Source organism: Syngnathus floridae, chromosome 2 (genome assembly GCF_059516105.1).
Source record: "Syngnathus floridae isolate MCC-2025c chromosome 2, RoL_Sflo_1.0, whole genome shotgun sequence".
Taxonomy (NCBI): Eukaryota; Metazoa; Chordata; class Actinopteri; order Syngnathiformes; family Syngnathidae; genus Syngnathus; species Syngnathus floridae.
In genome coordinates, this window is record NC_142414.1 from 18,471,139 (window position 1) to 18,612,008 (window position 140,870).

The following is a 140,870-nucleotide window of genomic DNA, read 5'->3' on the forward strand; positions in this document are numbered from 1 at the left end:
GTTTTGAACAATTCCATGCTCTTACCAGTAAGAACAGTTTGAAGATGGATTGTTTCAACAGTTTACAAAGCAAAGTCCATAAAGTCATAGATCAGAGTGTTTGGTGTGGATGAACTTCACTAGCCATCACTGCGTCAACCTGATATAACACTTGGGATGAATTACAGCAGAGACTAAGAGTAGTGACCTCACAAACGTGCTCCGGGAAAAATAATAACAATAATAATAATTCCCATAAACACTCTTTTAAAAGTTGTGTACCTTCTTCCCAGAAGGGATGAGGTTGTTATTGCGGCAATTTAAACAATATGCATTAAGAATGGGATGTTACTTTAGTTCATATCAGAGTCAAGGCAGGTGCAAGAATACTTATGGCATTACAACAGTGTGTGACCTTGAACGCTTGAAACAGAGGAAGATCCAAGTGTAGCTCTTGTTTTTACTCCCCTCTCACGTCCTCTCTCCGCCCCTATTTCTTGCTCACTATGTTGAGCCGTGTCAATGTCACTATCATTATCTGGGGAGTCATCTTTTTCAATTCAAAGTCCTCAAAGGCGGTCATCATGCTTACTTTTTGAGCATAAATCAGGATTAGAATCAGATCAGGAGGTTTTACCAGCTATAGCGTCTGCAGTCGGTTGCCCTTATTGCCAATGTCTTTCCCATTTTGGTGTTCTGATGGGCAAAGGATAGAGGCAATAAAGAAGCGTGAAGCAGCAGAAGTAGGAGATTAAAATTACTCAGATATAATAATTTGGCCAAAATTGGTAGTTTTGCTCATGATTTGAAGAATAGAAGACAAGACTTAATTAAGGGTTAGGGTTAAGGTTAGGGTACCAAGCAATTAGCTTGATGATGTCATTCCTGCTGAGTCAAGAAGCCCCCCACCCCCATCTTCTTCTAGATGGCTAGAATTTTTTATTTATTTTTTTTAACAGGCTTGTGTTCGTGTTGAGAGAAACAAAATTTAAAATATTTCAGTGATGAACCAAAAGTTTAACAGTTAAAAGAAGGCATGTAAACAAAGTCACACCAAAAATTTAAATCTATTTTTATATGTTATTTTATGTCATTTTATGGACAGATTTGGTTGTGGGTTCAAAATAAATATTTAATAGTAACTCTAAGATTTGTCTCAGGGAAAGTATAATTTGCACAACAGGTATATTTCTGCATTTTGTGCATGGATTATTTGCAGGCGATTTGTAATATAAGTATTTATTTTTCCTATATGCCCCTGGCGTCTTAGCGCTCTCTGGTGGCACACTATAAATTACACTATAAATTAAATTGTTAGTGGCAAGTTCTACTGAGGGTTCTTTTGTTGCTATGACAACACTCGCTCTGGCTGTGAGCCTTAAAAAATACTAATTGGGGTTAAGCCCCGCAGTAAAAAAAAAAAAAAAAAAAGATAGAGAGAGCCATCATCGTAACTAACGATCCAGTGTGCAGTGACATCATTAGGGACTTAAATAAATTACTCTGAAATCAGATCTTTTTTTTTTTAACTTTGCATACTGTTACAGTGTTAAAGGTGGACATAAGACATGTTCAAGTTGAGGATAAAGGTGTAGCTCTCTTTTTTTTTTTTTTTTTTGCATTTTAATATTGTGGGATGCGTTCTCTTGAAATGGAAAAAAAGAAACCTGATTTTTTTTTTCTTATTTCTTGACTGTTTTCATCAATTTATTATATATGGCAATGCTGTATGTTTAAACTCTGCTTATTGCCTTAGATTGGCCAAATTAATGTTATAATTAAACCCATTAGCGAAAGAATTTTAAGTCTAAAGGAAGTAACTGCTCAAAACTAAAAGAGGATGTGATAAAATTCTTTAAGAAAATGACGAAGGCTGAAGTTTGGTAAATTCTTAATTATTGCAAACAAAGACGTTGCAAGTTGCTCTTTAATCCAATTTAGATGCGTCTCTCTTAAAAATATAGTGCTTGATTACAAAGAATGCTAACTTCTATGTTGCGTATCACTTCTAAATGTAAATAGAATAAAAGAAGTTTTAGACGATTTTATGTTCATAAAAAGATTAACAATGACTGCAAAGAGGTGAAAACGGTTGTGCACAATGGCCCAGTTGACTTTGGGAGGTATAGCGAGCAGGCCTCCTCCATCAGGCTCCTCCCTGAGAGAAAACATTCCAGCAGAGAGAGAGAGAGAGTGCAAAAGGAAGTGGAAAGTCTCCGTCTTAAACACCTAGCGCTTACTTGGTGTACCTTTGAGAAAGTTCTGAACCCCGAAAAGTGACGCTCATCTCACAACAGCGATCCCAATGAAGCTCGTGCTCATCCTGCTATTTTCCACAACCTGGATGGTCTGTGGAGCTCAGTTCTACTACCAGGCCCTGATGGACTATCTGGACAACAGATTGTTGGCTATTGAGGTAATCGGATACATTTCCAGTGGCATACCCTTAGATGCATGTGACATGTTTGCTCCCTTCCTCCGTTTATAAAGTTATTGCATCTTGTACACAATAAGGATAAACTAAAATGTCTCCATTACATTCACGAAAGGTTGTCCAAATAGTCACACAGCCAAGCAGAAATAAGTGAGAACAATAAACTTGCCAAGCTGGTAGCTGCCAATTTCAAAAAAGAAACAACACCATCATACAAGAGACATCAACAGTAACTTGCTCTCCTGGGTCTCATCCAAAAGTATCTTTTGAAGAGCCAAATATTGGCACTGAGGGAGCAGATGGGGTAATGACTAACAAGAGGACTGCTTTATTACGTTTGCTTTCCACATGGAATCGTCCTCTCAAGTGAAATCATTCACTTGAATTAATGTGTTGTTTTCCTTCGTGGTTATGCCTTTCCGAGAGACTGATTTTTGTCATAACCGGTCGTCACAGAGGCTGCAAAAGCGTAATTGACAATCTTGAAACTGCTATCAGCATGAAATTTGAAATAAATAAATAAATAATACAGCTATATGAATCCTTCTCGCTTGGGCGTTAATCTAATCTGTGCAGGTCAGGCGAATTGTGTGAATGTTCAACCTGAAGATAAGTTTTATAAATAACAATTTTCCCAACTCCTGACTCCAAAATAAACAGCGTGGTGTACTGTACGAACAGTACCTGGAGGAAAACTCGTACATCATAAATTCAAAATCCTTTGTATGACATCACAGTGGGGCATGTGTTTGTTTTTACGTTGTAGTTGTTGAGTCCTTCATTGAGACAGTTATTGAGTGTTCTGATCTCTACTTACTTGCGGCGCTCTGAAAGATCTGCAGCTGTTTGATGCTCTTCTGAGGGAGTCCAGTCAGAAATCCGTTTTGATGAACTAGTCTAATGGAAATAAAAGCAGAAATAAGAAAAAAGCATTAATGCTGTGAGAAGTAAAAAGTGTCTGCATGTTTTTAGGATCGCATGCACTTGTGGCAAGACCAATCGCGTCAATACCACATGCAACTTCAGGATTTACACAAACAGTCCCAGAAGACTATGGACGCTCTGAAGAAGGCCCACAGTTCGCTCTCCACAGATGTGGAGGAAGCGGCGCTCCGACTGAACGGGGCGGAACGAGACGTGGATGTTGTGGGGAGCCGGACGTCCCCACGGGCTTGTGCCAAACGTGCCGACCGGGTGGTGGAGCAGGGAGTGTGGAGCCAAGAGGAGAGCCGAGAAGAGGATAACGACGTCTGGGAAGAGCTGCCCTCCAGAGTGACCGGTGAGACACGAACCTCGTGGACTCAAAATTGTTTCCAAAAGCATTTAGATTTGTTGAGGAATAAAACTGGTCGATGATAATCAGACATGGCTTTATGGAGGTACTTTCTAGGGGAAAATATGATCCGAAAATTGCCCAATGGTGAACAACATTTACGTTTATGACTCCCAATTTTAAGACTCAGTAAAGTCGTTTACTGAGCAAACACACGGAGCGAAAATGTTTTGATTTACTCAATCACATCAATATTCACTTCACTGGAACGTGAAGTGAAATGATTTAATTGGCTGCGAATGATGATGTCTGATTGCAAATCTCCTTTGGCAGTATTTAGGCAAAATGAAAAATTTCCTTAATGTCTCGCACAAATTCAGCGCAAGCAAGATGCCATTCATGGAGTTTAGAATTAGACTTTGCGCTTTCTCTCAGAAGCCAACGGCACTGCAGAGCTCATTAGAGACGTTGTGCACATTGTGAGGTGACCCCGAGATGAACCAAATTCCCTTGGTTGGAGAGCCTGATGCTTCTTTGCCTCCAGGTCATGTCTGAGGAGCCTTTTATTCCATGCTGCTTTTAAGTTCCTCTCATCCGTTATGTGGCTCCCTCAAGGTTTTAAACGGGACTTTGCGCCATCTACTGTAGTTGTTGTCTCCATGAGGGGATTACAGCTCGGTTCACAAACTTTCAGAGATGGTTTTTTTTTTTTTTTTTTTTGCTTTGAAAACCATTTGTGGCCTAACTGGGTTATGTATTATGTCAGTCTAAGGTTAAAATAATAAATAAATGACATGAATGTACAAGCAGCCGCCAACTTTTTGCATTTTGTGTCTACATAGACTGCGTAGAAATCATCTCTACCATCCGCTCGGGTAAGATCCTGAAGCGGCTGGGCGGGTCTAAAGGTGTGTGGCTCAGAGACCCCCGGTCCTCCAAAGTCTACGTGTTCAACGGGACAGCGGGAGACACCATCTACCAGTTTGAGTCCGTCAGGGAGTTTCTTCAGGGCTCTTCCTCGGTCGCCCTCAGTCAGCCGCTCAGGCTGCCATCCAACTGGATGGGCGGCGGAGTCGCTGTTTACAACGGTTATTTGTATTACATCCAGGAGGGGCAAGACATAAATGTAGTCAGATATGACATCCTTGCTGGCGAGCTCACAGATGTGGCCATTTTCCCTGCGGATAGCCAAGCTGCTGTCTACAGCCTCAACCCTGAGACGCGAGCAGATCTCGCAGTGGACGAGCAAGGCCTCTGGCTTCTTTATGCCGACGGTGAAACCGAACTGAGCATCAGCCTCGCAAAAATGGATCCCGTCTCGCTGGACATCGAACAAATCTGGGACACCCGCTGCCCGAGAGAGAATTCAGAGGCGGCTTTCATTGTCTGTGGCGTCGTCTACGTTGTTTACAACACTCGGCAGGTCAGTCGCTCCCGGGTCCAGTGTGTCTTTGATGTCAATGACAAGGTGGTCAGTGAGGAGGCACCCCTCTTTTATTTCCCCCGACGATATGGAGCACATGCCAGTCTCAAGTACAACGCCGAGGAGAAACAGATCTACAGCTGGGACGACGGTTACCAAATTCTCTACAGACTGACAACCAAAAGGAAATTGCTGGTTTGACAGCATAGACAATTATAATTTATCTTTGATTTTTTTTGTTAGTTTACTATTTCAAACATATCTCCCATTTTCAACTGTATCACAAGTATTAATACTGTAATGTACCACAACTTGGCAGTAGTCTAATTAGATGTTGTAAAACGTCCCTGCTGTGCGAGTCAGTGTGGATCCGATGTCGATCGCTCTGGCTCGTTAGGCTGCCGACATTATACGGCAAACAACAGCCCACTTTGCATAAATTCTTTAATCAAAAGGCAGATTTTGTCACAGAACCAAAACACATCACACCCCATGGAAGGAAAACAATGAAGAGAGCTGACAGTGACAAGTGGGGATCAATATAATGCCAATGATTTCACCGGTAAATTTATAACAAACACCTATAATTACAGTAAGTGTTCATTTCATCAACAGAATATTTTCTCACTTGTCACTATTATACAAAATGCCCGTTAAAAAAAAAAACTATGTTATTAAAGGTGAGAAAACAAATTTTTGAGGAACGTGGTAACACTAACACTAAAGTGCAGAGGGTTACAAACCATCAGATAAGTACAGGAAACACTCGAAACGGCAACAGTTCAGAACAACTCAGATTGGAACTAAAATTTCAAGGAAATGAAGGTCCGAATGATGTACGGAATGCAGTACCTGAACAAAATTAGTGAGATAAAATCCTAAACTCCGTCGGTCTATTTCATCCATCGATTTCAAAGACATACTGGTTATTGGCAAATCATCAAGATTTGATACACGCTCTAAAAAAGTCGCATCAGTACATCCTTGTTATTCTTTACTTTCCTGTTGTATCATGTTTTATCATAAGAATTCATGCAAGGAGCAAGTCGGGTTTAAAAAAAAGAAAAAGAAAAAAATATTTGGAGAATACCTGATACATAGAGGCATGCAATTCTACTGGTCCATGGGGGAAAATTAAAACCTGACAAAAACTATGAAAGCTCCTGAAACTATATAAGAACTTCAAGATGTGGAGGAAGGACCAGGGCCAATTAAAGAGACTAAGGTCAAATGTAGAAGTGTCAATGATATCATGAGAGGTGATGTCAAGCACAAACAAGAGGGGCCAATGACACAAAAAACATACGTTACTGACACACGAAGAAAAAAAAAAAAAAAGAGTAAATGACAAACAGATCCTGGCAGAAACATGTGTACATATCCTGAAGCCCCTTTTGAAAAACTGTGATATATGACACACTGATGCACTGTCCTCCATTGTGGGAGGATTTTCACTTCACCATTGAAAGTATTGTCTTAAAGGTTTTGTTTTTTGGGTTACTTGGGGCAGAGGTTGAGCATAAATCAGTTGTGAAAGATCTGACTTGCTGACACTGAATGTCTTGCCAGGTCGGATGTTCAACCAAGAGGCTTCCAAGTTGCTTTCACAATTTTATAATTGGACAACAATCATGAACACATTTTTTTGTCAACCCTGATATAGCATCAAGTTCATGATTCATTTGTGAATAGTCCATTGTAGATAAAACTTTTGTCTCTCTTTTTTTTTAATCAATTTGGGTACAGTAAAAGCAAGATTTATATTTAACTTCCATTTGGTCACCACTGGAATTTTGAGTGCCAATTTTTTTTTTTTTAAGTAATTTCTATCAACACTTTCTCAACAACCTAATGTTACCACCATCATGGTTACAAAAAAAATAGTACAATATGGAATGATATTTAAAAATGTCTTTAAAACTAAAAATAACAAACTGAATTCATTAAAAAAAGAGATGATTCATTGATAAGCAAGTTTTGCTACTGCTGTGTTACTATTTTTATGCAAGTTAGCATTTCCATGTTCATTGCTAGTATTTGTTATTGTCCAAGGGTGAGCCAAAATTATTTATATAGTATGTTTTTGTTCAATATTATCCAAAATGCAAAGAGGGATTTTGTAGATAGAAAAAAAGAATTTAAACACGTTCTTTTTTTGACAGAGCTACAATAACACTGCCTCCTGTTTGTTTTGGAGTAAGCATTGTAAAATCCTTTCTGCTTTTAAATCACAACCTTGATAAAATAATTGCGTATGACACATTCAATTTTCAAACGGGAACACTTTTCCCACTCACAGCGTCTGAAATGGGAGTTTCCTCTTGGTACAAAATATTTACTTTATCTACAAAAATTAAATCATAACAAAAAATGTTTCATCATTAAAGTTCATGATAGTTTAAACAACAACAGATAAATAAAGTTCTATCAATCAATCAGATGTAACAAATTAAAAAAGGGGATTCAACTGAACAGCATCAGCATCTGAGTGACATGATCACATTTTCCACAGGAGAACCAACGCAATGTTTCATAACGCAGTTAACATTGAGGCAGTGATTTTTTTTTCTCTAATTGTCACCACTTGCTAGGCTACATCTAGCTTCACATCTTGTCTGGGTTGAAAGAAGGCAAACAATCACGACAAAAAAATGTCTGTACACAATTTTATGCTCAAAATTATACATACACTTCTCTACAACAAAAGGAGACTGAGGTGGCAACAAAAACATCAAGTTGTGCTACATTCACGGCATTTACACAAATAGTGGTCAGTGATGCTTATTTTTTTTAACTTGAGCTGGAAGGAGAATTTTACATTTGGAAAAAAATGCTGTCCCTTTATTTTTGTGGAAGCATTTTGGGTTGATATTTTACAATAGGGCGGTGGAATATTTATAAAGTGAAACTGGGCTTTAAAACTAAATAAATGGAAAGAACGAAATATTATGGAGAAGTGCAGCGAAACATCTAAACAGATTTGCCGGAAAAAATGTCATGTTGCTCCCAGATACAAGTCCGAATCCAACGCAAATCAGAGTTGCCTCTACATTGTGTAACACGTTGTAAATTGTGATGAATCGTCAAAACGTTTAAGTGCTTTTAAGGGCCCTATTTACTTGCCTAGTGCAAGCGGAGTGCAAAGTACCGTCTAACTATGCGCACATTTGTCAAAGTCAAATTCAACAAATTTGCTTAACATCACCTACGCCGCAACTTAGACCTTCTTTTAGCTAGTCAAAAGCTAGTCTTTTTTTTTTTTTTATTTGAGCCCTCAGTGCCTTTTTGTTTTCTAATGTGTCAAGGGAGGCCTCTCTTTGAGGGAGGGCATCAACCACTATTTGAGTAAACGGCGAATATGAATTGCTTTTGTTATTTCCTTGTTTTCTAGCTCTAAAGAACATCTTTTTACACTTGTACTTTACTTATACTATACTTTTATTTTTTTTCTCATCATTCTGTTTTGACAGCTTGATAGTGATTTAGCCCCGAGTGGAAACAAATGAGCATCACAGTGCATGACGATGCAACTGGAAACTCAATTTTGACACCTTAATGAAGCTCGATAATGTTTCGACGTAAATGAATGCAGCACCAGGACGTTTTGAAAAGTGGCGCACGTCTCCTCAGACATCTTGCTTCGCTTTGAGAAATATCCTTTGATCACCACCGCTTTCTCTTAATTTGAGTCTGCACATATCCAACCATGAAGGAAGGGCATTGAGCAGTCAGAACATCCAAAAATACGCCCTAACCCAACGTGATCCCAGATCACCTTTCTGGGAACCACGCTGGCGGAAGGTGGAGTTCGGTTGTCGACTGAAAGGAAGGGGGTGGGGGAAGTGGCTGAGGGGGGGGGAGCAGTTGGGAGCCACAGCAGGGTTTCTCCTGAATAATCAGACAGACAGGAAGTGGACCAGCAGAAGGAACCTCTCACCACCCTCCATCTGGATTGCAGGGGGTCGCAGGTGGTGTTGCTCAGGGTGTCGCTGGGGGGCGGGGGGAAGGGCAGGAGCCCTGGCTGTCAAAGCTGGCAGCCCTTGCTTTCCACTGTGACACACACACACACACACACAAAATCACACACACAAAATCACACACACAAAATCACACACACAAAATCACACACAAAGAGTGAGTCTTTTAGAAATACATTTTACAAATAACAACAAAAGAGTGATGCAAAACATCTCCAAAACATATCAAGTGATTCACCAAAATGCACCCTCGACTCACCTCTTTCTCGGATTTCTTAGACTCCAGTAGGGGGTGCCAGTGTGCGATGGGCTTGCGAGGATACGCCAACATTTCGTTCCAGTGGTCCCTTCCCAGTCCGTCTGCGTTGCACCCGACTCGCATCACGCCGATGACCTCGTTGTGACCGACCCTGTGGGGTACGAGCGGGTGCAAATAGACTTTACGCAAAATGTCAACTCTACCATTGTGTATGGCACTCCTTTCGTTAACATATTGTAGCTAAAGTGAGTTTAGTTTTCTTCATTTTGTTTATGAAATATCTCCCATGAAGTGTTCTGGCAGTTACACAACATTTTAACAGTTAGCTTAGCTTCTTCCTTTTTATCTACTAATGTTCTTTCATCTTTGTATTTTTTTTTTTTGTCAATCTGGATTCTAAGTGCAACCACAGTACGTCTCAGAGGTCAAACTTAGTAATACGACAGACATCATTAAGGATGTAATAGTAAGAACATGCGCAACGAAATCAGTGAATTCCAAATGGTTACACGCAGCCCACTTTTCATACGCACAAATCGTAATCCATGACAGAGATGTGCAGGCTGACGTGGTCCATGCTGTCGGGTGGGATGTCAAAGATGATGGCCTCATTGTAGGTGGGATTCAAGGTGTTCTTTTTGATGCTGGTCTTCTTCTTCTTCAGACGCCGCCCGTCACATATTAGTGACACTTTGACGTAAGGGTCTAGATAAGAGAACGACGACAAAGCGAAGTCATGTGGGGACACTAACATTTATGACAAGCTGAGAGCGGGCCTGCTGTTGCTCTATTTTGTCCCAGTTGCCATTGATTTTGAATTATGTCTGCGTTTAAAGGCAGCTGAGCGGTCCTAGATCACAATAAAATGTCAACATCTGCTAATCGGCGAATCGCATGGAAAGGATAAGCCTGTAGCACAGTCGTAAATGTGTGTTTTTTTTAAAGATGTTATACTAAAAATAGTGTGTGTAGGCCACACCCCTTTTGCGGGCTTCCTTAAAAATATTAAATATAAGATTTTGTCAATTGAGCATAAAAAAGCCTGATGTTCTGTCTTTGTGGAAATGAAAAAATGACTGTATATAAAACTTATAAGGCCATTAGTCAATTTAAGGTTCATGCCATAGCTATGTCTTAACAGCACTGGTAATGACCATAGTCATTTTGCCGTGTAAAATGTAATACATCAGCGTGGATGATGATGACATTTAAATGATATATAATGAATGTAATCCATAACTTTTCAAATGGACTGTTTCATAAAAAAATGTAAAAAAAATCAGAGGCTTACATTTAAAATTAAAATGTCAAATCAGACGTATGTACTTTGATTCTAACAGAACACAAATGACAATTTTCAAAGTAGATTTTGTGCTTGACAAATTATACAAATATAAAAAGCTCAATGCATTTTGAAATCCGCCCCTTCCAAATCAAAATGTAAATCTCAGAGCTCAATCAAATTGCACCGGTTTGTATTAAAACACTCTGTGACACTGCATTCTCATTTTCATGAGAGGCGGTCTAATAAATATGGCAAGCTTTGTACGCATAATGTTCATCAATAATACAATAAATACATGTGTGAACCTCCAGACCTACTCCCGAAAAAAAAAAAGCCTAACCGACATCTAGAAGTCTTTGCAAAAGACGCCAAATTAAACGCCAAATGACTATATGGGGAAATACAGTACATAACAATACAAATAAAAATAATGGTAAAAGCAAAACACACTTGGAATTAAAATCATGGCTGATTTTGAATGTCATTAAACATCACAAGAAAAAAATGCCACAATAAATCCCAATTATGGCGGAACAGTGGCATTTAAAGCACAATAAATGTCACATTTCACACGTGCTATCAGTTCTGCAGGGAAACACGGGATGGCAGCCACTTGAAAAAAAAAAAATGAAGCAACGACATCCTGACAGTGGCTTGATATTGCACGCCTTGCCAGTGAATAATTGCCGGAATAAACAGAGAGATGGCCTGCCCGCAACTTGTGTGTTTGTGATCTCAGGCGAACGTAAACACACATGCATACACACACGCACCCACCTGAGTATCCAGTGATGTCCATGGCCTTGAGATTCCTGCACTTGATGACAGTCAGTGTGAGTCTTCCAGCAGTGGGCAGGTAACAGAGTGAGAACATGATCTCCCCAAGGTCAACGCTCTCCTGAGGATGGACACATGGCACATGATAATCAACTTACGGTATTCAAATAATTGCAAAATCTGGTAGATCAAGTAGATTCGTTGATTGTCTTGAAGCAGTTGTGGGGAAAATCGAGTGTGCTAAAAAAACATCATCAATTTTGCTGTCTACAGCCGCACTTAGACAAGGTTCCCGTGGCCATGGTAGCCCCATTTGCCCAAAATGTAGTGTTAGTTTTCTCACACTCTATCATGACAGGCCATGAGCAGAAGAGGCTGCTGAGTCCCCGAGGTTCGTCTGCGTGCAGTTTACCGCGGAAGTCAGAATGATTCTCCTGCTCCCTTATGTTTATCATGGTCTGTCGAGACTTTCTACACATAAAACGGCAGGCAGCTTTAGAGCACATTTCTGTGTTTGTGTGTTTCTTTCACTCTCCATCACAACATTAAACACGCCCAAAACATTTGGTGTTTTGGGTTGTACTTGTGCATATCAACACTGAACATAACAACGAGAGTATTTAGTATTTAGTAAAGACAATTAACCGGCGAGATGCCCTTTTCTCTGCATAGGTGCAAACCAGCCAAAATTAGCCGCACGTCATCGCACACTCACAGCTGAACCGCCGACATCCATGTTTTCCAGTGCTGTGGTGCGGAATTCACTTTGAAAGGTGTGAAAGTCAAGCGGTGATGCCAGAGCGCAGCAGTCAAGTGTTGGAAAAGCATAAAGTGACACTGATGGGCTGTGGAGGGACTTGTGCTATTTAAAGTGCCAATTTGACAACCGCAAGATTTTCGGCAATTACCGAAACTGCAAAAGCTGTGGTTCATTCTTAAGGTTTGTATACCGATTGAGCGTTAATGCGATATGAAAGGGTGTGAGGTCAACAGTAAGACGGCACGGAAGGGTAGATGAATCGTAATTTAAAGGTTTGGGGTTCAAATTTTAGCTCAGCCCTGTGGATTTACTTGCCTGTTGGCGCAATTACTTATTAAATTGGATTAACATCTCCATGGATGGTAATGTGAGGGTGAATGAATTGAGACGTGCCCCTGATCGGCTTGGGATAGGCTCCGGATCACTCGGGGAGCTAATGAGGACAAGCGCCATAGAAATGGGATGGATTAATACGGAAAGCCGCGGCAAATTTTGAGTTCCTCACAGTACTTCAAAGGAGCTCACCGCAACAAGCAAGTCAGGCTTTTGGGAGTCTTCGTAGGTGTTGCTTTAAAATGCTGTCTATGTGAACGTAAACTAAATCACATGAAGTATTGAAAAAAGCCTTACACTGGTGGCATATTCGATGTCTCTCCATATATTGGTTTCCCGGGAGAGGTCGGACGTCTCAAACAGGTTGTCCATCACCACCTCCCCGATCATGTCGTGTCGTGAAAACCTGTCAAAGTCGAAAACGCTCATGTGGAGCTTCCTGTTCGGTAAGTCGTCGTAAGGCACAGGAAAGTGGAAGCTTTCAATAAAGGTGGGGTTGAGGGTTTTTCGATGGACCCGCGTCTGGAACTTCTTGCGGTCGGGCAGCAGGTAGATCTTGACGTAAGGGTCGGACGTGCCGCATAAATCCTTGGCGGGAAGGTCGACCGCCCTGATGATGTTGACGAGCAGGGCCTCATTGTCGTAATCATACTTGAGAGAGAAGTTAATCCTCCCGCAGTTTTTGCTGCTGCTGTTCTTGGAGGAATCCTCCGAGTCACATGTTTTCTGCTGGTAGAGCTCTGGCTGAATACGGCCAATGCTTGTGGATTTTTCCTCTTTGTCCAACATGTAGTCGTTCCCCAGGTCCAAGCTGCCGACCTGCATCTGCCGGGGAAGGTGTCTTTTGAAGGAATTGTGCCTGCGGAAAGACGAGAGACACAGGAAGTCATGGTGAAGGGACTTGACATTAATTTTGAAAGACAACATTTGATAACTTGCTAGCATTAGGCTAAGCAGACTCAAATTTTTCTCAAACAGATTTCAATGTTTTTCATATGTCATTAAGTGGGAAGTGAACAAATGCCAGCATGCTGAAATCAGACAAGTGAACCACGACACCAGTGACCTTTAAATCATTAGCAGCTTTTTTCTGTGGATCGCATGACAAGAACCCAGGAACATGCCGCCCACAGACCATGTGGTTTCGTAGATAAGGTGTAAATGGAGGATTCGAGTGCCTTTATAGTCATTTCACTCTATCTGCTGCAAAACAACTGATAAAGTTCAACTATGAGATGCCTCACCTCATTGTTAGTCGCAGTGTTTTTCCAAAAAGAACATTCAGGGACAAGTAAGAGTTTTCTTTTTCTCATGTACACCGTTAATTAAAGCGTAAATGAAGTAAATGCACATTGATAAAGTCAAAGTTAAACAGATGCTTCTCACAGCTAATGAGTGATGACACAGTGACACTGATAGCATGCCTCTTGCAGCGCTGCATGCACGAGGCATTGCGGAATGCCTGATGAGTTTTTGAGTTGAAGCCCCCCGGGAGCTGACTCCTGCCTTAATTCAAGGACAAAACGTTTGAAAGGATGCACGCTCAACATGCTGAAGACATGCAATCGTTCACAGCATTTTGTCCCCTCGGTGAAAGGCTCCCGATGAAGTCGTCGCATGCAATTAGCGTCACTGTAATGACCTGCAAGAACATGCAAAAGCTTTTGAGGTTGCTGACTTGTTACATAACGCTTTACAAATAAATCCACTTTGTCTTAAAATCATCTAGGCTTATGAATTTAACTGCAATACTATGCAACCTCAAATGTGAAATTATTATTCTTGCCGACAAAGCGATACATACTCTGACGTTCGTTATTTTAATTTTGTTTTGAAAAATAGAGAAAACTAATGTGAATTGCAGAACACGCTGACCATGGACGCACTTCCCGGGGCTATCCACGGACTTCTATACGAATGGCCTACCAATGCTGCTTAGTCGACGTAACGAGAAGTAAAGCCTCGGCCGCACGAACGCACACACGTGTCATGACTAACCGGGTGGAGGAAGCGGGCTCAGTTGTTTGCCTCTGCATGCGCTGTGTGCGGCGCAGGAAGTGCTCCCTCATGGAGAGCTGGACATCAGTGGGGATGTCAGGAGATGTATGGCTTATCTTCACCGCAGCCTCCAGGAAGCCCATCGGGCCCACGGGGTCCTTCATTTTCTCTGTTGCCATGGTAACCGCTGGCTGCTGCAGCTGCTGGTTACCTGGGGGCGACGGCAACGGCAGCGGGCGAGACAGCTGCAGCGGGCGGTGCTCCGGGCTGGGGGACGGAGTGAGGAAGCTGGCTTTGCTCCGCCGAGGCGGACCGCACCGCTTCCAGGAGCCGAAGGCTAGCAGGCCCAGCAGAACCAAGCCGCAGAGCACAAACACACCGAGAAGGAGGCCAAAAGTAGCGTCTGGTGGCGAGCCGTGGGGTCCGGGAACACAATATGGGCGAGCAGATGGCAATGATGAGGGTGAGAGCACAAAAAGAGACACTGTATTAAGTCAATATTTTTGCACATAACATACACTGCCATTCACTTCCAGAAACTTCAAATTGCTGATAAAGTTTTTGGGGCCCTCAATTGGGGAACAGTATTTCCTAACACACGTAGAAAGGGAAAATAAGTGTTTTGTTATTGTACATAGTGAATATTGCAATGACGCTTGATTTAAAGACAATGTATAGTTTTCAATAAACCCAACAGAGCAGGAGTACCCATAAGAAAATATGCATTCAAATAATAATACTCTTGTGGCGTTGTTATTGAATGCCACTGCCATTGAAAGAAAAACAATGGTGGAGGCAGTGCCAATTGGCAGAGAGGAAACATGCAAATGAAATATCGTCTATTTGAATGCTAATCCAAGAAGGCTCCCGGGATGAGGTGTCAAAATGGCCGACACGTGAAGGAACCTGGTCATTGTGCCTCGGTCTAAATCACACACAAAAGCCTTGGACACGGGCCGAGGACGCTGACAAGCGAGATGCGTGGAGCCTGAGGGAGAACAGGCAAACCATGCTGTTTCTTGATTCCATATAATCAAATTTCAGCATCTAATACCTGGAACATTCCCCATTCGCTCAAGCCTGAATTCAATTCCCCACATTTTGCAGCAGTGTTCTTTTCCACGCACTGCGTTGACTCTAATTTATCTACCATAGCTGTGTGCTGCTCTCAGAAGACTCCAGTCTCCATGTAATAGTGCACACATAGCAGGAAGCCGCTTTAGGGCACATTGAATTTGCTTTTTTCTGTCTTTTTTTTTTTCGAGAGTGTTTATTGAGCTAAATCTTCCCCCCGCTGAAGACAAATAGAAGCAGCTGGAACCTGGAGGCAAGGATGAGTTCATTCCTGATTGTTTTTCCGTTTTATTAATAGAGGAAAGGAGATTGCTTGCTTGTGGATTACAGCTACATAATGTACATTTAGTAGGTAGGCTGTTCAATCTATAAACCCACACGACTGACGAAATAAGTGGACAATCGGCATTGTGTATGCAAGACAAAAATAAAATACAGTCAGCATTTGAAAGTGATGCGAGCAATCATGTCAGGTACTTAAATATGGCTGCCAGTCTTTTTAAAAACAAGCAGCAGTTTTCTGAGACAATAGGTTGCCTACTTTTCCCCCCCAGCTGCTCATCTCAAAGACCACCTATTAACAATAGGAAGGGAGTCCATGTCAAGGTCCATCTCATGTACGTAAAGCAATCTTTAGACATTTGAGTTGTGCACAAATGGAATTTTGCAGGATTCAGTACCCAGTGGCATGCCTGTGATCCTGCTTATAGTGGAACAGATGTCAAGCAAGAAGAACTCCGCCCTGGGGCAATGCAAGGTACAGTGCAGAAAAGAGCCAACCTCTGAAACATGACTCAGATAGGATAGATTTGAAAGAATGTCATCTTTCTGGTGTGATATTAGTCAGTCTATACCAGGCTTTTGTGGTAGTTGAAAGGCTGTTCCGATATAAACCGGCCCACATCTGTTCAGCAATCATAACACAGACGTGCAACTCCTATTTCAGTCCAGACTTAAGATGACCTAATTTTAGACTTTCACCTGTCAACAAACATCCAGAAATAAATTGGACTTTGTTCGCTCTTACTCATGGAAGGCCAAGTCAGTTCAGGACCTAAGCTAGTGTATGGTTGTAGCTGAAGATAATGGAAGACGTTCTGTGGGGACAAGTCATACTTCATCTTCAAGTGTTCAAATATCATGAATACTCCCTTAGTGGCAGTTCTGATGACTGCTGGACTTCTTTCTGATGTCATGAATCCAAAATTCATGCAGAGAAGTTTGGCTTGAATTCTGATTTACGTGACATTTCTTCTTTCAATCCAAGTTGTTTGTGAACCTCAAGTAAAAAAAATATGAAAACATGAAAACAATACGATCATGAAGTTTTTGGCCTCATGAAGGATGTTAGTGCCATATTTCAAAGAATTGTTCAGCTAGTAAACTTTTCTCGTCAGTCTCTGCACTCGCTGCCTCTGTTTGGTTCAGCGCGAAAAGGTTAATGAGGGAACGATTGTGCCACCACACCTCCACACACTCGTCAATCAGATGTGGAAGCCAAAGCAGCGTTTGCTATAATGGCTACAGAAATAGAAACACACAGGCTGAAAAGCAGCTAATAACTTTAGTGCTGCAAAGAAAGAACAGAGTGCTAATAATCCTGCAGTAGTTAGACATGGACAGTAAGCCAAATGGGAAGTGAGAAAAAAAAACGCCGTTGGTCTTCCTCTTCAGACACATGACTAATGAAGCGAAGCATATTATTCCCGCCGGACACAATCTCCCCTGACAGCGTGAGAATGAAGCAACCTGGAGCTTTTTTAGCTGCACTATTAATGATTACACCCACGCCTCTGCAGGAGTGGACCACCACCGGGCCGCACTTTATCATAGGGCTCTTTACGGCGGTTCCTTCATGCTGAGAAACACTTCTCGCAATCAATACTAGCGAAGCAAAATCAATCAGGCCGCAACGTTCCTTCAGGTGGCTGCTACCTCTGCACCAAACGGTAGTCAGGTGAGCTGCGATGTTATCAAAGACGTTTCGCATAAAGGTTGTCGACCGCCGCCGCTGTCGCCGCCACATTGTTGAACATTTAAGTTGACATTTCTTTTTTTTTCTTCATATTTGGTCAGAAATTGAGCGAGACGGCAAATTGATACACATAAAGGCTTTTCTCCTCTAATCAAACTGTGTTTCTATGGCAACCAGGTCAAAACCTGCTTATCAACTTCTGTAAAATATGAAAAAAAAATAATTACAACAACATTCTACTGGTAAGGCAACACAGGATCAACATGTATGATAACTAATTAAAACAGGTTTGTTTGCACTTTGTTTTAATTGCGAGATGTTATTGTCATGTTGAGGAAAAACTCAATAGGCTGACGGGATTGTCATATCATCACACTGGAAATGTCCAGCACAGCAAAATTCATTCCAAAATGGGATTTGTAGATTGCGACGTTAATTTGTAAAAGCTGTTTCATCAACATGCATGGGAAGCTTGTCGTTCCCCGAGGGCGGAAATGATTCCCACTAATCTCGATGTGGGCACCTCAGCCGTTTTTGGAGTGCTTATTCCGTGGTGTCTTTTTCACAAAATCCCATAATCCCACCCCCCCACAACCCTAAATCCTAAAGCTCCGGTGCGTGAGAGGAGGTGTTAAGCACCGGCGGATAAGTCGGCTGTGTCAAACAGCAGTGGGGAAGGGCGAAAAATGATTTTGACACTCAGGCGACGAGGTAAACGATGCTCATGTAGGAAGTTGTAGAATTTAGTGTATTGCGCTACTTCAAATATTTCAATTCAATTAGTGTTTCTTCCCAAAACGCTCGCAAACGTATGATTGAAAATGACTTTTGAGAAGTTTCATGAATCTGAAATATATAGAAATGTAACTTTTATAAATGCAATCATCTTAGCACTAAGCACACACACACAGACGCACACACACACTCTTATCCCCATCAAGGATAAATTTAATCACACTTATCACTTGAAAAGTAAAAAAAAAAAGTCTAATCCTTTCGGTCAAAGATCTGTGTTTTTCTTGGGGGGGTGGGATCATGTTCTCTTAACTTCAAAATCTGCTTCCTTGTGGATTTCCATAGCCCAATTGAACCACATGGGAAATGGAACAATTAACCTGCTTGTTGACCGCAAGCTGCAATCGCTATCGCACAGCTTGCAGCCTGCCTCTGCTTGCACGGAGTAAATATTGAAATTATATTACAATATTTAAATGGGACGTGTCGAGCTTGTTCAGCGCTTCCACTGTTGAATGTGCAAACAGTGGGACGATTCAGCAAATCAACTGTAATTAACAGTGTTTGACATTGTGTTGTAATGACTGTCTGCATGCAGAACATTTCAGTTTACTTACAGTTGTACATCGTCTACATTGATGTAAATGTCATTCCTATTAACTGGCCTTTTGTTCATTCTTTGACTTACTTTTGTTGCTGCACTGGTTTTTTTAGCTATTAAACCTGCTTAACTTCTTTTTCAGCTTGTATGGCAATGGACCGTGTTAAAATACTTTTCAAGAAATTAAATGGAGAGGAAAAAAGGATTGGCCGTGCAGCAACATTACTTTCCCTTTAAGGGACAATTCTGGTTGCGATTCCATTCATTCACATTCTAGTATATATTCCTTATTCAGCTCTGGGTCATTGGGAGTTGTAGCCGATCCCAGCTGACTCCAGGCAAATGGCAGCGTACACCCAAGACTAATCACTCGTCAATCACAGCACGTATGAAAAGTATAGAGAGGCAACTTTGCAAGCCTAACGTGCATCTGAATGACTTTAAAATTGTATTCATATAAGAATGCACAATTCAAATGTTCATTGAATCACTTCCCAGTCTCTCTCCCCCATCAGTCTCAACAGACCTTGAGATGCAATAACAAAACACAATCACCCACATAAGGCTGCAAAGTATTCGATGGACCTTTTGTAGTGTAAAGTGCAATTGCAATTTGGACTCTACCGAATTTATTGGCAACTCAGATGAACTATGACCCTTATATGAGGAGGAATTCTATTCTATTCTATTCTATTCTTGTGAAAAGAAGTACAGTATTGTTCTAGAGTGTAAGGACACATCATTATGTAATAATAATAATCATCATCTCAAACCATAAAAACTAGCAAAGGGCCACAGCAGGACAGGAATAAAAATGAGCTCGCCATTTGCTGAGGACATGCGGGCAGTTTTTTAGAGTGACTCATTGCAGTTTGTTTAGGCTTTATGATATTAATGACCAACAACATTACGATCACCTCGGACCAATGGTGACAGAGCAGCACAGCACGATGCCATCCAATAATAATAAAGACGGACTTTATTGATGTGTTGTGTGCTTGCGCCGTGCAGGATGCTTTTGCATTTGCAGGATAAAAACCAACAGGCAGCCATCAGGCTGTTTGAGTCTTCCTAATTTTCATCAGCGGGGAATTTAAATGGATTTGCTTCATCCATTACAAACACAAGCTTGCTGATGCTCCGCAGGCTTGAAGTGTCGCAGTATTGTGACGGATTAATACAAGTGCAAGTAAGCCTGTCAAGTGGATTGCGGGCATAGGAGAGATGCTGATTGAAGGAGGAGGCACTTTATCTACTTAACGTCTTGCATTAGCTGGTTTGGGGGGGATATATTTCTTTTCTTTTTATGACAGGTGTCGTGGTTGCCTCACAATTTGTGGTCTGGGGTTGGAATCTCAGTTGTGGCCTTCCTGAGTGGCGTTTGTAGGCGCTTGCCTGGATTCTTCACATTTTCCAAAACCATGTATGCTAGCTTTGTTGAAGTGAATAGGATTAATGTCATCTGAATGAGTCGTTTCTGTATTTTTGTTCTTTTCCTTGCTTATTTTGTGATAAAATAATAGGGGGGGTACTTTTGAATCATTTTTAATGAATGAACTTGTCATCGGCAGCTCACACTAGTCTAATGTACCTTGTTGGTGTAAAAAAGAAACAATGCAATGTTGGGCATTTATGATCAATTTCCATCAATGAAACATTTGTCTTCTCCATTGATTCCACTTCAAGAAGTCAACAAAGTATTGCTCCCAACAGAAAAAAAAGCCACCGCATCAAATTTCTGCGAGCTCTAACCCGACCTTCGGCCCCGAGGCTCTCTGCGATAGCGGGAAACAACAAGTCAGCATGAAGAAATGATGCATCCATCATTGTGACCCTGTTAGATTAAGCGTGGGCTGACATTTGGGCCGTGTGTACTCAGATGCTCGCAGCCATAACAGTTGTAAAGGAAAGATGACCAGCAGAGTTTCAGCCATTATTGCTGGCATTATTAACCTGCCACTAGCTAGCCTCGATTGCACTCCTTCCTCATCTTGATCCAACAGATAGACCAATAATTGATCCTGCAGTCAAGGAAATAAGTGTAATAGAATTCCACAAGTTGTGAGGATAAGCCGCTCAGATGATGGATGGAAGTTGAAAATTGGAAGAGATTGCAAGGGAATGGCAGGCAATGCGGTCACTGAGTTGAAATGCCAGAGAAAGTTTAATGCACCGTAGCATATCAAACCGTGCACTGGATAGCGCACAAATAGTAGCAGATTTGCAGTTAGGGATGGATAATTACAGTATTATGTATTCATTTTGGTTGTGCTTTGCGACCCGGAACTGATTTTATGTGGCGCTCAATAATCTGCCGAAATGTTTTAGTATGTAGTAAATTCACGCAAGTATTGAGGCTTCATTGGTTTGGCCTACTTTTAGGCTGTTATAAGTAAAGGTAGCCGATGAAAAGTGCTGAGGTATGAGAAAATTAACATAGCTTGCTGCTACACTATCCATTACAATCAACTATTTAACATTCATAAAGATGATGCCGCTTATGATCTGGTACATTTGGCAGGTCGGGCTTCAGGAGCTTTGCGGAAACCATGGCGTAATATTCACCTCCAGAAAGTACAAAATTGGCAAGATTTACAAACAGAACGAGAGCAAAGGGCACTAAAAAAGCTTCATAATGGCAACATTTATAACTAGCAAAAGATTTATTTTTTTAAACTAAATAACTAACCACAGAGGGTTACACAGTTACCGGATTTTACCGAGCTTTCACTCAAGCCCTGTCACCAACTTCCTAAAAGCACTTTTTCTTTCTCTCACATGAAAACTCCAACGCAGCAAAGTATCGACGTTGTGGCTTGACTGTTTGAGGAATACTAAATTTATGGTTTTCTGTACACAGGACGAAAACACAGAGATGGAAAAAGCCTCTGGCTGTTTTGATCTCTTTATAGATGCAATGTGCAGGTTGCAGTCAGAAGCAGCGGCCTGAGCCTTGGTTGAATAAAGGCTTTGAAGTGTCGGATTAAGCAACAAGTTCTAATGTTCTCGGCCACAGCGGAGCCCACAATTCATATCGGCCTTATTTCCATCTATTAAACATGAGCTTCCTGTAACAAGTGAGATCATTGTCAGTATAGCACCACCCCTCGTTTACAAGGCCAATATTATTTCCTCTTATGCTGTATTGATCGGGGACCAAAGGGCTTTAAGAATTCACTCCAATTTTCTATCGGACTGAAACAAACTGTGCCTGGAGGAAATCGGGGGTGGGGGGGCAGTGGGGGCGGGCTTATCGCACCAATCCCAGCCTCCCGTTTTCCCATGTTTATCGCAGCCTCGGTGAGTGACATTTAAACAAAAAGTCATAAAAGGTGTCACACGGGAGGCGCCGCACACAAAGAAAGCCCACGACCCCCGCGGCCATACTCCTAGCACGTCATCATCAACACACGTGCACGGTCACATGCTCTTTACAAACGTGGAACTGTACACAGTTGCGCACGCAAAACACAAACGCAGCAAGCCAGCAAGGGTCAACGGGGCCAAATATGAAAGGATGGATTTGTTCAAAGTCAAGTTTCCATTAAGCGAGCAATCCAGAGTTCTCAATGTAGATAGGGAAGCTAAATAAGAGCTAAAGGCAACAGCGAAGAATTCTGTTGTGTCACACGACTTCCATATGCAACAATCTAAACCAGGGAGGTGAGCTTTCGGTGTGCACAGGCCTAGCATGCATATTGCAGTGTTTGTATAGGTCAGATTTTTATAATGCATTTTTATTGTATGTCACCGATTCGTGCACGTTAAAATATTTAAAGGTCGCTTTGGGATACTAGCTGTAAGTTGCCAAAAAGTAGCGAGATTGTATTAAACGTCCAAAAGCGTTTACAAGCCTACCAAAAAAGATGCAAATTGTAATTCTTGGTGGCTGCTGTTGCTTGTTGCTTGGGTGAGGAAAAGGGCGTGAATAAGCAGCAGGGATGTTAACAGGTTGCACGGTTTCCTTTCTCTTTTTTTTTTTGCCTTCTGTCTTCACAGTTTGGCTCATTATCGAACAACAAGCGTCTCAAAGGTGCCAACTGCTCACAATTACACTTTTCCCTCCAGCTCGTACTGATCTCCTCCCCATTAGCCCCACGGCTGTGGTCCTTCATCAAAGTGTCAGGACAAGGAGCAAGAGCGGGGGAGCAAGAGACGGGCTGAAAAAGTGGCAGAAAAGACACTCACACGAAATTCAAAAGCCTGACTTGACCGTGTTTTGCGCTATGCAGCAGAGCAGGTGGCCTCACCTCGGGCTTTACTGTGTTTCATGACTGTTAAAAGCTGGAGGACAACAAAGGGATGGTTTTAGAAAGAAAGAAAAAAAGCAGAGGCGACCGAGATGGGAAGCCTCATCAAATATTAACACAGAGGTCCATCAACGATTTTGTAACGTGCAAAACAAGGAAGCTAGTTGCTTTGAATCCAAAAGTAAAATGCTAAGCAAACTACAACTCTTGCGCATCTCAGCAGCAAACTCACCATCACTCATCAACAAAGAAGACAAAAGAAAGACACTCAGTGACGCTCCGTGCCGTACTCACCCGTGAAAGTGACTTTTGCGTTCTGGATAACCTCACCCGCTCACTTCTCCGTCTGCTTCTCCTCACTTCCAGCCAACCAGTAACAGCACCTCTCTGCTAGCTCTATCTTTGGTCAATGCGCTCCCTCTCCTGAGCGCACACACTGAGAGCCTTGCATGCACCACCCAGGATGCTCCTTTTGGTTTCTATGGCAGCGGGATGCTGCGGTGTAAAAAGGGGCTGGGGTGTCTGTGTGTGTGTAGGGGGGGTCGGTCAGATCAGACTATTGAGACTGAGCATGCAGCATTGGGGCGAGAAGAGGAAAAAAAAAAAAAAAAGCAAGTGACAATGCAGCAAAGCTGCATAGTAAGTTTGAACCGCATGAATATCAATGGTGGGGGTAGGAGCTTCCTCATAAATATCAAAGCAGGTGGTTAAACGGTCCGACACATGCAAAGACTTGTTTGAATAGAACCTGACTGGGAGGTGATCAAAAGGGGCCTTTTATTAATATCATTAAATTGTAAGAAAAAATAAATAAAATAAATAAAATAAAAATATTGCTTTGCTGTATGATATAAACGATGATGCCTTATTATTATGATTATCTAGAAGACTCATCTGCAGTCCTGGCGGCGGTCATGCGACATATTGCAGCACAATCATCGAGAAAGAGAGAGAGAAAGAGAGAGAGAGGAGGATGGGAGGGGTGATTCCCCCCACCCTCCCCCACTCCTCCCAGTCTTCCCTCTGTCTAGATTAGCATCACTTCCTCAGCAGCCTGTGGTGGATGAGACCACATGTGACCGCCGCCTCCCACTGCAGGAGCGACGACAAAATAAACACAACTTAATTGCTTTTGAGCAGGAACATTTTGGGGGGAGCGTTCAACAAGGTGAGCCCCCAGACGCTGCGTATCAAAGATCAGAAGCAGCTTAGCTGTAAACCTCACATCAGCTGCATTCCATTTAGTTTACTCCTTACTCGTGGTTCAAAACAGATTCACTATAAGTATAAAGCAAAACATAATCAGTTGACACGGCTCTATAAAATTGTGTGAACATTGAAGGGACAATGCCTCGTCGACTGGCAACCCACTTGGTGTATAAAGTTGTAATATAATGGATTGTTTTGGGCCTTAGCTTTTGCACTGTACCCAAACTTTATTAGGCCTTGATTTATTAGAAGTCACCATGGGACTGGGTCTCATGCATCATTTCAGGTGCATTTTACAGTGTTTACATTGAAAGTGTGCACTGCTTCAGCATCACACCATGGCTTATCAACATGAGGTGTTTTTGTTAAGGGATAAAAACAATGCGGCAAATTCAAATATTGTGAATAGTTTTAGGAGTGTTGACTTATATATTCATGTTTTAAAACAACACTAAAATATATCAATATTTTAAAACAATACTAAATATATATATATATATATATATATATATATATATATATATATATATTTATATATATATATATATATATATAGGATAGGAAATTATCTGCATTATTACATTTTATGAATGTTCAGAATGAAATAAGTTAATTAAAAAGATACAGCCGGTGTAATGGGCCATCCAAACACAGTACAATAATGAAGACAAAAAATAAATAAGGCATGTTTTGAAATTGTCAACCAATGTCCCTGGAGTACGACGTTAACCTTGCCTGCAAACTGCTGATGTTTTAATCACATACATTTTAATTAAATATAATTAAAAAGAATATAAATCAGATATGAATGGGATAGCAGACAAAGGACCATTACAGTAGATCCAAACAAGAAATATTTTGAGAAAACACTATTCAATAATGCAGAAGTAATCCGTCCAGACCAAACGTAATAATATTTAGTGCTCGATATAATATCTTATTTTTGTTTTTGTCAAAGCATAGTTGTTAACCTCTGTCATGGGCATAGGCACGCAGGTATTGCTTCTGTGTTAAAACCAAACTAGCCGGCCATTTAATCTGATCCGGGTGATACAACGTGGTTGTAATCCATCCTCAATCTAATCTTATCGCATAATGATGCGGTCGGTGTAAACATGCCCAACAATAACCTTTAAAGCAATCAGTCGGCTGACAGCAGCTGGATGGGCATTGACGGACGGAGGAGCAGCTCAAGTGCTGACGAGTTCTCAATGAACACATCGAGTACGAGCTGCGACTGTCAAGATCCTCTGGTGAGTATCAGGTGGTATTATTAACATTTCAAAGTCAGACACGTTGCGTGAAAGAAGAACCAAAGGCCACATTTGGATCCGACATGGTCTCTTCGGATTCAATTTACAAATGTTAATACTGCTACCTAAAGGTCGCCTCATAAGAGGTGTTATTTTTGTCACATTAACAAAAGACCACCGACATCACACTAGGACGTCAACTATCTGCAAAAAAATAACTTTCCTCCTGATAAATCTTTGACGAAAAAAAATTGGGCTATACTTTTAGGACCCCACGCAAGCTAAATCCACGCAGAAGCGGGCTCGACTAAGTTTGGGTATTTTCACAGCTCTGTCCAAGAATGCAAAGCGTGGAATTTGTTGTGGGAGTAGACAAAGGCGACTTAATTATATAAAGTTTAAGAATGAGATCACAGATCCTACTTAGCTCCTAAAATCCAGTTGTATGCGTCAGGTCCAAAACGATATACAAATATTTTGCATAAAGTGTAACTGTCAGCATGTTTTTTTTTAAACATAGCCCAAATACCTTTAGTCTGTTTGCATCGGTCTTGTTGCAAGGTCTGTGAGTTCTTCTCCAAGCTAGTGGAGTTAGTCTCCGGAGCCCCGTTTATCCTGCCGGATTCCGAGTTAGCTTGTATATCATGCTTTCTACGCAGTGCCGACTGAATCATTTATCAAGTAGCCGCCAAGACTTCAAGCTTTCGCTGGCAAAAAGATCCACGCAAGAGAGTGTGAGCTGCTGGGGGGTCTCATATTTTGATTTACTACAAAAACTGAGTAATAACAATCAAAACAAATGTGAAGAATGCTCAAATTCCCTCCATTGTGCTATCCCAGTACAACGCAGTAATGCAAACACAAAAATGAATAGTAGACCTACTACTGCTCTAAATGACTTGGTAAGATGCTGTAATGTGAGTCCATTTTCCTAGAAGATAAAAAAAATATATGCCTGTGAACGTTATTATATTATCTGTGTTGCACCACCTTTTGTGTTCAAATACCCATTACTTCAAGGGTTTTAGAAAATGAGAACTATCAATGCTAATCGTTAGTTACATTTACTTTGATATTAAGCTTCCAATGGGAGTGGCATTAAACAGCTTGAAGCCTTTGTTTTGATTAATTGCTTCCTATTTGTCAATAAACCTTTAATTAGAAAAAAATTAAGAAACAGATTGCCTTTTTGTGTAACGTTTGGTAAAAATACACCTCCACAACACAGTCACACCATGAGCAGGAAGTGGGCACAACAGCAGGGCATCACTTTCAGCAAAATAACTGTTATTTATCTGCCATGTTTACATTTTTCCCACTTGACTTTCTTTCAATAGAAAAAAAAAATGAAGCCCATGAAATCCCTGGTGATCCTCCTCATCCAGACCGGATGCTTTTGTTCGGTGTGTGTCCGAGGGAATGTGTACATCTGGTCGCTTTCGTCCGGAATCCATTCCAGTACTTTAGCTCTCACTTTATAAAAGGCATAGGAATCATCACCCCATTTCAGCTTGAGGCCTTTTTTGGAAACAGAGACAGATTGAAGTCTTTGCCACAGCAGGACGCAAGAGATAGACGTTCGTGAGATGAGGAGTAGAAGGAGTTCCCCGAGTAACCAGAAATAATGAAGGTCAATGTGCGCTTCTGACGCCTGAAGGAATACCATCCCCTTCACAGCTTTCAGACCATTATTTACCCTTGCAGGTTTTAAATTGAAATTCCTCATTCGTGTTATGGATTAAACTTGTTTTAGGTGTGGCTTTGAAATGTTTCAGTCGGTTTAAATAGAAAATGGGCATAACTAGCAAACACGAATTCAGTGGTCCACAATGTTTTCACTGATGTGGGCTGATGAGCAACTTCAATGATTTTCCCCAAATAATTTGGACAGCATGCAGAATAGGAAATGTCTGGAATATCCTGACCCGTCTCCTAATGGTTAGCTGACATGATAAAAGCTGCACCGCTTCCAGCTTTGTCATCTCCCGTTAAGAGACCAAGCTACATCGTCTGCCTGATACTTTTGCTATTGTGAAGTTCAGTTGAAGCGTGAAAGCATGTTTGTACGCCTTCTTCCCTTATTCCTCTCACATAAGCGATGGTGAAGGCAAGCAGAAGACAGTGACTTGTCATGATGTCGAAAATGGCCTCGGGGACTGTCTCGTAAGCACTATCACGGCGATTAGAAATATAAGCAGAGCAGAGTCCCACCACAGTAAACCATCTTAGATAGAGCGTAAATGCAATCAAAGTCTTTTTTCCTCCCTGGATGATTTGAGAAACACTCTCCAAGCTTTGTAGTGTTTCTGTTTGATGACAGGCCCATTATATACGCTTTATTACCATTTCGAGTTGTTAACATAATTCAGCTCAGTGTTCCGTCAACACAGTATAGCTTAACGACCAATGAAAACATGCTTTATTTATCTCGCCATGTTTTTAACAATTTTTGCCATTGCTAGAAATGTCCATCAGAGATTGACCTTCTCCAGGCAAAGACCCACAATACGGTCACCGTTACTATGATTAATTAAGCCAAGAGTTATAAAAGTTGTACTCTAAAGGGGTGTTTGCGCTATTGTGGGAATGAGCACAGCCAACTTGCTCCTCAGCCAATAGAAACGACTCCTATCATTCCTTTTAAATTGGTCTACATGTTGGAAGTACAAAAAAGATTTCTACTCCTTGGACACTACGAAGTGGGCACTTGGAGATCACATTTTACCCCGGATTGTGTCGCGGAAGTCTGTCAGTGTCACATTTTTTCAGGCTGACCCAGTCTGTTACACCGTCATTGTTATTTTTAACATGCCTCGCTAAATTACATTTCGTTATTGCTATTTTTAAACTGTCAGTAAAACACTTTTTTCCAATTGTATTCGTTTAGAAACAGTTTGGACCATTTTATGTAAAATTATATAAATTCTTATAATATTACTGCTCTACCTTTTCTTCTCCAAACTGGGCAGGACAATCAAGTAATTGACTTGCCCTTTCAAGACACCTGGCTAGTATTTTAGAGGATCTATTCTAGCAGTAAGAACAGTTGGGAAGTAAAACGAAATTGTAAAATATTCCAGGGCAGCGGGACAGGGGTGGATACTCGACCATAACTTCTTTTCATTGAGTTGAAAGCAATTGCCCTTGCATTTTACACATGCACATATCTGATTGCAAGATAGCGTGCCACAAAGTGCAATCTTACGCTTCACTGGATTCTGTTTAAAAAGCAGAAAACGGCAGTTTATTGCTTTTTCTTCAGGATCTCAGTGTAAAAGAGGCTAATGATGACATCCCCAGCAAATTGCATGCACACAGTTGTTTTTAGGATAATTATTAAATGCATCATCAACGATTATTATTAAAATTTATACAGTGATTCTATTGACACAATTGGCAGGTGTGTAGCCAAGTGAGGTACGGAGCCTTCAAAGCAGAGATTTTTCATGTGCGGACACAAAGAAGGTTCCAAGCAGGCGGGAGCCGGCCACCATAATTAACCTCTTTGGATGGATAAATAACCCAAGATAATCCTTCAGCAAGAGTAACCTGAGCAACCATGGCTTTCTGTCTTGAAAGGATTAGCAGTGATTAGGCAGCAGGCAGGCTAGATCATTCTCCCCAGGGCTCTCAACAAGAGAAATAAAAAGTCTTCAATGAACCAAGAAGGCAAGATGCTGCTGGGATAGGTCATGAAACCTGGCAGCCACAATAGAGTGGCTGCACTGGTCATTGCAGGTGTTCAGCTATTCATGTTCAAGTTAATTGCCCGAGACGGCAACTAACGTTCCATTCCAGGAACCGGGAACCCTGGACACTTAAACTTGTTCAACTGGCCAGTGGTGGCTTCTCGAGGGGCTGGTCCACTGCATCAAACTGAGACACAATTTTGGTAAGAAATATGCTGTAAAACTGTAATTATGGATCCATGTTTTTCTATTTTTATTTGATCATAAAAGCATACGACTGACATGTAATTGTGAGAAAGGGCTATAAAATAAAAAAAATGCATGATACGTCTCCTTTATGATGCATAAATAAAACATCACAAAAGTGAATGACAAATGTGTAATGTGAAGCATAGAAAATGTTCATTCTCATTCTTATACAGCAGGGATACTCAAATAAATATCCTAAAGGGCTTCAAATATTTTTTTAAATGGGTCAAAAGGTCTGTGAATTAAGCTCAGTTCAAACAACAAAATGTTTTTTAATTGGAAACAATAAAAATGAACAAATCTGAAATCCATTTTGACATGAATTCAAATTAATAGTTATCTAAAAAAAACATGTTATGAATTCAAAGCAAACATCAAGAGAGGCTTTTGAAAAAACATCTGTATATTGCAGTTTCACATGTCACACTTCGTGCCAGTGTGTGTGCGTGTTTATGAGATAGGCGGTAATTAACGTCACGTAAAACACAACTAACGGCAATTGCACACAAGGCACTTCCAGTATACTTGCGCGTGCCTACTCGCTTTGTCAGCCAAACAAAATTTACAGTCCAGTACACACACTAGCAAGTGAGTCACAAAGCTATGCTTCCAGCTAGTCATTATGATGTCACTGGCCATGCTCAAGCAGCGTGAACTCGTCCACTTGAATTATCCTTCCATCCATTTTCAACACAGCTTACAAATAGGCGGCTAGCGTGCCGGATGCTGCCCGGGGTCACCTACCGAGTACTCTTGTCATACAATATTTTGTATATTTACAGTAGTTGGCATGATGTCATTGTCGAATCAAAACAATATTACATTCTCAGATGAGGTCTTGAAGACCATTGCTGTCTTTTTGGAGATGTGTGGTGGAAATCAATAGCCTTGAGTGTACCCAGAATGAAATAGTTCTCTCTGGGGAGTCAAACAGTAACATTCATCTTTCTAATGAATGGCACATCAAGACCTTCCTGCACTCTCAGGCCCCATCGAAGCAGCTTGCCTGAGGCGGAAATATATGTAAGTTTTGTTCAGAGAGAAAGCGGGCTCATGCCGGGGAACAGCACTCTTTTTTTTACACAAGAATACAAATCAGAATCTACTCAGGTATTCACAGGAGGAGATTTAATATAGACCTCCTAAAACCCTCTCATGGATCATGACGCTAACCTGGAAAAGATGGGGAAGCGGTGACCCGAATCAGGTGAGCAGAGATATAATGTGCAGGAGAGCTTCTTTTTTTTCTGGGAATGCTTTAATGTTATTTGCTGCTGTGTTCGGAGAAGATCCAATTTGTCATTTCACACAGAACTATATCACAGGTAATCAAGTGACTTGGACCCCGGAGGTGCGTTGAAGATTCTTTAGGAGAAGACTGAGAAGTGAAGCATTCGGTTTGATAGAATGCTTGATCAATCAAAATTTCCAAGCACCTTTTGCAGCTGTCATCATTTTTTATGGTCTTGAAAAAGAAAAGAAAAAGTTTCCTGGGTAAACACGTCAACTCACTGCAATAAAAGGATGTGAAGGTTTAGTGTCTTTGGTTTAATCTATGGTCAGTGGTGGCATGATAGGAGTGGATTTTGCAAAAACCCAGGGGCAGGTTCTCATTGGGTCACTTAAAGTGACCCACTCAGTTCTCTGAACTGGCCCACCCAACTTAAGAGTGGGGCCACGTTTCAACAGTGACAATATTCTTCCAGTCTTGGCCCAATTCCAAGACAGCTTTGTCTATCGATTTGGATGTCTTGCCGTTCCCTCAGCAAGCATGTCAAGATTGAGGTAGGAAAAGTAAAATCTAAGGTCCTTTGAATGATTTTGTGTAGCAATAAATCTCAGAATGCACTTGAATTTTTCTATAAGCACTGCTTATAAGAGTCACAAAAAGTTAGACATTTGACTTCTGGCTAAAATTTCAGGATTGACCTAAAATACACTATAACCTTTATTGATGAATAAAATCTGACCTTCTCTAAATTTTTATAGCAAAATCCCCAAGAGGTGTTAGAATTGCTAGTTGAATTAAAACTGCTATTTGAAAAATCTGCTTCATCATTCATCAAACAGAGGCTCTTCCTGAAAACTGATTCAAAAAGCTTTCTAAATTCAAAGTAGTTGTTTCATTCTTAATTTGCGTGCTTAAAAGCACATCAAAATGCTTAACATATCATTTTGAGTGCAAATTGAATTCCAGAAAGATGACAGCAAAAACAAATTGCTCGGAGCGTTCTAAGGAAAATGAAGCAACGTTATCCCGGTGGAGCCTTGAGAGACATCTTGTTGCCTGTTGATGCGAGTTGAGGAGCTTCATGGAGTGTTTACTTACCATCTCATGGCTTCTAAAGGCAATTATAAACCCTTTGAGTGGGAGTGTTGATTACTTCGCTGCAGGGCAACACTGTACTTACTTGTTTAATTTTACACTTGATTGGCATCAGATTCCCAGAGACCCAACCAGCAATTAAAAACTAAATTTGTCATCATATTTCCTCTATAAAGTCAACGACTTTGGATAATGAATTATCTATTAATCTACGAAATGTGTGGATTCAATGTCAAATAAATATGATGCCGTTGACTTTGTGCACGTATGTAGAGACAAGTCAAGACGAATGGCAAAAATGAAATTAAACCACTGTGGAAAGGGTCATTAAAACGACAAAACAAATTGTTAGACTGAATATAGTCCACAAACGAGCGGTGGGAGCAAAAATTGTGAGAGAGTAAAGTAATGATGCTTTGAACAGTTCGATTAATCACTTAGCAACGCTTCTCTTATTTGTCTTCATTACAAAGTGGCAGGTCGAAAGTATTAGCGCCCATGTTCGGCCACCGACATCGGTGGCAGGTGATTCGTTATCACTCCGCCGGCACACGCCTCCGCCTGAACTGCCGCCGTGGCCGCCGCTGTTCGTAATTACACGCTTGACTGGGAATTTGCTTGTCAAAGACCCGAGCAATGATGTCGCAGGGGATGAGTTACCGGCTGTGAAACTTATTTACATATTGAGATTTCCATACGTGACCCCCACAGGTCACCAGCGATAACGTGTAAATTAGCGCGACACTCTACTGACGATCGTGGCAGATTTTATCCGTGCTAACATTCTTGGCTACTATCACGGAGGAAGAGCAATTAGAAACATGAGTATAGAAGAAACCAGTGCCGAGAGAGCACATACCTCCACCAAGGCTTTTGTCACCTTCGAAATTGATTCAACCATGAGGTGTCAAACTAAATGCTTTTTTTTTTTTTTGCGACCCACTAAAGCAAATTAAGTTTGTCAACTTTGTTTTTTGCCAAATGAATTTCTTCTTTTTTTTTTCCTATTCCTTTTGGCGGTAAATCTATACCCCTTCCAAAAAAATGAATCACTTAACAGATATTGCAAGCATTTTTTTTCTACAAATCTAAAAAAAACACCATTTTTCGTTGGTTGTCCTAATTTTTCATGACTCCTGATTGCATATTTTAAAAAAAAAATACTGAGGTGTGATGCATTTTACTCCATTAGTTTGCAATTTTTGACAAGAAGGGGCACTGGATGAAGAGTTATTTGGCTGTTAAAACATTGCCTGAATAGTGAATGGATGTCTTGTTATGGCAATAAATTAGATATTGAGACAAATATTTCACATATGATTGATTCATTATTCTTATATTACAATTGGTTGGACTTTTTACTTCCAAACAGTTGGTACGTGGTGCACTGAATAGAGACTCTTAGCTGCTGTCATTGTTATTTACGAAGCAAAATTTGTCAGGGAACTAATTAAGATGAAGTCATTTTTATTTGCTTAGACAATCTATAACAAAATATTCATCTTGCATGGAAAGATAAATGAGATATGCAGATTAAATTGTGTGCGACGTCCGCTGAATAATGTATCAAGGCTCCCTGCATGGCTGAGTGTGCAAAATCTGCTAATTGTGATAATTCATACTTGTTGTCAAAAACAAATTAACTCGTATTGTAGCCTCAGTTATGATGTAATCTTAAACGATTTAAGGTTAGAGTTGAAGTCAATCAATGTATGGCTGGACTAAGATTAGGTAGGCTGACATTATTTTGGGCCTTTCAAAAGGGTATCTCTCGTTCAAATAATGAAGAAATCTTTCATGTAGATCAGCAAATTGACCCATTTGTCCAAAAAATAATCCACCTATACATATCTTGGATACCAGAAATAACCATTTACACTCGCATTCACATCTGTGAGCAATTTAGACTTTAATAAACGTAACATGCATGTTTTAATGATTTGGAGGGGAAAGATGAGAAAAGTGTAGTTGAGTAGAAGTATATTTTGGGAAAAAAAAAAACTTTGGTATAAGTAACTTAATATAATTACTCAAGTTAAAGTAGAAGAAATAAATAATATTTAAAAGCTTTGAAAAGTACTTGGAGTGAAAGTATTTTTTTATGGCACGTGAACAGATGTTTCCTCATCACATAATTAATTTTCTTCCCTCAAGTCATATAACTTAAAGACTTGAAATATTGCCACTAACTAAACTCACCCTTAAAAAAGGATTTCCAATATGCAAGTAGATTCACCTCATGTTGGCAGGTGTTTTGTTTATTACAGATTTTTAGATAGTTAAACTGAACTAGAAAAAAAACACACTCCATGTGTAGTTAACTACAACCTCCTAAAAGGAGATCCAGTAAATACATTTAAAAAATAAAATAAGACCAAAAAAAACACTCCATGTGTAGTTAACTACAACCTTCTAAAAGGAGACCTAGTACATAAAATAAATAAATAAATAAATAAATAAATAAATAAATAAATAAATACATAAATAAAATATAAAATTGCGGTGCATTCAGAAAACATCAACAAGTGCATTTTAAATGCAACAAGCATTGTACTATTATATTCATGCTAAGTGCAAAGTGTATTCTGACATTTTGTGAGTAGGTAAATGTCTATAATTTCCCATTTTCAAAAAAGGAAATTAAAGTAATATTGAATGAACATGTTCAGGGGAAAACAGTATATCTGGTTATCCAAATTTATTTCTAGACAAGATAAGCGCTAATATTGGGTGGATGCAGAGTACAACTTAGGGGTTAACTTGGCGGTCGATTAGGCAAAAACAGCAGTGCGGTACTATGGCGGCGACATTAACGTTACACTACTAAATGATTAAATAACAGTACAGACATTTTTAAAATACAATTACATTATACATGACATGCAATTTCTAACTGTCACAGGTGAAAAGAAATTCCACTACTGTACAAAACAAATAACCAACAAAGGTGAATTTGTGCTAAAGAGCCAGAAATGAAAATGCTTGAATGTTTTGCTTTCCTGTAATTCATTGAGTAATTTAGTTGTATAATAAATAACTCTTAAAGCAAGAATGTATAAAATAAAAAAAACTTTTAAGATTTTAAATACACACTGCCATGATTTTGACTAACAATTTTTTTGTAAAAATGTTGCTTTCATTCTAAAGTATAGAGCCGCTGGGCGTTTGTCTTTAAAAGTGAAAGTGTACATAGCAATAGAATTGTTAGGTGTTGACATTTTGTGTGGAGGGCCTTTGAGGATGAGTTTTAAGATGATGAAGTGGACCAGGCAGCACCTTTCCACCAGACAATATGTAAGGTCACGCCATCCGTTTTCATCATCTTTTTAGGCGGTCAGAAGGCCAAATGTCACATGAAGCCAACAACTTTTGTTTTCCAAGCCTGTGCAGTCGCAATCATGGGAAGATATTGGGGGGGCAATTTTCTTTGTGTCTCTTCAAGACATGCCACCCTGTTGACAAACTTGAGCTTGTAAATCTACACCGATGCTTACTTTACTCGGCCCTCTGGTCCATTGTCATGAGCCCCTTATTCGATTTCCCCCACCCAACCCCACGCTTTCACTCTAGCTTTCGATTTCCTCAGGGGACTATTAATGGCAGGATCAGTGGAAACTACTAGAAGCAGCCATAGATTTCAGGAAATGGGAATGGTTCAGTCCAAAGTGATGAAGCGCCAAAGGCACTTCATGTTCTAGGGAACCAAGAAGTTGCAGTCCAACTAGAAGAAGCTTGCTGATATGCTACTACACACAGATACATAGTGACAGTTGCAGAAATATTAATGGAAAGATGCAAAGATGTGAGGCAAGCAAATGCGTACGTACTTCTGAATGTTAACCAACAATGATGGCTAAATGGATTTTTCAGATCAAACAAGACATACTTAAAATGAAGGTCAGTTTATCCATACATTTTTAATACTCTGGATACCGTTCTGAGTCACCGGGAGCTTAAGCTGGGCACATACAGACTTGGGACGGAACCCCCACTGAGACTTACTCGCTGAGTGGAAACTGAATTCACACTGCCTCCATAGAAGGCAAGAGAGTAAAGTACCGTGCACTCTTCCGTTAAGTGTTCGATTACCTCCTTATGGAACCTGCTACACAGAGGACACCATCTGTCAAGTTGTTCTAGAATGAGTGAGAGCGCTGAGACTTGGTGCGATCCAGTGGCGCTGCGGTCTGTGCACCCATCACTTGCTGTGACTCTACTGTCTAATGAACAAATAAAGATTTGAGCAACACCCGTCCTCCTCCTAATTATCCCCAAGCTGTCAGCACCTCACACTTGACTTCCTTTCATCAACGCGATTATGTTTTACACCATATCATCAAGCCAGTCTGACTGATGCGTGCTGAAAGCCTTGTGACTTCTCCGAGACAAATGAAGGAACCTTGGAATGCAATGATCAAGGTAAATCGGTTTAATATACAATACTGTGCAAAAATCTTGGGCCACTGTTACATTGTTTTATTAGAAAAGTTGTTATGATCATAAAAACTAGAATTCCATCAAGTAGAGTGTGGAGCTGGATGGATGATGGTTAATGGACGATGGGGAAGCAGATGGGGTGGAAGTGAAGGAGGCAATACAATTATGGGGGAAGGACAGCGCCAATGGTATCATATCGACTCACCCCCAAGAAAATTGAAAATGCATCATTTCCCAGATTATTACACTAAAGTATGTAATAAAATATCATTTGTAGTGGAAAGGTAATTGTTTTGCACTTCACACAATTTTTCAACATTAATATGCTAGACTGCATGCTCTTTACATTTTTTTTCCTTAAATGAACAAAAACATGCCTTTCCTGACAATTTTTTTTTTTCATGTGGAGGCTACTATTTGAAGAACTAATACGTAAATAAAATGTCTAATACCGTGGAAATAAAAAATAAATCTTAGAATAGTCATTTAGTTACACATCCACCATGAGCATCACAACAACCAAAGAGATTTTGTTTTAGTGAACTGATCAAGTCATCTCCTCAATGTACTGTTCTGCTCTGGTGATGCACACCAGGACAGGAAAGTCATCTCACGCTCTGTTGTGTTTACTAGTCATTTGCTCTCAGCTGTGCACAATTCGAGCATGAGGAGTCCTCAGTCAATTAAAAGCAAGCATTGTGCTGAGAGTTTGCTTGGCCAGTCTCACAATTTTTAACCTCGGTTTATTTAGCAAGGCGTCTGTGATTTTGGAAGCATGTTGCGGTCAAGTTGTGCTACTGCCATAGGCACAGTCTCCATGGGGAGGAGATCATGCTCCACTTCATTGTGACACCGTACAAATTGGCACTCATGGTTCCCTCCCTCCCTCCCTCCCTCGTGTCGGCAGCATTCGCGCAGCCCCAGACCGTGTCACTCCCACGCTTGACTGTAGCCAAGGCGCACATGTCTTTGTTCTCCTCTCACACACTTGACATCATGTGGACCAAATAAGCCTATCTTGGTTTCATCAGACCATAAGACATGGTTCCAGTAATCCATGTCAGATGGTGTCATGTTTTGGAGAGGCTTCCTTCTGGGATGACAGCCTTGCAGAGCAATTTGAAGCAGTATGTAGCATATGGTAGGCGCACCAGCAGGCTGACCCTGGACCCCTTCGACCTCTGCAGCAAGACTGGCAGTAGGCATTTTCCATGGAGTATGATGTTGAGTGTGTGCACTTAACTTCTTTGCGAGGTCGCGGCGAGGCATGCGACACACCTGGTCCACATCCACACCCGAGATCTTGTAAAACTAACAAGTCACAATATACTACCTGGCTAATTGGGTCTCATTTGGACATTTCAACTTGGGAGTGTGTTCATATTTATCTTCAGTGGATTAACAATACTTGTTAAGTATCATAATAATCATGATGCATTGTGAAAATGATGACAGTCAAAATTGTTAGCAAGGTAAAAGCATTTTAAAAATAATGTGTCTGAACACAAGAAATCTTGTGAGATAAATCAAATTACTATGTGGATAATGCTTAACTATTATAATATATTATAATATAATATTACAGCAGTAAAATATATTACAAGAATATGACCGGTAGAGCTATTAAAATTAAATAATCGATTACCAAATTGACTGTTTTACTTCTTCTTGTGATTGTCCAAATTCTCAAATGTCATCCTCTCACCAGGCTTTATTCAATTATTTTTCAAGTCATTCATAAATACAGAAAATAGTTCGTCTTTCATCAAAACAAGACTTTTGCAAACATCAGCTTTTATTTCTGAAAAAAAAAGGCCTCAAAAATAAATGAATCAGTTTCAAAAACTTTGAAGACTACAGCCTGAATCGCATTGTGTTTTTGTTTTTGGATCACTGACCAATACAAACTAAAGGACAATAATTGGGTGATAACCACTTAATGGGGAAATGATTTTGCATACAAAATAAAATTTTACTTGATTATTCCATTAATATCGAAAAAATAATGTATTCTAAAAATATTCGATCGTGTCAGCCCGACTGAGGGGTGAACCCACTTTTGTGAGGTGCTGTAAGCGCAGTCAAGAGTGAAGATTTGTATTCGTAGCTTGGCATGGCATAGTTATTCCTAGCGACTGATTCTATCCTGGAGAATTCATGTAGGAGATAACATAAAATTTGCACCTTCAGGACACCCCTGAATGTTAAAGTCGGTCATGCGAGGGACCCGAAGGTGCTCAAGGAGAGTGCAAGCGATGCACATTTGTAATGCTGTCCACACAAGCGCTTCTTTGGTATTCAAGCCAATGTTGGACTTTTATATTAAAGCATGTGGATAGAAATATGCCCTGTATTACCTCTTGGTCCCACAAGATCTGCCTGACTTCTCCGACTCTGACACGTGTCCAATTCTGAGCAATGAACCAATCGTTCATGTAATAGTACTCACTGACTCCTTGCCCTGATCACTTCTTGCCTATGCTATTATGACAGAGTTGTGTAAACATGGACTCGCATGCATCCATCCATCCAATCAATGTTGCACTTTTGGATTTCTTTGTGTTTATATGCATGTTTGTTTTGTTGTGTTATGAAGGTGTGATGCAGCCTGGTGAATGACAGATGATGCAAATATCCTCTTCCAATGAAGGCTACTAAAGCTCAAGGGGGGGATAAATGTGATCAAAAATAGGGCCGCTCAATTCAAGTCCACACAGCTGATAATGAAAGTGGAATTTTTAATAAGGTGTTTGTATGGGTTGGTGTGTTCAGCACCCTTTTTGCCCACGAGCTCTACAGGCTTCATTTAAGGATTCAAAGACTTGAGCCACTGGCTTGTATAAATACCAATATTGCAGATTAGCAGTTGATTAGGTTTTGCAAGCAGCAGCAGCAGCAGGTGGGTGCGGTCAGGTCATGTGATAGCCCTCGCACGATCAGGGCGGGCGGAACTAATTAGTCAACAAATAACATATCTTGTTTCCTCTCGGTCACGCTGGAAAAAGTTTCAGAATCACTAACTGGCCATTTCATTGTAGTCAATAAAAAACAAATTAGCTGTGATACGTAAAGTGGTTGTCCATGGAAATGGGAGCCACGCACATGAACATTAAGTGTGAATGTGGACTGAGTGAGAACTTCACCCAATTATTTGCATCCAAACAATTAAAAAGTCAATTCCTCATAGCCGTTCCAAGATGTTCAGTGAGGAATTCGGAGAATTTTTTGGTTTTGAAGACAATGACAAGATCAGACCACTTTGATACCCCATGATGACATCACTGCTAATATTGTGCTGAGAATCATTCAAACAGAACTGGACTCAACTGGACAAAACTGGAGTGGACGTGACAGTTCAACATGAATCTATGTCAAAAATGTGAACATAAAGCAAAGAAGCTGGATTTCAACGCTCAACAGGGCCGGCTGAGCCAAATAAGGTTTGACATTCAAGTGGGCTTCATGCCCCGCAGTAATGAGACGAATCGGCAGCTCCCGAACACGTGACACACCGTTGAAGATGTGCATGGGGCGACAATCAAGCTGACCCACAATTAAGTATGGTAACTGTAGTAATCTATTGTGACATCAGCGCAGATAGTATCTCTGCCAAAAGCCCTCTACAAAGTTGAGTTGAAACAACACTTTTAATACTTCTCTTGGGCGGGAAGTGAAGTGCTCGTCACCTTATGTGACAGGATCAAACTTTGACAATAATCCTGTACATGTACATTTTTATAACACGAATTGAACAAAATTGAATATGTATCATGAGGACCACAACCGACAGTTGTCAGATCAATCTGGCTCCAAAAAATGTAAATCTATCTTCTCACAGCCATCCCATGTGCGCTTCAAGCTGCAGGCATCCTGCATTATGCTTCACTCAACTGTCAACCATAAAGAGAAATGTCAAATAATATTATCACGATAAGATATTGCTTTTTTTTATCCCACACGGGTAGATTCTATGCAAACAAGGCTCAAGATGTCATCACAGCATTGCATTTATTCGACATTGCAAAATGTATTCTTGTTAATTATGCCACCTGATTTTGTCTCGCATGCATCAATCATTCGCAAGTCCGTGAAATTACATTTGTATTGTCAATTATATACGCAAAACATGACCTAATATGCAAGAATGTCAACACTTGATTTGTTAAAACTGTGAAACGATGAAAAAGAAAAATGAGCAAACCAAATAGTGAATTTTATTTTAAATTGTTAAATTTTAAATTATTATTAAATTATTAGGAAAATGAAATTACGTCTTTGCGCGAAAACCGTCCGTGGCCTAAGAAACAATTGGGGACCACTGTACTGTGCTGAAACATAACAATGACATCTTCAATTATTCGATTTTGAATCAATTAGTATTGTTGGTTTATATAAACCTGACATGATAGCAGTGGTAATAAAAATTGGATTAAGTCGAATATTCCCTACTAAAGCCCCACTGCGGTGTTATGCAAACGTTTGACACAACCATTTGCTCCACTGTTTGTTTGCTGTTGTTAATATTTACCATTATCAGAAGCAACCAAACAAATCTGGCAAGAAAAATCCCCTTTGCACAAGATAATCTTTCATAGACATCCAATAATCAAGCATATGATGACTTTGACCACGAAGGAGGGAAAGTGCTCAAATTTGATGTGATTGCCTGAATGGGTGTCTTGCACCATTGTGTTACTATGCTATGATGTCACACGCACATAACACGGGCAGGATTTTAACTTCCAATTCCATAAGTGGGCCACTCAGTTCACAATAAACATTTTGGGAAAAATATATACGAGGCGACGTCAAATCCCACAGCAACCTCTATACCTCAACATCACCACAAGTATCTCATCTGGAAGATTCACGTGGCAGAAACTATTTACATCAGCGACAGCAGCTTGATATAGGGGACGTCAGTGGCATGGTGACGTACGATACAACCCCCACGCTGAGAATGATGCGAGATGACAGCGTCGACAAGCGGGAACGGCGCCAGCACCAAAAAGGCAGTAAAGCATTTTGGATTGCATCTGCGGACACCAACTAACTTTTTGATTTCACAACCTGACAACAAAGGCGACACCTGTTACACTTTTGGACATCAGACGGCCACCATCTTTACAACTACATTCTGGTTATTTAACCACATAAATTTGGTTGTATTTTAATCATTTGAAAATTATGTCTCTTTATTTAGCCTGAATACACACGTGTCAAATATTATTGTTCATAAGAAACCTTGATTACTAATTTAATCATTTCCTTATGCTGTTACTGCATTTGGCTCAGGAATTTAGAATAAAATGTGGCATGCACTGAATAATGAATACACAAATTATAGTGGAAAAGATGCATCAATGGCCCCAAGGTCTTCAATTTGATTTTGGAGGAAACAAGGTCTCTTTGGTTAGTCATCAGTTGAGATCACAGCATACCTCCAGAGGCCAATTTTCAGCAAGGAATGAACTTTTGCCATGTTTTGCTATGGGGAGTGGGGAGACTTTTGTGGCCTTTCCAAAACAATGAGCAGACTAAACAAAGAGAATAATGTCAGAAAAGCAACTAAGGAAGATACAAGTGGAAGTAAGTAAGGTGACTCTCAAAGCCCTTCAAAGGATGTTAAAGATGACATTCTAACTGGAGTTGTTTCACAGGTGATTGGTTATAGCGGCAGCATGGCAACATTCAATATCATACTTTATTGCACAGGTGTCAAACTTGAGGCCCGGGGCCAGATACGGCCCGTCACATCATTTTATGTGGCCCGCGAAGACAAATTGTGCATCAAATTCATGTGTCATTACTAGAATTGCAAATTGTCTTCACTTTTAATATCTTTTTGTTTTAATATTTGACCAGTTTTTACTCGTCTGATTTGAAAATGAATTATTTGTCAGTTTGTTTTGTAGCTTTGACTGTATATAATATGAGGTGCTCATACATTTATTTGGGTTGACAGTCATAATGGCCCTCCGAAAGAAGCTATGACTACAATGCTGACACCCCTGCTTTATAGTATCTGTCCTCACTCTCGTCACAGGTGAGCTGCAGCCAAAGCCAGCCGACTTTGATATCCACCGTTTGGAATGTTGGAGAAAGACAATTAATACAAGAATGAGCAATGCAATTCAAACCCATGCAAGTTCTTAGGAAGGTGAGGCTGACATGCAAACCGTGCCGCCCATCAATTGTTCCAAGAAACTCAATACAAACTTTATCAAACAATGGAATCAGCTGACTGTGTTTTAAATTATGATATTGCCTTCTTTAAAAAAAAAAAAAAAATCTGATGTCAAGCAGAACAAACTGAAGCCAAATTAAAGGGTTGTCACTTTTTGTACATGGCAGGTAGAGATAAGAGTGCAAAACAAGACAAGTGAAATTCAACAGCCAGAATGCACGCATCATCGGGATTGTCTTTACCTTGATCCGTGTGCTTGGCGCCGTGACCGGACAACAGGAAAAGGAAGTCCTGACACGTGTCCTGCTCCAACAGCGAGCTGTTGTGCAGGCAGAGGTCCACAATGAGGGTCACGGCTCTCTGACACACCATGTCATACTCCGCTCGCTCCGAACTCATGCTGCTCCCAGCTGCATCGTCAGCCGTGGAGTGCGCTCATTAGAGGGCACAGCAGCGTGCGCGCGCGCAAGCACTCACAGACTGGCGCGCGCGCGCTCGTGCACACACGCACACGTTGTAGCCGATTATGCAGAAAATGAATGCAACAAGTTGTGTGTGTGCGTGTCTATATGCTTGGTCATTTTCAAGAGGGTGTTAAAAGTTCTTACACTACTTAAAAGTTAAAATAAATTACAGACTGAACTGCACGTCTATTTTCTTCAATCTGTTTTGATGACTTGGCTGTATGAAAAAAATATCACAATTAAAATGTTCCATACATTTTATTGTGAATCGTCAAATAAAAAGGAATCATTCTTGTAGTAGATAAAACCAAACAATTCCCCATGGATTCAAATTTATTCAAATTGGCTCCGTTATTAAAGGATACGTCAAGTAAAAAAAAACATTATTTACAATAATACATTCTATGCACTCCCACTAGTCTAAACGCTGTATTCTGATTAAAATTGCATTTGTCATCATATGAATTAAGCAGCAAAATCCATCTCAGGGGTTAGTCATTTTGCTCCTTGCTGTCAACTAAAAATGACATCACAGTGCCAAAGAACTCAACATAGTACAGTGACAAAATATTTGACTTTGTCATGACCCGTCCATGCGCAAATTTATTCAAACATAAGCGTACAATATTCGTGTATGTGTGTATTCTGTGTATGCACACCAAACCTCATTTGTTGACTTAATGAAACACATCGTCCCTGGTGACAACACAAAGAGTCCGCCGCCTCACACAAATACAAAAAAAAAAACACAATATCAAGTGCCTTGAATACAAATACAAATTCACCCCCACCTCACCCACCCACCTTCCCAACCCAGCTGTGTTTGTCGCCCTACTTTAATGATTTGGACAAGGTGACCTACTTGATACAAGCGTCTAAACGCAGTCTTAACGACCACTGGGCTTATTTTTCTCAAGTCGACGGTCATAATGCCTCCCTCAGGTCGCAAAGTCTCATGGGGCATGCTTCTCCTGAGGTAAAGCACCTGTGATGAAGAGGTCCTACACGCACACCTCTTTTCGCGAAACCACTGAATGTTTACAACCAAGGATAATCAGGATGATTCCAGGCAATACATTCACAACAAAACAATATCTTGTCAGAAACCACAACACAGCCATCAGCCTTGTGGCGTGGAAAGTAATGTGCCTTATTTTCAAATTCGTGTTTGCTTTTTATGATCGATATTTTTGATGAGCTCTTGAATCAAATCTGCATGCATTGAAGCATTCGGATTGGAATTGAGATCTGCCCAGCCCATCATCTCTCCGATGCCAGCGTCAAGTTAAAGGTGCTTAACCTGCCCATTAAAAAAGACAGTCAAGCGATTACGTTCTATTTTGGGCAGTTTTTAAAAAAAAAAAAATTCTATTGTTCCCTCCGTAGACGTAGACTATTTAGTTAGCCAGATAGCTAACAGTTCTCCAAATGAGATGCAAATTGTTCTTGCTCCAGGCGGTTTATTTGTCAACACTTATGTTCATTCAATGTACTTTCAACACAGCATTATTGCCAAGACCATTAACGTCTATCATCGTAATGTTAGTATACAGTGGCATTCAATGACAAATTAGACCGTTACATTCGGGCACAGGAGCAACAAACAATTTGGACATTTAAAATGAAGATGGATTTTCTTTTCCTTTGCACCACATAGACAAATAAAACATACATGACATTGGAATTGGTGACTCCTGGTAGTGACACTGGAGATTAAGACATAGTTGGGACTATTATGGAGAAGGGCAGCATTGCGGGCTAGTAAGTAGCGACGAAAAGCTAGTGACTTGCAAATCAGGTTGTACTCTGCCTCCCACCAAAAGTCAGCTTGCATCGACTCAGCTTTCAGAAGACCCCAATGAGGACAATAGAAAATGAATGGGTGGATTAAGGACAGACAAGAACTCAGTGCCACCAGAGGAAAAAACGATAAGGATTATTTGTAGGGAATTCATTTACAACAATAATCCACGCTTTATTTGTCTGAGTGTCCAGTCCAGGATGTAAAAGTCAGTTGGGATAGGCTCCAGCCAGCACAGCCTAATGAGCAAAGTGCTGCAGAAATTGGATGGATGGGCCTATTGATGACGTCTTACTTGTGTGGGTTTCTTCACCAAAACAACAAATACTTTTATTCAACCATCAATCCATTTTCATTTTTTTACTGTTAAATCTTTGGGGGATGGATGCTTTGGATAGTAAATGCAATCTAATACAATGCAATTTCACTCATGTAATTTGCTTTTATATCTATCTCCTGCCATCTGCACATATTTATTACAAAACCTGGGCATGGAAAGTTAAAACAGATGCAGCGATTCTGTATTCTCTGACAATTCTGCTTCAATTATTTCTTTATGTATGACTCATATTGATGCCCTCCCCGCCAAAAGGTTGAAAAATCAATTTATAATTGACTTGACTTTGTCACTGCATTGTGGTGAACTGTGTTTGAACCCTTCTGTCCTTTTTTTGCTAAATGTTCCAAACATAACCTTTCATCAAAGTAATTTAATACACCAAGGGACGAAATTAAATCGAATCAAATCGGATTAGGTGGATTTTAACCAGCTTCTGGTTGACTCCAATTTTAACTGAATTAAAGCAGAGCCAAAAGATGACACCGTCTACCTATACAGGGGAGCGTGGGGGTTATTGTTCCAGGATAGATCATTAAGAGCTTATCTAAGTCTTTCTCTTGTCCTCCTGTCTCCCTCAAAGGCTTGAATGAGGGTCTGCCATGCTTCCTGTTCTTGAAGATTGCATCTATTCCATGAAGGCCAACCTGATTAGCAGGCAAATAAGAAATTGTTTCCATCTGAGGCCTTTCAAAGGAGTCCATTACTCCTGCGTATCTGCTTCAGCTGACTTTGTTTCAGCTTGCAACTAGCTACAATGAGCTAGCCAGCGAGCATAATAAGGACGGCTGAGTGAAAGTATTAGCCGATCCGATAGGTCCGATGACCGATAGGTTATACTTCAACCGATACTGATTCCAGCTGTTTCTGCTAATTTTGGTCCCCAATCTGCCTATAGATTTATAGTTGTTTTTTATTTCATTTTGAGGTTAGTTTTTTAATATAATTTATTTAATTTTTAAGGGGAATAAATCCCAAACAAAAACAGCAAGCGTCACAATCACTCTTGTCTCGTTCCAGTGTTAATTAGGTCAAAACGTTGATTAAACTGCTGAGATTCAACAGGCCTCACCTTTTATCATCTGTATTAATAATTTGTGAGGTGCAGTTAGCAAGAACGCAAAAACTGTCTCTCGTAGAAGTGCTCAGCCAGCTTTAAATAATTGAAAGCTCTGCAGCTCCATGAGCACTTAAAGGGAAACTAGCTTCCGTATGCTAATGGCAAATTAATGAGATCATAAAGACAACTGCTGAGAGAGCTTAACCGGACAGCCACGCTAACTAATAACGCGTTTAAGAGACGTTTCCCGGCTGCCATTTGGGATTCATCATGGAGAAGAGACATCAACCAGGACGTTCAGAGACTTTGAAGCAGGTGCAGCCTTTCAACCAAGAGCCTATTTTGATGTGCAAATCGAAGTGTTGCGAGGCAAATCTTTGAGCTGCAGATGTTGCTGGACAAAAGCTTGGTCACTCAAAGCTATGCTAATCCCCTCCTCACTGCTTCCTTGCTGGCTCCCGAGGGCCACTGCTGTGTCTGGAGCTTCGCCGTCTTTCTATTTTTATTCTCCGGTCAGCTCGTTATTTACCGTCATCAGTTCCGCTTGCAACGATCAACAATCCAACGGATGAACCATTCATCTGGGAAAAAATACTGTCTGTCTGTCTGTCTGTCTGTCATCTGTCTCTATCCGCCCATCTGTCCATCTGTCCATCCATCCATCCATCCATCCATCCATCCATCCATCCATCCATCCATCCATCCATCCATCCATCCATCCATCCATCCATCCATCCATCCATCCATCCATCCGTCCATCCGTCCATCCGTCCATCCGTCCATCCATCCATCCATCCAAATTTTCTTTTATTTTCAATAATGCATGAATCCTATTGTCAGAATTCAGACATGCACTGTAGCACAGTGCCCCTGTAAGCAAATATATATATATATATATATATCAGGTAAAAAAAAGATCATCCCCATGAAATCTCCATTCTGGAAATTTATACCTGCATAACACAAGCACAAAGAGCAAAATAAGAACAAAGCAATTGTTCGGGATTATATATTGAAGTCGAAAAACGTCACGTAGTCGAATCCTGGGGATAAGGAGCCAAGTGATAATAATAACAATAATGCATGAAATTTATATCACATTTTTTCTTTATCAAGTATAAAGCAATGCAATGTTTATGCCATTGCTAATCTTGCATTCTGATTACACTTTCAGAGAAAGTGTCTGGACACCATGTTATGTGTCTCCCACTCATGTTTTGTATTGCTTTTTCGTTTTGCATTTGTATTAGGATGTCTTTAAAAATAAATTAATGCATTTTGGGGGGTTTTCTCTTGTCATGGTTTTGATGACTGTTTTGGCCCACCTGTGAAGTAAAGAGGAGAAGGCTCCCAGATCCTGACATTTTTTTGTTTATTCTTAACTCAGTTAAAATATGAAATACAATTTAATTATTTCACTATTTTCCTGGAAGACTGTGGCCATTAAAATGTACAAAAAGGTCAAATCGAGCCCATGAGAGATTTTTATAAGAGTTGATGTAAAAGAGGTCACTGGTTCTTCTGTCCTGATTTCTTAAGACACATCATGCTACAGAAATGTGCTGTGCAAAAGGCACACACACATGCACGCAGGCACAGGCACACACACACACACTCACAGACACACACGCACACACACTCACACGTTTTGCTTAATCATACATGTATCCATATAGATTTGATTTATGTTCTTCATAGACACTACATCAATAATCATTATAGTCAATATAAATAGAATGAGTCGTTTTTTGTCTTTAAAAACTCTCACATCCTCGGTATAAGCAAATTGTCTCTTGGTTTTTTTGTTACAGCATGACATGGATGGCAGACATTTTACTCAATTTGCCATCATGCGACTAGATCATTACTATTTTAATGGTATTTAAAAATGAGTATAATATATTAATGATGATGAGTGATGGATATAAATTTATAGTTATTGGTGTTTTTTCCTCCTACATTATTGCCCGTCATCTCTTCCAGTCTTATTGAATGATTTTATTTATTTTTTAATCCTGTCCACAGAGATCCTAATCTTATTCCATCTCACTATCCAGTGAAGTGTATTGCAATGACAGTAAATGTATCTTCCATTGTCTCATGGGTGAATGCAGCAATGAAATGAGGAGTGTGTGTGTTGAACAGTTTTCGTCCACTAATTCAAGTTGACAGCAGCGGTCCAGCAAAATTTGAGCTGTGCCCAACGGACAAAGTCTAGCTTTTTGTTGTCTCCTCTCCTCTTGTAAAGAAACAAATCACGTGCTCTTAAAAGAAACTGCCACTGGATGGATAGCGCTGACGTTTGCTGAAAGTCATCCTGGCTCCCATGAGAAGAATGTTGGCATAAAAAAACTATGTTCCACAATTGTCAATTCATTGCGACACTCCTGAACATTCAATCAACAAAAGAAATATTTGTAATCTTCTTGCTTTTGCTACCTTTCGGTGGCTATCTTAAAAATCTTCAAGAATCTTGGTTTGCTGTGTTGGTTTGGTTTGGTTTGGTTTGGTTTGGTTTGGTTTGGTTTGGTTTGGTTTGGTTTGGCTCTCACTATGAGTTCTACATTTTCACTTTTTATCAATGTGGGGATGCATCATGTTGGTTTTCTTTCTATGTTCAAGTAGCCACCCAGCGGACCACCAAAGAGATGACAAGGCTCTGCTGGTTGGAATAATCCACCGTCTTCTCAGCAGTCTTCCTCCTTGATAACACTGTTGCCAAATGACTGTGACAGGACGCCCACGGACATCTAAGCGCCTTTGGGAAGAAGGGGCGGCAAATCGGCTCTCGAGGGGAAAGGCTGCATCCCTCTCAGGATTTACTGTCTGCTCGGAGAATGAAGTAGGAACACTCTTCTGTCCGAGTGTCAGCTCTTGTGTACACACAGGGACATGCGTGGAAATGAGGAAAGATAAGAAATGTAACGCTTTTTTTTCGTCATCCGACTCGCATTTAAATGACGGCAGGATTATTGGCTTGGAAGATACCGAGGCCTAAGCCATGGAGTCAGCAAAATAAAGTTGACCGTGCACACAGCCCGATATCACACATCTTTTTTTGCTGACTCAGACATGCATGATTCATGCACAGTTACAGACACAGTATCTCTCTGGCATTGTTTTTTTAATTAGGAAGTTGAAGCTCATTGGAGCAGTGTTGCAAAGCTACTATGTGTCCAAGGCCACCATCCCTATTGTTTACTTATGATGTACATTTTAAATTCCAATTAGACTTAAAAGATACGGTTGCAGAGATATTAACGATAGTGTAGTGGTTCACTGTGTGGTCTGGTGTGCAAAACTAGCTTCATTTTGATTTTAAGTGTTTTCCTAGGCTGGTCCACCAGTATTATAGCGAGACAGCTAAAGTCCATATGACAAGCCATTTTAGCCTTCTGCTGATTTTATCACAGATTTGTAAAGGGCACATTATTCCATTGCTTCAAATGTCAACAGTGGAGACGAGTTGTGTCTCACATTTGCTCCTACATCTCCAGTAAGTGTTAGATTGTGTTGACAGGTGGAGACTGCAAGTCATTTTTTATATTCATCAAAACCTTCAACAGCATTTCCACTTCCTTTTTCCCCCAATATCCTGCCGTTGATTTATAGTTTTTGTTAAGCTTATCTCGTTGAGCACGCTTTATTGCTTGCATCTTTATTTGTTTTATTGATCTGCTTTCAGCTCTTAAATTTGTTCACTGCAAGAGCCATATTGATCTATGTATGATGTTACACTCAAGATGGCTAGCTAAGGTCAAAGGACAATTTCCCTTTCGGTTTTAGGTCTCAAATCATCATTTTGTGCCAGGTTAGACAGTCTGTATTGGAAAATATCCATATTTGTGTCAAAATTAGTTCACATTCCCCATGAGACTTGCTCATGGTGAAGGTAAAAAGCACAAGTCAATACCCACTGCACTTCTTTATGTTGTCTTATTTTGTCACACAGTGTCAGTCTGATCCTGTCCACCTCAGGCCTTCAAGCATGCAAGTGTGTGACAAGCGTGACTAGCAGCAGCATTTGTTTGGAGGCCAAGTGACAGTCTCGTGTCAAGTTTCTGTGCAGTCCTATAAGTGACATTTTTTGTTTCGCTGTCGTATAAAAATTAGGGATGAGTAGTCAATTAAGATAATTTATAATTGTCTTTGGAATTGTTTGTTGGTGGATTGTGTCTTGAAGCCACTGAGGCAAAATAGAGTTCCAGACTCATTTTTAACTCATTTACCAAGACAAAAACTAAAATTTTAATTATTTTGTTTGAAATTATTATTTATTGATAGAATTAGAGTAGTGGCTTCAAATAAGAGGGACCAGGCTTTCAATTTTTTTGAGGTACGAACCCTGCAGACAATTTTTTCCTTGGAGTTCGGAGGAAAAAATTGTTAAACAAGTTCATGCAAGATGTGTTGAGATTGGAAGTGTGCATGGAGTTAAGTCACATTATTATTATTATTATTATTATTATTAGTAGTAGCAGTAGTAGTATCTCATGAAACAGAATTAAAATCTTGATTGTCATTGCAGTTCACTACGACATTCATCTCGTGTATTCTTTTAATTAGTTATGTTGAAAACTCAAAATAATCAGCTAATTTTCATTTCAAAACATTTGTCTTAGCTACATATTGTTGGTTAAACTATGAGGAAAATTTGAAATAATTCACTTTGAATAGATGTGCAGTCTGCCCCCCCTGCAACCCCATTTCTATTCATTGGTTTCTTGCCAAATAGCTAAACAAGTCATTGTTAAACACGACTTGCGCAGACGAAACCTCTCCAAGTACAGCTGCACACGCGGAATAATTCTGCCCTCAGGTGTATTATGTCGCTCATAAATAACAATGCATATAAAAATAATAAATAATGACACAATTTGAATGCATGAATAACAATGAATGCAAATAAATAAATTAATGCAACAAAATATTTTCCCCTTTTCCCAATGCGAGGCTTTGCCCTATTTTATGGGCGGCACACAAAGACATTTTGCTTGATATTGTTTGACGTGAGCTGATGTTTAGCCATTGCACTAATCATACACCCACTCTCTCAGCGAGCCCGGAGCGTGGGATTCAACGCTCTTGAAAGCTGTCGCCGTGAGGAAAAAAAAACCACCTGCACCACAATACATTGGGAATTCAGTTAGGAAAGGCACATCTTGACCTTTCATTATATTACAGCACACCACCTAAGTAGGTTGTTATGATGCCCTATATAAACGTGGCCAAGCAGAAGGGGACTGTGCATTATTTTCTACAGTAGAAGCTCTAGTGGAAGACACTTTGTTGTGAGACCACTCATATTTTGAAATCACTCTCCCCATTGGAAAAAATGGAACAATAATCTTTTTGTTAAATTTCAAACTGCCTTGATTAATTTAAAATGTATTTACTGTCAGCAAACATGTCATCAGCAGCCTCTGGCTTTCCCCACCTCGCTTCGGTCTTTCCATCTATTGATCTTGGGCAGAGTATTGTTCTATCTCTGTTTCTAGGGAGATGTATTGACAATGGAAGCTGCGGTCTGTCATATCAATAATTCACATGGTGAGACTGCAAACGGAGCATCAGAACAATGCATACATACACACGTCTTCAGTGTAACTACCGTGTTGTCAAATCGGTTTTCCAATAGATTGCTTTCAGATGGATAAACAATGGTAGTCTGCATCTGTCATCTATCTGACAATTAAACTGTAAAAGAAAAGAGCAAATGAATAATTTTAACTTTTGTTGAGACAGAATTCACTCTGTACGTTTTCTTTAACTGAAAAAAAAAGGCATCTGTGAGTGCAACATTGTTTAGAGCACTAATATTGTTTTGCCTCCTTCAAATAGACAAAGACAAATGGGGGGAAACGTGTACAGTGTTAAATGTAATTATCTCAATCTGTAAATATCTATTTGGTTTTGTTTACGCACAGATATACAAAAGTTAAAATGCTTAGCTCAGTGAACTCCATTACAAACCAAAACAACAGAAGCATTTAAAAACTTTCAGCAAAATTTCCAGATCAATTAAGACGTGGCAAGCAAGTTACCTGCGCAGTGTTTAAAATTGTCTTACAAGATCGTTTTAAACATTTTGGCATTGCTGCCTTTATTGAACTTAATTGAATAGTGAGGCTTGTCGCCATCTTGTGGCGAAGCTGTTGTAAGGCACCTGTTTCATAAGTTATATGCCCGGCTTGTTTTTGTTTTAAGTGAGTAGTAATCAGTGATCGCCGAAGAAAAGGCGCTTTTATTGTCATGGTTTTGCTTTTACATTTGAGTAACCTTACACTATAAGACTTAAAGAAAATAGCAGTAAAGCTTTTACGGTCGCTGCAGTTTTTCATGTTGGAGAAATTATCATCACTTGTCACAAGACAAGTCCCCCAATCGAACATAGTCTAAAAATATATTTTAATATAAATGGATTCAATTTGCTCGTGACAGTTAAAGCATAGAGACCATGAGTCATCCACAGCGCCCACAAAAGTTGACCACGAAGGGACTCGAACCCTCAATCTTCTGATCCGAAGTCAGACGCCTTATCCATTAGGCCACGCGGCCGTCTGATAAAACACGAACTAAATCTAGGTATTTAACTAGTTTGTTCATCTATGTGATCGGAATACATACTTATGAAGAAATGTTCCTATCATGCAAAACCATACAAATAAAAACATCACCAGTGATTTGTAGTTGTGGCCTTGCATGTGCTTTTCAAATAATAAGGGCCTTTCAAGTGCTTTTCAAATAATAGGTACCAAAGTGAATGGTCTTATTCATTGACTAGAATGCGATATTTATTTAGATCACAACAACAGACTCAGAGTGGAAAAGCAGTAAGATATCTACTGCCTGCGTGTTCACTGAAGTACTCGTTTTCCCTACACTCCCTGAAGGCAGCGTGTGGCAGTTCATACTATCATGGCGCTGAAGGAGGCCGAACACATCTGCGACATCAAAGTTTCATCGCCGATTCTTTTGTAAAGGCTTTCCTTTTTTCGCAGTTACCTGAATATTTATGAGGCCAGAGCGAGGACAAACACGGGTAAGAAGGCTTTTATAGTCGATGTTTGCACCAATTTCCATGCAGCGAAGAGTAAGCACGACAGCAACCTTTTTGCTTTTGGATTGAATTATGACGTCTGTAAATTCGCACTCACCGCTCCACAGCGTTCAACTTTTAACAGTGACTAAAAAAAAAAATCCAAACAAAAAGTGTTTTTTCCCCATGTCGCGTCACAAACGCCAAAACGTCATAAACCGTCTGTCGGGGAAATAAACGGTATTCGCCATCCACCGAATTTTTGAGCAATGCCGTTCATTGGTTTTAGTTTAAGTATGCAAAACAAGTTTCGGTGACTTGTTAATATATTTTGTGTGAGCTCCACTTTGTGATCGAACGTCAGAGTCTGTTTTAGTATTGTTTTAGATGCTATTAGTTCTGTTACTTATGGGGGGAAGTTTTGGCATTCATCAGTAACTTGAGCCTCAAGCCACAGCATTTGGGATGGACATGTATGGTTGCTTGAACGAAGGAAGGATGCAAGGCGACTGACTGAAAACGTTTTCATTGACTGCACGAGGAGGAATGACAAGAATGTGAGAAGCACAGCTTGGTATGTAACAACGTGGCTGGGAGAGAAAAAAGTTGAAGACTTGCAAGTATCTTAGATAGTGTCAAATGGTAGAACCTGTGCTTCGGAAGACAATTTCAAATCACTGTCAAGGTAAAAAGTAAATCACACGGTGATATAAAATTGTTCTTAAAGTTTGACACTTGAACTGAGAGAGACTGTGCTGATCTGCTTCACCAAGTGAGCTGAGTATATGTGTGTGGCTTTTTATGGCCTGGTCAAGCTGATCTCTGGTGACTTGGGCATTACGTAGCTGCACTCTGATGGTGAGCAACCGACTGCAGCTGTTGCATGAGTGGCCAGCCAGCCATGCAGTGCAGATAACCGTTTTTTGTTTAGGTCACCTTGGTGACGGTCATCTGACTCCCAAGATTATGTCCTCATTGTCATCAGTGCACAGTAGATCTAGTATTGTGTAGGAAAGAACTCTCCTGAAGTTCTTGGAATAAAACTGCTTTTACCTGGATGTCACCTTATCAATAGCAAGACAATTAAAATGTGGATAGAACCAGTAGACCCCCATTAAGATTGTTAAGCTTGTGAGGATAGGTAATAAATAATGAATGAATGATAATGACAATCAAATAAGCATATTGGGAAATATGACTAACAAGTGAGTCATGAATTCTGGCCTAACCAGCACGATGGAATATCCTGGATCAGGGTAATTGTGACATCCCTAAAATTTGGTGTCACATGGCAGGATTTCTATTCCGCTGGTGTTTACACTGGTGTCATTGCTTGAAAAAGCGGCATTAACCCTCAGGAGCTATTTTCAGAAGGAACAGAGTAACAAACATCATGTGTCTTACGTAAAGCCCAGATGGGTTCCCGAGATCATTTCAGCAACGTGTCCCGACATTCTTACGCTGGTTGGACGTCATTCATAGACTAGCGGCCACCTTCCCTCCAGAATCACTGTATGAGCTTCTGAGAAATCTTTCCACTGTCCGTATATTGCTCAGCATTCAATAGGAAGTAGTGGGATTAGGAAAATCGGATTTCCCCAAAGCAACCATATCCTACATACAGACCAGTTCTTACCTTGGTGGCAAAGACTTATATGTTTTTGCAGTGTGGGTTGTATAAAGGTCTCGTTCACTCTCCCGGCAGGCATTTTGATCTTTCACAGAGCACCATGTGTGGCTCTATTGTTGAAGCCCCTGAGTGGAATGTGTGCCAAGTCGGCGGGCCATAGCCCAGCGGCTTTATTATGACCTTAAAAGCAAACCTCTCTAAGCAGAGCCCTTCTTATTTTAAGAGGAAATGATCTCCAAATGTTAACAAGAGGTGATTAATGGTGCTTCAGCAATGTGCTTATAAAAAGATTGATGATCCTTGAAGAGAATATTAGAAGTTTGATCCCTACTGTCTAAAAGTCAAGTCGTTATTTTAAACGCCTGCACTACCTACTGGTTCAAATTTGACAAACAGTGGCCCCCGAATGTCCAACACAACCAGTTCCCGGAGGTGGTCCGACCATCAATGTCTTCAGATTTAGAGCTTAAATACCTCTTTCCGAAATGCAATATTTTACAAATGTTGACCTTTTCAACACAGCGAATGTTTTACTTAGCATTTAGTTCAGAATCAAAGACAATTTGTGCGTCCATTAATTTTCCATACAGCTAAGGTCACATGGGAGGGAACTGATTGAGCAAATCTTTTATCAAGCGTCAATTTTCCCAAATGTAGTCAAATTCTCATACAATGTGACATATATTGCTTTGGCTGAACACCAAATCTATTTCATCATCTATTTTGCATTTGGTTGACATTGAATTGTGCCCACAAAATGGTGGAGAGCTCCTGAACTATCTGAGCTGTGGACCAACAGACACACCAAAGCCTAAATCAAAACAATAAACAAGAGCTCAAACGTAAAAACACTAAAATAGTACGTAGCGTCCACGTGTAACATATTAAATGTCGTTGCAGCTGTCAGGGTGACGCCATCAGTAATCATTGAAGAACACGCCACATTGAAGAAATTGTAACCGAAAGTTGGTGCTTTGGATCGTGCGGCTTGCGTAAACTAACATCACAGATAAATGTAAGAGGTCTGGCTGTAATTTTCTGCCGCCCTCACAACAGGCTAGGTGTTCTTCCAAGGCCCCATCCAAATCCCCCCACTCAGTGGAAATGGAAACTGCTCGTGTATTTATAGCCTCAGCGCACAAGTGAGCTGCCTGTCTTTAGGAAGGAACTGTTCATATCAGTCCAAGCTGGCGAATGTTCTAGACTGTTGTGTTGAGCCCTCCCCACGGGGTATAAGAATAAACTTTTGAAATGGTTTTGGATTAGTTGTCGAATCTAATGACAGGTGAGTGTGTTAATGTGCTTTGTTTTTAGATGTAAACGTCTTCTCGAGCGCAACCATTTGAGACGAGATGGAGAATCCCGTCTTACAGACGCAAGCGTCCACTCTGCCGTTTTTTGACACGGCCCACGCCTTCAACCTGCTTCGAGGAATTCACGAGCTCCGGGCAGAGCGCAAGTTTTTTGACGTGACTTTGTGCGCAGAGGGCCGCGAGTTCCACTGCCACCGCACGGTGTTGGCCGCCGCCAGCACCTACTTCCGGGCTATGTTTACCGGTACGCTACGGGAGAGCATCATGGACCGGGTGGTTCTACACGAGGTTTCGGCCGAACTTTTGGGACTGCTGGTGGACTTCTGCTACACAGGGCGGGTCACCGTCACACAGGACAACGTGGATCTTCTGCTGAAAACAGCCGATCTGTTTCAGTTTCCGTCAGTCAAAGAAGCCTGCTGTGCGTTCCTGGAGCAACGTCTGGATGTTACCAACTGCTTAGAAATCCAAGACTTTGCGGAGGCCTACGCCTGCCGAGAGCTGGCGGCCAGCGCCCGCCGCTTTGTCCTCAAAAACTTAATGGATCTCGCTAAAGGGACAGACTTTGAACGCTTGCCTTGGAAGCGCCTCCTTGAGTTTGTGTCTGATGACGAGCTGTGCGTGGACAAAGAGGAGACCGTCTATCAGATCGCGGTGCGCTGGGTGAAGGCCGACCTCCAACGGAGACTTCACTACTGGCCCGAGCTCCTCCAGCAGGTCCGACTCCCTTTTGTCAGGAGGTTCTTCCTTTTGGCCCATGTGGAGAGCGACCCACTCGTATATCTTTCGCCCACCTGCCTCCGCATGGTCAACGAGGCCCGTAGCTTCCAGTCCAGCGAGTATGACCGCCACGACAGACCGTGCCGCCGCATGCGTCCGCGGCCGTCCACCGGACTGGCCGAGATCCTGGTGGTGGTGGGGGGTTGCGACCAGGACTGTGACGAGCTGGTGACCGTCGACTGCTTCAACCCGCAAACGGGCCAGTGGCGCTACCTGGCCGAGTTCCCCGACCACCTTGGAGGGGGCTACAGCATAGCTGCCCTCGGGAATGATATGTATGTCACCGGTAAGTTTTGGTGCACCATGTTTGACTTGAAGCAGTTTTAGCTTATCTCCGAAATGTCACTAGATGCCGCAAACCAAACAGGAATACAATCTCTATGTAACTCAGTACTATAGAACTTTTGAAATCAAACACAATTTGGTTCGGATTGATCTCTGATGTATTTAAATATGAAACAACTCTTCATTCCTATAGGCAATAATCGTCTCAAGACACATATTCCACTGATTGTTTGCGTATTACAATGTCTTTAATTAAACCTCAAAGTGATTACATCAGAGTGAAGCAGAACATGTTGTGCTGCCAGTCCCTCCTCATAATTACCCGTCACGAACGGCATCTAAAGCTTTCGCAATGCTCATGCAGGACACTTGGAACTTGAGTAGCATCACTAAAATAACAGCACGTCACAATTGAGTATGCGAGTTCTTTAACGGCACATCATGGCAAATTAGAAACACAGATGAGACATTGATTTCTTTTTGGACAATTGTAAATCTTGAAGAATTTGAAGTCAACGTAGCAACCAACAAAGGCCACGCTAAACTGGACACAATAGAAAAAGCAAAGATGAAGGTACGGGTTTAGAATCGCACGTCATCCATTCTTTTGTCCTCCGGCAGGCGGCTCTGACGGCTCTCGCCTGTACGACGGCGTGTGGCGCTACAAGTCCAGCGTCAACGAATGGACGGAGGTGTCGCCCATGCTGAAAGCGCGCGAGTACCACAGCTCGTGCGTCCTGAAAGGTCAGCTGTACGTGGTGGCGTCGGACAGCACCGAGCGCTACGACCACACGCTGGATTGCTGGGAGGCCTTGCCGCCGATGCTACACGCCATGGACAACTGCTCCACCACCACGTGCAACGGACGTCTGTACGCCATCGGCTGTCTCGCCGGGGAGGACACCATGGCCGTCCAGACCTACGAGCCGGACAGCAAACGTTGGTCCATAGTCAACTGCGGACAGCTGCCGCTGTGGTCGTTCACCCCTAAAACGGTGACCCTCAACGGCCTCATCTTCTTTGTCAGGTGCGGAGGAAACTGTCAATCTCAAGAGCAGAGTGTATTGTCACTTGGAGTCACTCTTCTTACGGGCGACGGCGGCATATTTTCTTCAGCAACTCCAGAAGATAGCTCGTGTAACTGCATCGGTTTTATTACTGGCTTGTTGGCAGAAATCTGCGTCACTAATGACAATGCGTACCAGTTTGAAACTCAACAAATTGGGAAGGGTTCAAGAGTTGACTCGTGTTCTATTTAATTGACTCTTAATTTAAGAAGAAAAATGACTTGTGCATTTCTTGTAGGGATGACTCAGCAGAGGTTGATGTTTACAACCCCCCGACAAACCAGTGGGATAAGATTAGCCCTATGAACCAGGTTTGGATACTTCTTCATATATTTTGTTTGTTAAACATGTTCCCTGGAAATTATTTTTACAATTACTTTCATAATAAAATTGTCATTTCTTTAGCATTTTGTATGCATTTTTTTTAATTGAATCAAAATTTACATACTAATTTTGCAATATGAAAGTCTGTAGGATTAAAATCAAAGTCGTTTTTGATTAACGCAATTCTAATGTTGGTACTTGTCATTTTGGTAGTTTGTGTAAAAAATTTTTAGCAGTATTTGATAAAATGTTTCTTGTACATCTTTGTCCATTCAGGTTCACGTCGGAGGCAGCGTGGCGGCGCTGGGCGGAAAACTGTTTGTGTCCGGCGGTTACGACAACACGTTCGAATTGTCGGATGTAGTGGAAGCATATGACCCAGCCACTCGCACCTGGAGCGTCGCGGGCCGGTTGCCTCAGCCCACTTTTTGGCACGGCAGCGTCAGCATATTCCGACAGTTCATGCCTCTGGTGTCGAATGCCTTTGAGCCTGTCGGCGCCCCGGACGCTAATGCCATCCACCTGCACCGGCACCAGCGTCACCAGGCTGTACACAACCTCAACAACAATGTCAATCAGGACGTGAACGCGGCTCACTGACTTTGGATTGCTCTTCGTTGACTGTGACTTTTCATCACAATGCTGAAACATGAATGTGTCACCTGACTTTTGGTGACTGATGGATTTGAAAGAGGATCCAAGCCTCTCAGGCTTGAAACTGTTGTCATGTACATCCAAAAAGAAAAACATGACTAGCATGCAGGCTTTTTGTTAAGAACATTTTGGACTAAGGCAGAATGATCATCATTCAGAAGCTGCAAAACAGATTGATTAAATAGGGTAATAGTGTTAAAAAAAAGAAAATTCCATTTAACATGAAATTTATCTTTTGCATTTTTAAGTCAAGGAAGTGATGCGGCCAGTGGTACCAGAAAAATACTTAATTTCATTATCTAACCACTCAGCTAACACAATCACAACAACTCTAAGTTGTTGTTTTTTAGCTGTGAATGTCCTCCAGTGCAGGCTGTATGATGAATGGATAATCAAATCACATTTACAAATCACTCATGGATTATTTAAATCGTTCAGCCCTACCTGGAAGCATGCTGGAAGCACCCGCCCAATTAAACTTTTTTTATTATTATTATTATTTTGATGCTTCTAATTTCAATTGTGGATGCTCAGTCATTGAGCTAGATTAAAGGTAACATTGAGAAACATGATTTTGTAAGTCATGAATATCATATTTTGAGCTGCATACAGTATGTGCTTGTCAGCTATATTTATAAAGCATGCCACAATGTTTACGTTCCGAAACTGACACTCTGTTACCCTGAAGCATAAATGATGTAATTGTCACAGTGCCTGAGTAATGCTTATTAGTGGTTCGCTTCCTATGTGCATGGACCTTCCCTGCCTTTAAAAATGTGTTCATGGCAAATTTAATATGTTTGTGTATGCATGATAATTACATTCTCATAATGTGGTATTGATGATTGCACCTTTGAAACAAATAAGGCAAAATAGCATGTACTCTGTGGCCACAACCAGCAGAGGCACTGTTGAGTAAGTCTCAACTAGTTACCATAACGTCAGAGATGTGAAGTCCGTTAAGGAACTGCACCTCGGTCGGCTGGTCCCAACTGGAAGTGCAACGGGGTCTCAGTTAACCCTAACATGGAACTTTTTGTTACATTTACGTGCCCATGTATTTCTCTTATTTGACCTCAATGTAAATTTATCGCTTATGTTTACGATTTTCTTAGCTGGAAGTGAAAGATTTAAGCTTCTTGTTGGTTAGCCTCTTGCTAATTGTTAATTTGTGCTCAACCTTTTTTTTTTTTTTTTACAAAGAAAACAAATGCATGAGGTTTTATATTTAAATATATTTAATAGCAAGAGTAGCATGATGCATTCACCTTGAATGTCGAAATAAATCATGCATTTAAAATCGAAAATATTGAGTATTTTTTCCCAGGTAAGGATATTTTCAGCACAATGCCATAATGCCCAATTGTCCTTGATTGCTGTATTAAGGAACAGGTAGATGAGAAGAATCCTGTCCTGATTTTAAGTTCAAATATTTTCTATCATTTACTATTGAAACTCTCTATTCAATCACCACAGCGACCACACAAGTGGACTCTGTGCCGCCAGCAGCTGCGGAGCCAACCGCTTCTGGAGTGACTAACAAAGCATCTTCGGGTTTGGTGGCATCAAAGTCACCCACATCTTCATCCTGCTCATCCACAACCACGTTCCTCAGCTTCCTTTGTCGCGGGTTGTAGTTCTCAGTCCGCTTGTGGATCTGAACGTGTCGACGCAGGTGTGCCTGAGACCGAAAACGAATTTCAGCTACAATCCAGATAATATTGCCCCAAACACTTTTCAATTCATTGTGATTCTTTTATCTCAGATAAGAACGAGTTGACTGGCCGCAGCCATGAATGCCCACCTAGCCATGGAACAGCTAATCAAGCAGCCAACTGTCCCATTACTTTTGCAGGATGTGCTTTACTACTGAAATGTGGAAGGCTCTGCCCATAGCTCCATGCTGCCTCATACCTGTCGGGTGAACTTGTAGCCGCAGTCGCCACACTCGAACTTCCTCATACCCTTGTGGCGACCCAGATGCACTCGCAGTTGTTCTTTGGCTAGCGAAGAAAATCAGATCAAATTTGCTCATTGTTCGGGCCACTGGAACACCGGCGGTGTTCTAACCTTTAAAGGTCTTGCTACAGATGTGGCAACAGTGGGGGCGTCCCTCCTCGTGCTTGCTGGCCTTGTGGCGAAGGAGGGCGCCCTTCTCGGTGAAGCGCTGCTCGCACACGTCGCAGGGGAAGGGCCGCTCGCCCGTGTGCGTGCGGTGGTGTTTTTCCAGGCTGGCTGCCGTCCGAGCAAAGCGGGATCAATTTGGCGCACAACCAACAATCGTGTCACTCGGACAGCTGTTACCTTGTGTGCGGAATGTTTTGCCGCACAGGTGACACTGGTATGGTCTTTCGCCGCTATGCACGCGAAGGTGCATGTTCAGGTTGTTTTTCTGGGAAAAGGCATGGCCGCAGATGCTACAAAGGAAGGGCCGCTCATTTCTAGGAAAAAGAAAGTGGATCAGGTAACTGATCTCATGGGAACTTTTAATGGGAATGATGAGAATAAACTGGCTCGTCATCTGAACGGAAATACACAAACTCTGATTTTAGTGAAGTCGGCCAGGGTGCTGAGTAAAATGTGGATAAATGCAGAATACAATGATTTGTCTTCAGTTTTTTTTCCCGTTTTACAGAGATGTCGCAATTTTATTGGAATTGGGGTTTGTAGTTGGGGAAAATATTTTTTGCTATAGTCGTAAAACAAATTATGTGCGGTCAAATATGTATACGTATTATATGTATATGAATATGTATACTAACGGGGGACTGTCGGAACAATCCACCAAACTATTTGAAAAGAAAAAAGTGAGGTCCGACCTGTGGATAGCCTTGATGTGCATCTGCAGGCCGTTGCGACTGGAAGCTCGGTGCCCACACTCCTCACACACAAACGGCTTTTCCCCGCGGTGCTTAGCGGCTTCGTGGACTCGCAGCTCGTAGCGAGTCCAGAAGGTTTTCGGGCACTGTGGGCACTGACAGAGAAACCTTTTTTTTTAGGCTTTTCATTTGAATGCAATTATGACAAATCTAGAAATTAAAGACCAATTTACAGCATGTGGTTTGGGGTGGCCGTGGACCTTCATCATGTGAGACGTCAAGTGTTTCTTATACATGAATTGTTCAGCACACTGTGTACACTGAGGAGAAAAAGCGACAAGACGTCAAAAATGAGCATTCGGTTCAAGCCACCCTGACGTTGGCGCTACCTTGTAGGGCATCTGTTCAGCATGGGAGACCATGTGTGCACGCAGCTCCTCTTTTCCTTCAAATGACGACGAACACGTCTGACACGTGAATGTCTGGAGTGAGTGGCAAAAACGTCATACGGTTCTCCAGTTCAACACAGAAAAATACACAGTACACTTTTGAATGCAAATATATGTTTCATTGCTTTTTATAGGTAAATAAATTAAATTAATTTGATTAATAGATTTACAAAAAGCTTTTTGACCCACGATAGGACAAAAACAATCAACAAAAAGATGTTGACCTCACCTGTGTTGCAGCACAGTGCCTGAGCTCATGAATTAAAAGATTCTCTTTTCTGAAGTAGTGCTTCCCGCATTTGTGGCAACCAAACGGTTTCTCGCCAGTATGACATCTTCAGGTCATAAAACAGCATTAAACCAGAATTCGTTTCAATGCAGACATGAGAGAATTTGGGGACCGGCACCCACCTGTTGTGCACTTTGAGGTAATATTTGCTCTTGAAGACTTTGTGACAGATAGGACAGTGCACGGAGTTCTCGGATTCTCCTCCGTCCGCTGTTTCATCCTCGCCGCTCTTGCGCAAACTGGGGCGGCGTTGTCGATTTCTTGATGCAGATGCCACAGTGGGACTGGACTTGTTGATGGGTACGTATTCTTCATCAGAGTCGTGGACAGTCCAGTCAAAACGGACGCTTTCGTCCTCAACTGCCATTGAATCGTTCATGTGGCTCGGCGGGTCGCTAATCTGCAAGGGGGGGGGGGGGAGAAAGACTGATTCTTCGTGTAATTGATATTGAGGTCATCCAAAAAAAAAAGTATCTGTTTATTTTTTACCTGAGTTTGATCCATTTGCTGCTCAGAGTTCTGACCCTGCTCATCAGCACGCTCTGAAAACAGAGGCAGAGCTTCCTCACTGGCCAGGACATCACAGGAGGCATCTTCTTCAGAGATCATCCGTCTGGGCTCTTTGACCACACGGCCCGAGCGAGTAGTCGCAGCGGTGACAGGGGGCTTCAAGTCATTTCCGACCCCCTCTAAGACAGATTCCTCTTTAGTCGCTGTCAGTTTGTTTGTGTCTTCACCAGAGACAGAGAAGTCCTCAGATTTTGTCTTTCTCGGTCTGCCTCGCCCTCGCTTGACAAGAGAGACGGCGTCAACTGGCTTGTCCCTAAAGCGCTGACACATTGCGAGCGCTTCGGGGATACACAAACTGGAGGCTGCACTCTGCACATTGTCCAGGACACCCGGATCCAGCTTGAGTTCCCCTGTGTAGATGAAGTCCAGCAGCAGCTCGAGGCCTTCGCTGGAGCACTCATGGAGGTGGAACTCCACGCTGGGTGAGGCAGTGGCCATATTGGCCGCCTGAAAGACTTGACTAAAGCAGGCCAGGACACTACGATGGGCAGTGTAGACCACCCCATCGGTCACTTTCAGCAAGGCATCACAGAAGCTCCCTGCTGCCCTCTGCTGATTCAAGGTAGACAGGACACGCTGTGCATGGTCAGTGACACGCATTTCCACTGGAACAAAAGCAACGTGAGATATTTTTGAAGTCTTCAAATCCATGCATTAATTTTCTATAGCGCATAAATATCTGCAGTAGTTGAGCGAGTGAGTTTATACACCGCCGGTGTTAATATATATATATATATGTCATTACTGTTTGTACAGTTTCCTTTGAGCGAAGCTGTTTTGGCGCAAACTGTATATCATATTCGTAGATGCCATTTAAATAAAAGTTATCCTGTAAGAAAAATATGCAAAATAGTTATAATAAAATATAAAATTCATGTCCAGTTTCACTGTATTATTTATAAATATTTGCAAAACAATTTCACCGATTTCTCAGATTGTTAGAAGTTATAATAAATTAAATTAATCAATTATTTTACCAAGTCAAATTAATATAAAAACGAATAAACATTGACTTTGGGGGGGCATCCAAACAAATAGATGCTCAGTGGAGCAGAACAACGCTGGCCATACTTTGACCGACACTGCCCCAATACATTTACAATTTCAAATACGATTGGAGGATGCCCAGTGGGGCACGCTACGGTGGTCTACAAGTAGGACAACAAAATATAAATAAACCTCTATAACTAACAATTGCAATATTTACGGTGAAAATAAGTAGGACATTAACTTTAAATAGAGATGAACAATGTAGTGCAAATTATTAGCATGTCGACGTTTACGTCCTAGCATCATTTTTCTAGACGCTCCCTTAGCTTGGCTGGTACGCTGCGGTGGCATTTCAAGACTTCCCACAAGAATGAGGAAACTAACGTCGATCTGTAAAATTTTCACCAAAATTCATTTCCCGTTGAAGTTGCGTAGACAGTGCGTGGTATTTTTCGAGTAAAAGTGCCAAACTAGCTCCATTTACCTTGTTTTGCGTCTTGTAGGCCCCTTAAACAAAGCGGACGTGACGTATTACGAGACCTCCGGAATAAAATGGTCGGGGTTCATGTACTGCATCAGTATTTAGATTGTAACCAAAAAAAAGCTTTTTTTTTTTTTTTTTTATAAAGTGAGGGCTTGTATCTGAATTGTTTCTGTGTATTTCTTCCACGATACAAATTAGGCAAGTATCACGGGGAAATCATTGTTGGCCATCTACATTCAATCAAGTGTTGTGGCTCCCTGGTACACATGTTAGCTAGCTGGCTAACCACAACTTTGGGACCAGACGATTCGTAATCAACCATTTGAAGTGGTTAAGTGGTCGCCGAGGAGTTCCAAGCAACCTCGAAATCCGTGGGTTTTCTTATTGGCGTAGTTGCAGTTTGCTTTTATGCCAGACGAAGAACATTAGACGACCATGCAAAGTTAGCGAGGTATCGCTAGCTAGACCCGCTAATTTCTCTTGGCTGATGGTTCCTGTTTGAAGGTAAATTGATCTTTTATCTTTGTTATAAAAACACAAAACTGTGATATTCTTTTTTTTCGGTTGCATTCTATGAAGAAATAATATCATTCTTGATTTGTTTACATTTGTTAGTGCTTATCCACCAGCCACCTAACATTGGCATAATGAAGGCGAAGAAAGTTACGAATTCAAAGAGCAGTGCCGCATCTCAGAAGTGGAAGGATGTGAGGGGTAAACGGTGCAGGCCTCCCATTAGTTCCTCTCACCTCGACTCCACTCCTGTCATGGTTGGGGTGATCAAGGACCATAAGGTGGCCATGAAGAAGAAGCCAGCTGTCAAGAGACTAAAGAACAAGCCAAAGCCAGTGTCTGGGAAAAGTGCTTCTCAGACAAAGTCTTTCACAAATGGCAACATGGGCCTGGATTCTGATGAGTTTCAGGACTGGGAGGAGTACTCCCAGTCGGTCCAAGTGAATGGGCTTGAAACGCAAGGTGCCACAGAGGATAAGCATCCATGTCGACTGGATGGGAAGTCTCTCCATCAGTGTGCAGAAAGGGATGACCAGAGGAAGCATGCAGTACTTGTCATGCAAAAAGGACAGGTACGCTACAGGAAATTTTACCATCAAGTCTACTTCTAACCATGTCCATCATTCTTTCAGACCCTGTGTTTCCGCGGGAAGTGTTTTTTGACTTGCTTGTACGGGCGCGTGGAAGTGATGGGCTTCACCATCGAAGAGGGCCAGCAGTCGTATCCGCTCTTCTCTCCCGCCTCACATTGTCCGCTGACCATCACAGCCACGGAGGGTTGCGATGACAGCAGAGACTACAAAAGTGCGGCAACAAAGATCCTGTGCAATTACCTTCCAGCAGGTAAATCAACCTCGCAAGGGAAATTTACACTCGATGAGTGCTGCTGACTGTTGTTACAGCTGTGTTTTATATTTTTCTATCACCTGTTTTTGCAGCGTCACAGAAGAAGCTGCTTAAAAAGGTTGTCACCAACTCTTCAATAATCCTGCTGGAGCCCATGGAGATTCCGCTGACACGCTTCCTATCGAGCTTCAGCAACCTCAGTACCCTGTTTGACCCCACTATGGTAAGATGACACCCCCGTGTCAGCATTTCCTTTTGGAGTTGAAGCCGTAAGCAGGGTGGAGGGGGAACACGATCAAAACGAGAGCATTTGAGTGTAGACAGAAAACACAGCACAGATTTTGCCCTAAAAGGTAGCGCCCCGATTTGCAAATCATCGGGACTGAGCCCCGCTGCAGATAATGACAATTGGAAGTCATTGGTGCCACAAAATGGCAGCCAATGGATGAATTGTAGCAAAAACAGATAAGACCTCCCAGTAAAATATGTGACTAGACTCATTTGCAAATGCTAAACTGCAAAAATGCAAGAGTTTATTGTATCAACTAAAATGTGCTCATAACATATTTAGTTGTGCGTGTAGAGTGTAAGCTCCTCTCCAACCTATGCTTACAGGGGGAACTGCTGTCTGCCGTACCAGACACGCCCCTTAACGGTCTAGGGATGATTCCTCTGGTCGGCAGTATCGAGGGCCTGAAGGTGTCGCCCAGCTGCCGGGCATCCCTGGATGCGGTGGTCAGTGCCTGCAGAGGTTTGAGCATTTGTGTGTTTGTTCATGGGCAAAAGGAATGTTCAAAAATAGGGTGAGATAATTGATTATAAAGGTTGTCAGTTCAATAATATTTGTTTAAGGCTGTCTGGCATTATTGTTCAGCCTTGGCGCGGTGGTCTTAGATCACCTTTAAGTCTTGTCTGTGTTTGTCTCTCACAGGGGACATGGACGGTTGTGCAGTTGTCCTCGTTTACGGAGCCAAAAATGTCGGCAAGTCCACGTACCTCCGCATGGTGATCAATACGCTACTAAATCAGTAAGTGTCCTGTTCATCGTTCGTGGATGCTCGAATGATATTGCAAGATCAATTGTGTCTCTCTGTGTGTGTGTGTGTGTGTGTGTGTGTGTGTGTAGTACAACTAGTGTGGACTATTTGGAAGCGGACCTCGGTCAAACGGAGTTCACCCCGGCTGGCTGCTTGTCTTTGTTGACTGTCAGAGAACCTCTGCTGGGTACGTTTCATCTCGTTCGTGCTGCTTTCTAGATTGTGTTTGACTTTAGAGGTTCCACGGTATGAAATTTTAACTCGCTTGTACTGTGTTCATTTGTTATTATAAATCGTTGAATAGGTTCAGACGTCATGCAGGCACTTAATTGTTGTAATCTTTGCATGATCAAATCTCAGGCCCCCCCTTCACACATCAGCGCGACCCCGACCACATGGTCTATTACGGCGAGTCGTCTTGCCAGTCTGACTTAAGCCGCTACCTGGAAAGCCTCAAGTCTTTGTGGCACAGACGCTCATCAAGCAGGGAGACACCCATTGTCATCAATACCATGGGCTGGGTTAAAGGTCAGTGAAAAAGTTTTTGTCTTTCTTCCCCCCCCCCCCCCCCCTAATCCACTTAATGTTAATAGCGGGTTCGATTTCTAGGTTTTGGACTGCAGCTGCTAGTAGACATGCTCCGCTTCTTCCCGGTCTCACATGTCATCCAACTGGCTCACGCCGACAGCACCGCTCAATGCCCCGCCCTCACCCCTGAGTTTCTGAAGACGGCCCACGGCTTCCAAACGCACCCGCCCGCTCAAACTGCGCTGGACGAGTTCACCGAGAACACACAAAGCCCACCCCTCACCTACGTTCACATGACTATTTATTCCGACTTCGGCGGCTGTCAAGGGACGACGACGTAAGCGCCCGTCTTTCAGCGTTGCGATTTCACCGGCGTTGTGGTGTGACATCAGCGGTTCACGTGCACATTTGTTGTGTCGCACAGGAAACACCAACGCAGCAATGAGCTGCGAGAGCTGTCAGTGCTGGCCTATCTTAGTCAGATGCAGTCGGCTGATCCGGGACCTGTTCAACCTCTACACTCTCTCACGCCCTACCAGGTGCACTTTTTTTTTTTTTTTTTTAAACAAGCTTCTCTATTGCTTCTCTATTGACATTTTCATGAACTTTAAATGAAAATTCAATTAGTCTTTAGACATAGCATGTTCCTCATTAGAACATCTTAATATCATTTTTAAAAGAGATATGATTAAATCGTCAAATAGCAATTCGGGGAGAACGATTTTGAGAAATAAGGAACCCCCGTCTCCCAATTTTGGCTTCATCACTTCAACTTTTCATCTTTCATGTAAAAGTGACATTTTAATATGTGGACTGCACTTCCAAAGCACATAATAAAATAATAGACGTTATTGTACCCCTGCAGGTGCCCCACACAGATGTGGCTTTGGGTGTGATCCATTTCGACGTGGCGCCCAATGACATGTTCTATGCCGCCAACTCCAGCCTGGTGGGACTCTGTGTCCTGGCGGAGAAGGTGACCAGCAAAGGAGGTCCGGTTTTGCTGTCCCAAGCCCCCATCTGCCCCTGTGTGGGCCTGGGTACAAAATAATCTTTTCATTTGTTGTGTTCGTGTTTTAAGTGTAAAATAGTCTGTACTGTGTGGTTACAATTTTATTCTTGTTTTGGGGTGTGCAGAATAAAGGTCTGCACTCTCTTGATACTTCTTGTTTTCCAAGCTATTCGTTTTTCATCTTGCAGGTGTGCTGCGGGGGATTGACATGGCGCGAGGACTCTACTTTGTACTGACGCCTGTAAATCCTGCCGTTCTGCGCAAGGTCAATTGTCTCCTTCTCGGAGCCACGTCGTTACCCTCCTGCATCTTGACGACGCAGGTTAGACACTGGCCTGACTTAGACTACTCGCTGAAAAGTTTGATATATTGGTTATTAGATAAAATTGCTCAACCACTACACACTAACAACGGCAACTTTGTGGGGCAGGGTGATTTCCAGGGAGAGCTGCCTTACGTCACGTCGGAGTACAGCTTTGAGCTGACGGGCGCTGGAAAGCTGCGAGTCTTCAAAGGCCTGCAGAGATCAAGTCAGATGCACTGATGTTGCGACAAGTGCTTTGCCCCCTAAACATCAAGTCTGAGGTGGGCTCTTCAGGAGAGAAATCTCTCAGAACACGTTTGTTTTGTACCACTGCCATTTCAAAACTGCATTTGAATTCTGGTGTCATATTAAAAACAGAAAAGAATGTTCAGATTTGCAGTATTTACTTTTATTGCTAGGACAAGCATTGAAGCAGCATTTGATATAGAATAATAAGAAGATAAAGACATATGGTTCGATTCTGGCTCCATCCTTCCTGTGTGGAGGTTGCATGTTCTCCCCCTGTGCCTCCCCCTTTCCTCCGCGTACTCCGGTTTCCTTCCACATTCCAAAAACATGCATGGTAGGTTAGTTGGGAACTCAAAATTGTCCTTAGATGTGATTGTGAATTTGGATGGTTGTCTATGTGGTACCCTGCGATAGCCTGGCGATCAGTTCAGAAAAAAATGAACGCATTCCAAGTTAAGGCGCTTTGCGAGTAGCAACGTGACGGCCGCCGGTGGCTAAATTTATAACTGCGGCGAATAGTGCTGCATCCGGGGATGGTTGGAATTATCCCTCTAGTCTATAGCATAAGTGACCCTTCTCCGTTCTGCAATCAGATCCCACTCATAAAGCGCTCCAAATTGATATTCAGCTTTATCCATTATTAAAAGACTCCAAATTTATAAGCAGCCCGTACCAGGCGAAAGCAACGTAGCCAATGCAAAGCCGCTAAGAGCTTCAAGTCAATGTTTCAAAAGTGGTAACTTCATATGCAAGAAACACACCCTGCCTGTTTGCATTAAATGTGTGAAGTCGAGAAAGAAACAAAAGGTAAGTATTAGTTAAGTGTTGTTGTGATTGTAACCTTGTTTGATGACTTACTGATCAGTTTTTACTTGAAGTTACGTTGTGCTGTTTAAGTGTTTGTTTTTTTTTGCAGGTATATATTAAGGGTATACAGCGAGCATCACATCAGTGAAATAAGTGACATGATGAAATGTATGTTATTTTTCTTTATATTTTATTTTTCATGTTTGCAGCTACTTTTGCACAACCAGTCAGTCAGTTATATTCTGATGTAACAATGTAAAAGAAAAAATCTGGTCACTTTTCAAAACAAGATATTTTTCAAATAAAAAAATAATATATCAAAAGTAATGTGACCCACGGACCAGTATCCCATGGTTGGTTGTCCTAGAAAATCTTCCACTACTGGACTTTTTACAAGTATTTTTTTTCCACATAAACAAATAAGTCATAATTCCAGTGCAGCCTGAAGGCAAAGACTAAACAGTGGAAGGAAACGTACCAACTGATAAACTAACCCCCGCTCATTATAAATAAGCTTTATTTACATTCTTTTGTATATATTTGTATGATGATCTTTTTGTTAGCTTTGTGGATCAAATGAGTCAATCTAGCATACACCCATGACAACAAAAATGTCTTATTATTGAAATATAAACAATATCTCCAATATAAATTCTAAATTGAAACAAATTCGTAACAAACAAATGCAAGTCCATCGAGTCCCCGGTGACACGTTTGGTCCATCACTGACTGTTCAGAGGCGGAATCATGGGCTCAGTGATGTCAAAAACTTCGATGAGCTCCTTGGAAAATGAGAGGGGCAAAAAAATGGTTTGTCAGGTACCGCGTAAGAAGAGTTTAGGACTTTTCATTTGAGCTCTCCTTTATTTTGTTAGCAGTTTTAGTTTTCATTTTTCTCAAGTACTTTGATTTAGGTTGGGTTTTATTGGTATTCTTTTAACAAGGACAAAAACAGTATTATTTACCCACTTGAGACCTTTCAAGAGAAAATGTTCTGAAAAGGCATGTTCTCACCTTCCAGCTCTTTGGGCTGATTGAAACAATAGATGCATTACAGTTTTCTCTTTCTCCAGCTTCTCCTTCCATCACCACCTCCTCCATCGGAGCTGAAAGACGCGACAAAATCTTCTTCGTTGACACGCCCTCTTAACTGACAAATCAATACAAAGTCCTTTACCTATACAAGGCAACTTATCTTGATCCAAACCAATTTGTGCCAAACCATCCTGAAAAGATACGTGTGGAGTCACAAGACGGTAAGCTCAGCGTTCATATGGATTCTTCATTGCTAAGAAAACTCACCCGGACCAGGAATGACGTGTGAAAAATGTTCTCCAGGGTGCGTGAAAAGGAGTTGGGGTCAATAACAAACTCGTAATACGATATCGGCGACGTCGCTGTGACGGAAGCAGAGTGGTGTTACACGGTGAATTTTGGCACAGAGGTTGAGTGGTCAACTGTGAACTCACGGTCATCTTGATGATAACTTTTTAGGCAGGCCAGGATCCTCTCCACTTCTTTCTCAGTGGCTTCTTGCTCAGCCTCTTCCATCTTTTTCAGCTGATATGTGCATGTGAGATCAACACAAGAAGGCAGAAGGTAACTAATTCAATATTAGATTTTTGACTGGTTTTGTGTGGTGATTTGATGGATGTCTAATGTAAAGTGAGTGCCTTATCATTTTTGGTGAATGGAGATAGTGGCCTAAATGTGTCATAGTCACCTGAGTGGGCATGATCCTTTTTGCTTCCTTGCTAGGGGCTTTCTTTTGACGTACTATCCTTTGCTTCGGAGGGGGCGGCTCTGCATGGAAGGAACCCAACCTGATGAGAGATAGAGGACATCACGTGGAGTGCACGGGATACATTTAACCACCAAGCACAGCTTGGAAAAAATAGTTCTCTCAATGTACCACCATAATCTGCAGATGCCGAACCACAAATCGACATGGGCTGACTGGAGTTGGAAACCGTAATATCAAGATGACCGCTAGAGGGCAGACAAGCCTTAGTCGCACTTACATCGGGTCTTGTACTGTCAGACACCACAAGGTGAATTGACCTGATATTTTGCAGCAGATTTGGAATAACATACAGGAAAAAAAAAAAAAACTCGAAAAATATTGTTATTTTGAGCGAATTGATTTTGGTGCAAAAATATAAACACATTGAGTTCTTGCAGTTAATGCAGGTTAATCCAGTGAGCTGAATAAGATCGGCACACGCACATGTAGTGGAAGGTCGGCGCTGTCTGAAAGCAAGCCTCAGCTCTTTGGGCCAGTCTCTGCCAGGCATCTTTGGGCAAGTAACCTTCAATTTCCTCTTCGCTCTGCTCCCCCCCACCACTTTCCAGTCGGTTGAGACCCATGAAGGAGAGCTGTTGACGGGATAAAAGCAATCATAGAATGCAAGTGACAAAATAGTGGAATCACTTACAAGGTGCTCAGCAAAAGCAGCGTGGTCAAAAGCACTGTCCTCTTCTCGCATCTGGCTGGCTCTTTCGTTGTTCAGGTCCGTAGCCACGGAAACGAACTTGGAATCCAGCACCGCTTCGCTCGTCTCTCGCACTGTCAAACAACTCCGCTGTCAGACATTGCAATGTTCTTCACGGAAAATGATCAAACGTTACATTGGGAATAAGCGGAGTTTCACGCTTACGATTGTTGTTGTTTTTTTAACTCAATCATGTAATGTTTTGCTGACGAGGCAATGGGAACTTGTAACATCTGAACTTCAGAAATGGCAACTGCAACCTTTCGCTGCAATGAACCATCTCAACAAGCTTTCCCATCAGCTTGCAGCAGATGCCCGATCCTGCAAAACTTCTCCTTGTATCAACATATGATGCTTAGTAGGTTGTGTCATCAATTATCTGCAGATAATTTGTTTGCTTTTCTCTGTTTTGAGCAGGAAGGAGCTTATCCGTCTTGCATGAAAACAACAGATCATCTTTTTCTCTCCATGCGCTTGTTTCTGAAATTTCCACAACACGCTACACAGTTGCTCACTTTTTCAAGGTACAACAGATTGATATTTATGCAACACTTACGAAACGCCTACAAGGTATTTTACATTGCAAGAAAAAAAAAAAAATGGAATATTTTGTCTACTTTAAAAGTTCTGCTCTGATGATATGAAAAGTTAAGATAAAAATGAAACGTACCATTTTCAAAAAGGCTGTCTGCCGCTTCCAAAACCTCTGTTAATTTGTTGTTAGATGGACTCAGTAAATCTTCTCTATTTTCTGAAATAAAAAAAGTACAAGCATAAGACCAAAACACAAAAATAAATAAACAAAGCCAGCTGCCACCTCTTGGAAAGTCACCAACTCACGTTGGACTGAATCGATGAGGTCTCTGTACTTGCTCCTTATTTCTTTCCTGGTGCCTCTTTCCTGTCCACTCATAGAACCAAAGCTGGACCCCCCATTCAGCTGCTGTTGGTCCCCGCTGTTGTGCCGTGCAGCGCCGTCTTGCTGAGGGGCTTCCTTATCAGTGGACGGGCGTCTGAGCTGCTCCATCGAGAGCTGAACGCAGAAACAGCAAAGTTTGAAGTTTAGATTGACATTTAGTAGAGGTATTATTAAACATTTATTATATCCGCAAATTCCCACTATGCAGAACCTGCTATTGTGGTTAACCCCAGAACGCGAACCGGTCTCAAGGTTTGTCCAAGTTTTGCAAACGTTACCTGGCTGTGCCCGCAACAAGCACAGGGAACCCCTCACCCAGCCCACTTTGATGCTCTGATGTGTTTAAAGTTAAACACGAACCAATATAAATACTGCGACTGAGCAGGACTGTGATGATGACTCCCTTAATGCAAAACCTGAGTTGCTGCTTGTTGATGTAACTTTCAGTATGTTTACTGTCAATTAACAAAGATTACTGCAGTGCGAAGCATTCTCCACTTATGTTAATTTTGCTGAAACAATGATCTCATCAGCTATTAGTTGATATCGACTTGAGTTTATTTTTTTCAAATCAGGTCATGCAACACTTATTAGACACCCTGTCACATTTCTGTCATTGACTGTAAACAGTGTATGTAAACAGCAGCTAACATATTGTAATAGCTTCCCTCTGCGCTGGTGCTAGCAAAACACTGTTAGCCACTTGGTAACGCGTTAAATATCTTAATGTCTACAAGTTCATACTTCACGTCACGACGTGGCTTCGGCTATTTGTTTGAACGAAGATCCTTGTGTCCAAGTTGAGTGCCAGACTGATGCTTGTGCAGCTCGAGTACGCACCAGACTGTTCGTCACTCCACAACTGTGAGCAGGAGTGCGGAGTTGCGTTTTCGGACGGAAATTACGTCACAATACGGTGCCGGAACCAGTAGCCCCGCTACCAATGTGCCTACGTGGCAGCCATGTTGGAAGGGGCGACTTCCTCCCTCAAAGGCAATGCAATGGTGTTGAAATGAAATCATAACGCGCTCATTTCTCGATTAGAAGGTCTGGATGGTGGTACTACGAATCTGTCAAAGTATGTGGAATTCTGAGAAGTATAAGTTTCAGGGTTTTGTTAAACAATACAAAGGTCTGATGAAAGCCATTCCATGCGAGGAGAATTGGGGAAGGTGAAATGTTTTCATATTCCCGGAGTGGGTGGATGGGTTGGGTATAACAGAAAATAATTTTGAAGTTTTTAAATCAATCAATCAATCAATCAATCAATCAAATAACAGTTTTTCTGGTTAATTAATTTCCCAACTCATTAGCATTGTAATCTACAGATTGATCAATTCGATATTTTAAATAATTCATAAACTTAAAATGAAAACTAAACTTAAATAGCCCAGCTAAAAAGTTACAAACAGGGGTGCCAAGTACCTCAATTATGTACCTTAGGTTCCTTATGTGTTCTTTCATTTAACACTTAACTTAAAGAGCAAAAATACACCAAATATATCTTATCCTAAATATATATATGCCTCTACTGTGGCACTCTGATTGCATTTGTGGAATAAGGGTTAATCATCTGTTTGCATTTATCTTAGGGGGTGGCCATTTTGCCATTTTCTGTCGCCTGAAAATGACATCACAACATGATCCGGATAAAACCTTTTGCGTTACTATGGCATCAAAGAAAGAGCCATGAATCGGAACGTCTGTTAGTCTGCTAACAGAAACTCTATAACACTAACATAACAGTCTAACCTTGATAGAGCGCTATGCTTAAGTGAATGACATTCAGGTTGCAGTATGGTCGACAGAGCCTAAAATACATTTAATGGAGGCCTAAAATTTCTCACAGTTCTGCATACCATGTAAATCCCTTGAAACAAAATCATTTGAAATTATGGACTGTTTATATTTATAACGTTTTAAAAGGCATAAATTATGTATTATGAATATTTATTTGTATTGTAACTTGAGTTTTCCATCTTCTCTTCACTGCGAGTTAGCGTCCCTAGGGGCACTTACTTGCCACTGCAGAGCAAATCGCTTCAGCGGATGAATGGAAGGCAGACAGGCGGTCGGCGAATGTTTGGAGGGGGAGGCACGATGCTAAAAAAGGAGCTGCACTTTGTTTAAAAGTTCTCGGAGTAAATTCGCTTTCTTTAAAACACCACCGGGGACATTAATTTGTATTATCCCTTATGGACAGCAGACTTACACGCCAAGTCCAACGAACGGCGTTTTCACCGAGGAGCATTTAATTTTTAAATGTTAAGTACCAGGTTAGGACAGACTGTATGTTTTGTAGTTGACGTGAAGACGCAGGGTGGCTTAAACAACACTATTTGCCTTCCACGCGCTCGGCGTGATGTGAGATCCGAATCGAACGGAGCTTCAGCTGCAGTGTGAAAGACAATGTGGAAGCGCTTTTGACCGGACCGCTCAGCAAATTTACCGGGTGATTAGCAATTAGCATCGAGCACACCGCCGGCGGCACGCGAACCTGTTGGGAACCAGCGTGGGCTCCCCGTTGCCACCAAATCACCACAGGACCACCAAAAACGAAGGATTGCATGCCTCCATGGTTCCGAACAAGTGGACCATGAATTCAGTCCTGCACAAGTCGCCTCCGCGGAGCTGGCTCGGACTCAAGTTGAGGCTCAGTAAGTGAAAATTTTTGTTTTTATGTTGTACGTCAAGTGGAACGTGCCGGAGTCAATCATTAACGTACACTGTTTTTTTTTTTAATGTAATCTAATTTGAAGATTCACTCATCATTCGTACAATGTAAGGCTATTAGAATATATTTTCATTTGCAATGCCGACTTGGCTGCGGAGGAGACAGCAGTCAAATAAGACAGGTTAAAACAAAATTCAACAAATTGTGCAAATTTGGTTTTGCGCAAAATAAAATGGAAAAATATACAGTAGACAAATTAATAATAATAATAATAATAATAATAATAATAATAATAATAATAATAAACTCAAATAGCCAGTCAAACTGTGATGCATGACATCATGAAAGCAACTAGTACTGTGAAATCCAGTTTAGCATAAGTAAATTATATGAAAAACAGCTAGATCGTGCCGCTTGATAACATATTCGGTCACCACAGCAACTAATATTAAATTCTGAATCGTATGAAAACTGAGGCAATATGCATACTTCAAAATAATAACAATTATTCATTCAGAGAATCTGTTGAACATTCACAAAATATTGTGACAAAACTTTATAGATAATTTCTTGTTGAACATTCAGAAAACATAGTGAATAAACTTAAACAAACTAGATGAACAATAAATGGGCAGTCAAATCAAAAAAAATCTTTACAATATGTTCTATGCACCACCACTAGTCTAAACGTGGCATTCTGATTAATATTGTGTTTGTGGAATACTAATTAAGCAGCAAAATCCACCCATTTTTATCTATCTTACGATTGTTTTGCCACTTGCCAAAAACAACCACATACAGTGTCTTAGCTTGCAAATGTCATGTGACCAGACTCAGAAAACAGGTGAGCCATATTTGTTCATTCCCTAAGCCCTTAGGCACTGTGATGTCATTTTCAGTCAACAGCAAGTGGCGGTACAAAGCCCAAACACTGTACACAGTATAAAAAACAAGTGACCTAATTGCGTTTTTGCTTTTTTGGGGGGGCTCTCAAGTGGCACGATTGGGAGGAAATAAAAAAACATGGAATCTTATTAGAACAAGGCTTCTTCCAAATGTGAATATAATGCTGTATAAAGGTTATGTAATGTTTTTTTTACTTCCATGTTATGTCTGCTCTGTGTTGACACTTCTGGAGCCTGCAATTTTGGCATCTTTGCATGCGAGTTGTTTGACAGTGTTTCTATACTTTCGGGTAGCTGCTGAAACCTGGGTGGCTCTGTCTTATTTTTTTTGCCTAGTTTTAAAATGATAATCAAAATGTATTTGATTTACCGTGTGATCAGCTGCCTATCGATTTCTTTCCTTCTCTGAATCCACCTGTCCTGTTTGGGTGCTTGGTCAAGCAGAATGGGCGAATCTGTATGCCTTTTATGCCGGAACAGCAACAACAACTGTGCAACGAGGGGAGATCGGTTCATCTCCTAATAGCCATCTGAATGTTTCAACTCTCCCTACCGTCACTCGACTTCACATGTTGCCACTCCTGGCAGTCAACGGGTTCATAGCGTTAACACAATGTTTAAGTTTAGCAGTCTTAATAGTTTGAGTCTGGAGGCCTTCAGTGTTCCAGGCCACTGGAGTCTTAAGTTGGTTTTAAAGTCACTGGTCTAATCTGGAGCCAGATGTCTTGTCTGGTCTCTGTCGAGCGTCCAAAAAGCAAACAAAAGTTTCTTGTCTACCTCCGGAAGGTCTCCCCAAGCATCGGGCAAGTGTTGGCAGACCACCTTTGTTCCACTGGTATAATTCTTCCACTTTAGTCAGTACACTAATACGAAACACAATCTCGGTCATAATTGCTGACACCGTGTCTCTTTCCAATGTGTGAACAGTCTATCCCCATTGGAAATGATAGAAATGGAAATAAACAGTTCTCTTAGTATAACAGTGTAAAAGTAATAAGTCTTGCTTGACTTTAGTGGAATTTTGCCCCTCGCAAACTTCAGACCGAGTGATTGTGTTTATCAAAGCAATTATCTTCTCAGTAGTGGTTCTTGGCGTGCCATTATAGTACACAGGGTTTGGGCCAGACTGTTCTGAGTGGACTTGAAAGTTCTTTAACTTCAACTTGTGGAGTCACGAGTGCTCATGTTTTCAGGTGAGCACATGAAGTGTGTGTGTGTGTCTGTCTGTCTGTCTGTCTGCATGCGTGCGTGCGTACGTCCACATACGTGTGTGGGGGGGTTCTGGCCCGCCACGTGACTTGTTACAGTTTAGACTTCCTCCTCCATTGTTTTACTTTATGCTCGACAGTAATTTCCTTTCTCTCGTCTTTTTCATCCCAAGGCAGGTCACATTGTCTTGTTTTCTCTTTTGTTCAGGACTAACGTCATCTATACGTTTCTATACTGCACTTTTATGGCTTATATTTCTAGATACCGTAAAGCTCAGTCAACCTGTCTTTGTTGTTTGCCCATAATCAGGACATATGTTGTATTTTAGACATTTTAAATGATACTTTTAGTGTGTTTGCATGTATATTATATATATATATATATATATATATATATATACAGTATATTAAAAAAAAAATCTCTGACATTTGTTATTGTCCTGAGCCATATTTATTTGGTACAAGAAGTTGCAGTTAGTTACCACCCAACTAATGTTTTCTTATTTTATTGTTTTATGTCTGTGGCCAAAATATATTGTATATACATTCAACAAAATTGTGACTTTAATTTAATTTTACACATTATTGACCAAGCTAAAGGATTTAAAATAGCTTGCTCTCATTGCTCTCTTCTTGAATGACTTCAAATAGCTAATAATCATTTGATGGAATTTATATGAGCTGCGCTCGGCTCACGTGAGCCACCCATCAGATTGCAGGCAGGCAGTGTTGTCAACTCTGCACTGTAGTGTCATTTTTTTTTTTTCTGTGTTTATTCCGTGATGAAGTCACCGTCATAAACACGGTCACAGCTGGAGGCTCCCCCCCCCCACCACCACCACCACACACACACACACACACACACTCGTCTCTCGTGTGCCTTTTCCCATCATTCTTTTCTCCCAAACATGGTGCCTAGTGTATGCGGATCTTAACTCCCGGGGCTCCTCTTTCACTTTTGTCCCCGTCACTGCTATTTAAAGTCACTGTTCTTGTTTTTGTGCCATGTAGATTGACTACACTTAAAAATATCTGAAAAGCAGGTGTGTTGTTTTTGTCCCAGAGGTGTTCGGAATTTATTTTTTGATCAGATCTGCATGCCAAACTGCTTCAATCCAAAATTAGCTCCCATATCATATCATTGCTAACTTGGTATTTCGAGGAATTTAAGGTATGTTTATTCAACACAGACTTTAAGAATTTGGAACGACATTATCCATTGTCGGTTATATCAACGGGCCTGGTCTTCCGGACCTAAATCATCCATGTGGCATACTATGTTTGTTTTTGCACCTTGCTTTGTTGGAGGAAATAGTTGACTTCCCTGAAACAGTCCTCACAGGTGAAAGTTGGAAGCATTCACCCTGATAAAAACAATTGCTATCAAGAATTAAGAATCAAAGTGTGCCAACGCACTGAACAATGGTAGCAAAAATCAGAAAATTTGACTACCTGACACCCTCATTAATGATTACTAATAAATAATATGTTAATGAAAGGGAACAAATCTTTTTTTTTTTTCTTGGTCTCTTATTGCGGACATATAAATCCCTTTGTAGCTGGAGTGCTTAAAAAAAGTTCCTTGACATATAAATATTTTCAATAGCATACGATTAGTGTGTGCAGGGTGACAAATTCAACACAAAACGAAGCATGACAAAGCGTGATTTGAGCTGCTTTTGGTTACAATGGGCAACACATGATACTGTCAATAAAAGAAGAATCCCTGCAAAGCCGCTAGCCAAGGTTTAGAGCGTTTTATATATTTAGATCAAATAAAATACGTCATTTATTTCTATTTTTATTCTTTTTGGATCTGAGCTGGCTGGTAAAAAGTTATTGCTTGTGCCTTTGATGGTCTGCCGAGCTAACTATAACCTACATAACGGGCATGGACTAGCACCGTGCACTCCCTCTGGCATCAGACTGGATCGCACCCTTTTAAAATTCTTAAATACGATGAGCCTTCGCAGCAACACACAGTTAAGTTTATATAGTTAGTCATCTCCAGGTACTTATCAGAACTGACAGTTCTTTCTTTTGCTGTATGAAACTTATATAACATATTTTCCAGAAAAAAACAATGGCAAAAATGTTTTTTTCATCTTGGGGATAGAGCGCCACCTGCTGCTTTAGCATGCACATGACAGGCAGCAAATGTCTCGAAGAGAGTAGTATAGTACTGGGTTAAAAAAAAATCTTTGTGGATGTGACGTGGGTTTGTCTTTCTAATGCAAACCTTGTGAGGATGAGATCATCCAGATGTAAATGCCATGTCTGCAACATGCAGGTGCATTGTTTGTGGAGAGTCTTATTATGAAAGGGTGACCTGATGATGAAAGCGAGGTTGTCTAATATCTCCTCTGCACCCCCCCCCCCACACACACACACACAGACACACACACACATCCTTTGTTTCTGCAGGAGGTGGAAATTGGCCCTTGTATTGGCATATTGGTTCTCATGCTTCACATCTGCTTGCTTCATTAAAAGGGAAGCTTCTTGCCCAAAGCTGCTTTTGATGATTACCACATGTCTGCAAAGCCCAGAGCCGCGCAGCAAGGCCGGCTCTCATCCTACCCTCTAATTTCTCATCCCAAAATTGGACATGTTGGTTGCTACATGTGACTGCATCCCTCCCTTTTCTCGGCCCGGCCAGACTCAATCTCGCACTATTCCTTCTCCCGTTTTTAGATGTGCTACAGAAGTGAGTCAGTCCTCAAGGATCTGTGCAAAAGTCTTTGGTATCCTTGACACTTCTAATCAATCTCACAAGCAATAAATTAAGAAATAGATAAAAAAATAAAGAATACAGCTGAATATAAATGGGAACATCTACCCTTTGTTCTTAACATACATACTCAAGTGCATCAAAACTACTCTGGTACATTTTATCTCCAAAGTTGCTTGAATGAATCGAATGGGTTACCACCCACCCCTGGCCACTGTTTTGACTGTGTTGACTTTATCAGTGTGCTCATCACCATCCCTACCTTTCATATTGATCTGTGCATAGTATGTAAGCCTACCCCGCCCCCTCCCACACACACAGAAGGCAGCTCATTGATAGAACTGAATCCAGCTAAAGGGCAAAGCCATAAATTAATGCAGAATATAAGCCCTTTGCAGATACTGCAAAGTAGTGCATGTAGGATGGGTGTTTAAAAGAGATCTTTGTGCGGTCAGGTCCAAAAGCCATGGGTCCAGACTACCCCAGCATGCATCTCTCACCCCTTCATGAATGCACCACTTGTCTGACTGCGTGGGCCCTAAAAGCCCCCCTGCGGTCGAGACGTCCTACACAAGCAGCTTGGCTCGCACAAATGTTTTACAGTTGGCGAAACTCCCATCACAGACACGGTCGAGTCTCAGAGAGAGCGTCGGTGACGGAAGGAATCACTCCAATGGTTTTGAGGAGTCTGACAAGGTGGTGACTGGTGGTCTCCACAGGAGGAGGACTTTTTTTGTTGCTTCGTTTAGAGTTGAACTCAATTTTATAGGAGGAGCGTCTCCGGTCTCCTAGAGATGTAGAAAGAAGAAGCTTGGCGGCGAGACTGCATGAGATCATCGTGCAGGTGGATGTTTGGAATGAGTCTATTGGCAGACTTTGAACTGGCAAGTTTTTATTTTGGAAGATGAACTCATCTTGGTGGAGAAACCACAGGCTGGTCAGAAACTCAACAGGCCACTCTCGCCTGGGTCATATCTCATTTGATAGCATCCTTTAAAGAGTTGCCTTTTCATGAATAATTATAGAGTCAATCAGTGGAAGTCAGCAAAATGTTCCTGTATTGGAAGAAGCGCGGCGCTTATGAGTTGGAGCCACCAACATCGTCTTGCTCCCAAGTGGGAATGGAGCGCTACTACTGGTCGTCATCCCTAGACGCCATCCATGATCTGTGCGGTAAGATCACCAACTAATCCTAGAGTGAGTTTGTTGGAATGGTAGTAGCAACGGATCTTTTTTATTTGTGAACAATTCCAAATTCGGAACAAATTCAAGACCACCAAACAGATTTAAAGAAAAACATGGATGATGTAAAACTGCAAGTGGTCTAGACATCGGTCGGTTTTGCGCTCCACCGTGTTGTCTTTTGATGCATCAGTCAGCACTGTCATCAGTTCTGAGCCAACACCCAGCCATGAGGAATCTCCGGTGCCGGTCCCAAGCCTGCATAAATGGCAGGCTTGCGTCAGTAAGCGTTTCTGGTCTTTAAAAACTTGTGCGTCATCCCACAGTGTGGTCAATGCTCCACTTTTTCTGTTCTTTTTCCGATGTTTTATACCCGTCAACACTGTTGTCAGTTTAATGCGAGACATTTGTTGCACGATTATTGCGCAATTTATTGTTTGATGCCACACTTTGTAATAGACATGACTTCATTTTCTTGTGTTGCCCCCCCCCCCCCCCCCCCCCCCCCCTTTTTGACCAGCACTGTTATTTTGAGGAGCGTATTTCACTTTCATCACGGAACCAGTTCTTGCTTCACTGGGAATTACTCAGCCACCTCACTCCACATAAATGCAAAAGAAAGAGAAAACACTGAGGAAATATTTACTGCCTAAAAAAAGTGCACAGCTGCTCCAAAACACCTCTGTGTATCCTGTCTCAGTTTTTTTGGGGAGTGATGTGGCACCCGGGGGCAGTCACTTTCCGCTGCCCTTCCTCATCCACGCTATTAGTGAAAGGGATGTGATAACACTGGCCTGTGAAAGAATGTTCCTCAACCACCCTGAAAGCCAGTCTGAAAACGCTGGAACTTTCCAGCCATCTTAACGACGGTGGCTGCTGACGCGAAGCCGTTTGGCAGACGAATGTGTCATCGAGATGTTTTGATCAGTGCATTTTTAATTCTAACCTCTCTGTCCACATTTAGCTTTTTGAATTTGTAATTCGAGTTCCAAGGTTACATGGGCGCACAACACACATACACAGAAGAGTTCTCCGTCACATAAGACTACGCTTTTCTTCGTTACAGGCTTTGGTTAACCAACATTACCGCTATGTAAACTTAAAAAAAAGAAAATTTCCTGTTGACCAAATGCTTGTCTGACAGTCATTTGTATGTGACATACATTCGACATCCATTCATTTTGATTTGGCAGCTTGGTTTGGTTTGACCACAGTATTGCATATTTCATAGATTTAAAGCTCAACTGAATGCTGCTTTCTATGTTTTTTGCTGTTATTTTTGGTCGTAGGACATTGGTGGATGCAATATTGAATTAAAAGGCATGAAAGTGACACCCTGGAGGGTCTGATTAATTGTCTAGGTTTTGATTTTGTCATATCCATGTAGTCCTATGATGGACCTATAAAGCAGGGATTTTCAACAGGTTTATTCCAAGGGACCACCATTATAACCAAGAAGCAACTCGGGGACCACTGCTTTGGCGGAATATTCTTTTATTTTCCACCGAAGGAGGGTAGACCTATATAGGCTATTTATTTGCATCTGCATGTCTATTTTGGGAATATTGGCTGCATTTGACATAATTTGGATGGGTGAATGACTCACATAATTAGCTGGGAAATATATCAAGTCTAAATAATCCATCAAATTAAAAAAAAATTACAATTATCTTCCTTTTCCAATTTTGTGGACCACCTGCAATACAGCCACGGAACACTAGAAGGCCAGGAACCACAGGTTCACAATCCCTGCTATAAAGTATAAAGGCCCCATGGAGAACAGAGTTTTTATTACGATAATATGTCAACAATGACAACGCCTTCATTTTGCTAAAATCTGCTGTTTTACGGCAGACTGTATTATATAAAGGCAAATTGTTCCATAATCGTTTGGCTTTTGTCCTCTTACTGTACCTTGTGACACAAATACCCTCAGATATTTGGGCTATGCCGTAATCTCCTCGTGAGTGCTTTTGAACGTGGTGACTGAAATATGTGATTAGCCAAAAATGAGTGAATACATTGAATGCAACTTGATTTGTCAGCAGTTTTCAACGTGGAACTTGTCCTCCCATCTGTGGAACACCGTTCACTTGGTTGTTCTGTGGCTTCATATTGCATGTAGATGGGAGACCCGGTAGGGGGTCCTCTCAGATGTAGGAACCAAGAAAGCACATGCAAGTCGCATGTGCGGGACTGAACCACTGGATAGGAAAGTTCTTAATCCAAAATATCTTTTGATGTTTGTGGTTATTACATTTTTGGGATTTGATTATATGGTGCATCTTCTCCCAAATCTTCACCCAAACCTCAGTTTTAGCCATTTGTCTGCATTTGCGATTTAAAAACATGATCTGTGAAAATCATGCAAGTTCCCATGGGCAAAATACTAAATCACAAACATGACACGCAAAAACAAAAAAGAATTAGATCCGACTGAAATTCGGCCTAAACAAATTTAACAGATTTTTAAAAGTGTCTATAGAAGAGGGCACTTTTTTGATAATCCTGAGAGATGGACATTAAGTGGCAGGTAAGAAAGCATTATTAATCAATTATTTTTGTGGGCCCAGGTAATTCCTGGATGGAATATTGTAAATCTGTTTCTTTGCAATGTTGACATTTTTTCAACAAATTGCCGTTTATGTGAGGACACACTGACGAGATTACGGGTTCCCGCACCATAGAAGGAACAGAGTGTAATATTGCAGTTGCACTGTTGTTGTTATCACTCACCCTTCTCAAATATCGGCAGATGTTTTTGTTATTCTGCTGACAATTATACAAACGAAAGGGGGTTGAGCTTGCTCCATCTCATGTTCTGTGAGACGTCATCAAGTTGCGTGTGGCATTCTTAACATTCCTCATGGACATATGGGAAAAGGTTGACAGCATAACATCCTCCTGTCACAGCTTCTGGCGCTGAAACATATACGCCTGACGTTTTCAGATGACCTTAGGCAGAGGTAGCTTGTACTGGAGTGAACTTCCTGAGAAAACTGAAGCCAAACGACAGCCCAACTTTGGTAGATATTTTTCCCCCCTCATCAATGGACAATTGACGATATATCTACCTTTTATTTTTTCCCATCGTTTGTCTGGCTTTGTTGATGCAAGCTGGTGGCTGCACGGGTAGCAAGGGTGTTAGCAATCTAGCACCATTGCTGCCAACCAAGAATGGAAGAACATATTGCAAACGTGAAATTATTTGAGGGAATTTGACGGAAATGGGACAACAACGCTTATTGGGCTTCTCAATTAATGAAGATGTCTACTAAAGTTGTTGTCTTTGCCACACGTAACAAATGAGTCATCTATGTCCGCCTTATGTTTGAAGTGGGATGATGTTCAAGTCAAATATAAGATTAAGACTTTCAAAAATAGTGGACAGACCAAACCCAAATGTCCAGTACAGGCCAAGACAGCGACCCCCGCCCATTGTGAAACTCTTTGCTGTGATTGATGACTAGCTGCTAATGCTAATGTGAACATGGTCATGACCCACTTTCTATCACGTCAGTGATCTATGGTTATGACAGTAAAGCCACTCGGCACCCAGAATGCATTGTATGGCGCAACGCATGATTGAAGTTATAAGGACGCAAGTCATAGCGTATATGTGTGTTTGCCATTTGTTTGGTACAAAAGTAAACAGACTAGTTCCAACTGGCACATACCTCAGTTTGCAGCGAGCGGCATAGAGAGATTGTCCACTGTCTCTTTAGTGTGCCATCTCTTTGTGCACTGTCACGTGTGTATCCGTGTATAGCTTGTGTTAGCTTTTGACTTCATCAGCACTGCTGAGTTGAGGAATTCCGATTCATCAGAGAGACAGAGAGAGAGAGAGAGAGAGTGCAAGTGTGAGATGGAACGTCAGCATGATATGAGGAAGTCAACGGGAAGATGGGGCGCAGTGTATAAAAAAAAATAGAGAATGCAAGTTTTACGATCTTAACGAGATTCGTTCCATTGAACAATTCATTGTTAAGAAATCTAAATCACCCTAATGGCCATCCATAGATGAATACATTTAATTTTTTAAATAATTCTTCATCACCTGGGGTGGAGGTTTACATTTGGTGCCTTTTCAAGGAAGCTGGGAAAAAGTCCACAGGAAACCGCAGACCATGAGGTCTGCAGCAATTACCGTTTTACTCCCCCATTCCCACAAGGACCTCTGACCTGTCGGTCTAGCTGTGATCAAGTGGATGACTAAAAAGTCTTACCATGCAGAACAGGGCTTTGGGTCTTTTCTTCTTTTTTTCTCCTCTTGGCCTGAAAATGTTCAGCTTCATGTTTCAACAACAACCTTTTCCAAAGTGCCTTTTACCTTCTTAGACTCCGTGGTGAAATGTTATAGTTGGCTTCTTTTGAAAGGGAACAGGTGACACTACCCTATTGTGACCACCCCCCACGCGACGAGGGGCCTCATTCAACAGGCGGATGGATAAACATGCCCGTGTTTTTCTATCATGTCTTTATCTCGTGTACCGTATGTACTCGGACAAGCTGAAGACATAAACAAGGCCTTTAATCACTTGCTCAATAGTGACGAGCGGAGTAGCTTTCGGAGCTTTGTTTGACAAGAGTGATTTGTTATTGTGGACCATGGAGTGAGTGCACTAAAAAAAAAAAAAAAAAGAGGGATGAAGCTTTCTACTCCATTGCTCCATTTTGCGCCAGTCCTGTCACTCATTATTCATGTCCTTTTGATCTCTTCCCATTAGTGCCCCCCTCCCCAACTCGGTCCCTCATGGCTTGTGTTTACTCTGTCTCACTTTGCTCTCTATTGCCGCTTGGTCACCCCCCATTGCCCAACTCCCTCCTCCACATTGTCCATACATACTATAAACTCAGGCGATAAGTCCTGGCCATATTTTCAACAGCCTGACCAAAAAAGGAGTGTTAATAAACTCATGTAATTAAGTCTTTTTTTTTTTTGCCTGTGGTGTCACATGTTTGTTTTGTTTCAGATGACAAGCCTGTTCAGGAGGAGGACTGGGTGGTGTGCCAGCACCCCGAATGCCCCGATCGACGCAGGGCCTCAAAGGTAAGACCACCTAACACGAAATGCCTTTAGAAGTCATATGAAAAGAAGACATGGAACCTTTACACAAAACTAATTAACATGAGTTAATAGAGTACAACGAATCTAAATTTTGAGAGACTTGCAAGGGATGGGAGAACAGTGTTGATTGACAGGTATTTAAAATCGGAGCTTTACGATCAGGTGACCGTAAACGCCCACGATGCATCAAACACTACCAGTCACCTAATACTCATTTGCTGAGATTTTTAAACGGAGTTGGTAAACTGGAACCTCAAAAAGCAACTTGAGCAGGCCAACCCCTCCCGTGTTGATTTTCTCATGAGATTCAGCAACAGCAAAGTATATCTCCAAGGTCAGGCCGAGGGCTAAAGCCGCCGCACGTCTTTTAAACAGTATGAAAGCGGTGTCGAGCCTTTTGTGTCTGGCCGCTGGAGCGTTTAATGAATTAGTGCTTTGAAGCCGCCAGTTTTGACAATGGGAGTCTGGCCAGAAGACGGAGGGAGACGAGCACGGTGTCCGCTCGCCGCTTGCTTGTTTTGGTTGTCCTGCTCTCTGTCCTGCTTCCCTTCCACCCTGGCATCACGTGAATGTTCCTCTTTTCATTTGAGTAGCCCTCTCCGTGGAGACAAAAGGTGGACTACATGTTGTATCTGCCTTTTCTCCACGGAGAAACCCCAAATAAAAGGGAAAATTGTACGACAAAATTATTGTTATCAGATTATTTATGTACAATGGATGATCATTCCACCCTGGAGAAGGGAACTGTTGAAATCGATGTTTATACAGTTAGCCCCAGATTTATGTGACACTCATTGAAAACGGCAACTGTTTGTGTCATCGCGGTCACTAGTTACATTAATGGATTATTCTCAGAAAACATGGTCCTAATTCCAAATGTATCTTCATAATTTGTTGAAAAGGATATACATGTGCTTTAAATCAAAACTTCCTGCAGTGTGCTACGAAGAAATAAAGATAGTTCATTCTGCCCTGTGTTCGCGATAAATTGTTCAATGCCGAATTCTACTCTGTGGTTGGTACATGGACACCAAATACTGAGTACTGGGGTACCAATTTTTTTTTCAATTTACTATTTTTACACTTGAACAGCTTCACAATCTTCAGTTAAAACGGGAACATAGTAAGTAAAAAATGAATATTGGACAGAACCAACCACCATCATGTATGGTCGTTACATTCAAAAGACGACGGTAGACACCACAACTTATCAGCTGTTTGCTTCACAAAATGTGAAATTCCTGCAGCTGCATGTCTTTCAAATACTGCAGACTCGTATTTTAGGGTAGGAAGGGCTCTTGTTCACGTGGAGGTGTCGACATGTCGGAGGTAATCACAGCGGCTTTTATTGATTGCAAGAATCTCTGATGTTGTTTATTTTATCTCCACATGATATACCCAAATCATCCTTTTTCGTGATTCCTATGTCAGCCCCTAAATAACCAATACAAGGTAATCAATAATTGACACTTCATCAAATCTCCATAAAGAAGCTTGAGGATGCTCTTAAATTTGGCAGTAGTTACAAAAATAGCACAGGTTTGTCTGCTTATTTGGGAGAGTTATGTAAAGTTTCACACCAAGCCTCACTCGACATGGCCTTTTGCGGATGTGATATTCCCCAATGTCACAATTTCTAATGTTCCTCTTGAATTTATGACATGGAGGTGTGAGGTAAGAGGAGGAAAACACCCCCCCCCTCCTCCATCTTTGTTCTGGCATTTCTTGGCTATAAAAAAGGATTTATTATCAGATCTTGTACTCTTGATATCTCTCGATCGTATTTATTCATTTACCTTGTTATTTATGAATCTGTTTTAATAGTCCTTAAATAGCAAAGAGGCAAAATTGCATCCTGCCACTGGATTTATTCTCTAAATTCAATTTGATGAGCAAATCAATATAAATAGACTTCCTTCCCCTTTTATTATTATTGAAATCATCGTCTTTGCTGATTGTGCTGCCGTGTGTTGTCCAGATATTTAGTTGGTTATTTGGATTACTTTGCGCTGCGGGTTACTGTAAATCCAGGAGATTAAATACTGCCTACAAGGTGGATTGGCGGCGTTCGAAGCAGCCCTCGCTAGTTTTGCATCAAATTGCGCTTGGTGCTAGTCTCAGCTTGCTTGTCTTTTTTTTGCCTTTCTTCTCCCTCTCGTAAGCCTCAACGGACAGGACCAAACAAGACAAGTTGTGAGGTTTGCCTTTCCATGGAAACAGGCCCTTCCCTCCAAACAGCTGGAGCCCAAGGCTGTCTGTGTTGTCACTCTCGCCTTTGCGTCACAATGTGGCCTTTTTAATTTTCACCCAAACTCACCTTCTTTTTTTTCCTAATTGGCGTTTATCCCTTCTGTTCCGCCGCCACTGCTGAAAATCTGACTAGTGCTGACAAGCTGATGTGCTAAAGCTGCACGGTTAACACAAGCAAAGCAACTGTTTTTAATCAGCGTTTATTAACAACAATCAGATTTTCAGTTGCTCCTTTTGGGAAAAAAATATTTGAAATGTCATTTGCCCTGATTGTCCTGAACAAGTCAACTAACGATTGTTTTGCTTATTTAAAGAAAATAACTAAGAAAAATTCCAACACTGGAAAAAAGGGTTCATTCGAGCTTTGACCTCAGCATGCTCCAACAAGCTTTCCATGACACTCACACACTTTGTCAGCCGCACACTAATCACACTTTTCTGCCAGTTAGTACTTTTCCATGCAGCCATTGATGATGATGGTGATGAAAATAGTGCTACAGTACAAATACAGAAGGAGCACCTGAAAATAGTGATGTTCCCATTTCTAAAGTAGTATTTAAAACGATGTCCAAGAGGTTATGTTTTTGTGATTCTGGCACTTCGAACCTGAAAATTACAATTTCCAAACTCATCCCAGAGCAATGTTTCTATTGCACTTGATGTCTTTACAGGAAATTGTAAACATAAATGACGACAATTCATCCCCTCAAGAGCGTGTCCCAGTTAGGATCCAGGAAGCATTGCAACAGAGAGGGAATAACAGGAAGAGACTATCTGACTGTCGCTCCATTACTAAAAAAGTTACTTGTAACGGGCCCATAGGTCGGAGTTCACGGACAACCCTAAGCGAGGAGGGGTTACGGTAACAAGCCCTCCGAAATTAGCTCAATGAAATGTTGAGTCGGCACAGCTCAGCTACAGATGGAGAGCAAAAGTTTTTTTCACCAACGCCTGCCCAGCTTCAGCACGCTCGCTCTCCAAAATTGAAGCCAACCAAGCCACCGGCCAAGAATATGTGGAAACTAACAGCAGTATCTCAGGGGAAATATTTGCCTTTAATCCTCTCCGTGCGTCCGTGGCCTGTTTCATATGCCGACGCGGCTCATCCTCGTTATCCTCACACGGCCGCTTTTCTTTGTTTGCCCTCGCGACGCCGCAGACTTCCCCGGGAAGACTTGGTGGAATTCAAAGCCCACGCTCGGTCAGGGGGTTAATGCCAAGGTCGGGTCACAGAGGCAAGCCAACTATTCATTTCTCCCCCAACAATGGCATCGCCAGCAGGGTCTAATCCTTCACGTTAATTGCATTGCTGGCCTCCCCTCTTTTAAGAGTAGCCTCTTCTAATTAAGACTGACAGCGGGGGACATGGATTCAACAGGTTGCTTTATTTGGAACAACTGCTGTGGGGGCTGTTAGGCATTAAGAGCCACCCGCAAGCATGTGCCCCCACCCCCACACTTCTGCCTCGGGGGCGCCCCCTTGTTTTTGTGAGCTAGCTAATTGCGAGGGATTTAAATGCAGTCATCTCGGATTAGACCGAAAAATAAAAGAGCGGCCGGACTGCGCCGCCTTTTATCTTGGAAGTCCGAACTTGAACTTGGGAATGACATCACTCCCAGAATCATTATTTTCCTTTTCTTATTTCATTTAATGGGCCAGCACTGAACCTGCTTCAAAACGCCAGACTTGGAATTAGTCCACCTCTTGTCCAAAAACTTCTTTGGTCTCAAATGGTTTGACTGTCTCGAGTGAGCAGGATGTTTTGCGTTACTAAAAAACAACCAATGCTTGTGCAATAATAAGTCATAAAAGCACAAATGGGATGCCTCCAGGTGTAATAGTTCGATTGTGCAATTCACTTTTCAGATTTTGAACCCCACAAGAGTATTATAGAGATACACTAATTGTGAAACTTTTCCTTGATATTTTCAGTTCTGAAGTCTGTCGAAATATGATTTCAATGCATTCTGACCTTTGTGACAACTACGATGCTAGATTTTTCCACCTTTATAAGACAAAGATTACTTGCCATCTTTTTCCGGGTTACATAAAGGTGACCACTAAACGAAAAGTTTGGAAAGATGCGGCTAAAGTGACGTGATGTGGATCAGCCAGAACGTTAGGGAGCAAAACTGGAGTTGATGTGAGTCAGTTTTGATGCGTGTAAGCCTGTGTGGGTGTGATTGGGAAGGGGAAGGGATGGTGGGCGGGGCCTGTGACTCTCAGCCTGTGTTAGTGTGTGCGGTTGTCAGACTGCTGTCATAAAGAGAACACATCCACTGTCATTTTTGGGATCAGGAATATCATACAAGCAGGAAAGTTACTGGGACCGCCTCGCACGATAAGATCCAATTTGAGTCAGGTCGCAACTGGAACTCTAACGTTTGCTGTCTCTTTTGGACTTTGTCAATATTGATCTTTTTTTTTCACTGCAATTTCCAAGGCTTGTCTTTCCTGGGAAGGTGCCGTTTTCTATGGTAGGTCATTTTTCAATATGCACTTCATTTCGATTGTAGTAAAATTGACTTCTCATAAAGTTTCCATTCATTCCTGCTCAAAGTAAAGGCAGGTGTGTGACATTCGAATTTACAATGGCCGCTTTTGTTTTTCCACATTTGAGTGGAACAGCACTTTGTCTGTTTTTCTTCCCAAGTGTGCATATTTCACATCTGCTTCTTATATCAACACACCAGCCTCTCTCCTGGCACACACCAACCTTCTCCTAAACAGGAAAAAAAAAAAAGTTTCAGACAAATCTTTCTCTGTGTCAACTTTGGAACAGCTCTTATCCAAATCAGCAGTCAGTATTGGGATTTGAATATTCTGGGGCCCTGTGCACCCCCTTGTCTATCGGTGTGCCTGCCCTCAGGCTATGGATAGAATGGTCGCTCGTTGCCATATAGACTGTGCGAGCTGCTGCTTCTCCACTTGACTTTGAGCCCCAGCTGTAGGTGAGTGGCACTTTCCTCACTGTCATGGTTTGGACGATCCAGGATTTTATTTTCAAGAACCGCTTTTCAGTGTGTCTTTATTTGTATGACGCAACAAGGCAGGTTCATGTAAATAGTAGTCCACAGTCCGTGTATCTGGATTGCATAGATCAAAAAAAGAAATTTCACATTTCAACCAATCGCGTTAATAGTTTTCTGGGGGGGGAAAGATTGATGCGAGTTGAAACAGATTGTTTGCCACAGCATGTCATCAGGGTGGTTGCAGTCAATGATTTCCAGAGAAACGTTCTTGGAACAATCTGATGTATAATTTTGACTTTAGATGATTCTCTGCCGACGGTGTTTTGATTGTGATGCATAGAAGACCGTTTATATATTTGTTTAACCAATGATTTCCCAATCTGGGTAAGTCTACTTTTCTGTCATCATGCGTCATGGGCAGATGATGATTATTGCATTGTTGAAGCAGGGCTTCGTTTTAGACACTGAGTCACATGACCTTAGATTTACTATAAATATGAGCCTCACTTGTTGAATCATGTTGTTTTGTTCTTTATTTTAATTTACACAACATTGCAGTTTTGTTGATTCACTTAGCTGTGGTGGGACATTGTCATTTACTGGGAAATCTGTCAATGTGATCCTTTCTAAATGTAAACACCTGTTGAAAGAAAGAAAAGTGTATTGATATTTTTTTCCTACTTTATTAAATCTGTGATAATCCTTGTAAAAAATCATTATAGTGGTGTAGATGAAAATCATGAATTATTATTGACCTAATTTGAAATTGTTATTTCAGAAGTACAGTATGTATCAAAGTGGAAGTCCTTCGCATTGATCAGTAACCAAGAAGTAGCTCTCAGTTTCAAAAAGGTTGGTGACCCCCTGCTTCGACCAAGTCCATAGAAAAAGAAATTTGGCGGCAAATCAGTTGAACGTGTGTATTACATCTTAGTATAGATGGGCAGTGCTGGATAAAGTAGGCTGGAATGATCTTTTGATTGGCAGATGTCCACTAGCTAAAATCTTAATCTCATTCCATCGATTCAATCTTTTACCCCTTTAAGTTCAGCGAGTGTGTGGATTGCGTAGGTTGTTGCGTGTACTGTGCACTTAAAACACGTACGTGTGCAAACACACATGCATGCATATACAGACAAGGTCCAGGTAATTCGCTTCTTTGGCTTTTGGTCTACACGCAAATCATGTTTGAAGTCATGACTCATGACATTCTGAAAAAAATCCAACTGGGATTTGGTGCTGCATGTAGAAGGAATCTGGCTTTTTTTCCCCTTACGCTGTTTGAGTTACAGTGGAACCATAGCGATACATACGTATAAATTGGAATCATCGATTAATCGACAAAAATATCGACAGATTACTCCCTTGTTAAAATAATTCACCTGTACAAAGGTGTCAGTAATATATAAAATAAAATTGTAATGATGATGCTGGAAGTAAGTGGTTATTACCAAAAGTGGAGCTGATAAATCTAAATATACATAAATACTAGACGTGTAAACTACTCAAACATTTTACGATGGCTGACCAACACATGTAACAGATAAGTTGTTACCATAGTTTCTTTCGGACAAATTGAAGGAAAGGCAGCGTCCAGATTTTGTATAACGGCCATATTGTTATTTTGTACATGTCAGCTAAAGCGATGGACTAGTCCGACACGGTGGTTTTGTTTTCCACCTTGGAGGATCAAAGACAAGTGCCTCTGTTTGAGTAGCTCCGCATGTGAGTGGCCACAATCAAGTTGTTTAATGTAAAGCAGGCGTGCGGACAGGCGCCCAGTCGTGTTGCATAAGCGCTCTCCAGGCGCATATTGCTGCGCCCAGCTCAACACATGTTCTCTTTATTTATTGATAATAAATAAAGACATGGGCAGGGCCTTGCTTTGCCTCCCCCCTTGGATCTCGCTGGACACTGATCCCCGCTCAAAAGCAAAACGCTTGAAAGGGCCCGTCAGTAGTCTCATGTTCGCCTCCCAAGGGGATAGTGCGAGTCTATCTGGAAGACAAAAGCGGGGGGGGGGGGGGTAACATTGTGCAGGCTCACCTCAAAGGCTGGCAATGCAGACGTTGACTTTAAATTTGTGCGCTGACAGTTCGTGGTGATGGATGTGCTGTCTGGTCCAGTTAGACCACAGTTGATCCTTCCACCCATATTCTGACTGCTGGTCAGAAGATGAAGCTGAGCTGTGGGCCTGGCTTCGTCTCACCTCAAATGCTTGTGCTGAAAATGGATGGATCCAATTGGATGACAATATAGACAATGGATTTATTTAAATGCCATCGAGGTTCAATCAACAGGTCTCAATTGCTGATTTGGGGGGGGGGAAAACAAACACACTAAAAGCTTAATTTCGCTTCATGTCCCAAAATTCTGATCAGTCCGTCCATTACAATTAACGATGTATGCAGCCTACCGCTATTGTACCATATTTACACCGCATTTAATGGTCTATGTACCTCTAATGGACCATATTTACATCATAAACTTTATAGAGCAGAAACAAATGGAGCTTTGATTACTCACCTTGACTGTGATAGGAGGTATTGCCTGCGGTAGGTACCCCTCCTCCCTCTTCCAATCCTCCCACCCTCTTCCAATCCTCCCACCCTAACCTCTCCTTCTTGGACCGGACAGACACAAACATGAACACAGTGTTGCATGCTGTTACATAAGTGCAAGGTGTACTGTGGCAAGGCGGGCTGTTCTTTGAGTTTGGAGGGAAAATGCTTACCAGTTTGCTCCTGACACAAGGAACCATCACTTTTAGATCACCAACACTGCATGGTCAATTGATTTTTCTCTTCTGGACCTTCAGACAGCTCTCCCCAATGCAATGTTAATTCCAAGGCTGTAATTGAAATGATTCTATTTATATTTTCTTTTACCATAAGGTTAATGCAATGCAGTATATATTAAAATATTTACTCTTGGTTGTCAGCAAGCTGTAAACTCGGTCAGATCATACTGCAGGGTTGGAAACTTGAAACAGGCTCGAGGTGTTTGTAGGATGAAAGAAATCATCCTGACTCACCTTCCAAGTCATCTTTTTGCTGACTTGCATGTGTTATCACGATGTTATCATTGATGACACACACACCTACGGAATAATTGTGCACGCACATGTTAATATGCTTGTAGAGTCACAGAAAACTTTTGAGGCTTGCTATCATGCATGATGTCACGCAGGGCGTCAAAGTACCTCGTGAGTGCTCGGTCTAGAGTTTGTTGTTGTGTGTTTTGTAACAAAAACCAATTTGAATCGAAAATTTGTTTTTGGACTTAGACAATGCAAGTATATCACCGAACTGAATCAACTTGTTCTTCTTCAAAATACATCACCGAACTGAATCAACTTGTTCTTCTTCAAAATACATCAAATAAAAACAAAATGCGTTTTTTTTTTTTAGATTCCTGATTAAGCAGATTAACATATTGATCTTTTTAGACCATTTCTGAAATAAATCAAGTACCAAAAAAATGAAATCCACCTTGAAGGGAAAACAAGATTTATGTAGAGTACAGCAAATCGTTTTTCGACACGGACACATTCAATGAGAACTTCTTCAGTATCTTTCTAAATATAACTTTCCTCAGGGCCCAGCTCAGTCTGGCCCATCCATTGTGAGTGTGGCTGGAAAGAAGAGGAAGGGAGGGGTCGTAGCCACGAGAAAGGGAAGGAGGAGGTTCTGGTGGGCCGAGCAGCTCTGTTTAATCTCTGTTGGACCGTCAGATGGTTTTGACAGAGCACAGGCACCAATTAGGCCTCAAGATTAGGCGAGAAACTCTTTCCCAAATGCTTCTGGTGGAAAGTTTTTTTTCCTTCCTACGTTGCTTTATATTTTCAGTGGGATCCCTCATCCCCTCCACTTTTTTTTAACCACCCTGCCCCCTACAAGCTGCGATTATACCTGGCTAGACATTGAGAGAGGAGGGGATTATTAATTAATGAGGTGGGGGGGCGCTTGCTAGCCGCCTGGCAAGGTGGCCAAATGGACGTTTAGTCAACGCAGACATGGAGCTGTGTCGCACAGACACGGTTTTACTCTAGCTTGGTGATGTCCTTAGCCCTTTTCCCGTGATGTCAACGGACTACTTCCTCTTTGACAGGAAGTGGAATATTTTTACTTCCTGTTCATTTGGTTGTTAAGTCATTGGAGTCACACTTGAGGATATGAAATCACTTTTGGGTATGTCTTTTTTCCCCCCTCTTTCTTCTTAAGATGATTAGTTAAGTCATATTAGTCAACATGAGCATAAAAACAAGATATAATGTGATTAAGTATTGCGGCGCACACATTTCCTTACTCCTGTATTGCCATAATGCATCGTGTAAAATATGTTAATTTAATCAAATTATTTAACTGATCACACCGGTGACTGAATTAATTTGTGCATTTTCTGCACTGTCAATTTGGAAGATTTTTTTCTTCGATATAGGTTAAGCAATTAAAACTTGTTTTTAAATCTGATTAATCGATTAATTAATTAAATGACCGATATGTATCGACTATAAAAATAAACAAATTTTATTTAATGTATTGCTGAAGAGTCGATTGACAACAGATGCTATCTAAAAGCACGAGGTCACTGCACTCTACCATTAGTGACGACATGCACAGAATCTGCACAAGCACAATAACAGGAAGTTCATTAGCGGGACCGCCATTGTATCTCACTATACATCCTAGCATCCTTGACGCGTGTGTGCGTGATGGTGGTGGAGGCGTGCAAGAGCCCCCTGGGGTTTATCAGCCTACCACCCCTCGAGGTGAGGGATGAGGAGAGGTCACGGGGTTAGATTGGTGGTGAGTGTTGGATCTGTCTGGACTGAGACAGATCTCCTTAATCCTGCAGCCTTCTGCTGCCTGTTGTCTGGACTCTGGAGAAAAAAAAGCTGGATCGTGGTCAAACCTGGCTGCTTGCTAACATTTCTTGGGTGGCCATTTTGGATTGTGAACTAGTAAGCCGATCTCAGAGGTGAATAGCTGACAGACTAAACCAGATGGTGGGAAGGTTGGAGTCTCCAAATCTTAGGAATCAGTTGTCATTTAAATCGCTGAGGTGTTGCCAAAGGTGGATTTATTAAGTAGTTGCTTTGTACTTGATTCTGCTTGAGTCCAGTTTCTGACATAGTTCTTTTTCTATGTATACATTTGTAATCTACAGGTTTGCCACCACCCTGACTGCCAAGGCCTGAATAGCAAAAGCCCCCTACACCTGTGTGAGTCATGTGACTCACGTTCCCACTTGGAGAAGAACGACAACATGCACTTTGAACGGCACCCCCGATTTGACTTACAACCTCAAGGTAGCATGCATTTTTTTCACTCTCCCATCATTTGATCACCGTTAGTTGATATTGGTTAGCAGGAAAGCCATTTTCCACTGCATGGCAATGATGTGGTACTTAGACTCAGTACTATTATTCAACAACACCCATCTCCCTCTTTAGCTTCCATCCTGGCCCGGAACGTGTCCACGCGATCCTGCCCCCCACGCACCAGCGCCCCCTCCGACCTCGAAGAAGAAGATGAGGGGAGCAGTGACCGCGGGTTGGTAACCTTCCTCTTATTAGAATTATATAATCACACTTTTTTTTTTTAACTCAAGTGCCCCTTATTTGCAGGGAGAAGAAAGCTGGGGGTATGAAGCTGGTGAAGAAGAAGCCAAGGAGGAGACACACTGATGTATGTCGTCATCCTGACTCAGGGCACTTCCTGTGCGCAGCACCATAAAACCCACCAGGCAGAAGCATACATTTGTTTTTTGCATATTACACCCTTGAAATTGCTGGGTTAAAAATTGGACCGACCCAGAAAGTTGAGTCAATTTGACCCAACTTTGGTTTGGTTTGTTTGTTGGGTTGCTTTGTACAAAAATGGGTTGTTTTGTCCCTTTTTTTAACCCCAAATTGGGTTGTTTTTAACCCAACATTTTTAAGGGCATATGCTGCTAGGAGTTTTCTCCTTAGCTGCCCTGAGGCTTAAAGCTAGAGTGCACTGCATATGAGCCTCCCTGTGGGGGTGCTAAGAGCTCGCATGTGCTCCATCAACAGTGTCGCCAGGGGAGCTTCTGTGTAAGCTAAGAGTGTGTATACCCTTTCTTCCTTCAGGACCCCAGCAAAGAGTGCTTCAGTCTTAAGTTTGACCTCAACGTGGACATCAACACAGAAATAGTGCCTGCCATGAAAAAGAAAACCCTGAGGTGAGATCGGAATTGCTGTTTTCATACCTGTCACAGTACTGCTCACATCTCTTGATACCACTTAATCACTGCAAAGAGCATGCAGATGGAAGAACCTTTGTGGATTAACATGTTGTGTTTTCCCCAATTCTTTCAATGGCATTTGTCTCCCGGTGCCAGAGAGGTTCTAGGTCCAGTGTTTGAGAGGAACGGCATCGAGCTATCCCGTGTCGACTTGTTCCTGGATCAGTCCAACACGCCGCTGTCCCTCAATTTTGAGGCCTATCGATTTGGTGGACACTACCTCAAAGTCAAAGGTAAAGGCACCACAGTCGTATCATGTCTCATTGGTTGCTCAATACTGACTGAAGGTTTGGGTTTTTTTCTGGAGTCCAAACTGTCAAATGATGTTTGTCCAAAAGCTGCTGTCTGCCAGATGCTATTGTTCTTACCAAATCTAAAAATGACTTGTGACACTGGCATCAACAATACCACTTTGTTCATAGAAAGTAAGAAGCCTTTTGATTCAATGCCAAGTGGTGTATTTGACATATGCACTCTTATCTGAGCTGACCTTTACAACAACGAGGGTAATCTGTATGGACCAGTTTCCTCTCACACCCGTTGTCCTGACTAAAAGAGGAAAAGGAGTGGACTCCTTAAACTGAATAAAGCTAACAGGAGACGTGGAACACCTTCTTCTCGTTTATATCTGTGCTGGGGAAAAATAGGGTAATTGTAACAAAGATTGTCTACCCTGATAAAAAGCAAGCAGCAGAGCTCGGGCCCGGAGCTAAATATGGTCGCATTCAAACAGACAAAACAATTCAAGACAAAGTAAATATAGTGTGTATGGATTCTTGCAGAGAAAGCAAATGCTCCAGAGGTACCGAGTTATCGATGTGCCGTATTGACCTCACTCCCCTGCAGATCCTCACTCCATTTATTTTACCACTTTATATTTGTGTGTGTGTGTGCAGAACAGTTCCACACCTGCCTCTCAGTTCTCAGGTTCGGGGTTCAAACATCAAACATCTTTGTGTGGAGTGTCCCCCCCCCCCCCAGTTTTCTGAGTTTGTTCATGAGATGTTTGCAAGCTGAGCCGTGATTGGTCATTACCTGAGCCCTTAGGCACTATGATGTTAATTTCAGTCACTGGCAAGTGTTTCTACTGCTGCCTTAGATGGAAAAAACAACATTAATCAGAATGCTGTTTAGTGAGGGTGCATAGAATATATTTTAAATAACATGTTTGACTTGGCTACTGTTTTAATGGTCCTCTTTTGTCCTGAAGCACGGCCTGGCGATGAGCTAAAAGTGGAACAGGGGGTGAAGGACATGAGGTCGCTGAGCTTGCCCAATATGAAGCCCGCTGGGAGTCAGACCCAATACATCCTCACACCAGCCAATGAGAGGGTGGAGCACGGATCTCTGGGACGTCGCGAGGGCGCCGATCCGTTGGTGAGTCATCTCACACATACACACCCTTCTCTTCTTTCCATCACTTCATCTTCTATTGTTGGACTCCCATCATGCTTTATTGCCATCGCGTCCCTCGTCGGTGATCCAATCATGACCTTGGTGTCCGAGGAGTATGTTCCCCAGTGGAAGTCTGGAATTGTGTGCCTGTCCTGATACAATACTTTCTAGTCCACTTCCTGCCTCACTCTGGTGTGGAAGTAGGACACTCGAGTCATCAAGTTGATGCTACCTAATGACCCTTGTCACATGGACCAAGAGTTCTATTTCCTGAAGATGAACAACTCGCTTTCATTTCCCAGCATGTCACTTTGGATTAGGTTTAGTATTAAATCCCACATACTTTGCTTTAGTTAGGCCACTTCTGTACCAACACTGCTGTAATAATTTCTTTAACCTTGTATGCCTAACTTGCTGGCTGATTTGGAAAAAAATAACTTCACATCTACAAATTCCCTCACGAAATGACGCTAGTGGCAGATACCACCAAATTAAAAACCAAACCCACTAAGGAATTAAGGAAAAGGTCTCATCAATAATAATATATTTTTTGTTGTCATTAAGTAGTATAACAAACATTTTCTGGTATTGGCAAAGCACCTACTTCCCTTGCCACCAGACCCCCCCTGCTGGCCCTGAGAAAAAATACAGGCTTCACATAACTGGCTGTATCTGTGGAGAGGCCTAAACTAAACGAGCCAAGTTTCCTAACACACCAAAGCAGCTAAATAGGGTTTTGCGTTAGGTCAACGTTACTATTGCCAAATACATACTGCACTGTCCAAAAAAGTTTGATCACCTGTATAAAATACCAACCCCAAAACAATACTTGATCTTCATCCTTGTGTATTACTAAACAACACAGGACACAATTTAGAGAAGCTCCTAGTCGTATTTGAAATGCGGGCCTATTATCTCTTCAAACTGGTTGTCAAAGCTGAGACTGATGATACATGTGGGTGCTCATGTCAATGTTGAGTTGGGCAGGGTAAAACGGTTAAAAATTTCTCAGACAGCTGTAGTTGCAAGTCTGGAAAGTTAGTCAGCAAGTGCGTGCACACACCGAAACAAAACACAAACATCCCGGTTGCTAAGGAAGTCTCTTTGATTCGAGTAGCGTCAGACCTCCCGTTGCATCATGGGATATGTCATTGTCTTTGTGTTTGTAAACTGTGAGACAGTCATTATTTTACAGCTAGTCATCCAGTTGGGAGTTGTTTTTATGTAGAAATGGCAAGCCAGTTGTTAAAATGACCCTCTTAGCTGCAGTGAAACAGGGAAAACACTCATGAAATGAGTACAAAATTAGTTATCAGGTCAATAGGGGTAGAAAAGCACGTCAATATTATATAAACAGATTGCAGTTTTTGACACGTCAACCTGAATTTTTTTCTTTTAATAAGTGGTACATATTTTATAATGCTGTTATTGGGGACTTGAAATTGATAGCTGGATATATGATTGATGAATAAACTTGAGTATATTACCCTTCAAAATCACGTACCTCCATGTTGTGGAACCATTGGGCTCTGCTGAAATATGTCCTAGCTTTAGGTTTCTGTCGGTCACTTCTCTACTGGCTTACTCTTTGTTTATATTTTATTAAGACTCCATCGTAGTCAACTGCTGCTTGTTATTGTCTCCTTCAAGGTTGTGATGAGCTGGATGATTATTTTACAAGGGAGCCTCAGCTGAGCAATCTGATTGGTCTGAGACGAATTCCGGCAATACTATTTGATAATTCCTATAAAGGCAGTGACTTATCTTTTTAAAAGTGACCTCAAGTTCAACTTTAGCTCGCATGCAAAAAGTAACTAAATTAGCAGTTTACACTCAAAGGTTATGCGCTTGACTGAAACCATACCACTTTACTTGGACTGAATTGTCAGAGTTAGCAGAATTTAATAGATTTGGCTAAGTACATAATTTTAAGTCCCCCCCCCCTTTTTTTTTATATATATATATATATATATATATATATGTACATGATCAGCTTGCCTACAGCCTATATCACGAAACATTACACAAGAAGGCCTTTTTAACCCCCCCCCCGCAAAAAAAAAGAAAAACCTCAATTTTTCCATTGGCCAGCATCCATTTTTTTAATAATTTTTTTAACCAGACTCTATGCTTTTTGACAGGCTGTCCTTTCTAAGAAATTGTGGCATGTTGCCAATACACCCCTGGCAAAAATTATGGTGATTAATTTTCAAGACAAAAAGCAAATCGTGGATTTTCCACAAAACTATTTTTATTCAAAATATCTCCCTTCTGGATTCAAGCAACAAAGTTAAATTCACTGTTAATGTTATCCAGGTGTTTTTGTTTTGAACACTGCCAGAACAGTAAATAAAATGTTTCTGAGATTGCAACTAGGCCATGAAAGAGAAATACTGTATTGTATGACCTGCTTTCCAGAACAAGATTGGACTTTTTTAATTATACCGCCAACTAATTTAAGCACCATTTGGAATCTTAAGACTGTTGTAATCAAGAAGGATTAGTTCCTGTTAAAATGTTAATGCCCATTATTTAAATCCCTTCATAGCAGCCAAGCCATTTTAGCTTGGAGATCCAATGAACCTAATGACTTTGGTTTGGATGGAGTTCAAACTTGCACAATCATGCAAACATTTCAAATGTGTGCTAAACAATTTTTTTACAAACTTCAGTCTTGATTAATGTCACAATATCTCCTTTTCCTCTTTCCACAAAATAAACTTTGGCCACTCATAGATTCTAGGTAGCTTTCCAGTACCCCAAAACGAATGAGTTTGAATATATCCATCAAATAATATTTGCCTGCACAGTTAATTGCAGTGAGTGCCCATGTCGCATTGCTGACTTGACTTGCGTTAATATACTTAGGATGATGTAATTTTTTACTGTACTGGCATTTCAGATGGTTACCATTATCTCATAATAAAGTCTGGACTTTGGAAATATTACTTAAAAACCCCCAGAAGTCTTCACGACTGTGTAAAGTTCATGTGAGTGATAAGACGTTGACGAGTGTGGCCAACGAAAGAAAGTATTTATACACTCTGTCCTCTGTTTTATTGTATTCATTTCTTTGTGTGTAAGCAATTGTCTTCATTAACTTCCTTTTTCCCCAAACTATGCAGTTAACTCTTGAATCCGCTTCATGTTATTTCTACAGAGCTTGAGAGTCTCTATCAGACTTGTCTGATGGCTCACAATGGGAGTGTTGGGTTGCACGTTGGCTAGCGTGTGGCTGGTTTTGCATGTCAATGACCGACTGAGTGGCGGTCACATGTGTCTTCTTGGCGGCGTTTGATCTGACTCACTCTCCAATGAGTCGCTGTCTAATACCGACAATATAATTTCTGAATAGACAAGTATCAGTGAATGGCTTAATAAAACATACTTAATATTAGGAGTGTTCGATATCCCTTTTTTTGAGACCGATACCGGGACAAGTACTCAGTTCTTGAATAGTTACCGATACCAACCACCAATGCAACTAGAACTTTTTACACATAAAATCCCCCCAAAACAATGACAGATAGTTTTAAAGAATGGGTTAGAATGAATGAATCCAAACATAGAATTTTACCTTTAAATTAAATCAATGGCAATTTTCTATTCTTCTAATTTTTACATTGATTTTGGTACTTGCCCATCCCTACTCAAAACCTTGGTTTTGGTACTTGCCCATCCCTACTCAAAACCTTAAATAAAATATGACCACTTTGCAGCTCAGTTTTCCTCCTCATGCGTATGGTAAAAACAATAATGCTAATGGTACAAACTAATATCGATAAATTACAAATTGTGTGTGTTTCAAGTGTAACACGTTTAAATATTTTGACTTTCTCATTTTTCTCTTGCTGAATTGAACCTACAAAGATCTAGTGTAGTTCAATATGCTGACTGCGTCTTGTGGGTGGAGCAGCAGAAGTATGTGTGTGTGTTGTGTGCGTGCTGTAGGGCAAAAGAGATCTCCTGACACCCTTAGGTGGGGATGAGTGCATGCGTGACCTTCGGCCTGTAGCACTTCGTACCTGCAGGATCCGGTCGTGTTAGTTCAGTTTCAGTTTTGAACTACTGCTATTATTCTGAGCCCTGTCTTCCCGACAGAATTGTTTGAATATTGATTTGCCTGAATAATTAAATGATGCGCTATAGTCGCCTGTCGTCATGGTACAGCTGGGACCTTCTTCAAGTGGAGATCCCAGAGTCTCCACAACCGGACGTTTACCAAGCAAATGACTGTCAGGTGAGAGGCACTGAGCCTTGCTTAGTTGTTGTTTCATGACTCAATGAATTCTGTTCAATGGGAATTGTTTTATTTATTTGCGTTTTTGAAAATGTTCACCTACAGACAATAAGATTAAAACCTGTTTTTGCAAACCTTCAAAAATGAAGTTGGCAATGACGTGCATATCAAATGCTTATCTTGCATTATTTTCCCAAAGTTAGTTTGAATACAGCAAATATTTGAGTAAATAATTCCAGTAATCTTTGTTTCTGGACCACTGGTGAAATGTGATCAAGCCTTTTCACTTTAAGTTTCCTTCTTAAAAATGTGCAACACTAGAAGCACCGTTATGTAAAATACATTTTTCCTTTTATTTAACTCGTGTCAACATCTGATTATCTCCACATTTGTGTGACAAAATCAACAACCTGCAGTAGTCAGTATGTTTATTTTGTTTTATTTATGAAACCGATTAGAAAGCTCTCAAGCAGAAACGGCGTCAATGCTTCATCTTTTGGGTTGGTGGTGACGGCGGGGACGTATTGACCTTTTGACCAGTTACCCTGTGGATCTTCCATCACAAATGACAGTCACACTACATCTTCATCCTCCTAGTGCTGAACGTATTTGGTCACAGAGCCCAATAACTATGCGGTTAGAGGCAAACTGCTAGCATGTCTAAAAATCATTAGGAAAGTTTGTAAAATAAAGGTATGTACATTTGTTATACAGTAATTCCTGGATCATTGTCATACATACTCTTCATTGCCATCAAAAATGCAGTATATGCATGTGAGGTGCAGGTTTGAGTTTGGTCCACATTGGGCCACCATCCATACGTTTGACACCTTTCTAAGTATGACTGTGAAACTGAAGCTGCATAACTTTAGACTCTAAAGTTTAGAGGGACGGTCTGCTCTGTTTAGTGATGTGTAAGTTGACATGTGAAGACGGTACTGTCTATTTCCTGGTTGTTGTATTAGTCGCTGTGGTGTACAGTGACAGTGTCAATTGAGGCTACCCGTAGGTGTGCTCAGAATGTACTTTTGTTTACATCACTTTGTTAGCATTTGTTCAATAAATCGATAGTTTCAATCATCCTCTATGGATTAGTCTTTGTTCTAACTGGCTGTGGTAGGCAAGTATAAATTAGCTATCAATATTTACTTTACCAGAGAGGTGCAGTTAAGGATACAATATTATGCAGTGGTGTCCTTATAACAACATTATAGACAAATGAAATATAGTAACCAAGGAGAGTTGGGTGGGGGGTATTATCTTCATCCTGGAGGGTAAAACAGAAAATAATTGCGAGGCACTGGGGTAACCCAGATTTTTTTTTCAATACCATGTCAACAGTTTGTGTGACCTCTTCAGTGTGAAGCATGTGTTCACAGCAGGGGATTTGTTGTCAGATCCATTTCCTGGTTGTGCAAAGGACATTTTTGTGCAGGCCAATGTCTGTGTGTTTTGACGCTTTCGGGAAGGTTGCAGTGTTGTGTTTTCCCATCGTTGATCAAGGAGAACTGTTATCAGTGATGGGAGAGGGGAAGTATTAACATACAGTCCTCTCCCATGTAAGGGTTTTCCCATTTCTCAGCCAAGGTTACTGCCGCAAATGGCCATTGATAAGATAAGGCTGAGAGTGAGGTTTAATATCATTAACCTAGACGGTCCCCCCCTCGCTTTCTTACTGTAAATGGAGGCTTTGTGGCTTGGAACATCACTGCCGGGCAATGGCCTGACAGGTTCACAAATGTTTTAGGTACAATTAGCCAAGTGAGCAAAACCTCAGAGTTGTTGAATGGCCTTAAGTTAGATTTTGAAACAAATGGAAGGAATGATAAACATGGAAATAATCTGCTCCATTCATGGTTTCAACTAAACGTTGAAGAAATCATTCTTTTAATCATAGCACTGCAAGCTGTTGCCTTGAAGCTCTGCCTCCAAATATTCAAATCAGCCCCTTCCCTCCGGTGGGAGGTGAGGGGGCAGGGGTCTGCTGCCTCGCGTCCTCTTTCCTGGCCAACACAATGAGGCAGGATCCTCCTGGTTGCTATGACTTCATGCCAGTGTCCGCATGATATGCAAGCAGCCAGGAGCTTCGCTACACCGCCTGGGCGTCCCCCTCGTCAGGAAAATAATTCTTTGTGGAACGGCATTACCCTGTGGCCACTCCAACCGGGTCCTGGACCGTAACCCCTCCAGGTAGACAAGAGCCACGAGTCGACTGGATGCAGGACAGTTTAAAAAGGAGAAAAACTGCAGAAGTTGGTTCCAGAATGGGCTGCGACCCATGAGTCCATTTGAGGGATCAGTATGGTTTTTGTTAATTTTGACATGCCTCTGGCTTCAATGGTAAGTGGAGAAGGACACTAATCAGAACTTCCTCAATGTTGTTTGCTTCTTCCTTTTTCTTTCTTCTTTTTTCAAAGGCTTTGTTTGCATCATTATCATAAAATGTGAACCCTGAACCCCAAAAGAAATCAATAGATTGTATTCAGTTCAACTGTCAGCGGAGGAGAACATAGGCTGAAAGACCAAAACGGTTCCATATGTTCCTTTATCATTTGCTGAAGTTGTGAACACAATTACAAGAAGTCATCATTTTGCTGAGCAATAGTTCTTTTGGTCACAATCTTGGTTCCTTTATTTAAATAATCAGAGATGAATGCATGGAGGTGACCAAAATGGAGGCAGGAAGCTTCTGCGTTTGACATGCCAAGGTTGTCGGTTTATTCAAACAAATCATCATAATTGGTTCTCACTGTCGCTTTGTTGTACTGCATGTCTTTACTCTTCCCCCAGACAAAGTGGAGGAAGTTCCGAAATGTTGGTGATAGTTTAAACAGATTTTGTGGAGGTCTCCACCAGTCTTACCTCATTAGTCCCTGAAAACCTTCTTATTCGGTCTGTTGGCCCAGAGAGTCCCTCAAAAACCGGTAGTTATCTTTTATTCTTTATCTTTCGTTTGTAGGGTTAGGTGTGCTTTGTTACGATTGCGTGAATGGAATGGAGTGCATTATTATTATTTTTTTTTAAAGCTATGGAATCACACCATTGAGTGTAAAAGAAGAGACGATCAACTCATTTACAATTGTGTATTCGCTCAGGTTTTTGTGATCCAGCTCTTTTTACTCATTGTGAATAATTGCTTGATATGAGAAGTAATCGGATTGTTTGGTCATCAAATGTTGACAAGTGAGACACCAAATTGTTCCATTTCCAAGTTTTTTTTTAATTCTGACTCACAGTATACAGTTTGTGGTTTAATATAAATATAAAATCAAAGCAATCTTTTTCTTGTGTGTGGGGGTCATTCTCCATTTAACAAATTGTCTTGTGTAAAGGTCACGAAATCTTAGTGGTCCATGCACCGACCTCCTCCTGGGTCTGACCATAAGCCTTCACCCAATCAGCTTTGAGCACAAACGTGTCTCTGGTGTTTGTTTGCGTCTGCAAAGGAATTTGTTTGGAATTGTGTTCCATTGCTGGTGTCAACGTGGTGGAATGTGAGGTCCTTGAAACTATATTTGAAGGTGCGGGGGGAATTCTCTCCCTGACACCCCCCCTTAGCGGTAGATTCCTCATCACTGACACTGCGGCGGTAAAAAACAAGTGCTTCCTCAGATACGGCGGCGGCGGCCCCTGTTTGTTTGCTCGGTTGGTGCTCGTAAAGTGAAGGGTGCACGGCGGGGCATGCTGACAGGGTAACAATAGTGGGGTAGTGTGTGTGTTGGGGGGGGGGCTATGAGTGGTCAGTCTTGGAATGGAGCTAACTTTCTGTGATGTAATGAGCATTCACTGCAAGGAAGTGGCCGTCCTTCCCTCTCCTGTTTGTGTCTGACTGCTTTAATGGCCCTGCTGATGTCATCTCCAACGCCAAATTCCCCGGAAAACTTCCTGTTTGTGTCTCCCCTTTATGTATTTCCCTCGTTCCATTCATCCATCTGGAACATTTCTGTTTTCCCGAGAGATGGGGGTAATACTGATACTTCTTTCATTTTCTTTCATTGTCACTGTCCTGTGACCACCCTGTACTGTCTGTCTATCTGTCCGCTTAATGATTTTAAATGTTAAAGTAGCCTTAATGTTGTTTAGTCTAACAATGGCATCTCATGGTGAACTAATACTTGCAAGTTGGAAATGCTTCTCTGTGCTAGGAACAATTAATAGCACAAGTTAAAATAATTTTACATTGAAAACTAATGAATAGCCACCTGAGCAATATGCCTGTTTTTATCCATCTTGGGGGTGGGCGGCCATTTTTCCACATGCTGTCGACTGAAAAAGACATCACAGTTGCTCGGCTCTGGTAATGACGAATCCCGTCATTTTCACTCGACAGCAAGTGGCAATATGGCCGTCTCCTGAGATGGATAAAAACAGGTGGATGTTGCTGCTTAATTCATATTCCACAAACACAATATTAATCAGAGCCCTGTTTTTAGACTAGTAGGGGGTTCAGGGTTCAGATTCAATGTTAAAAAGTCTAAATTGTCAAGATGTGAACATTCAGTGATTTACATTAAAAAGTGCTGTGAAGTTCTTTGCCAAGTTTCTCCTTGCTAAGTTCCATCCTCTCCACACCCGCAGGGTCAGTCTCGGCGGAGGAAGAACATGACCGAGTTTCTGGGAGAGACCAACATTCCCACACCAGATACGCTCGGGCAGCTAGGTGGCTCGCTGCCCGGCTCCGGTCCTGACAGTTGGAAGAACCGAGCCGCCAGCCGCTTCAGTGGCTTTTTCAGCTCCAACGCCGCAGCAGCATCCTTCGGCAAGGTAAGCCCATATGACTTCTTCTTCTTTGACCAATAACGGCGTCTAGTTGGCCAGAAATTTAAAAAATAGCAGACCAAGGCAACCGTGTGACGACTTCCTGTTTGGCTTGAATGGCTTGCTGGTAATGAAAAGAGAACATTACAATAAAGCTGTAGTAAGGCAACTGTGGGGAGGAGTTCAATGGTGCTGGTGGTGAGATCATTTCCCTCCAAATACTGTTGGCTCAGATATTTTCCTGCCAGCACTTTTGGAAATGAGCTGTCAGAGGAAATGTTCCGTACTGCTTGTCCCTCACGTTCAAAACGAAATTGTTGACATTGGTTATTTTCTTTATGAAAGTTTTTAGTGTAACAGTAGAAGGCCGTTGTTTTAAATTAAAGTTAGATTTTTTATATTCATTTCAAATTACTGTGATGCGCACAAATGTCAAAACTACGTATGTTACGAAACAATAAATTAAGCCATTACCAAATCAATAATTATTTGGATAATTGTTTTAATTGATCAAATCTTTAGAATTTGAGCCTCTCAACAGTATCACCGAATTCTGTTGTCCTCCATAAGCAGATACAGTAGATTCTTTGTGTGTTATTAAAATAATACATTTGCGTTCACTTTGGAAAACAATGATCATTTGTAGATTGTCGGCGTGCAGGTCATATGATACACATGTGATTTACTGGATTTTACAGTAAGTTTCAGAAGCGATGAAGTTAATGTTTGCCAAATCATCACCCTTGTCAGCGTTAACAGTTGGATGTGATGGTGTCTTTTCCTGAGAAAGATTTCCTCGGCAAAGTGAAACCAGAATTATTTGTAACAAATCTTCAATGATCTTGCCAGATATTAATCTGACAGTGACTACTGGTTACACCCAGTTTTTAATTTCACTGGGTTTTTTTTTTCTGCTGAACTCCTTTGTTGTCCTTTCCTTTGTTGACGTGGGAATAAATAACCTATCCAAATGTGTAAATATTTAGACTTTAGAATAAAGAGCTGAGCAGAGAATGGAAGTGTTTCACGGTCCTAAATAGCAGTAAACCTTGCTTGCAACAAAGCCCTCATAAAAACATTGTGTTACTTCCCCCTTGTGAGTTCACATCCCACCCAGAGACAGACGTCTGCTAGAGAGACAATCTGTCAGTCACCTGTCAGGGGTGGGCTCGTGTCTATTCACTCTGTCAGGCCCTTTAACCTCCCCAGAGTCTGAGATCCTCCAGCGGGACCTAGACCTTTTGCACCTCAATATTTGCTCCAACCACACGCACGCACACACACACACACACACACACACACACACACACACACACACACACACACCCCTTTGAGCAATCATGTATCTATGACCCCTACCCCTGGCTGTCCTTTGTTTCTTTAATTTGACATCCCTGCCTTGAAGCCCATTGTTAGAATGTTCTCCCCACACACAATTTGATTTCATAATTACGTAAAAGGGCCTCTTCTTCCGTTTGCCATCTCTTCCTTTGAAGCCCATTGTTAGAAGGTTCACCCTGCACACAACTCGTTTTTGTGACATTAAGGGCCGGCCGGCGTCGCCATGTTCCATCATAACAGTCAACTTTGTGGCCAACAGGAAGTGGACCGACTGGAGCAGCTTCATAGCAAGCTGCACTCGTACACGTTATTCGGGCTGCCCAAGGTGCCGCGGCTGCTCTCCTTCCACCAGGACTCCTGGGAGGAGGAGGACGAGCAGGAGCCCGACTTGGTCCTGGAAGACAGCTGGCGGATGTTACTGGACAATGCTGAGGTAACCCAAACAAATTCATATCCAGAACCTCTCAACTTTGGTAATAGCCATTTCGCTATGCCATACTGTTGCTGTGATGACAAAACAAAATACTCTTACCTAATTTTTACACTACAAACATCCACTAATTTTTGAGTGGCAATACAGTGGCCCAAAAGTGATTTTAATTGCATATTAAGTGTTTTTTTGTTTTTGTTTTTATTAGTGCACGTTAATAGTATAAACTGTTGATAGTTAAAACCAAAAATGAACCACAAACTATTATCCAAAAAATCTTGGAAGGGTCTCGTAGTACACTACTTCCATATGGTTTACCTTCTCTGATTTCCCAGAGGGATGTTTACAAGACAATTATCGCACTGCTGTTAATTGCAAGCACAAGTGCATGACTAACCAAGATAGCCAGCCATTTATTGCTTTGGCAATACGCATGTGCTATGATTTTATAACATGCTATAAACTTACATTGTCTGATATGTGCACATTTCTCAGGCTGAGACTTGTTTGACTCACTTGTTTGTGTGTTTTGTTTGTTTGTTTGTGCGTATGTATTTTAGACTTTGACACGGAGACAGTTTCACCAACAGGAGGCAATATGGGAGCTGCTGCACACAGAAGCCAACTATATTAAAAAACTCCGAGTCATCACTGATGTGAGTCCAATAGAACAACCACGGTACATCCACACGCAGACATACAAAGGTCACAGAATGACAGACATCGCTTGCTGGAAGTCGTAAAATACCAAGTAGCCTTTACCTGAAACATTAGCCAATCAACGTGATGCGCTCATAGAGCTCAAGTAATTTCATCTGTGTTAAGTTTATCGATGCTTTTGCAGCTCTTCCTCTGCGGCCTGCTCAACCTTCAGGAGAGTGGCCTGCTCACCGAGGTGGAACCCCAGCGGCTCTTCAGCAACATCCAGGAGATTGTGCGTCTGCACACGGCCTTCTGGAACCAAGTCATGCTCCCCCTGTTAGACAAAGCCAGGCAGGCGCGGGCTCTTCTCGACCCCACCGACCTTGAGCACGGATTCAGGACGGTGGGTTGCAGCTTTTGAAACAGAGGGTTCCACAGCTTCACAGTCACTTTGATGTATCTACGTATTTTGTAACAGTACTTGTGTAGCATTAAGGAAATCAAAATATTTGGTCATCATTTACTCTGCCTGTTGTGCCCATATCAGTCGGAGCCAATAGTTCTACTGTACCATCAAGCGATAGTGGCAGCCTCACTAACCGTGCATGTACTGAGCCGAGTGTTGCGTTTGTCTTCAGTTCGCCTCCAGGTTCAAGCCTTACATCCGCTACTGCATGGAGGAGGAAAACTGCATGGAGAACATGCGAGCGCTTCTCAGGGACAATGAACTCTTCAGGACCTATGTTACTGTGAGTCAGAGGCAACAGCCAATGGTCTAGTCTGTGTTTTTGTGTTGTGGTGTGTAACAAGTCTCTTGTCTGTTGACAGTGGGCAGAGACGCACAAGCAGTGCAATCGTCTGAAATTGGCAGACATGTTAGCAAAACCTCATCAGCGGCTGACCAAATATCCCCTCCTGCTCAAGAGCGTGCTCAAGAAGACGGATGAGCCCAATGACCGAGATGTCATCGGCAGCATGGTTAGGGGCACATCGAATACACACTTATCACACATTTATCATTAAAACAAGCCTGAAACTGCCCTAACGGTCATGCTTGACCTCTAGGTGGCCTCGGTGGAGGGCTTCATCGACAGCATCAACTCCCACATGCGTCAGCGTCAGGAGCAGCAGAGGCTGGCCACCACATGTGCCCGCATCGACTCCTACGAGGCAGTAGAGGGCAGTAGCGAGGAGGTGGAGAAGGTGAGGACAAAAAACGGTGGAGCTCTGCAGGATTTTGGAACTGTGAACAGGATTTGCAATTTTAAATGTCAGTAGGTTTGACCTACACCGCTGTGTATTTGGTCAGGGTAATTTTTCAGTGATAGTTTAGAATGAGGCCTGAAAAAAAAAATGACGGCAAATATAGTAAAACTTGGATTTAACCCAAACATGCGCATTTATTTGGTGACAACCCACGCGTTCCCATTCAGATCCTCAAGGAGTTCAACCACTTTGACCTCATGGCTCCCATGAGAGGAACGTCTCCCGAGGAGACTCGGCAGCTTCACCTGGAGGGCGCGCTCAGGATGAAGGAGGGCAAAGACAGCCGGGTAAAGCCAATTTTCTCCTGCTTTTAATCTTTCTGCCTTGTGTGCGCGTGTGTAATTTTTTCTTAATCATTGACTGATTCTCTTCACGATAGATGGACGTCTACTGCTTCCTTTTCACTGACTTGCTGCTCATCACAAAGCCCGTGAAGAGAGTCGAGAAGGTTAAAATCATCCGGCAGCCTCTCCTCATCCACAACGTCGTCTGCAAGGAGCTGAAAGACGCAGGTGACATGCCACTGACGTCTCTGTTGTGTCGAGCTGAAGGATCTTCTTTTAAATTCAAAGTTGAATTTGAAATTGAGCAGTTGGAATAATTCAAACTTTTTAATTATGAAAGAAATCATGCTTAGTGACTTCATCACTCAGTCTTATGACGTAACCACATAGAAATACTGGAGTCCCCCAATCAGTTTGTTTGAAGCTCGTTGGCCGGACCTCCTTGTGCCAACCCTCAATAATCTACCTATGTAACATTTTGCCCTCTCTCATCTCTGAAGGATCCTTCATCCTCATCTACCTCAATGAGTTCAGGAGCGCTGTGGCCGCCTACACCTTCCAAGCCAACAGCGCCCCCCAGGGGAGAAGCTGGATCGAGGCAATCTGCAACGTCCAGGTTTGGTTTCTCAGCATCTCTTCCTTTGTAAAGTGGCAGGAGGAGTTTGTTTAACTTGTCATTTTACATGACACAGAACCAACTCCAGAGGCTCCGCAACGAGGAAGTGATTCGGCTGCAGAGTTCTCTGACGAGTTGCACGGAGGCCGAAGAAGAGCGAGATGAGGAGGACGAGAGCAGCAACTCCAACGCGAGTTCCCCATGTCTGAGGCACAAAGATCAACATGACTTAAGGTACTTGAGGAGAAATATGCAGGACCAAAACTGTCTTTAAAAACAGAGATAAATAAATGTGAAAATAAACATATAAAAAAATAGAATTTAAAATGTTTATTTATAAATGTTTAAATGGATATAAGAACAACAAAATATACCCATATTCAGTACATAAATAACTAGAAGTAAAACCTATGAACCTGACATCTTTTCTTCTGTTAATTTTCAGTCAATCAGATGGTTCCACTGAGACGTTGTCAGTGATGGATGTCGACGATCCGGCCGAATCACAAACACCTTCTGCCGCTATTGTTAGCCTCGAGGGACACAGCGATGTAGCCGATAGTGTCTCTGCCCTGTCGGACATTGAGCGGCCCACAGGTCTTCACAGGACCAACTCTGCTGTTTACTCTGAGGTGGATCAGGAGCCGGATCCCGAGGGCGACGAGCTTGACCCTCAGTGTCGCTCTCTGTCCATGGACAGCGCCTACGGTACACTCTCCCCGGAGTCACTCCTCAGGGAACTTCAGCCCCCGCAAAGTGAAGAAGATGGCACAGAGGAGGCAGAAGACGAAGAAGAGGAGGATTCTGCCTCGCTTGGCTCACAATTGTCAGTGGTCCAGCCGTGCAAACCTCGTCGACGTCCTCATGTGCAGTCAAGAGTCCACTGCCTCCAGAACCTCTCCACTCTGGTCTTATCGCGCTCCGAGGACAACCTTCTGCAGCGCCTCCACGCCAAAACGGCACTCTCGCTCAACCGCGCCGAGCCGTCGCCAACGGACGCGTCTTCACTGGTGCACAGCAAGAGCTTGTCGGAGCTCGGGAGTAAGGACGCCGACTTCCCAGACGATCCCCGCCGCGCTGTCCTCAAAGAGGGCGGTCCTTGTGTCGCAGACGTAGAAGCTAAGAGGAAGTCGGATCCGACGGCTGGCTGCAATTCGGGAGAAATTTTGCCCATAGCAAGGAAATTGCCGGTGCAGCAGCACAAAAAACTGACGCTAGCAGAGCTTTATCGAATACGCACCACTCTGGTCCTCAACTCTACGCTTACCGCGTCGTAAGTGCCCTCATTTACACAGATAAGAGACGCTACTCACAAAAAGTTACAAAATTTGTGGCGTTTTGGCTGAAAAATCAGGCTAATTGTGCTTTGGTATTTGCAAACAGTACTTAGTCAGTGTAAAGCTTAGTGGCCTTCTTGTGTTCATCTGGAAATATCTCAACTTTTTGTGAGTAGGCTTGTTTGATTGATCGATCCATCAACTGTAGTACATTTGACTTACTTTTTGTGTTCTCACGTCCACAGAGAGGTGTAACCACCAACTTGACTTTCTTCCCGGAGACATGACTGCACTCTCTTTCCCCTTCCCTCTCTTTCTCAACGCCGCTCCGGGCAGCCGATACACGTGGTCATCAACAGCAAGCACCGCTTCGGTCGTCCCCCGGGAGCCAGCAACCGAGAGACTCCTTCACTGCTTGCACTTTGCAGAGGACGTAGCACCACAAGGGGGCGCCACTGACCTTTCACGAGAGAACGTGAGGGGTCGTCTGCACCTCTTGAACAAGACCCAGAGTGGGTGTTGTTGAGACTTTTTGATGTGCTTCAACAAGAGGAAAGGTAATTGCACATTTATAAAGGAAAACAAGAGGAGTCACGAGGGAGTAAAACTACATTTGTGTTTGACTCATCAATGACCAAAAGTGGACCATGCAACCAAAGACATTTTTTTCAAAATTATTTTCTCTTGGTTAGCGTTCTTGCTTCTAGTTTTGGTTGATCTTGTTGCCCAGTAAGGTGCGGGGGGGAGCTAGACCATGACCAGAACGGGAGTGACTGTTGAGGGCTTTGCTGCACTACGACATATTGCAACACACACGACAGTCACTTGGCTGCACCTTTTCTTGCCGGTCGTGTTTTTGCTTTTGTAGCAAGATTGGAAAAAAAATTGTTTGGAAGAGGATGTCGAATATTACGAGTATATTACGCCAATTCTTCCCAGGAGATAAAACACTTTAACACTTAGCTTTCCAAACCACAAAGATTTTGTCTGTTTACTTTTGTTAATGTTGAATATTTATTTTGTACAAAGGAGCATTAATGTCTCACTGAAGAGAAAAAAATTGCTGTTCTGAAAGGGCAAAGTTACAAGATTACAGTTGTAATGCCATGAGAAAAAGGTAAAATATTAAGGGAATGAAGTTGTAAATTTAAGAGATTAAGTTTATCTGAAACCAGAACCATTTTGATGATAAAATAATTTACAAGAAAGAAATTACAAAAATAGTTTCATCCCAGGAAAAAAAACATTTTGTATTATTGATCACAGTTCTTTTGAGAGAGAATATATCTTTTCTTTCACAAGTCCAATTCGGGCCTTTTCCTTTGTCTCAATGGGAATTTATATGTATTATTATGATTTCATTCTGATATTGTAAATTTTTTTTTTCCTCTCCAATGTGGTCAAAATGCTTCTTTGTTATTTTGCTTATGTATAAATATAAATAAGATGTTGTTGATATTGTGCTTCCAATATTTGTACATTCTTTTTTGTTGACGTAGTCTTAAAATGAGTTTTCTTGTCGGCCACCAATGTGCTGCCAACTGAAATCATGTGTTTCCTGACTTTAAAAAAAGTGTCTTACGGAATTAAAAAAAAAAAGAATGCAAACGTGTGTTGCAATCCCTGCTTTAATGGTTTAATCCACCCTAATGGAGCCATCAAGCATTAAAACCTTTCGGAGTCAGACAACAGGTGGTGAGAGAACATCTTTTTTTATTATTATTTTGGGATGGTGCAAAATGTCACCGTCTGTAACTCAGTAGAGCATCTGGAAGCGGGCAGCAGTGGTGGCTCAGTTGAATGACTACCCCCCCACCCCACCCCCCAATTAAGTCTATCAAGGCACCCTTCGATGAGTTTGGTGTGAAAGAGCAAACCTGTCAAATCAAATGGATACACTGCAACAGCTTGTACAGTCTTCACAGAAGATGGTTGGGCGGGTGGGGGGGGGGGGGGGGTACTCTTTCCAGGTTTACATCATGTCCCAAAACATTTGACCTGACTACAGCGATCGGTCCGATCTCAAACAACCTTGACCTTCTTGGCAGCAAAGGTGTTCTGAGGCAGTGCGGCTGGCCTTGCTGTACTGTATTTACAGCTCATTATATCAGCTAATCTGCAGATTACAGCATGTTGAGTCCACACGAGCCACTAAACTGCAGGGGGAACTACGGCGACGCTCCCGCCTGTGGGATTTGTCCCTTAATCTGAAGCCCAGAATCCCACCCATCATCATTCTCACATCTGGACCGTGCAGGATTTACTGTTGTAATCCTTCACTTTAGAAACTATTTTATTATACCTCACCAGGCTTTTAATTATGAAAATGCAGCTTTGGTGTGGAAGTAATTACAGATCTTTGTCCTATTAGCCTCTGCTAAGTGATTAATCAGGTTGGAACATATTTTACTTTTCCTCAAGTTTGTGCGACATGGAACACTTTTGGTAGACACGTAAATAATGTGACTCAAATAAGCACGTCTTTCTAAGAATGATGTTCACATTGTACATGCAGCCGGGAAGAGAAGGAAAGGGCAAAAGGATTAGTACCACTTGCTGTGGCAGATGTCACAAAGCATGCTGTAAAAAATGTCCGATTAACACAAAGGGGGCACTTTGACAAATCCCGATTATGGGAGCACTTTCCTTTATTAAACTCGACCTCAGTCCTGCACTCATTGTGAGGGTGGATTAAAAGCAGGTAGACACCATTGTCTGTACAAACAATCCCCATATAAACCGCCCCCTTCTCAGTGCCAGTTTATGGCCCGCCTGTAACAATTCCCAATCTTCATCATCATCATCTCAATCGGGATGCAATGGCTGGATTTAGGACACTTCCAGTCTGGGGTAAAAAAAGAACAGAGAACTAGAGCGTGTTTACAAGTTGGGAGGCATATGGAACGAGCGCGACATCTGGCCTCCGTCAAGACCGCTGCACACCCGCTTTGACCTACCACATGGCAACATCTGCACTGCCTCTCAGACGCGTTTGAAGACATGTACAGTTCCACGTAGAGCCTTACATGCAGGACGAGGTTTGAAAAGTTGCAGGACTTGCTGTAGACTGTAAACGAGTGTTGGTTTCAGGTTACAACCAATCACAGCTCAGCTTCAGAAAATGTGACATTTTCCCTTTTAAAGGCATTTAAAAGCAAAGTAAAGTAGCTCAATATACTGACCGTGAAATCAATTTTGAATGCTTAGAAGACCGTAATAAAAGGTAAAAATGTAGAACACTAGTGTTCTTTATTCTTCATGAAATTACAAATAGTTGTATTTGTTTTCTATCTCAGTTTCATAATCCACTCACTGGTTTTCATGTCAAGTTGCATCTCTCACAAGTATCACTGCAGTCATCAGATAACTCCGAACCAACATTCAGCATTAAATATATTTTTTATTGTTTAGTTCTATCGTGGAAGGCACCATTCCAGTGTGAGGTGCCTTACCATTGCGTTTGGTTTTGGTTTTGTATGGCGTGCTTCCACAATGGCTCGCGCGAGCAGCAAGGTGACCAACGTGCGTGCGGCCAGCTGCTCTCTGGCATGAATAGAGCGCACAAAGGCGCGGCATATGCTAAAGGATCAAATATCGTTATCCTCTTGAAAGTTGTGTTGTTTCTGAAATTGAATGAGCATAAGGTCCCACTTTTTCTCGCCACCGTGTAAACTGCTCACCTCAATAATTGTATCAGTCGTAAGAAGCTTAGTGTAATTACAATATTGTCCTGTCCTCAAATACGGACGCACTCATCAAATTAAACGGAATTCGTTCAAAGAGAAACCATGGAGGGATTAACGTGTAAGTCTCCTACATTTAATATTTACAGCGCAGCCGCGCAATTAATCAGACAATGTGTTTTGTCTAATGCATGCGGCTATCGTCAACGCGCATACACGACCAAAAAAAAAGTGACCTAAATAGCATCCAGAGCGTGCTAGCTACTGCCATATTGTATTTTTCAAGGACAAATTCTGGTTTGCTTATCATTTGGGTTTTTGTGTGTATAAACTTAATCAACACATCTTTACATGCCATTTTAAACCTGGAAGTAGTATTACAGAGTGTACCACCTTTGCATGTATTAACTGTTTATATTTTATACACTTTTCCATTTCCAGTACATTAACCACTGCACGCCCGTCTCTATGTTATTTCAATGAAGTGGACAAAAGTTTATGTTCGAAAGTGGAATTTCAAAGAAACGTTCAGTGCCACTGACAAAAAATCGGACAAACGAGTACTCTCCCAAAACTGAAGGAAGATGCTACTTCAGCTCAGGAAAGGGTTAAAACGAACTGGAGGAGGCACAGCAGCTGCGGCGGTAAACTCGCTAGCATGGGTGGAGTGAGATGTTGACATGAAAAGCCGCAAATTAGCCGTGAAGAAATTTCAGGGGGAGGCTGCGTGAAAAAAAGAAGCCGCAAAAAGGGCGTCTAAAGTAGCCGCATCGTCCAAAGTGCCTTAAATTCGACGTAAACTGCAGCTAATATGAGTGATGTGAGCGAGGAGTCTCTGCTGGATTACTTCTACGACACTGCGGGCAGCTCAGGCAAAGTGAGAAATGCAGACATATTGAAGACTTTTAAGCCTTTTATTGGCCACAGTGACGTGCAGTTGCGTGGTAAGTAGCATAATGATCTCGTTAAGTTAGCAAAACATAACTAGCACGACAGAGTTCATATTCTGTATCTGCCGTCTAGTCCAAAAACAGTTGTCATACGTATTTTAATGTTGCAAAGAGTTTTTTTTCTGTTGTGTTCCCCTCGCTCTCTGATAAGCATTTTACGTAAGATGAATAAATATAAACCTAGATAAAACTTGAATAGGGATGGTGCCATTTACTCCCCCATGTAGGGGACTTGAACCCCACCATGCTAAACTACACGTGACATCCTGACGTCATCTCCTGCATGAGCCAAATCATAACTGTCAGTAGTGGTCAAAGATGCTTGTGTTAACTACCCTGCTGTTGAAAGTAGTTCTGATCCCTCTCCTTCATCTTGAAATTATGATGTGTTAGCCAAAAATAAGATGTTGTTTCCATGGGAGACAAAACTGCAGCCATTACATTTATGATAACGGACAAGTTGATTCCAAAAGAAACTAGTGACATCAATTCCGGGATCACAAGTGTCCCTGCAAACAGTAACCTTTTGCCATTCTGCACGCATAAAACTTACAAATACACTAAAGAACTCGTCTTTTGGAATGGCCATTTTGGAATTGCTGTCTTTCGTTTTGTTGTTTTTTTTTATCTTAATCTGAGGCTGAAAGGCAAATATGTCAATCTTGCCAAACAAATTCTGATCCAGGGTGACCTTGAACTGCTGCCACATGTGGTCCAGATGTGACGTCAGCACCATCTGACGTGGCCATCCGGTGATTAGAGAAGTGCTTCCCACCATGTTTGCCCGAACATGTGGTTGAGTCTCCTCGTGTTGTAAAATTGATGATCGTATTTTAATCACGATTAAGTCCGCACGCATGACGGGATTTAGACCTCTAACAAGAGTGTGAATGGGGGATTTTTGAACAGATATGGAAAGTGGACCATGTTGGCAAATGAAGAAACTGGGTGGCGGGGTGGATGGGAATTGATTTTTTTGGTCAATGGGTAACTGGACCTTGTAACTTGCTGTCGTAAGCATCTAATGTCTGTGTGAAACACATGTGAGCTGTCGCTTCCTGTTGTTGTCAGTGTGGATCACCACCAGTGCGTATCACCACCAGTGCATATCCTTTGTGTCCGCACCGGGAAGAGGAAACTTCTCAATAGTCCACGTAGGAATGTACGCAAATACACAGCCAGCCAGCCAATAGTCCAATATTGGTGTACTGACTTGCCAGATGTTTGTTCATTTGCAAATAGCCTTTTGGGAGGACAACATGGCTGCACTGCCTGAGCTAGCGGCCTTGTAAACACATTCAGCAGTATTTATTTTTCCCATCAAATACAGTATCATGAAAACATTGGAGGGAATAGTTAAAAAGCTAACTTTAGTGGGCCGATCTGATCTATGAAACTCCAGGGCTGAAACTAGCCCTGTTAATCTATCATTAGTAGAATGTCTTGATCAATGCTTTATTTAGTATCTTAGTTTTATTAGTTTTTATTTATTTTGATTGATTTTTAATGCTAGACCTGCTTTCCTTCTCTACCTTCACGCCGTGCTTATATGATGTGATTATATAACATTGTGGGTTGATGCTGCACTAAATATAGCCAGAATGTGAACTTGTTTTCATGTCCTTGCAGCTAAATACAGAGAGGAATTCAAACTCATTATTGACAGGATTGCTGTGGTCAAGTCTGAAAATGTGAGTACATATACATTTTTTTTTTAGTCTTGAGTTTTATACAACTTGATTTACCTTTGACTTTTGTTTTTACCTCTGTAGATACTAGAGGTGTTTTTTAGAGTAAAATTTACTGTCATTATGACTACAACTATGCTAATGCTAGACTATGGCACATTATAATTTGCTTAAAAATACAGGAGCAATGGCAAAGCGAAGTTTCAAATCTCCTTCACGAACCAGTTTTTTTTGTTTGTTTTTTACTCTTCTCAATGGCATGCTCTCTGAAAGCACACTGACTTGCCATCTCTTAGAGTGCCATCCAGAGGAGTTAACAAATATAACAACTGGTTCATGAAGCAAATTTGAAGCTTCATTTTTCCCACCAATGAAATTTGGGTCACATTGACAGTGTAGGACGAGAACTACAAGGAAGCCCTGTATGTTGCATTGGTGGTGCAAAACAGCACTTCTTGTTTGTACTATTCTAACCCCTCTCACATAGCTATCTACATGTGAACATATAACATTGCCTTGGTTTTTTTTTTCTATTGCAGGGAGATAAGTACCTTTTCCTCAAGAAGAAATACCGGCAGCTGCTGCTAGCACGAGACAAAGACAAAACTCACGGGTCTGATGCGGACGGGCATAGACTTTCGAGTCCCTCCACGGTGCCAGTGACAGCACAGTGGGAGGCAACAGAAAGGGAATGTCGGGATGAGCTGATTACCTGCGGCGAGCCAGACAGTGCTGCAGAGGTGAAATGAAAATGATTTCTCTTTCTCTAAAGAAAAACCGTCATTCTCTTTCTCTTGGTGTTTATCTGTGTTGAATTTTTCTGATATTGCAATTTTGGTTTAAAATAACGCAGGTCTGATAACAGATTTCATTATGTCAGCGCAAGTTGGGTTGGACGCAGCAGCCTCCAATTTTTATACTTGGGAAGAACCCTGAAACATGCTATCCTTTCATTTATTTATTCCTTTACCAAGCCGCTTAACCTTGACTGTTAAATGCTAGCAGTACCAGCATCACCCGCCAGGTAGCGCCAAATTAATTGGGTTCTACAGAATTTGAAGCAGCAGAAACCAGACTCATTGAGTGTGAGGGAGGCACAGGGGGGCACAATCTCCATTTAAATTAAGATCCCCTGCTTTTATGCTAAGCAGTAACATGTTGGGACTCATTAGAAAGATAATAATCATTTGTGCCTATTAAGAGCAATTCACACACATTCACATCAAAGATATACAGTGTGCACCTCTTTTTGGAGGTTCATGCATGTGTGTGTGATCAGATTGTCTTTTTTCGTTTATTAGTCAGAGCATTGTGCACTCTTGAGAACGAGTGTTTACTATTAGTCATCCAAAACAACAAGTCAAGTCAGGTCAAAATGTTTCAAAATAAGCATTTTTCTTTTCTGCATACAGCAAACAATGGACCAGAATTAATTATACCTTCTGCATGTGGCTCTCTTTTTTTTATTTTTCTTTTCTTTTTTTTGTTTTGCACATCATGTGTGTTGTTTTGTAATAATCGCTAAGTGGATTGTTATTCATTACCTTTCATGTGTAAAATGGCTCTCTCGCTGTCTTGTTAGCTCTCTCCGTCTGACACCCTTTGGTTAGCAGCAGGATGACTTCGAGTCAGCCTTACACAACTGTGTGGGTGTGGGTGTGTGTGCGCGCGCGCGCTTATCGCTGATTGCATCATACTTTTGGTTATTTTTGCCTTTTGTCCAACTTTCAGTGGGAATCTGAGCAAGACGAGGAGTCGACGGGTAGTATGGGTTCTGCTGCAGTCGCAGTAAGTCTATTGTAACAACTTTTTCTACTTTTTACAGTAGAAGCTGACAGATTGTCAAACTAGCAAAATAAAACTGTTGTCTCACATGTGACACTGTAATTGTTTCAGCTATCTGAGCTGTGTTTTCTTTGTGAGGCTGTTTTAAGTGCATGGACAAATGAGTAGCAAAATGAAAATATTTGAGGAAAAAAAAATCTGTGTAAGACCCCATTCTCTTTCCATGTCAGCTGGACCCTTTAGAAAAAGAGTGGATCTACTTTGCGGCTGGTGCTCGAGTTCCTGACCTCTCTCATCTGCTTCGACAGGACCCATCACTTGCCAACAAGAAGGTAGCATCATTATCTACTTTAATTTGTTATACTGGACATATGACAGGAGTAGACCAATTTACTAAAATTAAAGAATTTAGAATAGCTAGTTACCAGCAAGTCTGTGCAGGTCAAACCTGGGTTATTATTAGTATTAATACCTGGGTTGTTATTATTTGAACTTACTATTCAAAGTTGTTATGCTTGCTAATTCATTGTTCAACACTACAAACAGTAGCAATCAGTTGACTGCGAAGTAGGCTTTGTTCACACCCACAACTGTACCTGCCTGCATGGGTCTGCAAAAATGCCATTACTTGGTCTACCATACCAATGTGCAGATGTAGATGACACCTCATGCCAGATTACCACTGGGTGTGTTCAAAGCTATTTAGAAAGGTAGTGGTCAAAGCTAGTTACGGAGCCAACTAATATGTGCCTTAGTGAATTTCAGATTAGCACCAAAAACATTTTCCAACAAATAGAAATTGAAGTTTTTTTGGCAAAATAAAGTAGACAAAGAAATGGAAGAAATTGAACCAGAAGTACTTGTAGTTATGGTAATAAAAAGCCACCGGCGAGTTTGCTGGTTTAGTTTCTGTTCAAATCTACTTTCTCTTCCAAGTCAATTTGCTAACTGATGTTCATTTGGTTAGCTCACAAGCAGAATTATATATCTTGATAAAAAACAAATCATAGTCCTTTATATTGAATGTGACTTGAGTTGGTTAGAGATAAAAAAGACCACTGAGTTTTAAATCAGAACAATGACCCTTAAGAACCTTTGCATGATATGATGTCACCATAAGGGGAATTTCAGTTGGGACAGGACAATATGAATGGAACAGTGTAAAAAAAAAGTCTCATCAAGTCTGTAACATGTTTTTTATGTTTTGTGTCCAAATCAGGACTTCACATCAGTGAGTATTTGATTTATTTCCTCTTGCATGCCATCAAGTTATTATATTACTTACAGTCAGTGATACCCAGAAGCAGTCCTTCATAATTTTCTTTTCCCCTGGTTAAGATGCTTTAGCTTCTAATATTTCTTTTGTCTAGATAACATTAGACCAAAATTTAAAAAAAGGAAAATCCAACCTTTTATTTATTTGTGTATTTTATTTATTTATTTGTGTATTTACTTATTCATTCACATTAAGTGACTTGTAATACCAAGGCCCAAGCCACTCTTAATTGAATGGCACTATAAATGATGTAATTGTGAACACATGAATGTCTCTTGCTGTTCACTGTTTTAATGTGTTAAATAGGGAAACCTGAAAAGTCGGTGAAAGGTTTAAACTGTATGTTGATAATTGTAATTCTTTCTCTGTCTGTTTTCTTTTCCCCATGCCCTCGATCATCACCGTATTCATCAGGGGGTGAGTTACTTTCCTCATAAACTATTTACTCTGTTCAAGTTCTTTTATTTTTTTTATTTGAGATACAAGCGGGAGCATGATGCTTGCCTGCCCTCAGACCTGCGATCCGCTTGTGTAACTTCCATGCAGTCATTCTGAGATTTTGTCCCCCTCTTAATGGAATTCCGAGAAGGCCGTGTTAAAACATCCAGATCATGCATTTCAAAGGTCCACTATCAAAAGGATTATGAAAGATAGCTTTTTAGCTCCTGTGCCCCCCTTGACAACCCAAATCCTTTTATTTGTCTCCCTGTGCGCTTAAGAGATTTGAGCTCATGTTTGTTGTCCCTCCCCAGTGTCACAGTTCTCACACTGTCCTGCAGTCACTGCGGACCACCTTCTAAGCCACCGCTGTCCCCACCCGGACAAGATAGCACGGCCGCCATTGAAGTGCACGGCAATGAGAGGGGGGGTCATGGATTAAGAAGAGTCTTAATTCCCCACAAAGACTTCACCTACTTAAAGATAATCTGAAAGTAATAGAGCAGGCTGGGATTAATTGTAGAACAATACCGCCTGTGTCCCTGGGAAGGTGCTAAGTCGCTTTTGGTGCGCTTTGATGTTCCCTTTTAACTTCCTGGTTTGTGGAGAGGAAGATGGTTTTTCCACAGATGGCATCCACGCTTACCTTACCCCGAGTCAAAAGCGGTCGATCACATGACTCATGAGAACCAGCTCAAAATGTCGGTTTTCACCGGGATTGGTGAAGGGATTACTCTCAGAGTTTCCTGTTTCTGACCAAATATTGATTTGAGGATTGTTTGAATTTAAGGTTGCGAGTGAACATGTGTGAAAGCATCCTCATGGTATGTGTTTGTGTCTCTGCTCCCATTATGACGTGGATCTCGCACCCTGCTGGGACCTGCTCTTCCTCCCGGGCCACACAGTTTGTGAGTACATTTTCTGCCCATCACTCCTCTTCATCTTCCTCCTTGCACTGAGCCTATTTAGTAGGAGTGGCGGGGTAGTGGCATCCCTCAAGTTTTCAAGTAGACAGAGGGTGGGTGTGGGTATTTCAGGAACCCAAGATGCAGGAAATGGAGAAGCTGTATCCTGTTCAGGCTCGTCACTCACGCTTTCCCACTAGGAGTCTCCTGACAAACGGAGCTTTGGCCAATCAGTCTTGTGTTGTGACAGCGGACTGACAATAGAGATGGAGAGACTAGATCCACACTATATTTATGGTGCTCTGTCTCCTGTACACCTCCTAGCACATTACCATTGTTGTTTTAAAAAATATAGCACTTGGGAGGGCAAAAACCCGGGATGGCAGGACTTGGTTGTGACCTTGTCAAGTTCTATCGTTATGTATGTTTTACAAAAACATTTTATTTTATTTTATTTTATTTCAACTTTCAAGAATCCAGCAATGACAAGGTGGCCTAGACACATGAAGAGTTGGATGACTGCAGCTTTACATAAAATACATCCAAAATATTAAGAAAACGAAAAAACTGTTCTGGACAGGTGAACAAACGTATCCTGCAGTAAATGTTTAAGTAGCTTTAGTAGCATTCCCATGGCACACGTTCAAAGAACTTGTAGCCACCCTGAAAGAGAATACTGTCATAGAAAAACATCATGTTGGCCCGAGACAACTTGACCCAATGAACTCCTTCTAAGAACTTCCATACAGTCCCCCATCCAGCAGGCTTTATTCCCATCTGAGGTTATTTACACTTGTCCAAAAATAATAAGTCATTTTGATGTGGCTTGTGTTTGATTTTCCGTGTTAAGGGTCCGATTCCGACAGGATGGTTGTGGTTATTTAGCTGACACCTGTTGATGGCCCGTAATTACACACTCTAAAGAGTGATGGAAAAACATGGGAGATCACAGTGCGACAGGTGGATGTGTGTTTTTTTTTCCCCGCTACATACTTGCGTCTATTATTTTCACATTGCATGCCGACCTGTGGGCGTATCTTTGCTAAGCGTCGTTATTGCGCTTTGACGTGCGCTGACAGTTGTGTCTGGGTGGGGCTACCCTTTGCGGGTCACACTAACATCATCAATCTTGCCTGTGGTGACAGACACCCCCCACCCCCCCAGCGTGCGCACAGCGCTATGTTATTTTGTAATTAGGCTCCGTTAGATGGCAGGAAACCATCCCTCCATTCATCCCCTAGCCTCTTGAGTGCAGCTGGTCTCACCGGCGGCGAATAAAAAAAGTATGATGACAATTTTGTAGCCAAGCCACATCCATCTTGGTGTGCAACGTTTCTTAACATCATGACTGAGAGGTGCCTCAGATAAATGAGGAGGCCTATGTGTGCTTGATTTCTGAACTGTGGTCATGTAGAAATAGAGAAGAGCATAAAATTGGTTCTTATAAATAAGAGTTAGATATGAGTTGAGGAACTTTTTGCTCTTTTCCACAGACTGCTCTGCATTGGGCTGCCAAACACGGCAACGAGGACATGGCAACTCTGATTGCAAATGCTGGCGCTGATGTCAACACTAAATCGGTGAGTTTGTTTCCTCTCTGCAGCCAGGAAGAAGTAAAAAAAGAAATGCATCAATGCTTTTTTTTTTTTAAAATACTACTTGTACATTAGGGATAATAATCAAAAGATTATCATGTGGAATCTTTTTATACATTGTTTAAATTCATCTCATCCATCTCTGTTTTGCAGCATGTGAGTATCCTGTCATGTGGCACAGAGCATAAGTCTTCCAACAAGCCAGCATCTCCTGCCGTAGCTCTCCTATGTAATCTTAGCGAAGATCCAGCTGTGCAAATGCACGATGGGAGCGCAGGCACTCGGCTAATAAATCATCACATCATGTCACGTTAATTGTCTTCTATAACAGGGCGTCTGTGTCCCGGCATGCACCGCTCTGAAACGACGCAATTTTCAACAAATTACCTGGCAATTATGTTTTTATCATTATTTTGTGTTTCCACAAGCTTTTCTAATTTCTATTTTCTTTCCTTGCTGTTTGCGTTGGCCGCCCTGGGTGCTGGGAAACTCCAGGGGGTAGGTACTCCAAAACACCCCGTCCCCGTTACGGTCACACCAACACAGGAATGTCATCACTGTTCCCTCTACTCATCCACATTATCTCCTCTTCCTCAGGGTTATACACCTTTACACATCGCGGCGCTGCATGGACATCGGAACATTCTTGATCTGCTCGTAGGGACTTATGGTAAAAAAAAAAAAAAAATCCAGACACGGCCCAAACTTAAAACAGGGTGCTTCATCAGCTTAGATGCACCAGTTGATGGAAGAAATGTGCCTTGCTAAAAAGCACCTGGACAGAAGGACTCAGGCCCTCCAGAACCAAACTCAGTTTTTCTCTATCATGTCACGTTTTTGAGCTATTCATGACCATTTTCTTAAAAAAACAGCAAAAAAAAAAAAACGTGAAACGAAATAACTGAAATGGAACTGACTGCAATTTTGGAATCAGCATTGTTAGCCACAGAATTTTATTTCCCCAAATTTTTACCCAGGATTATTTTTGTATTTACCTTATTTCATCCACAATGTTTGATAATATTCATATCTGCAAAATGTTCCCATCAGGTGCTAAGGAGAATTTGAGGGATTACAGTGGCCATCTTGCTTTGCATTATCTCAATCCTAAAGAAGCAGAAGGTCCAGAGGAGGACTGCGATTTGCGTGAGTGCCCTTTACTTTCATACTTGTCAAGTCTGTCAAGTAGCAAGTTTGCGACTCTAACCGTTTGTTGTCTTTCACAGCAGCCGAATTCCAAGTGTCTCAGGCCAGAGAGCGTAACAGGAACAGGAAGTTGGCGTCACTTTTTCAGTCCAAGAAGAAGTGGGGCTCCGCCGAGGACCTGGAACCCATCGAGGAAGAGAGGACGGCGACACATCAGCTGGCCGTTCCCGCCTTCAGACCCCGGAAATTTTCACGCTGAGGGACAATGGACACTCAGGACTGTTCTGCAAGTTGAATTCAGCTTTTACAATTTTCTTAATTGTGAATGCGGCTTTTGCACTTTGCTTAATTGCTGCATTGGTTTTGAACCATCAATTATCTGTGGACACCAACATCCTCCATACAGCTTCTATCTGTAGTATCTACTATTATTTTGTGACCACATCAGTATTTACACTTGAATGGATATTGCCTTATTTTACATATAGAGCCAGCTTCCCTTGGAGCTCAGGATCATTTTAAAGTTACATATAGAATTCTCTTGTGTTTCTGTTTACACTTTAATCCCTTAAACCAAAAATAGCTTTTATTGGGAAAAGCTAATTAACTGCCTAAAAAGTGAATGCTTTATTACTGTAGTTTGAACTAACTGCAGATTTGATCCAAAACAACCACTACGTACTGGCTCATACCTGCACAGTTAGCTTTCAATCTTGTGTGCTGGAAAGCTCTTAAATTTTATGCCATGTTAAACTTTTTTATGCACTTAGAGCAAATATAATTGGCTTGAAGGGAGCTGTGTGCATTGACTTTTTTGCCTCCCCCCCTTGTTTTCATACTGCTAACTTGTAATTTTTAGGTGATTAGCACATTGCCTTCGGATTTTAATACCTATAGGTTAAGAAGATCACCTAAAATACGACGAGTGGGACATTTACAGCATGAGTGGGGGGGGGACACGTTCTAAAAACTAACCAAAAGTCTGCAAAGTTTGATGTCAGTGGATGGCTCAAGGTGTCACTTGGCTGCCATTTGGAGTTCAGACGATGTGAATTTGTATGGTAATTAACGTTTTCATGCTGGCATCGGATAATTAAGTGCCTTAATTAAGTTTAACGCTAGTTTTTACTTGTCGATGCCATTTGCAGTGTCACTGTGCCAATTTATATTTCAAAGGGAATTCTGTTGGGTTTTTTTCTGATGAAAGGTGATACTTGCAATTTGTAACTCAGTTACTTGTACCAACCGTGACTGTTGTTTAAACAATATAAATACATTGTTTATATGTATTGAACTATTTTCTACTAAATTCACCTCCTAGTGTCTTTAAAATTGTATTAGCTGCAGTGGGCTACGCACGGACGCATGCACAAAAGTTTGACCTCACACTCAAGGATGCTGACAAGCCAGTGACGCAAAGAAGACATGGTGGGGTGAGCTGGATCGCCTAAGTCTATAAAATGCTTCTCGGATGAAAATAATTGCTGGTTAGAAACAAGATCAGAGTTGTTAGTGAAAACGAGTTTTTGTGTAAAGGGCCCCCGAGTAACACCGCCTCCGACATTTCTTCAACCACCTGACTTTTTTGGTTACAGATGGAGTAAATATGGATGCTGCTAACTCTCCATACAACTTCAGATCTTAATTCCCGATTAGCTGAAAAGGGCAGCACTTGCTCTTGGGATCTCGGGATATCGGACGACACCAAGGGGGGAAGAGGGCAAGTGTTTTTGTGCCTCATTTTTGAAGCGGGGATGTTGGCGGGATAAGAGGGAGTTTCTGTAATAGATACTTATCTTACTGCCCTCAAGCCCCTCAAACAAAGTCCCCCTCTGAAGAGATTATAACCCAGGGAGGCACATTAACTCTAATCCCATGCTTTGAGGCCTCGCACCCCCGTACCTCCCTCTGCCCCATTTATTCCATCCCTTCTGTTGTTTGAGGAGAGGGGGGGCCACCTTGTTTCTGGTGCTTGTAAGAGCGAGGCCTGTGGCTACGTGACGCCTGTGTGTGCGGGTGGGGGGAGTGTTGGAGTGACTGCTGCTGTTTCTATAGCCCGCTGACTCTAGTGAAAAGCACCGAGGGCTGCATACTGCTGTGTAACCGATTCCTCTCTGAAGAGATTAGGCGCTACATTGTCGCTTCGGTTGCTCATTTCCATGAGAGCGCAGCCTCCCGCCGGCGCTCCACTCGCCTTTGTTATTTCCACTCGGAAAACACAGGGCCTGATGTCCCGGGCTTCCTCGTTGTCATTGTTTCACAAATCGGCCCCGAATGTAGATGTCATGTCACAGATGCCCATTAGTGGCTGGAGAGAACACGTGTGCGTGAACTTCAATTTGTTGTGTTTGTGCACCGCGTGGATTTAACAGGACCACTTTGAGATTTTGCTTATTAATATAGCTGGGAGACATTATTTGTACCATCTACGCTCCTCAATCATTAGCTGATAATCTCTGGTGAGATCATTTATGATGAAAAAACAAAAATTATTTTGCAGAAAATAGATAAGAAAGTGTCTCAAATGGGTCATGTTCCTTGCAGAGTAAGTCAGTTTGATTATGCAACACTCTCAGAGAGACTTAAAAAAAAATCTACTTTTATTTCTATTGACCTTTTAATGTATGCTTTTGATAAGGCCGATGTACACTGATGTAAAACATGTAACGCAAACTCAAATTGCACCAAAATTTGTCAACAGCGTTCTGTGACAAAATGAAAGTAAAGCATTATAAATGAATAATACGTGACATTATTTCATTTGTCTGACTTGTGCTAAATACACGTAAGATTGCCAACTATGGTATGGGCCTGGCATGCGTATTACAGAGTTGTCAGTTGGTTTTAATGGTGTGAATGGTGATAGTTTTGACATCTTTGCGTGAAAGTCAAAATGTCGCCAGTTTGACCATTGGTACTCTTTTGAAAAATAATGTGAACGACTCCACCACCATGAAAGGGTCGAAACACCTGCCGCATTTCATTTTTGGTGCACTTGTAAAAATCCTCTTTTCGTTTTGCACATTGACACATCTCTTAGCAGTCACACCATAAAGGACGTGGTTTACAAGAAGAATCCCGTCCGGTTATGAAATGATATTCCACTGGGGGCAGCACCACCTGTCACGGCCGGCCATCGCCTCCCGAACCAATGAATGGCGCCTGTCACTCACCCAGCGGAGGGCCGTCAATCAGCCCGCACCCTGGGGCGGGTCTGGTGGGGGGCGTACCTCGGTCCGGCCCCAAACAAAGACATCCTTACATTTGCAAGCGCTTTCAACGCCACGACTATTTTGAAAGAATGATAGAGTGGTACTGATAAGAGCAATGACAAAGGACAAAGAATGGAAGGGGGTCTTCTGGGAGGGGGTTAGATAGTATAGAAGTGGGAAGGCATGATAACATTCACACTTTGCTTCCATCTCCCCATTTGTGCTGCTGCCCCAGGGAAATCCCATTAGGCAACTCAATTGGATATTTGCCGTGAAGCATTTCATGTAAATGGGGGCAATAATCACAACATTGATCTTTACATGCTCGCATCCACCAAGTCATGTTTAAATGTAGCCAGCAATGACAATAACTTGTGTGTCTTGGTACTCGTGTCCTGCATGTAAAAATAAACTAACAAGGTGGCAAAGGTGTCGACAACTCTTGCGGATTGTCGCTTTGGGCTTTTGTTGTCTTGCGCTCGCATGCCGACGAGCACTTCTAATTACACGTTTGGCGGCCACCTTGAACAGGCTTCACACCTCCAAACACGTCCCAGTGACACATCATTTCAATATTTGACAGTACGGTGATAAGCGCTGTGGGCGTGTAAAAGGAGAAGCTCACACTCTGAGTGGCCTCCGAATAATTAAAAATAATGGTATTAATAATACACAATAATACTTTATTAAATGAGGGGGGTTTCTAAACTTGTTTCCTCTTCTAAACTTAATTTTTGTATACTCACTGTTTATTTTCCCCAATATTTTTCAGTATACTCTATATATTAAAAATTTAAAAAAAACTCCCCAAAATGAAATGTCGATGTAATGGTCAAATATGTTTGTGCAATTAGTGGGACTAACAAAATAAAATCATTCCTTTTTTCTTTTTTAATATACAACTTTTGATCATTTGTATTTTTTGTTTACGTATCTATTTTGCCAATAACCACGAGATTTCAAGTGATATAACACTTTCCCATGTCTTATCTCCGGTCTTGGTCTTCCCAGGGACTTTTTTTTTTTTTTTAATCCTTTGAGCTATCTTGTATGTTATCACATCAGGCCGGGAGAACAATCAAGATTCCATTTGGTCACTTCCCTCCCCCTGGTCCTCTACTACGGCCTCCCACCGCTGTAAACGAGCGACATCCTAACAGCAAACAGTGCCGCTTTGACTCGTCGGAGCAGCACCGACACCTGCATTGGGGCCCAAAAAGAGGAAGAGGATGAAAAGAAGAGTCCGAGCATCGGACAAAGGCAGCTGCCCGGAGCTTGTTTGTCTTGAGATGTTTTCTCCTGATGCAGTTAGCCTCCCTGTCTTCTTCTGCTACTCCACTTGGCTATTGTTGTCCCTGTACAAATTTGCTCGAGGGCTTTGTGGGCCAAGCCCAAATAAATCCCCCATTTTTTTTCACCCCAGGATCATACCAACAGCATCATTTGTTCCTTGTGCTCCCATCCCAAATGTTTTTCTTTACTCTTAACATTTCAAGTGACACATTTCCAATCTGGTTGTGTTTACATTCGGCTGGATTTACCCTTCCACAATTTAATTTTATGTCCGTATCTGGTTACCATTTACATATAATGCAACACATATCCAATTTGCTTGTGTCAATTCGAAAACTGCACAAAATCAAAACTTCAAAGGCTGCACCATTCAGAAATTTTGTTAAAAAAAGTGAACCTATATATATCACTTTTGTGCTGGTGTTTGGTGCACCGCTGCAACCAATGCACAAAGTTAGTCTCGAACCCCGTTAAAAGTTAAATACAACAATCTTTGAATGTGAATAGGAGAAAAAGATGAAATTTTCTTCAATTCTTTGTTTTTGAAAAAAAGTCCTGTGAGTTTGGTTGAAAAATGCCATGTGAGATGTGATGGGTTCATATGTCCAAGGACTTTACTACATTTATTGTGCCCTTGGTTATCCCTCTCTTCTGCTCAAACAAAAAAAAAATGGAAGTAGTCTGAGTCATTTTTCCATATCAGCAGGAAGTGAAAAGACAAGGGTATACTCCGCTCCTCTGGGAAAACTTCCTCCAAGATGTGGGAGCTTTTCATCCTCAAGGTTTTTGAGGTGAGCAATGCACATTGCTTTATTAAAGCTGCTTTGCAACACTGTTCAAGTTGGAATTGTGCAACATGACTTGATAAGACGATGACTTACGTTCAAGGACTCTTAATAGTCGTTAATGAATTGATTAACTTTCCTGTTATGTTACGTTTTCAAGTTTTAAAAATTAATGCGGAAGAAAATCATGCTTGTTTTCACAATTACAAATATTTTTACATTTTACTGGTTGATTTAAAACAATTATAATTATCTAATTTAATTATTAGAAGTTACTAACTCTCCTGTTGTTTCAAATCAAATACACCCACTAGATAAAAGCAACAAAATTATGTTTCTTTTCGATAAATTCATATTTTACTTAAACAAATTGAAATTACGTATCTATTATATATGTTTTATATGTTGTATATATTTGTTTAAAAAATATATGTGTTGCAGCTCTTGTGTACTGTGTTGCATTAGTATGGCTCAACCATGGGAATATATTTTGGGTTAATTTCAAAGTCATACAATTAAATCAAATCACCCCGTGAGTTCACATTGCCGCAAGTTGGCTACATGAGATACGTCAACGTTTGTGCGTGGATGTTCTTTTTCAGAAGTGCAAACTTGCAACAACATGCATTAGCATCTGTTATCTGACAATTATCATTTACATTAGTCTACACCTGTTTCCCCTAAACTGCTTTCATTAGGACAACAATAGCCGAGCAGCAACAAGTCAAAAGGAACACTTTGTTCACTCCACAAATAGTACAAATAATTACAATACGCTACAACACGTATGTGCACCATTCATACATTTCAATTATGTCATGTCATGCATGTGAAAAGTGCTGTGCTGCATCATTTAGTAACATGCAGTGATATGACCCCCACCCACTAGCATTTTTTTTTCTTTCGTGACTCGTGAGACGTGTCAAATTATTAACAAAGCAATGCAACACTGCAACACAAAAAGTAACACAACCATCTCAAAGACTTTGCCTTTTATTATTTGCCATTTACTAAATACAAATGCGTTTTGTGTGATGCTACAATACATACGTCACTTTCTGAGATTTTTACGCATAATATACCTTTCAAAGCGTATTAAACGGATTGCGTTACCGTGGGGAAAATTTAATTAAATATAATTAAACACAAACAATTAAGTATAAATGTAAAATAACACTAGAATGGTGCCTATATTTTTTTCCAGAGCAGGAGAACGCTCTACTTAAATTTTTTTGACGCCACTAAAACTCACGCATCAATTTTGCAGATCGACGACTGCAGTGTGCAAATCAAATTCAATAACACGTTGATGATTTTGTGCAAACTTAAAGGTTGAATTAGAGCGTCCAAACACTAAAAGGAACAGCAGAGCTTTGATGGGATTTAGTGAAAGCTTGACCTGTCAGTCAACAGTTGTGCCCCCCTCGTCTCTTGAACACCCCACCCCCACCCCCACCCTCCGGGCAGCTGGCGGGATAAAAGCCCACGCACGTCCCGCAGCAGCCCCACAACTCTTCTTCACCTCACCATACAACACGCAGGGAAATATGCCAGCTTCGCCGCCCGACTTTGGTGCGTTCTTCGTGGACCGTAGCATGGGGATGATGGCCATGGGCCCCCTCGGCCCCGGCTATCTGGGGGCGCAGCAACAGCACCTCAGCGTCCCCGTCTCCTACTCGGGACTACACGGATACAACTTGATCCCCTTGGCAGCCCACCACCACCACAGACACGTCACGCACCTGGTGAGCAGTGTTGGACTTGGAATTTTCACATATCAGTAATTGACTACATTTCTGGGCATTTTTACATTTACCCCGCTAAATTAATAAAATGCATCCATTTACTTAGTTTTACTAAGTAAAATCATAATGAATGCCAGAAAAACTCGGTGCTCAAAATCGTTTTACTGACCAAAATCTTTTGTTAATTTTATTTGATATCAGAAAGTTACTTTTCATACCCAGCACGTGACAGACCATGACTTAAACACTCAATTAAAATGATAAAGGTTGACCTGTTAAGATACTCAACTTGTATTTTTACTTAAATAGCTCATTCACGCATTAGCCTAAATATGTATATGTAAATATGTGTCGATTATAAATTTGAAACTTAAATACATTTGAGAATCAAATGAAAAGCTGAGATTTACTAAGCAATCACAAGTTTGTTTTTCAAGAATTAAAAGTAGAAAATAAAACAATATATCAAAAAAGGAAAACCAGACTAGGTTGCAAAATTTTCCTCATTCCATGCTATTGTATCTTATCTTGGTATCGCACACCGTATTAGCACCGCATTATGATGCGCTTGTCCTCCCAAAGTGCCAAAGTTACAGAATACTTTGTTACAAATGCATGAATACAACAATGTACTTTTGACGGCCAATACAGGAAAAACACAAATTAAAATAGATACAAATCTGAACAAATATTTAACAATTTAGTCTATCAGGAATGCCGGCCCTTTAAAAATGCCCCCCCCCCCCACACACACACACACACACCAAAAAAGCAAAAAACAAAAGCAAATGCATTCCATAGAATGTATACTTTTGTAGTTTGACCCTGAACTTACAGTTAGCTTGTAGAGGGAAGTTTAAAAAGCATAGAAATATAAGGATCTATTGAAGATCATTGTAATAATAAAAAGGAATGAATGCTAAACTTTAGACTTCCTGTTTGATTTCAGGGATGTGTACTTGAGACTTTTTGTGCATCGCCCATTGAATTGTTAATTGGTCAAACTGGTGCTGTGGCCAAAGTATTCCTAACTTTCCACAGAGCTGTACTGAGGAGGTTTCGGGGTCAAAGTTTACAAAACATGACTAGGTCTATGTTCATAATTGTCCACAGATATTGCATGATGGAGGTTAAGCTTTCACTTTGCCTAAATGAAGCTCTTCAAGTCATTATGGCAAAGCACTGCTGTTGTCTAAATGAAGTTCCTGTCAACCGATTTTAACATACTGTGTCGTTAGTTCCTTCGTACCAAGGTGGGGACAAAGCACTACTTTTATTTCTACTGTGATGCGCTTTGTTTGGCTTCATGTTACAAACTGTGCGTCTCATTCCCAGGGCAATACCTTTGACCTGAAGACCGCCGTTTCCCCTTACTACCATGCGCTGCTGGCCCGCGGGGGCCCCTTCTTCCCGCCCTTCAGACCCAGCCCAGCAGAGGAGCCCGGGCGCGGGGTGGCCAAGGTGGCCACTCGTGAAAGCACGGGGGCGCTGAAGGCGTGGCTGGGCGAGCACCTGAAGAACCCGTACCCCACCAAGGGTGAAAAGGTCATGCTGGCCATCATCACCAAGATGAGCCTGACGCAGGTTTCCACCTGGTTCGCCAACGCGCGCCGCCGCCTCAAGAAGGAGAACCGCGTCAGCTGGGCCTCCTCCAGGTCCAAGTCAGATGAGGAAGAGGAGAGTGAGGACGAAGAGGAAGAGGAGGAAGAGGCTCTGAGGAAATGCGACACAAATGCCGTAGACGAGTCAGCGCGACCGGGTGTCGAGAGTGTGCCGGAAACCGCGGCGGACATGGGAGTGACATCACAAGATGGGGGCGAGGGCGCGCCTGTGGAGGCCCATCACACGCCCTCACCTCCGAAGAGCAAACAAACAGACACTCCAAAGCCCAAAATCTGGTCACTGGCTGAGACCGCCACATCAGAGACGCTGAAGAAACCAGCGGAGCACGCATACCAGTCCGCGGGGAAAATGTGGGCCGAGTGGGCCTCCCGAAGCGCGTGCCTGTTGCCAGCCTGTTACACTGCCCACGAAATCCACTAATGACATCCCCTACCCTTCACAACCCTTAGACAATGTCCACTATTGATGCACTTTAACCTCTCAGACGACAGGGATCGGAGCGCATCCCTGGAAATCTGTTTCCAGACCAAAGATGTTTTTAATGTAAATAAATGTAGATGTATTTTTCCAACAGACCTGTATATCATGTCTTTTTTGTCTGCTGATACAGGAATATTTTTACTTAAATAAAAAATCAGACCTGTTCAGATGCTTTATTTGGGACACATTTAGATACATCAACACTGTGAGTATTAGGATTGAATTTAATATATAATATTTCATATTTTATATGGATATATTTCTTTTTCAGGAGATTAAACTTTTTGTCTTCTGTCTCATCTAGGTATATTCTGTTGCAATGCTCCGTCGCTGAAAGCGAACATCTGGCGCCCTCTGGTGGGCACGGATTTATTTAGCTTAATTTAATGGAGGGGGGGGGCAATTATTTGTGTCAGGACTGACTGGATTCCTATCCTCCGTAAATAGAGGGTATTAAGTATCAAATTATAAAGCAAATAGGTACCTACCCATTAAGTAAAAAATTAAAAAACAAAGAGCACATAGCACAATATGTGGGACCCAATGTTGAGCTGCTTACTTGCATGACACAGGGGTGCTCTCTCAAACTGGCTAAATTCAGCAAGACAAGAAATGGGGTGTGTACTATTATTCTTGCTATTTTTATGAAAGTACTCCATGACATTTTACTTGAAAAAAAAACCTGCATAATGTCACAAAAGGAGACAAGCGACTGACAAAATACAATAACGTGCAGATAAACATAACATTTATTGTAGAGTTCAGCACCAAGACTAACAAACAAGATAACACTTAACCACATGTAACTCTCACAAAAGTGCAAAAATAAATTAGAGACTCCGCAAAATTAGCAAATTAGTTTTTCTCACCTTTGCCTTTAACAAATGAAAACAAGATATTGCATCAAATGTTTCACAATCCTGCTAAGAGATAATTAGTTCAGGCTGCAAAGTGTAAAACTATGTGTTAAACTACGAGTGCACACACTCATGCCAGGCATTAAACTCCGCATCTTCGATTTCAGCTCTAAAAGAGTTGCTGTCCCACTTGTGATGCAATCTGGGAGTGAATGCATTTGATAGATAAAGTGGACATAAGTGTCAGTCAAGTCCCATGTGCAGAAACAAGTATCCGCCATTCGGCAACGAGCTCAACTAGACAATTCACTGGTCTCAGTCCTGCTTTGAGATTCTTGACGGGATAGCACTTCTGCTTTTCCGTTCTCCTGCGTCACAAAATTGCCTTTATCGCTTAAGAGTAAAGCTCTCAGGACCGATAGACTAGGATCGTCCTCGTTCTCCTCGGGTTCCCCCGTGCTGCTGCTGTCTGCTAGCGACACCTGCACTCCAGACGACATGGGCGCTTCATGGATGCCGTTAGGGATTGGGAACACCTCTTTGTCATGCTGCACGCACGCCTCATTGCAGCCCTGGAGAAGATTGTTATCTCATCTTAACTCAGCATAGAGTCATGTGGCAAGAGGAAAGATGTCTGCCATAGAAACAAGTAATGACAACACACAATACAACACAACACAACACAACAATACTTACGTTTCCTTTGAAATCTTTTTCTCTACCTAACACAGACAGATAATGGGAGAATGTGTCACAATGTGAAGGATATGTATTGGGCAATGCAGAAACAAAACAAAAACGATTATTTAATGTTAGACACATTATCCACTAGGCTACTTTCCTCTTGACATTCATTAAATTGACAATGAAGGGACTTGAACCCCTTAATCTTCTGGTCCAAAGTCAGTCAACTTCACTTGAATCTAGGCTGTAGATTAACTACAGATGCTCAAAAAACATTGCACTGTTATCCCTTGTCAGAAGTTCCTGTATGGCTATGTGCCCTAATGGATAAAATTTCAGATCTTCAAGTCTAGTGTATCATCAAATTGAAAGAGGAAAATATAGGTAAACTGTTTGTGTGCTGTTTTCATCTTTGTTGTGGGGACTACCCCAAATTTCAGTGACAGAAGCCAAACGAAAGATACCACATTCTTATGTACAATTTTTAATGTGTTTCTCTTGAGCAACCTGTACTTGCTGATATTCACAATCCCTGCGTACTTTGAGAGAATACGAGCCTTAAAATTCAATTTGACTGTATAATTGATTCACCCACCGGCCATTTCCATCAAACTGAACTTCATTGAAAGAAAAAGTTACTTTTGTCTGAGCATTCTCAAACTAGGGTTTCCAACTCGGGTTAGGGTGTCCAACTAAGGTTTCCAACTGGGGCTAGGGTTTCCAACAAGGGCTCGAACTAAATAAGAGTGTAAGAGAGTAGTTGGTTTTACATAGCTATTTGACTGTAAAATTGATTCAACCGCCGGCCATTTGCATCAAACTCAACTTCACGGAAAGAAAACTTTATTTTATTCTGAGCAACCTGCTTTCTTCTGAAATTGACAATGATTTTACTGTGGACTATGGAAAAGAGTGGCCCGTGTGAGGGTGGAGCTCACAACCTTCGGATTATGAGACTGATGCACGACCACTTGCACTAACAAGGGTATATGTCAGTTGCATTACAATTCTCTTTTACTGTAAATTCATTAATCCACAGGCTGTAACCACTGTGAACTTCACTTGCCACTAAAGGCTGCAGTCATCAGAAGTCATTGCTCTGTTTCACTTGGTACAGTTAAGCACATGGCTATGTGGCCTAATGGATAAGGCGTCTGACTTCGGATCAGAAGATTGAGGGTTCGAGTCCCTTCATAGTCAGTCTCATGTGCAATAGAAATTAAGCCCTGATTTTTTTTGGGTGTGCTGACCCAATGTCAGTTTTTCGTGCAACAAAGTGACAAAAACCAAAAGAAAAAATGCTTTCTCTATTGCACACTAGGGCCAGCGTTTCCAACTAGGGTTTCAGACTAGGATTTCCAACTAGGGCAAAGGGTCCAATTGGGGTTTCCAACTCGAGCTGGGGTTTCCAACTAGAGACAACATTGGAAAGATGCCTCTTGTTGGGAACCTTTAAATGTTTAGTCTTATCAATGAATGTGTTTCTGAGGCCAGATTTAAAACGTGGCTACTGGTTTTAATGAACCTAACCCATTAAAAAAAGCCTGAAAGAATAAAACGATTCTTCACATAAGAAGCCCGGTTAGCTCAGTTGGTAGAGCATGAGACTCTTAATCTCAGGGTCGTGGGTTCGAACCCCACATTGGGCGAACTTTGAATCTTCAGTCTTAT

General features: G+C 41.6%; 10 protein-coding genes, 1 long non-coding RNA gene and 3 other non-coding genes across 22 annotated transcripts in view; 9 read left to right on the forward strand and 5 right to left on the reverse strand.

Annotated features, from left to right (window-relative positions):
- Positions 1–2,168: 2,168 nt before the first annotated feature.
- olfml3a (olfactomedin-like 3a) lies at positions 2,169–7,048 on the forward strand. The gene is made up of 3 exons (XM_088369017.1): positions 2,169–2,395; positions 3,386–3,692; positions 4,529–7,048. The coding sequence occupies exons 1-3, from the start codon at positions 2,285–2,287 to the stop codon at positions 5,308–5,310; spliced, it is 1,200 nt and encodes a 399-aa protein (XP_088225143.1). The 5' UTR covers positions 2,169–2,284; the 3' UTR covers positions 5,311–7,048.
- On the reverse strand, positions 5,540–42,903 carry syt6a (synaptotagmin VIa). The gene is made up of 7 exons (XM_088369015.1): positions 42,726–42,903; positions 14,499–14,901; positions 12,798–13,359; positions 11,408–11,528; positions 9,879–10,050; positions 9,346–9,496; positions 5,540–9,159 (listed from the first exon to the last, which is right to left on the reverse strand). The coding sequence occupies exons 1-7, from the start codon at positions 42,880–42,882 to the stop codon at positions 9,088–9,090; spliced, it is 1,638 nt and encodes a 545-aa protein (XP_088225141.1). The 5' UTR covers positions 42,883–42,903; the 3' UTR covers positions 5,540–9,087.
- LOC148402384 (uncharacterized) lies at positions 30,170–31,070 on the forward strand. Its single transcript, XR_015857131.1, has 2 exons — positions 30,170–30,740; positions 30,859–31,070. It is a non-coding gene; the product is annotated as an uncharacterized LOC148402384 (long non-coding RNA).
- Positions 42,904–52,630: 9,727 nt separating the features above from the next.
- Positions 52,631–52,703, reverse strand: trnar-ucg (transfer RNA arginine (anticodon UCG)). Its single transcript has one exon. It is a non-coding gene; the product is annotated as a tRNA-Arg (tRNA).
- A 308-nt stretch (positions 52,704–53,011) lies between these two features.
- klhl21 (kelch-like family member 21) lies at positions 53,012–60,544 on the forward strand. 2 transcript variants are annotated; one of them, XM_088356938.1, is made up of 5 exons: positions 53,012–53,187; positions 56,129–57,193; positions 57,814–58,219; positions 58,498–58,570; positions 58,860–60,544. In XM_088356938.1, the coding sequence occupies exons 2-5, from the start codon at positions 56,167–56,169 to the stop codon at positions 59,181–59,183; spliced, it is 1,830 nt and encodes a 609-aa protein (XP_088213064.1). In that variant the 5' UTR covers positions 53,012–53,187; positions 56,129–56,166; the 3' UTR covers positions 59,184–60,544. The 2 variants fall into 2 exon arrangements, with proteins under 2 accessions (XP_088213064.1, XP_088213073.1); XM_088356947.1 differs by lacking the exon at positions 53,012–53,187 and adding an exon at positions 53,267–53,758.
- Positions 60,453–64,918, reverse strand: zbtb48 (zinc finger and BTB domain containing 48). 2 transcript variants are annotated; one of them, XM_088356922.1, is made up of 11 exons: positions 64,839–64,918; positions 63,284–63,969; positions 62,917–63,194; positions 62,735–62,840; positions 62,446–62,538; positions 62,290–62,376; positions 62,057–62,211; positions 61,542–61,678; positions 61,308–61,472; positions 61,152–61,240; positions 60,453–60,918 (listed from the first exon to the last, which is right to left on the reverse strand). In XM_088356922.1, the coding sequence occupies exons 2-11, from the start codon at positions 63,962–63,964 to the stop codon at positions 60,697–60,699; spliced, it is 2,013 nt and encodes a 670-aa protein (XP_088213048.1). In that variant the 5' UTR covers positions 63,965–63,969; positions 64,839–64,918; the 3' UTR covers positions 60,453–60,696. The 2 variants fall into 2 exon arrangements, with proteins under 2 accessions (XP_088213048.1, XP_088213039.1); XM_088356913.1 differs by lacking the exon at positions 64,839–64,918 and adding an exon at positions 64,739–64,802.
- Positions 64,704–74,084, forward strand: nol9 (nucleolar protein 9). Of its 3 annotated transcripts, XR_015853249.1 has the most exons (15): positions 64,704–65,342; positions 65,454–65,923; positions 65,984–66,194; positions 66,290–66,420; positions 66,813–66,948; positions 67,129–67,225; positions 67,324–67,421; positions 67,595–67,762; positions 67,844–68,099; positions 68,187–68,301; positions 68,628–68,802; positions 68,963–69,096; positions 69,205–69,359; positions 70,244–70,302; positions 71,208–74,084. XR_015853249.1 is itself a non-coding variant. In XM_088356900.1 (14 exons), the coding sequence occupies exons 2-13, from the start codon at positions 65,486–65,488 to the stop codon at positions 69,316–69,318; spliced, it is 2,073 nt and encodes a 690-aa protein (XP_088213026.1). In that variant the 5' UTR covers positions 64,704–65,342; positions 65,454–65,485; the 3' UTR covers positions 69,319–69,359; positions 71,208–74,084. The 3 variants fall into 3 exon arrangements, 2 of the variants coding, with proteins under 2 accessions (XP_088213026.1, XP_088213013.1); XM_088356900.1 differs by lacking the exon at positions 70,244–70,302; XM_088356887.1 differs by lacking the exons at positions 70,244–70,302; positions 71,208–74,084 and having other exon boundaries at positions 64,705–65,342; positions 69,205–69,463.
- nsmce4a (NSE4A component of SMC5/6 complex) lies at positions 70,304–76,192 on the reverse strand. 3 transcript variants are annotated; one of them, XM_088356958.1, is made up of 11 exons: positions 76,043–76,192; positions 73,467–73,659; positions 73,297–73,377; positions 72,570–72,700; positions 72,362–72,510; positions 71,858–71,957; positions 71,604–71,694; positions 71,437–71,531; positions 71,312–71,360; positions 71,149–71,240; positions 70,304–70,916 (listed from the first exon to the last, which is right to left on the reverse strand). In XM_088356958.1, the coding sequence occupies exons 1-11, from the start codon at positions 76,112–76,114 to the stop codon at positions 70,857–70,859; spliced, it is 1,113 nt and encodes a 370-aa protein (XP_088213084.1). In that variant the 5' UTR covers positions 76,115–76,192; the 3' UTR covers positions 70,304–70,856. The 3 variants fall into 3 exon arrangements, with proteins under 3 accessions (XP_088213084.1, XP_088213101.1, XP_088213093.1); XM_088356975.1 differs by lacking the exon at positions 76,043–76,192 and adding an exon at positions 74,386–74,444; XM_088356967.1 differs by lacking the exon at positions 76,043–76,192 and adding an exon at positions 74,290–74,444.
- On the forward strand, positions 75,561–116,662 carry plekhg5b (pleckstrin homology domain containing, family G (with RhoGef domain) member 5b). 2 transcript variants are annotated; one of them, XM_088356868.1, is made up of 21 exons: positions 75,561–76,202; positions 87,219–87,295; positions 97,705–97,846; positions 97,991–98,090; positions 98,165–98,225; positions 98,651–98,742; positions 98,902–99,038; positions 100,016–100,182; positions 109,019–109,204; positions 110,799–110,972; positions 111,530–111,625; positions 111,814–112,014; positions 112,250–112,360; positions 112,440–112,589; positions 112,677–112,814; positions 113,045–113,164; positions 113,257–113,389; positions 113,662–113,777; positions 113,854–114,011; positions 114,223–115,050; positions 115,300–116,662. In XM_088356868.1, the coding sequence occupies exons 1-21, from the start codon at positions 76,121–76,123 to the stop codon at positions 115,307–115,309; spliced, it is 3,279 nt and encodes a 1,092-aa protein (XP_088212994.1). In that variant the 5' UTR covers positions 75,561–76,120; the 3' UTR covers positions 115,310–116,662. The 2 variants fall into 2 exon arrangements, with proteins under 2 accessions (XP_088212994.1, XP_088213002.1); XM_088356876.1 differs by lacking the exons at positions 75,561–76,202; positions 87,219–87,295 and adding an exon at positions 91,813–92,040.
- A 2,639-nt stretch (positions 116,663–119,301) lies between these two features.
- Positions 119,302–129,814, forward strand: LOC148402391 (uncharacterized). Its single transcript, XM_088369261.1, has 13 exons — positions 119,302–119,681; positions 121,317–121,378; positions 121,915–122,115; positions 123,107–123,163; positions 123,391–123,492; positions 124,380–124,391; positions 124,851–124,987; positions 125,189–125,282; positions 125,642–125,782; positions 127,273–127,359; positions 127,972–128,044; positions 128,425–128,520; positions 128,601–129,814. The coding sequence occupies exons 1-13, from the start codon at positions 119,549–119,551 to the stop codon at positions 128,777–128,779; spliced, it is 1,374 nt and encodes a 457-aa protein (XP_088225387.1). The 5' UTR covers positions 119,302–119,548; the 3' UTR covers positions 128,780–129,814.
- Positions 129,815–135,296: 5,482 nt separating this feature from the next.
- Positions 135,297–137,821, forward strand: irx7 (iroquois homeobox 7). Its single transcript, XM_088370058.1, has 2 exons — positions 135,297–135,555; positions 136,891–137,821. Exons 1-2 carry the CDS (start codon positions 135,358–135,360, stop codon positions 137,596–137,598), a joined length of 906 nt encoding a protein of 301 aa, XP_088226184.1. The 5' UTR covers positions 135,297–135,357; the 3' UTR covers positions 137,599–137,821.
- A 568-nt stretch (positions 137,822–138,389) lies between these two features.
- The window catches only part of cd40 (CD40 molecule, TNF receptor superfamily member 5), a 7,437-nt gene continuing 4,956 nt past the window's right edge, over positions 138,390–140,870 (reverse strand). For both annotated transcript variants that reach the window (XM_088370060.1, XM_088370059.1), the window contains exons 8-9: positions 139,212–139,237; positions 138,390–139,087 (exon numbers count right to left, since the gene is read on the reverse strand). In XM_088370060.1, coding sequence (XP_088226186.1) covers positions 138,809–139,087; positions 139,212–139,237 — 305 coding nt within the window. In that variant the 3' untranslated portion in view covers positions 138,390–138,808. The remainder of the gene's footprint in view (positions 139,088–139,211; positions 139,238–140,870) is intronic.
- On the forward strand, positions 140,327–140,399 carry trnar-ucg (transfer RNA arginine (anticodon UCG)). Its single transcript has one exon. It is a non-coding gene; the product is annotated as a tRNA-Arg (tRNA).
- trnak-cuu (transfer RNA lysine (anticodon CUU)) lies at positions 140,776–140,848 on the forward strand. The gene has a single exon. It is a non-coding gene; the product is annotated as a tRNA-Lys (tRNA).

What these genes read in the sequence shown, in the direction of transcription:
- olfml3a (XM_088369017.1), top strand. Translation starts at nt 2,285, where the DNA reads ATGAAGCTCGTGCTCATCCTGCTATTTTCCACAACCTGGATGGTCTGT. An exon ending in ACAGATTGTTGGCTATTGAG is followed by an intron (nt 2,396 to 3,385) that starts GTAATCGGATAC and finishes GCATGTTTTTAG; the next exon opens with GATCGCATGCACTTGTGGCA. An exon ending in GCTGCCCTCCAGAGTGACCG is followed by an intron (nt 3,693 to 4,528) that starts GTGAGACACGAA and finishes GTGTCTACATAG; the next exon opens with ACTGCGTAGAAATCATCTCT.
- syt6a (XM_088369015.1), bottom strand. Translation starts at nt 42,882, where the DNA reads ATGAGTTCGGAGCGAGCGGAGTATGACATGGTGTGTCAGAGAGCCGTG. An exon ending in GAGCCCGCTTCCTCCACCCG is followed by an intron (nt 13,360 to 14,498) that starts GTTAGTCATGAC and finishes GTCTTTCCGCAG; the next exon opens with GCACAATTCCTTCAAAAGAC. An exon ending in GGACATCACTGGATACTCAG is followed by an intron (nt 10,051 to 11,407) that starts GTGGGTGCGTGT and finishes TCTCTTATCTAG; the next exon opens with ACCCTTACGTCAAAGTGTCA.
- klhl21 (XM_088356938.1), top strand. Translation starts at nt 56,167, where the DNA reads ATGGAGAATCCCGTCTTACAGACGCAAGCGTCCACTCTGCCGTTTTTT. An exon ending in GAATGATATGTATGTCACCG is followed by an intron (nt 57,194 to 57,813) that starts GTAAGTTTTGGT and finishes GTCCTCCGGCAG; the next exon opens with GCGGCTCTGACGGCTCTCGC. An exon ending in GGCCTCATCTTCTTTGTCAG is followed by an intron (nt 58,220 to 58,497) that starts GTGCGGAGGAAA and finishes CATTTCTTGTAG; the next exon opens with GGATGACTCAGCAGAGGTTG.
- zbtb48 (XM_088356913.1), bottom strand. Translation starts at nt 64,769, where the DNA reads ATGAATTTTGGTGAAAATTTTACAGATCGAC. An exon ending in TGAAAATTTTACAGATCGAC is followed by an intron (nt 63,970 to 64,738) that starts GTTAGTTTCCTC and finishes CTTTTGTTCCAG; the next exon opens with TGGAAATGCGTGTCACTGAC. An exon ending in CTGTAGCAAGACCTTTAAAG is followed by an intron (nt 61,241 to 61,307) that starts GTTAGAACACCG and finishes TTTCTTCGCTAG; the next exon opens with CCAAAGAACAACTGCGAGTG.
- nol9 (XM_088356900.1), top strand. Translation starts at nt 65,486, where the DNA reads ATGAAGGCGAAGAAAGTTACGAATTCAAAGAGCAGTGCCGCATCTCAG. An exon ending in TTGTCATGCAAAAAGGACAG is followed by an intron (nt 65,924 to 65,983) that starts GTACGCTACAGG and finishes TCATTCTTTCAG; the next exon opens with ACCCTGTGTTTCCGCGGGAA. An exon ending in TACCATGGGCTGGGTTAAAG is followed by an intron (nt 67,763 to 67,843) that starts GTCAGTGAAAAA and finishes TTCGATTTCTAG; the next exon opens with GTTTTGGACTGCAGCTGCTA.
- nsmce4a (XM_088356958.1), bottom strand. Translation starts at nt 76,114, where the DNA reads ATGCAATCCTTCGTTTTTGGTGGTCCTGTGGTGATTTGGTGGCAACGG. An exon ending in AAAGGATCATGCCCACTCAG is followed by an intron (nt 71,695 to 71,857) that starts GTGACTATGACA and finishes TGCACATATCAG; the next exon opens with CTGAAAAAGATGGAAGAGGC. An exon ending in ACACGTCATTCCTGGTCCGG is followed by an intron (nt 71,361 to 71,436) that starts GTGAGTTTTCTT and finishes GTATCTTTTCAG; the next exon opens with GATGGTTTGGCACAAATTGG.
- plekhg5b (XM_088356868.1), top strand. Translation starts at nt 76,121, where the DNA reads ATGGTTCCGAACAAGTGGACCATGAATTCAGTCCTGCACAAGTCGCCT. An exon ending in CGGACTCAAGTTGAGGCTCA is followed by an intron (nt 76,203 to 87,218) that starts GTAAGTGAAAAT and finishes GTTTTGTTTCAG; the next exon opens with ATGACAAGCCTGTTCAGGAG. An exon ending in TTGAGCACGGATTCAGGACG is followed by an intron (nt 112,015 to 112,249) that starts GTGGGTTGCAGC and finishes GTTTGTCTTCAG; the next exon opens with TTCGCCTCCAGGTTCAAGCC.
- LOC148402391 (XM_088369261.1), top strand. Translation starts at nt 119,549, where the DNA reads ATGAGTGATGTGAGCGAGGAGTCTCTGCTGGATTACTTCTACGACACT. An exon ending in AGCCAGACAGTGCTGCAGAG is followed by an intron (nt 122,116 to 123,106) that starts GTGAAATGAAAA and finishes TCCAACTTTCAG; the next exon opens with TGGGAATCTGAGCAAGACGA. An exon ending in ATAGCACGGCCGCCATTGAA is followed by an intron (nt 125,283 to 125,641) that starts GTGCACGGCAAT and finishes ACCAAATATTGA; the next exon opens with TTTGAGGATTGTTTGAATTT.
- irx7 (XM_088370058.1), top strand. Translation starts at nt 135,358, where the DNA reads ATGCCAGCTTCGCCGCCCGACTTTGGTGCGTTCTTCGTGGACCGTAGC. An exon ending in ACAGACACGTCACGCACCTG is followed by an intron (nt 135,556 to 136,890) that starts GTGAGCAGTGTT and finishes TCTCATTCCCAG; the next exon opens with GGCAATACCTTTGACCTGAA.